The sequence below is a fragment of the Henckelia pumila genome, chromosome 3 (genome assembly GCF_033568475.1).
Source record: "Henckelia pumila isolate YLH828 chromosome 3, ASM3356847v2, whole genome shotgun sequence".
NCBI classification, from domain to species: Eukaryota; Viridiplantae; Streptophyta; class Magnoliopsida; order Lamiales; family Gesneriaceae; genus Henckelia; species Henckelia pumila.
In genome coordinates this window covers 142,114,225-142,237,747 of record NC_133122.1, presented here as the reverse complement: position 1 = coordinate 142,237,747, position 123,523 = coordinate 142,114,225, and the positions used below count along the sequence as shown (strand labels likewise).

The 123,523-nt window shown below is 34.6% G+C and overlaps 8 protein-coding genes across 12 annotated transcripts; 6 read left to right on the top strand and 2 right to left on the bottom strand.

Annotated features, from left to right (window-relative positions):
• Nucleotides 1–31,233: 31,233 nt before the first annotated feature.
• On the top strand, nucleotides 31,234–34,753 carry LOC140893371 (probable serine/threonine-protein kinase PBL17). Its single transcript, XM_073302434.1, has 6 exons — nucleotides 31,234–31,618; nucleotides 32,430–32,734; nucleotides 33,080–33,215; nucleotides 33,410–33,546; nucleotides 33,746–33,869; nucleotides 34,128–34,753. Exons 1-6 carry the CDS (start codon nucleotides 31,546–31,548, stop codon nucleotides 34,652–34,654), a joined length of 1,302 nt encoding a protein of 433 aa, XP_073158535.1. The 5' UTR covers nucleotides 31,234–31,545; the 3' UTR covers nucleotides 34,655–34,753.
• Nucleotides 34,754–35,761: 1,008 nt separating this feature from the next.
• On the bottom strand, nucleotides 35,762–43,151 carry LOC140891782 (TORTIFOLIA1-like protein 2). 3 transcript variants are annotated; one of them, XM_073300424.1, is made up of 8 exons: nucleotides 43,088–43,151; nucleotides 41,742–42,484; nucleotides 40,811–41,005; nucleotides 40,616–40,718; nucleotides 39,393–40,054; nucleotides 38,093–38,794; nucleotides 36,780–36,945; nucleotides 35,762–35,992 (listed from the first exon to the last, which is right to left on the bottom strand). In XM_073300424.1, the coding sequence occupies exons 2-8, from the start codon at nucleotides 42,393–42,395 to the stop codon at nucleotides 35,949–35,951; spliced, it is 2,526 nt and encodes an 841-aa protein (XP_073156525.1). In that variant the 5' UTR covers nucleotides 42,396–42,484; nucleotides 43,088–43,151; the 3' UTR covers nucleotides 35,762–35,948. The 3 variants fall into 3 exon arrangements, with proteins under 3 accessions (XP_073156525.1, XP_073156524.1, XP_073156526.1); XM_073300423.1 differs by lacking the exon at nucleotides 43,088–43,151 and adding an exon at nucleotides 42,879–42,974; XM_073300425.1 differs by lacking the exon at nucleotides 43,088–43,151 and adding an exon at nucleotides 42,778–42,854.
• Nucleotides 43,152–47,483: 4,332 nt separating this feature from the next.
• LOC140886278 (protein APEM9) lies at nucleotides 47,484–50,708 on the top strand. Its single transcript, XM_073292799.1, has 6 exons — nucleotides 47,484–47,594; nucleotides 47,694–47,879; nucleotides 47,986–48,063; nucleotides 48,343–48,628; nucleotides 49,575–49,933; nucleotides 50,473–50,708. The coding sequence occupies exons 1-6, from the start codon at nucleotides 47,539–47,541 to the stop codon at nucleotides 50,591–50,593; spliced, it is 1,086 nt and encodes a 361-aa protein (XP_073148900.1). The 5' UTR covers nucleotides 47,484–47,538; the 3' UTR covers nucleotides 50,594–50,708.
• Nucleotides 50,709–54,299: 3,591 nt separating this feature from the next.
• Nucleotides 54,300–56,801, top strand: LOC140886277 (pollen receptor-like kinase 1). The gene is made up of 3 exons (XM_073292798.1): nucleotides 54,300–55,093; nucleotides 55,235–55,816; nucleotides 55,995–56,801. Exons 1-3 carry the CDS (start codon nucleotides 54,427–54,429, stop codon nucleotides 56,663–56,665), a joined length of 1,920 nt encoding a protein of 639 aa, XP_073148899.1. The 5' UTR covers nucleotides 54,300–54,426; the 3' UTR covers nucleotides 56,666–56,801.
• A 77-nt stretch (nucleotides 56,802–56,878) lies between these two features.
• On the bottom strand, nucleotides 56,879–65,673 carry LOC140886275 (auxin response factor 19-like). Its single transcript, XM_073292797.1, has 15 exons — nucleotides 65,303–65,673; nucleotides 65,029–65,195; nucleotides 64,734–64,846; nucleotides 63,671–63,769; nucleotides 63,514–63,570; nucleotides 63,248–63,403; nucleotides 62,400–62,484; nucleotides 61,977–62,067; nucleotides 61,307–61,471; nucleotides 61,088–61,210; nucleotides 60,902–60,977; nucleotides 60,221–60,362; nucleotides 57,935–59,616; nucleotides 57,516–57,706; nucleotides 56,879–57,431 (listed from the first exon to the last, which is right to left on the bottom strand). The coding sequence occupies exons 2-15, from the start codon at nucleotides 65,093–65,095 to the stop codon at nucleotides 57,296–57,298; spliced, it is 3,183 nt and encodes a 1,060-aa protein (XP_073148898.1). The 5' UTR covers nucleotides 65,096–65,195; nucleotides 65,303–65,673; the 3' UTR covers nucleotides 56,879–57,295.
• Nucleotides 65,674–84,524: 18,851 nt separating this feature from the next.
• Nucleotides 84,525–87,769, top strand: LOC140886355 (eukaryotic initiation factor 4A-10-like). 2 transcript variants are annotated; one of them, XM_073292895.1, is made up of 5 exons: nucleotides 84,525–84,644; nucleotides 85,654–85,723; nucleotides 85,817–85,923; nucleotides 86,356–86,786; nucleotides 86,923–87,769. In XM_073292895.1, the coding sequence occupies exons 2-5, from the start codon at nucleotides 85,656–85,658 to the stop codon at nucleotides 87,556–87,558; spliced, it is 1,242 nt and encodes a 413-aa protein (XP_073148996.1). In that variant the 5' UTR covers nucleotides 84,525–84,644; nucleotides 85,654–85,655; the 3' UTR covers nucleotides 87,559–87,769. The 2 variants fall into 2 exon arrangements, with proteins under 2 accessions (XP_073148996.1, XP_073148997.1); XM_073292896.1 differs by having other exon boundaries at nucleotides 84,592–84,670.
• A 16,384-nt stretch (nucleotides 87,770–104,153) lies between these two features.
• LOC140887849 (conserved oligomeric Golgi complex subunit 8) lies at nucleotides 104,154–108,411 on the top strand. The gene is made up of 12 exons (XM_073295380.1): nucleotides 104,154–104,373; nucleotides 104,444–104,596; nucleotides 105,326–105,474; nucleotides 105,577–105,654; nucleotides 105,767–105,860; nucleotides 105,967–106,041; nucleotides 106,153–106,449; nucleotides 107,031–107,098; nucleotides 107,189–107,243; nucleotides 107,397–107,535; nucleotides 107,647–107,831; nucleotides 107,919–108,411. Exons 1-12 carry the CDS (start codon nucleotides 104,242–104,244, stop codon nucleotides 108,243–108,245), a joined length of 1,752 nt encoding a protein of 583 aa, XP_073151481.1. The 5' UTR covers nucleotides 104,154–104,241; the 3' UTR covers nucleotides 108,246–108,411.
• A 3,711-nt stretch (nucleotides 108,412–112,122) lies between these two features.
• Nucleotides 112,123–115,737, top strand: LOC140890446 (uncharacterized). Of its 2 annotated transcripts, XM_073298228.1 has the most exons (4): nucleotides 112,123–112,239; nucleotides 112,390–112,461; nucleotides 113,550–114,107; nucleotides 114,507–115,737. In XM_073298228.1, exons 1-4 carry the CDS (start codon nucleotides 112,162–112,164, stop codon nucleotides 115,530–115,532), a joined length of 1,734 nt encoding a protein of 577 aa, XP_073154329.1. In that variant the 5' UTR covers nucleotides 112,123–112,161; the 3' UTR covers nucleotides 115,533–115,737. The 2 variants fall into 2 exon arrangements, with proteins under 2 accessions (XP_073154329.1, XP_073154330.1); XM_073298229.1 differs by lacking the exons at nucleotides 112,123–112,239; nucleotides 112,390–112,461 and adding an exon at nucleotides 112,477–113,340.
• The last annotated feature ends 7,786 nt before the right edge of the window (nucleotides 115,738–123,523 follow it).

Sequence of the window (123,523 nt, the reverse complement as noted above, 5' to 3'; positions counted from 1 at the left end):
GATACCGGCAAATGGGTCACAAAGTCCATAGTGATAAACTCCCATTTCCATTCAGGAATAGGCAGACTGTGAAGCAATCCTCCAGGTCGTCGGTGCTCTGCCTTGACCTGTTGACACACCAAACATCTCGAAACAAACTGATAAACACTGCGTTTCATTCCATTCCACCAGAAACGAGTACGTAGATCCTTGTACATCTTGTTGCTCCCAGGATGAATACTCAACTTAGTGCGATGTGCCTGAGACAAAATCTCCTCTCGCAACTCTTCATCCTGCGGAATCACAAGCCTACCAGACAAACACAGAAAGCCATCTGACTGATAATGAAATCCAGACGAGCTACCCTCGTTAGCTAGACGAGCTAAACGTTGGGTCTTCGAATCAGACATCTGAGCATCTCGGATCCTCGAGTACAAAGCTGGCTCAGATAATATCGCAAACATCTGGATACTCTGCATACCTTTTTTATGCTTGAAGGTATAACCTGAAGTACAACAGTCACTGATCGCACTAGACATCGAACAAGTCTGAAGTGTGGATAGTCGCACCTTGCGACTCAAAGCATCAGCGGTGAGATTAGCAGCTCCCGGATGGTACTTAATCTCGCAATCATAGTCCTTAAGCAATTCCATCCAACGTCTCTGTCTCATGTTCAATTCTGCCTGAGTGAACAAATACTTGAGACTCTTATGGTCGGTGAAGATCTCAAATTTCTCGCCATAAAGATAATGACGCCAGATCTTCAAAGCGAACACAATGGCTGCCAATTCCAAATCATGGACTGGGTAATTGTCCTCGTGAAGCTTCAGCTGTCTAGAAGCGTATGCGATCACATGCCCATTCTGAGTCAGGACACAACCTAACCCCTGAAGAGAAGCATCCGTGTAAACTACATACCCTCCAGATCCTGACGGTAATGCTAACACCGGCGCAGAAGTCAACCGCCGTCGAAGCTCACGGAAATTCTCCTCACACTCGGAGGACCACTCGAAATCCACACCCTTACGGGTAAGCTGCGTCAACGGTCGAGCTAACTGAGAGAAGTTCAGAATGAAGCGACGATAATACCCTGCTAGACCCAGAAAACTACGGATCTCAGCAACTGTCGTCGGACGCGACCAATTAAGTACCGCTTCAATCTTGCTTGGATCAACAGAAATCCCCTCCCTGGATATGATATGGCCAAGAAAAACCACTCTATCCATCCAGAACTCACACTTGCTCAGCTTGGCGTACAATTGCTCATCTCGAAGAGTCTGCAGTACCAACCGCAAGTGAGAAACATGCTCTTCCGTATTACGCGAATACACCAAGATGTCGTCAATAAAGACCACGACAAACTTGTCCAAATACTCCCTGAAGACACGGTTCATCAAATCCATGAATATAGCCGGCGCATTAGTCAAACCAAATGGCATCACTAGGAACTCGTAATGCCCATAGCGAGTACGGAATGCAGTCTTGGCTACGTCCTGGTCACGGACTCTCAACTGATGATACCCAGATCTCAAGTCAATCTTGGAGTAAAATGATGTGCCCTGCAGCTGATCAAACAAGTCATCAATACGAGGCAACGGATACTTGTTCTTCACAGTGACTCGATTCAGCTGCCTATAGTCAATGCACAGCCACATCGACCCATCCTTCTTCTTTACGAAGAGAACAGGAGCTCCCCAAGGAGATACACTAGGACGAATGTACCCCTTGTCCAAAAGATCCTGTAGCTGATTCTTTAACTCACGCATCTCTGACGGAGCCAGACGATACGGTGCTCTAGAAATAGGCGAAGTACCCGGCATCAACTCTATGCCAAACTCGACTTCCCTAGCAGGAGGAAAACCCGGAATCTCATCAGAAAACACATCTGGAAATTCATCCACAACAGGAATGCTCTCTATCCCAATACTCTCAGCGGACAAATCAACTGCATAGATAAGGTAGCCTTCCCCGCCAGACTCTAGAGCTCGACAGGCTCTCAAAGCTGATACCAAAGGCATCGGGGGTCGCGCTCCCTCACCATAGAAAAACCAACTCTCACTCCCTTCCGGATGAAAGCGTACTAATCTCTGATAGCAGTCCACTGAAGCTCGATAGGTAGTCAGCACATCTATTCCCAGAATGCAATCAAAGTCGTCCATCGCCAGGACCATGAGATTCGCTAACAGAATGTTCCCTTCGAACTCTAAAGGGCAACCCATCACTAGACGCTTAGCCAAAGCAGATTGGCCCGTCGGAGTAGAAACAGACATCACTACGTCTAGTGCAATGCATGGTAACTTATGCCTCTTAACAAAACGTGCAGAAATGAAGGAATGAGATGCACCAGTGTCAATAAGTACAAGAGCAGGTATACCATAAAGCATAAATGTACCTGCGATGACTTTCTCATTCTCCTCCACAGCCTGATCATGTCTCAGGGCAAACACCTGGCCAGAAGCTCGTGGCCTCAAATGAGAACTCCCAGCAGACTGTCCCTGCGACCTCTGCTGTACGGTAGCCTGAGAACCAGATCCTGAACCAGATCCAGAACCGCCTCCCCCAGATAGTGGACAATCCCTCCGGATATGACCAGTCTCTCCACAACGGAAACAAGCTCCAGAAGCTCTGCGGCACTTGTCGGATGGATGGTTCTTCCCACAGTGATCACACTTGTCCTTCTTACCGAAACGGACAACACCTCCCGAACCAGAGGAAGAAGATCCAGACTTCTTGAAAGTTTGGGCACGGGGGGCCAAAGAACTAGCAGGTCTCGACTGAGAGAAAGACCTGTTCCGCCGAATGCTGTCCTCCGCCTGGTGACAACGGCTCACCAAACCCTCGTAGGACATGTCATCACCAACCGCCACACGGTCATGGATCTCAGGGTTAAGGCCATGAAGGAACAGATTATACTTCATCTCTGAGCTATCAGCAATCTCGGGGCAATAGGATAGCAGATCAAAGAACCTCTGCTGATACTCATCGATAGACATAGTTCCCTGTCGCAGACTCAGTAGCTCGCCTGCCTTCGACTGTCGGAGTGCAGGAGGAAAATACCGCTTTTGGAAAGCTGTGCGGAACTCGGCCCAGGTGGCCACTCCTCTCGCCGTAACAAAAGGTGCAGAAGTAAACCTCCACCACCTGCGCGCACGCCCATCCAGAAGATAGCCAAGGGTCTCCACCTTCTGCTCATCGGTGCATTGGAAAGTCTGAAAAGTCGTCTCCATGCGGTCTAACCAGTTCTCCGCATCCTCCGGAGACTCACCTCCAACTAAGGACTTAGGACCCATAGCTAAGAATCGACGCACAGTGAAACGCTCGTCGTCATGATGACGATGACGCCGTTCTCGACGAGGCTCCCGGTCGGCATCACCCCAACGCCCACCAACACTGCCATGAGAACTCTGGTCGTCACGATTTGACATCTACAAAAATACCTCAAGATGAGACTAAATCCCAAGAAATCTTTTGCATGCTCTGATACCATAAATGTAGTGACCCTTACCCAGATCACCTACTAAACAGAACTTAGGCATGCAATTAACTTAATAAAACAGATATCAGAATAAAACTGCGGAAACCAATAACATTATACAATCCCAAGTAAAGGAATCTGTAATTATCCAATAATATACAACCAAATCGAATAGCTGTATAAACCCAAACAACAGTAATAAAGCCTAGACGAAGCTCCAGCTGGCCAACCACTGACTAGCCCCTCCTGGATCCACCCTCCTCGTCCAATCGCAAACCTGCCCCATGGAATAGGGTGTCCAGAAAATACAGAGTACGAGACATGAGCATAAAACGCTCAGTGCGAGAGTATGAGTATACATGCATGCAAAGTGAACTCCCTATAGACTCGAGGTCAAGGATCAGATAACAGAGACAGACCGGGCCCTGGTATGTAGCACGCTGTGCCGTCGCTTCAGGAGGTGGCTCCCATACCGAGATAACCGTGGAAACACCGGACCCAAATCGATGGAAGTCCATCCACTAACAGGATAGGGTACAACCCTACTAACAGACATCTCGAAGGAGATACAGCAAGATGCAAATGAATGCAGCATAATATCATGGCATATAAATCATGCAGTCACATAATACATGCATACTCAGTCAGGATATCTCGAACAGTACTTTCGTACCTCAAATACCAGGTAGGCACTACCAGCTCTAAGTCCAAGCCTAAAGTCCGCCTACACAGCGAAATGATACTACTATCATTACAGTGCTCTAAAAGCCTTAACTAAGCTATTGCATACTCCTAAATATTTATAGGAAGCAAAAGCTATACCTTCGTCCGTCGTTAGCCCTTTGATGTCGATGCCTCCAGAATTTGGGCACAACTCCGCTACGACTATCGAACGCCTCTTCGACCTCCGGACCAAGCCTAAGAAGACTAGAACAGCTCGAATATGACTAGAAATAGAGAGGAAATCCGGAATTGGCAAGGAGAAATGAAGTCTCGGCCTTCTATTTATAGACAACGATCGGAACTTCCGATCCTTGATCGGAACGTCCGAACCTCGATCGGAACGTCCGATCCTGCCATCGGAGCTTCCGAAGATCCTGATCTGCCACGTGTCAAAATATCACTTGTTGACTCCAGATAGGGGTGATCGGAACGTCCGATCCTGATCGGAGCTTCCGATCTAGCCACACGTCATGGATGGCGTAATATCATCGGTGCCTCCGATCCCGATCGGAGCTTCCGATCGTCCCTTCGGAGCTTCCGATCCGTCCAATCCCCAATTTATTTAATTAGCATTAATCCTTTAATTACTCAATTAGGGTTCGGGCTACTACATGATCAATGAAAGGAAGTGGAAAATTATCCTTACGAGTAGCTTTATTCAACTTCCTATAATCTATACAAACTCTTCAGCCAGTTACTATACGTGTGGAGATTAACTCATTATTTTCGTTTTTAACCACGGTAATCCCACCCTTCTTAGGCACCACTTGAACAGGAGATACCCAACTACTGTCAGAAATAGCATAAATCACTCCCGCATTCAACAACTTTAAAACTTCTTTCTTAACTACTTCTTTCATGGCGGGATTCAACCGCCTCTGATGATCAACATAAGGGGTATAAGACTCTTTCATCAAAATTTTTTGCATGCAAATTGTTGGACTAATACCCTTAATTTAAGAAATTGACCATCCTAGAGCAGTTTTAAAATTTCTCAAGACTCGCAACAACTTATCTTTTTCTACAGCAGACAGGTGAGCAGAGATAATAACAGGACAAGTAGAATTTTCACCAAGGAATTCATAACATAAATGCGCAGGCAATTCTTTCAGATCATGAGTTTCAGTGGATACCTCTGGCGCACTATTTTCCAATGCTTCAGATTCCTTAGTACTCACCATTTTTTCTTTCGGAGCGCTGTCAAGGAATGATTTTTGTTCATGTAGCTCCCAATCCTCGTCCTTATCAAATACCTCATCTGCCACTAAACATCTTTCGAGTGGATCAGTAATTCCTGCACATGAAAAAGAATTATTAGAATCAACAATTTCAATACTTTTACATGTACTTACCTCGTTTGGTCCCCTCATGGTGTGATAAATATTGAAAATAACCGCTTCACCACAAACTCAAAGTGTGAGTTCTCTTTTGTGGACATCAATCAATGCGCGTGCAGTAGCTAGAAAAGGTCTCCCAAAAATCAAGGGAGTTTCTTCATCTTCATCCATGTCCAAAATCACGAAGTCTGCTGGAAATATGAACTTGTCGACCTTCACCAAAACATCCTCCACAATACCACGTGGATATGTGATACTCCGATTAGCCAGCTGTAATGTGATGGTAGTCGCCCTGACTTCTCCAAGCTCCAAGGTCCTGTAAACAGAAAAAGGCATTAAATTTATACTTGCTCCTAAATCACATAAAGCTCTATTTACCTTAGAACCACCAATAAAACAAGGGATAGTAAAACCCCCTGGATCCTTGAGCTTTTGTGGCAATTTTTTCTGCAGGATTGCGCTACACTCTTCTGTCAAATTCACCACTTAATTGTCTTGCAATCTCCTCTTCTTGGACATTACATTTTTGATGAACTTTGCATAGTTAGGCATTTGTTCCAAGGCATCTGCAAATGGAATATTGATGTGTATCTTCTTGAAGATATCTAGAAACTTGGAAAACTGCTCATCAAGTGCCTTCTTCTTAAACCGCTGTGGGTATGGAAGTTGTGGCTTGTACATCGGTTTAGATTCAGATTCCTTCTTGGGCTCTTCAACCACTGGTTCATCTACTTATATTGCTCTGCTCTTCTCCTCAGCTTCTAACTTCTTCTCACTTCTTAACTCAACTGCTTTGCATTGTTCTTTTGGATTCACTTCAGTATTGCTGGGAAACTGTCCTCGATTTTGATCCTTCAACGCATGTGCAAGCTGTCCAATCTGCGTCTCCATGGATTTCATCATAGCTCCCAAACTGCACATGTGTGTCTCCATGCTGTCCATTCGAGTTTTAGTCCTCGACATCCTCTTGTTAGATTCAGTAACAAGTGTAGACACAACATCCTCCAAAGACGCTTTCCCTTCCCCTTGATTTGTATTGAATCCCGGAGGGGGTTTCAACACATTTTTGTTGTTGGCATAAGAAAAGTTTTCATGGTTACGTAAGCCAAGATAATAAGTATTGGGTAGAGGGTTACCTCGATAATTTCCATAGCCTCTGGGATTGATATATTGAGCTTCCTCAGGTGGATGAGATTCTTCTAAGACAACCGACACACCTGCAGGTTCTGCAATATTCACCTTATTCAGAGAAGAAACTTGTGTACTCAACGCAGACAGCTGTGCAGTGATGGATGTGAGAGGATCCACACTGTACACTCCCTTCTTGACTCCCATACGTTCAGACGGCCATTGATAACTATTGATAGTCATCTGTTCCAGCATATCATAAGCCTGAATGGGATCTTTGGCAAATATGGTACCTCCAGCAGCAGAGTCCACAGACATTCTTGTAGGCGTATTTAGTCCATTGTAGAAAAACTCTATTTCTTCCCAATCTGCAAAATTATGATTAGGACAACGCCTTAACAAATATTTGTACCTTTCCCATGCCTCGTATAGCTGTTCTGAATCATGCTGTTGAAAGGTACTGATCTCAATCTTCAGCTGGGTTGCCTTAGATGGTGGAAAGAACTTCTCTAAAAATTTCACAGTCATGCCCTCCCAAGTTGTTATGCGTCCTAGCTGCAATGACTGCAGCCAACTCCGTGCCTTGTTCCTGAGAGAAAAAGGAAACAAACGTAAGCGTATTATATTCTCAGAAACACCATTTATTTTTACAGTATCAGTAATCTCTAGAAAAGTGCACAAGTATAAGTGAGGATCAGCTGTGGCAGTTCCATTGAATTGGTTCTGCTGAACCATGTTGATTAAGGTCGGCTTCAACTCAAAGTTGTTGGCATTTATTGTCCCTCGAGCGATTCCAGAATAGTGAGCCTGGATCGTCGACCTGAAGTGATCTCTGATTGGCACCAGAGGAGCTTGTTGTGCTTCTTCTTCAGCCATGTTCCTTAATTCTTCTCTTCTAAATCTTCTTAGAGCACGTACAGTGCGCTCGATCTCCGGATCAAATAATAGAGATTTCGCACTTTGAGATCGTCGCATAGACTGCAACTAAAAATAAGAAAAAATTAATTAGTACTAAAAATAAGATGAAATAAAAGTTCTAAATTAAAACTTAGACTAATTGGTAACAAGACTAAATAAAATCAAACATTACTCCCCGGCAACGGCGCCAAAAACTTGTTGTGAAAAATACTCGCAAGCGTACGAGTATCAAGTTTTAGTATAGTGAAAGAGAGGGTGTCGATCCCACGAAGAGTAATTTGAAAATATTCAATACTTGTAATTAAAATAGTCTTAATTTTATCTAGAAAATAAAACTTTGGAAATTTGCTGAAAACTTAAATAAGTAATGAAGAATTATCAAGCTCACGCACACACAAATTTTGAGAAATTATCAATCAGAGAAAAAATAGTCCAGAGGTTTTGATTTCACTTGGTCTCAACAATATTCAATCCTAATCAATCTATTTTATGAATTTCTTTCGATTAATAACCAAGAACACTTAGATTATTATATTCCCCTCTCCCGAGCAATAAATAGAGTGTATCAACTACAGTTCGATTTCAATATCCCTATTAAAAATCTAGATTTAGTGATATGTGTAAAATGATGTTCATTAAAGGTTCTATTAAATCTATATACTCTCCTGAGCTATATAAACAATTAATAGTGTAGTTCCTATTGATCCTACTCAAAATCCCCTCTCCCGAGCAACGATTCTAAGTAAATATAACAACTCAATTTATGGCCAGTAAATTAAGAAGACATTCAATTCTAGAAACATAATTAATCTATAGAAATTCAATGCATTAAAATCAACGATTCATGAATATGTCTCAACCAAGCTACGTCAACCTCTAGACTAGAAAAGTTTAGTTCATGCTCAAATTCAATAAAAACCAAATCATGTTTAATATCTCAAACATAATTCAACAATCAAAATAAAATAAAAAAAAGTAACAAAGCCGTAGTCTTTCTTTCGTGTCCGGTTGAAAATCTTCGTCTTCGTTCCAAGCAATCTTCAATTCTTGATCCCAAAAACTCACAAAAGTGCTCTCAAGAATATTGTGTGTATTTGCGGCTGATAGATAGCTTAATGACTCAGAAAAATCTCTTAAATATGACCTAAAAATCGTCCAAACATAATACCAAAGATATCCCCAAAGTTTCCATAAACAGTCGGACTCTTTATTTCCTCACAGACGACGGCGCGGGCACGCAGGGAACAGGGCGAGCGCGCCTCCACTTTGCAAAACACTCTTCAAAATTTTCTTCAACAGCGCGGGCGCGCGGATGGTCAGCGCGGGTGCGCCTTCAGCTCAACTTTTCTGCCTAATTCTTCAATAACAGTGCGGGCGCGCCATCAGTTGGCGGGCGCGCCTTGACCTCGATTTTTGCCTTTTTCTTCTCTTTTTCAGCTCTTGATTCTTCCTTTAATTTTCATCTTTTAGGCTCAAATCCTTTAAATACTCATCAAGGTCCATAACTACCTACAAACACAAAAACAACAATAATTTCACGCATTATCTACCAATAAATATCAAAAGTCAAGTAAAACCATATGCAAATTACGTGCACAAAATGCACTTATCAACTATTTCAAATAAAAAATTTAAATTTTGTGCATCTACTATTTATTATTGGTTTTTTCTTATTTGATTTAATTTTTCTGTCGTATATATATTTAATATCTAATCTAATACTCTATTTGTTGCGTATTTTTGTGTCCGAAAGTGCACGATGTCAAGTTTTAATATATGATGAGTAAAGTATCATTAACACGAGGATTGAAAATTTATATTCAAACTAAATATTGTAATTAAAATAATCTCAACTTTGTTTAGAAAATCAAATTTTGAAATTCAATAAAATAAAATAAAAGAAAGAATCTAGAATTTAAAGGATGGCTTTGGGTACACGATCTGAGACAGGTTCTAGATACAAGATTTCACTTAATTTTCATTCATGTAAATCATATCAATTGATAATATCATCTATTCCAATTTATAGGCCAAGAACTCTTAAGTGTTATTTACTGTCTCTCCCGAGTGACGAGTAAATTTTATTATTCTAATGTCAATTTCGATATCCCTATCAGAAATATAACAACAAAATAATTTAATCAAGTTATATGGTTCTCTTTCAGTTACCTCAAAAGAACTTGTAAGCCTCTCGAACTCTACAAAAATCCTACGTTGTGTTTTTCTATGATCTTATTCAAAATCTTCTCTTTCGAGTGTCAGATTTCAAATAAATTTAACATTCAATCTATAGCCAGTAAATTGAAAGACAATCAAATCAAGAATACACAAATAAATTGTTAAGAACAAATAATATTAGGCAAAATAATATTCAAAACATGAAAATCAAATCAAGATCCGTCAATCTCTAGAAACAACCAATAATTTTATAATGAAATAATTAAACATATAGACATATTCAAAAATCTCATAATAAATCAAGGCAGATAATAAAATCACAGATTAGAGTTGATTCTCCGTCCTTAGATGAATTTCCTCTGTCTGTGATTCGATTATCCCTTGTCTTTCGCTCCCACGTCTCAAATCTGTGTCCCAAGCCTACTTGAATGCGTAGTTGTGTGTGGTTCTCTTGTTTGGATGCCGCTTCTTCTTCTCTAGATTCTCTCAAATTTGTGCTTCTCTTGTGCGGCCTCTTTTGCGTGTTGTGTGTATCTGATGTGTGCAGCTCTTTTCCCTTTTATTGCTCCTCGAAGCCCGTCAAATAAAGCCCGTGAAATAGATACTTTTAAGATTTCAAAATTCTGTTGGTTTTTCGTACAGGAGGCGCTAGAGCGCCTGTTTCTGGAGCTGGGGCGCTGATCGGCATAAAAAATTCTTGGGAAAAAAAAAACCGTCGGGCGCTGGAGCGCTAGTTTTATGGCGCTGGGGCGCTTTAGCTTGTGTTTAGCACGCATCATTCTTGAAAAAATCATATTCAAAGTTCTAGCCGTCGGATCGAGCTGAAATTTTGACAGCAACTTCAAAACATCCTAAAATTTATTATGAACGGTGAGATCGGATTTGGATGTCACAAAAATTTCCAGTAATTTTCTGAAGTTGCTGTTCCATAATTCATCATTCCCCTTTTCTCGCTACTTTTGCGTTCATCCTTGCAACTCACAAAAACAACAATTAATATACATAAAATCCACTCGATATATGACAAAAGTGAAGTAAAATCATATATAAATTAAGTGCATAAATTGCACTTATCACTATTCTATACTATAACTATAAATATATGAATTTGATTTGTGAGCTTATAATTTTACCATCTCATTTATTTGTGGTTCATAAGTTGTTTATGTCATTTTTTGTACTAACTTAATAGGGTCATCAATAATATACTTAACTCCACCAAATTTCATAACCTTATAGTTTGAATGCTTAGTGAAAAATGATATTTTTTAGGAAAAGATAAGATATTTTTTTATTATTTGATGTATAGTACTGGAAGGATTATGATTGATGCATGATAATTTGGATACGTGGGTTTGAATTTAATTATTTCGATAATTGTGTGTTTATTATTATGACCGATTACACACTGTTTTTGTGAAATTAATGTATTTTTTTGTCTTTTCATCATCTTAAATATAACTAAATTTTGATTTCATCTTCGTGTTTTTTATTTTTATTTCAATATGAAGGTTATAAAGGCGTCTACATTTTTCGGTTTGGCTTCCATATTTTACTTTTTTAAAAAAAATAGTAATTTTACATATAATTTTTTTCTAATAGCCACATGCAGAATAAAAATATTTAAAAAATAGAAACTAAAAAAAAATCCACAAGTTCTCTTAAAAATATGTCAGTAAATATCATTTTTTTAGAGTGTCTTTTCAATGAAACTAGGTATTGAGATCAGGTAGATTATAATTGCACTTTTGTAAAATTTTATAACGTTTATTCTGCACTACAATTTAATTAGTTTGATTTATTTTTGATTTTATTCATATATATTATTTTTCTATCTATAATTTATGTGTGGCTAATTCTTAAGGTTATTTATGTCATTTTCTGTACTAACTTAATATGGTCATTACTAGTATACTTAACTCTTTCAAATTTGATAACCTTGCAGTTTGAGAGCTTAGTGGAAAATGATATTCCTAAAAAAAAAAATAAGACCTAATTTTTTTATTATTTGATGTATAATGGAAGGATTATTGATTGTTGCATTGGAAGTGTATGTTTGTATTTAATTATTCGGTAAATGTGTGTTAATTATTATGAACAACTACCAATTTTTGTGAAATTAATGTATTTTTTTTTCCTTCTTATCTTCCTAAATATAAATAAATTTGTCTTTCATCTTTGTGTCTTTGATTTTTACTTCAATATGAAGAATATAAACACGTCTACATTTTTTTTGTTTGGCTTCCATCTTTCTCTGTTTTTTGATATTTAAATATAATTTTTTCCTAATAGCCACAAGTAGAATAAAGAGATTAAAAAAATTTAAAACTCTTAAAAAAAATAATCCACAAGTGCCCTTTAAAATATCTCGGTATATGTCATTTTTTAAAGTATCTTTCCAATGAACTGGATATTAAAAGCATATAAATTTTAAGTGCGCTTTTGTAAATTTTTTTAACATTTATTTGCATTATAATTTTATTATTTTGATTTATTTTTAGTTTTATTCATAGAAAATAAAATTAATGAAAAGTTTTTGTTGGGTTTGAATTATTATAAAAGTCAGATACAAGTGTTTGATAAAATGCTTCAACCAAATCGTTTTCATTATTTCAACTTGCATTGTTTCAAAATGCCTTACAAAATATTTAATCGGTTTTTATGAAGGATTATTTTGAGTGTCTTTCGCTTGGTTTGAAAATCAAACTCGATATAATTCATCGGTGCTCAATATTTCAAGAACCGAGCTATTGTAGCTCAAATTATTTTAAAAGTGTGTATTCACCCCCTCTACACACCGTTTTCGATCCAATAAATTGGCATCAGAGATGGTAGTTCTTGAAAGAGCATTTGAAACTGATTTTGATCTTCAAAATTCATTTTTCACGATTTTCTAACATATATATGCATAGTTGAGTTTTCTGGCAGCTTGTAGCGGCTTTGGAAAAAATGGAATAACTCCTTGCTCGAATGTCCAAACGACAAACCACTTTTTGAATTGCAAACTAGACTTGTAGAGGATTGCTGCGGTATAAAATTTGAAGTCTGGTTATGCACGAGGAAAAGCATTTTATTATTTGAATTCAGACTAGTGTGCTGCCGCAGAAAACAGAGCATAGGACATGAGTTGGTGTTTTTGTCCAGAAGCTCAAGGATGTTGCACTCATCGATTTAAGGGACGTATTACCTTGAATCAAAGTCATCCACCGTCAAGAAAAAATCGGTACACTCGATTTTTAAATTAGCTTTGAGAAGAGCGCTTGAGTTTGACTTTCAATATGATGTTCTACTTGTGCTAGCATGCCTTTGACTTTAAGCATGACTAATCATTTCCATTACATCAGTGGTTGTGCTTAAATATTAAAAATAGACGCTTAAATGATTTATGAATATTTCAGTTAGTATGTCAATCTTGACTTTGTGTTGCTTGGTGGTTTGAGTTAATTTTGTCAATTCTTGATGAAGTTTGCTAGTTGCTCAACTTGTTTTATTTGTGTTGGAAATTATTGTGTATTGCATATTTTGAAAATATGTGGGTTAGTTACCCCGCTAATTTTATCGATTTCAAACTTTCAAAAATATAAGGGGAGAGCTAACTATAATTTTAAGGGGGGGAAATTTTTTGCTTAATTTGTGTATTTTTTATTTACACAAAAAGAGGGAGAAATATGTTAGTTAAAAATATTATTTTTGCATTACTTGAGTTTAAATGTTCATTGTTTTTTCAAGTTTTGTGATCATCAAAAAGAAGGAGATTTTTGGGTTTTGGAACACAAGCAATCCTGATTTTGATGATAACAAAACTTGTTATTGTGTTTCTAACATATTTACTCTAGTGTGAAGTTGCTAAACTAAATATGAAAGCCAAAACTCAAAGTTAGCAAAATTGAATCTCTGGCGAGCTCTACTATTTTGATGATATCTCATAGATCAGAGATTCAAATGATTATCCGCCAAAACAATTGCAAATAAAACTCAATTTTGAACATATTGTATTACACATAAGTTGAGCAAAAACGGATGTTATCTAGATCAAACTGATGTTGCAATACCAAATGGAATCTGATCAGTTTAGCAGAAAAACATAATCAGTTTACCTCAAGAAATCCCGGTATTATGGTCATATCTTGCAGCTCAATTATCCGAATGGAAAGATTCACCGTAATTTGGAAATATAAGACAATGATCTACAAATCATATTCACAAGTTGAAGACTGAATCAGATCCTAAAGAGCTTTTAAACTGCGTTGAAGTTACTGGTGCGGAAGTGAAATTCTGCAGAGCAAAATTTATGGCACGATATCAAGCATAACTCTCTCATCTAAAATCCAAATCGAGTGATTCTTGATTCCATGTAAAGCTAAGAGAAAGGGATACAACTTTTATTTTTATCACTTTGCCCAGACATCAACGAATCAAGAGATATAGCACTAAACTGATCGTATGCATTCAACTGATTTTGTGCTAAACTGATTTTGAGCAGCTCTAATAATTCAAGAATAACTTTTGCATATGAACTCCGAATGTACTGATTCTTATGGAATTGGAAATCTAAGATCAAAATCTATAACTTTTGTATTCATCACTTTGCCCAGATATCAATGGATCATGCAAAACGGTATCCAGTTTAGCAATTTAGTTTACCTCACTAAACTGCTACAAAACAAAAGCTTGTTCAACTATTGTGAAACTGAGTTTGCTCAACTGATACAGCACCCAAACTACTCTAAGTTCAGTTTCGCACCAAATTTCAGTTTAGAAAGATCAGTTTCACTTAATATCAGTTCAGTGGAATTTAGTATAGCACCAAAAAAAAAGTACAGAAACAGTACAAAAGTATTTTAACGGCTCTATTTATGTGTCTAACGGCTATATCACTCTTGGATCCTATAAATACAACATCTTGGAGTTCGAACACAAGTCTTGCAAGGAGATTCAAAGCATGGACAGCCTACTTGAAGAAATCAGCTAGTTGAGAGCAAAACCCAAGGTGTGAAAAACACATCAAAATTCTTGAGCGTGAAAAGTCAAATTCTTCACACCCAATTCACTCACATATAAAAGAGAGATGAACTGTATAGATTAGTTGAGTGAGAGTCTTAACACAAAAACGTTAAATATTTTGTTTGTAGTCTTGGCATAAAGACGTTAAACATTATGCGGATTTTGAGGTTGAGGCCTATAATCATTTGAGTGGCTAGGAGTTCTTGTTTAGGCAGTGAGTAAGTCCTAAGCCGGAATGGGTTTGTACAAATAAATTGTATAAATCAAAGTCTTCTAGTGATATCCTTCTGAGGTGGAAGAAGGGGTGACGTAGGAGTGATTGAAATCTCCGAACATCCATAAACAAATATGTGTCTCTTTTATCAGTTTACCTACTCACTTTCTATCTTGCATAAACTGTTTTCTCATAAGTGTTCAAATCTGTAACTTGACATATTTTCGCACATATTTTATTTGTCAAAGTGCATTAGACACCAAGATAAACACAGAGTTCAATCACTAAACCAATTGAATTCAACCACTTCTCATTAAACTGTTTTTTGAGAGTATTAACCTCCCCCTCTACACACCGTTTTCGATCCAATCAGTTTTAAATAAATTATTTTCTACTTTTGAATTTAATGTTGGCTATATATAATATAATATTTATAATAAATATGAATTATAGGGAAAAAAAAGATTTAAATATGACATTTAATTCTTTTTTTCCTACAACACGTTGTATTTTTATCTTTAAAATATGTGTTTTATTACATATATTTATTTAATTCATGTTATTTGAGAAATTTTTTCCCAAGAAATTAAATTCATCAATATTAATTTAGAAGAATCATTGTGATAAAATTAATTATTTATATTATGTAACTCTAAAAAATAGAGAAAGCTTTAAATGGTTAAATATTTAGCACAAACATGAGTGATTGAATTTAAGAACAATTTTAAGGTTTTTATTTTAACATTAATATTATCATTTTAAGAAAAAATTTTGAAACATGGAGCTTAAGTTGTGTAGTTTAAAATATTTGATTTGTACAGTCACCAGCAGCTATAGATATTGGTAAGCGGCATACACTCGGTCCTACATTATTTTTATTGTTTTTCTTTATGATTACTATTTGGATTGAAAAAAAATTACTTCGTCTGTCTCAATTATATAGGTCACGTTTTGTTTTTTGTTTGTCCCAAATGCATGTATAGTAATAGTTTTTTACAGTCTTTTACTAATATACCACTATCAACTACATCTTAAAAATTGTGCAATTATTTTTTGAATGCATTAAATAGGGATAAAATAGAAAGTTTGTATAAAATTTGTTTTTCAATAATTTTTCCTTAATCCGTGTGGAAAAAAAAGTAAGTATATATAATTAGGACAAAGGGAGTATCTTTTTTAACTTGAAGAGATTTGTTGTAGTAACTCGATTTTATTTTATAAGATTAAGTAAATAATCATGATTAAGAGATTTTAATATAATCATATAGATCAAGTAATCAGATTCATAAGGGAAGAATTTGGCTAAATTGTTGGAAAAACGTGTTCAGATCAATTAAGAATTGATACCCGGTGCAGCGGAAGTTTAAAAATTTGGGTATCAAAACTTTACGATTAAATTATGCAAGTAAAAATAAAATCACAATTAAATTTTTACCTCTTCAAGCAACGGCTTGATTATGGACACCAACAGAATTTAATCTGCTCTTCTTGTATATCCCGGGAACCGATGGCTTCACGATCAATCTCCGAAATAAGGTCCACAAATAGAAAACAGAAACCCTCTGATTGATTACACTAGAAATCAATCAGATGTTTATCGATGAGAATAAACAGATTTGATCTGTTAATTCAGAAAGTGATTTTTCGGAAAAATCACAGACCGAATTTTCTCAAAAGGGAGAAGGGAATTTTCGAAAAATCCCTTAGAAATTTTGTGTAGTGTTCGAAAATTGCAAGGAGGAATAAGTGAGAATTTCGAACCCTACATATGTATATATATATAATTTCTAGACTAGATAAGTTATAATTATGTTAGGACTCTAACTCCTTAGGGCCCATAATTCATAACTTAAGCCCAACAAGCCAAGCCCGTTATTATATAAATTAATATAAAATTCATCATGACTCCGATTGATAAACCGATTTCACCAATGTGAACAGAAACCATTTCTGCACCTTTTAAAGTCAAGATAATTTTTCTGAATCCGAATTCAGTGATTTCCAAAAATACCCATCCCTATGTCATTTTAGGAAATTCTACTCCCTTTAGTTAAGAAGTCCAACTTCTCTTTCATTAAATTTAACTCTTTAAATTTAACTATCTCAATGGGGTTTAGTAATCCATTACTTGTGTGACCCTCAATGGTTCAGGGAAATAGCTAGCCGTGGGCTCACAACTCCTTGTGACTCGGAACAACAATTTCCGACTTGTCCAACGAATCATGGTAAGTGCGTCTAGCAACATCGCCCCATGATTCCCTAGGTATCACTGATAGTGCCTGCAAGAACCAGTAGATTTTGGTTACCGTACAGTACGGTCCCTTCATCCATATATCCCGATCGAATCAACAACCATTGGTGCATCGAGAGTCGTTCGAGATTCGATAACTATGCATTACATCTTGGAGATCAAATAGTGACATCGCATGTGTTACTAGGAAAATCGAGTAACCTAAAACACATCATGTACTCTGGCCAGAGATTCGTCACACTAATATCTCCTCAGATCACATAGGATATCCACACTCGCAAGTATGTGGTGAATCCTTGACAACAAAGCATCGACTCCTATGTGTGTCGTAACTGTACCCAATCCCGACACCTGTTGACCCCAATAGAGTCGGTAAACGAGTCAAAGTACAGTACTAGCATATAGAGTCTCAATGATGTTTCAAGTAGTAAGGACTAATTGTGTACAACCAAAACCGCGACCACTCGATAAGTGATAACCACTTGGAAAGTTCGAATAGGGTAGTTCGATCATTCATCATATGAATATCCATTTGCATGCTTTGAACATCTCCATGTCCATTACCAATGAAATGTGGTACTTGGCATCACAAATGCTAGTCTCAATCTCGAGCGATCTTTATCCTTATTAGCGGACGGCTCAATTGACTAGGAACTGTTTAGAATATACAGTGACTATAAGATGTGTTTCATAATAGTGATATCTCTTTATTCACTATCTCATCTTACTTACTCTATAGTATATTCAAGGTCTTTATCAAAACATCAATAGTATATCACAATATAACAATATGAAAAAAGACAAAGAAAATGCCATTAATGAATGTAAATTATATTAAACAAAGATTGTTTATACATAGAGTTACAAAAGCCCTTAGCCACAAGTTGGCTAACCGGGCATCCACTCTTTCATAAATGGACTTGATAAAGATCGGAACATCCGAAATAGGATCGAAGGTTCCGAAGGGATCGGAACCAATGAACCATGATCGGAAGCTATGGAGGCGATCGGAGCTTTCGATTGGAGATCGGAGCTTCCGATCTGTAGCATCCTTACGTGGCATAGAGGCTTAGACATGTAGCTTCATGCAGGAGATCGGAGCTTCCGAAGTGAAGATTGGAGCTTCCGATCACAGTTATCCGGAACGTGGCATGCATGTGAGGATCAGAGCTTTCGATCAGGCGATCGGAGCTTCCGATCGTTGTCTATAAATAGATCATCCGAGATCACCATTTTCACACCAATTTCCCAGATTTCTCTCTCGGTTCTAGTGTAGTCTAGGTGATTTCCATCCTTCCTATAGGCTTGGTCCGGGAGTTAGCAAGGTACTCCGGGGTTGTGGCGGAGAGGTGCCCAAGTTCTGGGGCAATCGTCATCAGTGGACTGGCGACGGACGCAGGTATAGCTCTAGCTCTTTATAGTAAATAAGGAGAATGCTATAGCTTAGTTAAGGCTTTTAGAATAAGATTATAATGCATGAATACTTTACATTGTAGTGCGGACTATAGGCTTGGACATAGAGCTGGTTTAGGTTGCCTTAGTATATGAGGTACGAAAGTATTATTCGAGATATCCAGATTGAGTATGCATGTATTATTTGTTTGTATGTATTATATGATTGCATGATTTATATGATACAGCATGTCATGACTGTATGTTGCATACATGAGCTTATTGATCACATATCCTTGAGATATCCTGTAGTAGGGCGCTCACCCTACGAGTTGTGGATGGTTGGATGCGTAAGTCTTGTGTCAGGTCACCGTCATGGTTGGACACTTGTACTAGTATCAGATCACCATTATCCACTGGGTATAGGAGCCACCTCCTAAGGCGACAGCGCAACGTACTATATACCCTGGACCCGGGCTATGAGCTTGATTCTTGACTTAAGTGTCTTGATACACAGTTCACTTTCATACATGCACGTATAATATTGTATACTCATACTCTCGTACTGAGCGTTTTATGCTCACGTCTCTTACTTTGTTTCTGGACACCTTATTCCATGGGGCAGGTTTGCGTTTGGATGAGGTGGGTGGTTCCAGGAGAACTTAGGTTTTGAAGGGCCAGTGATGATGTTTAAGCTTATTGTTTTAATGTATTTGGGATAATATATTTGGATTTCGATATGGTTGTATAACAGTATTTTATTTGGTATTTTAATTGTTGATTATGGTTTCAGCTGTTATTTTTTATCATTTGATTTGTTAAGTTAAATGCATGTTTAAGCTTCTGATTAGTAGGTGATCATGGTGCGGGTCACTACAGTTGTCCTTATGTCAAAATCATGCAAAAATATGAATTGAAATATGTCACATTCACATATGGATAGGTGATGATTTATTGTCATGCACGTTTTTGTTTTTTATCTAATGTGTTTTGCTCTATTTAGATTGATAAATACTCTAAAAAATAGTATTAATATTAAATGAATTTAAACATTATCTAAATTTTGTAACCATGTTTTCAAATTTCAACAGTTAGTCTTCCACGTCAGCATACGTGCACTTTCCTGGTACATATATATACATATATATATATACATATATACATATATACATACATATATATATATATATATGGGACAACAGATTTAGTTTTTCATTAGAATAAATAAGAATGGCCCCATAATTAATTAATGCAGGGTGGCGATAAGGCAAGCGTGCGTGAGGGACTCTGCCACTTAAAATAAAGATAATGTGGCAGAGTTCATTGCGAGAAAAAAAAAAAGTCGATTCAAAAACTAATACCTCATTTCACTATTACACATGATAAAAACGAGAAAGTCTATGCTACCTCAAAGGCATTGTTTTTGAAATAACGTGGCAGAGTATGATTGGTTAAAATCAGTGGGCCCCACATGGAGCTCACTAATTTTAACCAATGACAGATTGTCACGTCACCCTAAGGACAATGTCCTTGGGGTAGCATAGACTTTCTCGATAAAAACACATTGTACCACGAATTTTTGGTGGCGCAAGTGACCTATTATTCGTAAAACTTTATTCCGTACATATTTATATATTTGTACAAATCATTCCACGATATACAGATTAAAACATAAAACGAACCAATACAATCGGCGGAATTCCGGTTTATTGCATGTAGATTGTTGTTGAAAGGATATATAATATAATGTGGAGTCGACGAGACAAATGAAAGAGCTGTGGGAAAACATTGACTCGTAATTGCTCGTCAATTTCATGTACCGGTTTTTGGTCCAACGTGGTGGCTCCAAACTTTCAAATACCATCATCCCACGTTGTATGCACCCTCTACTAAATGCTAGCGGTTTTTCTTTTAACTTTTTTTTTTATTCATAAAATGTTGACAAAATAAATAAATAAAATACCAAATTATATAGGATATATTGAGAATTTTTTTAAAATACGAAATACTGATATCATCGCAATAAAATAAGGTGTTGTACATGACAGAAGTAAAACAAAAATATTATGTGATTTAATTTTTAATTGAATTTGCCACGGTTTTCTAAAAGCCGTGACAAATTTGCTACGGTTTGAAACAAACCATGACAATATTGTTGCAACGGTTTATACAACCGTGACAAATATTTGCCACGGTTTTTTGTAAGCGTTGCAAATTGCGACGCTTTTAGTATAACCGTGACAAATTTTGCAACGGTTTATACAACCGTAGCTTCATTTTGCCATGGTGATTAAAAACAGTCGAAAATTTTTACGGTTAAATTTAACCGTGGCATTTTGCAACGCTTTAGTCAAACCGTGGCAAATGTTGCAACGGTCTTCATTCAACCGTGGCAAATAGCCGAGGTGGATACTATTATATGTAGGTTTCTAGCTTATATAACTACTTAATATTGCCAAAATAATTAATATAATATAAAAATGACTTAAAAGTATATAATATATATATATAGCAGAATTGTAAAGAATTAAATTATCAATTGCTGATGACTTACTGTATGAAATTTGGACAAATGTTAAGATAATAGTCAACATTTAAGAAAAATGATAGAGAGATTAATGAGAGCTAGCCCACACTGCTCCATTTGTTCTTCAAGTAAGAATAGAGACTGATCCAATAATCCAAGCTGCCTTTCACAATCATATGTAGACATATGACATTTTCAGTGTTCATAAATTGAAAAAAAAAAAATTGGAATCGAGTGGAACTAATATATATGCGCGCCTAGCTAGACAAAAAATTACATTCCGTGTCATAGTTGTATATATATACTATTAGACATTGTTTTCTGTGAATGATGAAACTCGACATCCTTGTACTATATTAAGTTTGACTCAAGTTTAATTATAACTAAAACTTATATAACAATAGTATTTATATTATATATATTCTATCTTTTAATTTATCATCACATCTCACGAACCAACTGATTAAGAAAAGTCAAGATATCTGTGTCTATCAATAAAGAGCTAAGATGTGATGTTTTGTATAATTTTAACATGATAGATTTATGTTATGTATTTTATCACAATATTGTTAAAGTACTTTTTTCCCTTTTTTTGTTTACCTAAAAATTGGATAACTGTTGAGACTAAATTTTTAATCCTAATTGATCTACCCTTCCTCAATCATCAAGACTCAAATTCAAATCTTCCCTAGATCTGCCTTCATAATTAAAAAATAAATAAATTTGAATAACTGTTTTAACAGTTTCACCGCTATAAGTAGGGGTGCAAACGAGTCGAGCCGAGTCGAGTATCACACTACTTGAGCTCGAGCTCGACTCACATTTAACTACTCGAGCTCAATCTCGAGCTCGATCGAGTAGTTAATTTCGTACTCGAACTCGTCAATATCTCGAGCTACTCGAGCTCGAGCTCGAGCTCGAGCTCGAGCTCGAAAATTATATATAATTATATATAAATATATATAAATAAAAAATTATATGAATAAATAAATAAATAAAATATTATATACATTATATTTATATATATATTTATATTATATTTTATATTTATATATGTTTTCGAGTAGCTCGCGAGCTACTCGAGCACATATATTTCGAGCTCGAGCTCGATGGTATGTTTTCGAGCTCGAGTTGAGTTTTGACCGAGCTACTCACGAGTAGCTCGGCTCGTTTGCACCCCTAGTTATAAGTTAGCTAAATTCATTTTGGTTAATTAATATCATGAAATTTTTTTTTATGATTGTTAGATATGTGCTCTTGGTTTTTTTAAATAACAAAAATGAGAAGATAAATGCATCGTCTTTGTTAGGTGTAACATTCTGCATAATACGAATTTAAATCCGCGTGTTAATAACAAATAAATATTATGAATGCCCACTTAAATATAACTATATGTGTCTCTATAGCTAGGTGGCAAATAAATTTTATGAAACAAATGAATTGGCAACTGTTTTTCTTTATTCATCACACATTTCACACTCGATGCAAAGGGAACATTGTTTTTTGGTCTTGTATATTTATAAATGTGTGATTTCAATCCTTTTTGTGTCAAATTTAAGTTTTGGTTCGCTATCTTTGTTTTTTTTTTTTTTTGTAATTTGTCTTTTTTCTAACGTAGCGCTGATATGGCATAAATGCAGCGTTGGTGTGGAGAAAACGTGTATATTTCCGATAAAAAAGTAGTAAAATTGTCAAAAATTAGAATATGTAGGACTAAAACTGAAAACATAAAGTACCAAAATCACAAAGGTACAAAATTATAGGACAAAAATTACAATTTTCCCCTATATATGGAATTTTTATACCTTTCTTTCGAATGCTACATATTCAGATTCTTCTTTGATGATGAATGAATAGATCAAATAGCGGAAAATATATTATTATAATTATAAATACAAAAATTGAACAATTAATTCAAGGGAATATTGCATCTATCATCCTTGTGAAAGTTTGGGTTTGCTGATCATGATCTCCTATAAAAAAAAATTTGAGTTAGTAATCGTACCCTCTGTGATTCAAGATTTGTTATACGTACTTCTTCTAGCTAAAAAATAAAAAAAATACCCCTGCTTAAAAAATAATTAAATTATTTTATTTTATAATTCTATATTTAATTGAATAAAATAATCAAATTTTAGTTAAATAACTATGAAAAATTATATATATTATTTTATTGTGATATTTGTTATACGTTAAATATATTTTAATAGTAAATTATATTATTACATTAAATTAAGTAATAAGTTTCATTATTTTTTAAATAAAATTTAATGTTTAAATTATATAAAGTGATTGTATAAATAAACTTAATTGAAAATATATGTTAGTGTATTACTGTTTTAATTTAAATTTTTAATTTTCAATAAAGGATGATAAAAGAGTTCATAAAAGTCATTTAAGAACATTTTAATTATTTTTTTTCTGAAAGGGGTGTATATGTTACAGATTTAGAATTATAAGGGGTAACTAGCTCAAAAAACTTTCATAGGGGTTATCAACAAAATCAAGATTTTAATGAGTGATATATGTCATTTCTCCTTAATTCAAAGGAAAACAAAGATATTGCTTCAGGGTTGCAGATTGGCAAAAAAGAAAATATAAATATTGCGTTGTGGCAGAAATGACGTCTTTGAGTTTTTTTTTAAAATATGTGAGAGGAACATGGGACGAAGGATGATAAATTAGGGTAATTCGATCATACAGATTACCCATTTGTAAGATCAAGGCCATTGACTGACCAATTTTATGTGGGTCCCACATGCTTTTCTTGCGAGGCCCATATGAAATGCATGTGTGGCCACATGATGGCCATATAGCTGCAGTGGGGATATTACCCCCACTGTAGCATCGACTTACCCGATAAATTATCGATACGGGTCTTATATATTGTACCAAACTGTGTCATATATATTGTGTCCAGAACCACATCAATTGAAACATGTTCGGTCTTTGTGAAATTCAACACTAAGCACGTGAATGGATCGATGAATTTGATTTTAAGAAAAGAAAGATGATTTGCGGCAAAAAAATATTGAGGAATGATTTTTAAATAAAACATATATGGTGTGTGTTTGAAATTCACCGCAATTATTTTATTAATTTGAAATAATCGATCATGTATATTTTCTCAGTTTTTTCGCATCAGATACGGGTGTCGATCAAGCGACCTTATATTTCGAGAAATGCCCAAAAATCAAACAAATCAAAGAATTAGGTTTGAGTTACGGTTCATCAAAATTTTAGTAAGAATTGGGCCTTCAAAATTGATTTGTAAACTGAACATTCCTACAAGAAAGGCCTACAAGATCAAAATAATTTCAAGTGTCTTTGGGCCCCTGCAAATAATTTTGCAAATTTTGTTTTTATGGTATTTTTGCAATTCTCTGCCTTTTTTTCTTTTTTTCACATTTTTTTTAAAAAAATCCACGGTTTTTTGGATATGAAAGTGTTTTTAGAAAGGGTTCTAATTTGATTGGTTTTCCTTTTATATTTTAATTTATATAGAGAGAAGGAAAGAATTAAATGAGATTAAATATATACAAAAACTTTTATAAGATTATTTCATGGATCAATTTTGTAATGCAGATTTCCAACTTGACTCGTGATACATGAAATTATTAAGTGTTACATGTCACTACGAATATAAATCGAATTGACCCGTCTAAAAAAAAACCTACAATTAACTATAAGTTATAAATTAGTCCAGTTACACATTAATTTCTTTAACTTTTCTTAATGCAATATTTTCGAAAATTATAGCAGATTCATGTACATTATGTTTTCATCAATTGAGATGGTCACGTTTTCAATGCATTTTAACAATAGACAAAAACTACTTGTATGATATTGTCTCACATATCAATTTGATTAGACTGACCTTCAATACGATGCGATTCATGAAAGAGTATTACTTTTAGAAGAGACTTATAACAAGAATACATGATTATTTTTTTTTAACTTCCGCAGAAATTAAAATAAAATTATTTCCATCTTATTTTTAAACCATATATACAAATTTGATAACGTATGTTATTCTTTTATTCTAAATACGTTATTTTGTCAAGGATAACATTATATTAATAATTTCATATATAATTACTATTCATAATTACTCCATGACTATTTATCATGTAGGCATCGTTTGGTTTGAGTGATAGGATAAGTAATACATGGATAAGTAATATAATGTAAATTAAAAATAAATAAGAAAAAATAGTTAATACATTATTTGATTTGATGGATAGATTATAATTTATTTGATTTAATTAATGTAAAATTAATAAATAATAAATTGACAAATAATATGACGAAAATAACGCGAAATTGAATTTGATAAGTTATACATAAATTAATAATACATTAAACCATATGAGGATTATCCTCATCTTCAAGGACTATTTTATGTTCATGTATGGAGTATGGACAAATAATAGGTGAAACGAGGATTAATAGAGTGTTACGAGTATGAACTTTCATGGCCTTTTCATGAACAAATTTTGTGGTTTCTACTCTTTATTCAGTCAGCAAACTGTCCCAAATATGTATTCATTGATGAGTAGGTCGACTTTCGTGAGGCATGTGACTCTACTCATATTAATTTATAATATAAAGTAATTTTTTTTGCATAAAATATTTTTTTATAAGTTGAGACAAATAAGCCATGTGTCTTACAAAATAAATTTGGAAAACCGTCTTTTAGGAGTTTTTTGTGTTATTCAATTTATCGTCTAAGTATATGATTTGGTTGTTTTTTGACAAAAGGAATATAAGAACCCAAATTAGACGAATTCCAGTGAGCCACGAAACTAGCAGTAAGGTTTGGTGTTTGTTGAGAGAATAATTAATGCATCGGAAACTTTAATTACTTTATATATGATCTATTCTATATATAATGAAACTTGAGAACAAAAAATTAGGTGAGGACGTACGTGTCATACTAAAATTTAGGAATAATAATAATGACTTAAAAACCCAGTAATTTTTTTATATCCTAAATTTTTATTATATTTTTCTCACTGTACTTTCTTTATAATTCAGAACACAAACATCACCTCCGCTCCTAATTTATTGTCCCGTTGAACAGGTCAATTTCAATACAAGACAAAGGATATAATTTAAAGTAAGGTATACGGGCTCCTTAAATTTTGACTTTCATACTAAAGTCAGCTTTTTTAAAATATATATATATCATTTCAAAAATATTGAAAATACTTATTTTTCATAAATATTGAATAGAAAATCCAATAAAACGTCCTATATGTATTGTAATAATAAATATATGTGTGTAGATATTTGAAGGAAGATCTTGTATTATTATAACCAAAACGAACTGTTTTCAATTAAAAAATCAATCAAACAAAAAAGAAAGTTCTTACGCTCCCAAATAAAAAGAATGGAGGATGAAACGGCAAAAACGGCGAGCGAGTGAGCAACTCATCGGGATTAAGATCCTCTGCAGTGGCCTACACGCAGCATTTTGTGTTGTGGCTTCAAAACGACACCGTTTGGTTAAGTGCTCTTGTTATTATATTTTGCGCTTTTTGTCTTCTTTTTTTTTTAAAAAAAAAAAAAAGGTTTTTTGTCTGTTTTGACTTCATTTGTCTTTCGCTATTTTTTTTAATTAATACTAAAAGAATCAATTAATTCATGCCAAATGTATTACAATTAAAAATTAGAAAAACATATAGAGAAATTAAATGAAACCAAAATTCTATGGATAGAACAATTCAATAATAAATATTGACTTAAAAAATAAAATCTAAACAAAAATAAAATATTTAAAGGATAAAAATTTTTAGATGTGACTATTCTAGTAGAATCAGAGGCGGAGCCAGAAGTAGATACTAGGGGGGGCCAATTAGGGTTGCAAACGAACCAAGCCGGCTCACGAGCTTTTCGACCCGGCTCGAAAAAATATTCGATTCGGATTCGAATTTTTCAAACTCGAGCCGAACTCGAACATGTTCGAACTATTAGTCGAGTCGAACTCGAGCCGAAAATATATTGTTCGAAAGCTCGCGAGCCTTTATTTAATATATATATATATATATATATATATATATATTTATATTTATATATATATATATATATATTTATATTTATATATATATATTTATATATTATATTATATAAAATATAATAAATTTATCGAAAGTTCGCGAGCTGGCTCGTTATTTTCGAATCGAACTCGAACTCTCTACCGAATCAGACTCGAGTCGAAAATTAAAAAGATTTCGAGCTTTGAACCGAACTTCGAATATCTCAATTTGAACTCGAGCTTGAACTCGAATACTGAAATTTTGCTATAGTTCGGCTCGGTTCGACTCATTTACAGCCTCAGGGCCAATATCAAACTCGAGAAAGATCAAATATTTATTATATATAACAATAAAATTTTAAATATATTATATTAATATCAAATATTACATCAACATTCATCATAAAAAAATATTAATATATCATTATTTCTCGAATCTATTAGAATTTAAATATTCTCTTTGCAAATCACGAATATCGTCTACAATTACAAGTGAACTATATCAACTTTTCGAAAATTTGATTCTCAATATGCACCAGCAAATAGTCATTAATAATTTCACCTTTCATTATATTATGAAGCATAATTATGACTATATTTATAATATAATTACACATTTAAAAAATAAAAAATCAATATATTTCAAAATACTAAGAATTCTCTCGAGTACATGTTAGAAATAAATGTAACAAAGAAAGTTATTTTTAAAAACCCGTAATAAAACATTAATGACAATGGAATGTTTTTTAAAAAAATGTCTCACAAAAATTTAATATCTTTCAAGAGAGAAATAATAAAATAAAAGAACACCTTTTATTTTGTAGCCTTTAAATAAGATGAAGAGAAGAGAAGAAAAAATTAAATACCAAATATTGCATGAAAAAATTGAGATCGACATTACATATATTATGTTTATCAGTTTTATAAAATTAATTCAAATAAATAAAAAATATATTATTATTTTGAGATTATAAATAATTATGTAATTTCTTTGATGAAATAATAACAAAATTACAACACACACATATATATATATATATACATATATATATATATACACACATATATAATAAACCTAAAAAAAAAATTTGTGTACTATTATTTAATGCAAATTATGCAATTCATTTTAAAAAAATTAGATTTTGGTTCAAAAATATATAATACTAAATTGAAAAGTAATATGCATGAAATTATCATTTTCATTTAATATTTTGGTATTTTTAGGTATTTAAATCTCGTTTATTAATGCATTTTTAATTGAAAAATTGGAAACAAGAAGAAAGTTTAATAAAATAATGATAACTAGATAAAATAATAATATTTTTTAGAAAATAATTATATAATCATAATAAATTTAAAATTCAAAATAAAATTAATAAAACGAAAAGTGTGCTCTAAATATTTTATAATTAGATTTTAATAAAAATTGTGTATTATGGGTTGAATAGATTTAAAAATTATTTTTACAGGGGTCAAATATGCATTTTTAATATTTCATAGGGATATTTGGTGCAAAACAAATATCAAAATCTTTGTCCAATCGCATGAGGGGCGCGTGTGCAACAATCACTCATCTGAAGGGGCGAGTGTGCTAATTTTTTAAAAGGTTAGGGTTGAAGATACCTATTAAAATTTCACATGAGGGAAGTGTGCATTTTCACTATTTCACTGGGGTGTTTGGTGCAAATAACTCTATATTTTTAATATATATATATATATTTGATTTGATATGTTATATATATATATATATATATATATATTATTACAAAATATTTGTTAATAATTGATTTGCCCGTATAAGCATCTTTCTCTTTCACTATTTAGATGAGCATAGATAGTTAAAGTTTTTGTTTTTATACTCATAAAAGTACCCTCTTAAATACCATAATTCATAACAAATTTAAATCTGAGTAGGTCTTTCATGAGACGGTTTCACGGATCTATACGGATCGATTTGGTCCATTTATATTATGATCATAAATAATAATATTTTTCATGAGTTTGATCGAGTTAAAAATTTGTATCACAAAATTAAAATGTAAGAATTAAGATCATATCATAATAATTTTTATGTTTAATATATTAATCTAATAGCAAATATTATTTCACTCCAGATAGCATGTGTTTGAAAAGATTGACTTGCCGACGTTGACTGACAGCTGGCCATTTCAAAATGAAAAATTAATTATCATGATATTGAATTTATTAAAAAATAAAATAAATAATTTTGCATGGAGGAATAGTATTTGTAGATCTAGAATCGTTGAACCGTGTGGTGCTCATCGTCAACCGGGTCAACCGTTGATTTCAGAATATATAATTCCAAAGAAAAGAACCAGTCTTCGCCTTAAATTCCATATATGCCCTTGTATCTATCATATGTAGGTTTTGAAGAAGCTTATAAGAAACACTCAATTTTTTCTTAACAAAATTTCACAAAATTTCAAATTTTTGTTACGAAAAAGTTGAGAAGTAACACTACCTTTAACCCACAAAAAGTTCAATGAAATTGTCTCCCGGAGAATTTTATGAAATCGATACCCTATCTTACCTAATTCATGATCAAAATATATGATTTTTATATCTAGAATATTATTTTTTTACTCTTGATATAGATCGGTTTGATCAGTCTGATATCGTTTTACATGAGACATACTCTGGGATTGTTTGCAATCACTAAAAAGAAGTGATTGTTAGTTTTTGGCTTAAAAAAATCATTTTTGTGTGTTTCTTAAATCTAGATTATGTGTTAGTTTATGTTTAACTTAATTAAAATTCAAAAGCTAGTCATGTGGTGATTATGATTTTTCAAAAGTGATTCTAATAAGAAGGTCATTGTTAAAATAAGTATAATCACTTATTTATCAAACACTACCTAATTTTGATTTTTAGATTCTCACATATGTTTCCAAACACTACCAACTTTTGATTTTTCTTAAATTTTTATAATTTATAAATTAATCACTTCTACAAAAGCACAATCTATTGCAAACACTCCCTCTATTTAATATTGAATTTGATTATCCAATTAATATCTATGAATAAAATAATGCACCTATTAATCCAAAAATCACTTACCTCGTAGTTCTTGAAACTCGATTTCAAAGTTCAAATAACAAAATTAGATTGTTCACGTGTCTTTTTTTCCTTAAATCCTAAAGAAACTGCTTTAATAAATCAATATGTCTCAAGTGATTACATTAATCGGAAATAGACACTCGTCCAAAATTATTTTCTAAAACTAGGAAGACATGATAATAATATATTAATATGACTGTCAAAAAAATAATATATTAATATGAGAGTTTTTGCAGTTCATGTAAAAAAAAATTAAATTAAGAGATACTACAATACTGCAATAATTGAGTGGGATAACACCAATAATGCACTAAATAGTCATTTTTTATTACTGAATAATGTGAGATTGTGTCCAGATGGCAACTGTCTGTATTTAAATGAATGATTTAGATAGCAAATGTGAAATTAAAAGAAAAAAACCCAGAACAACGCAATGAATTTTTTTTCAAATTTAAAATAAATCAAATAGATACAACTGCAACCCGAAGATATTGGCCATATAATTTTCACACACAATTATGTTTTACATTAGTTAGTAGTTACACATGATAATTGATGTAAAAAAATAGATATCGTTTAACATTAGCTATAATTATTTATCACAAAAAATCAACTTTAAGAAACTGATATTTAACTTGACCCGAACCATGACAAATTATACTTGTTTTGTCCGAAAAATGATTTATCATTTTGTTAACTATGTTATTAAAAAAATAATGTTTAACAAACATAATGATTTAGATTTTAAAAAAAAATATTGATTTTTTTTTAATGATCATCCCATGTGTGAGATGGTTAAAAGTAAATCATTTTTTTTATTTTCTTTTTTCCATGATTTCAATGTGGGGTGTAATTGTAATTATTCGTCTTTTGTTTTGTTGTAGAAGATGGAATGATGTTCCTATTTCTGATAGTTACGTACGTACATAAATTTTCTTGTGTGTGATTTTTTATTATTATATATAAACGTTGCAATCAATGAGCAACGTTCCTCAAATAGCCTCGTGTCAGTCTCACTCACTCTTTGCTGTTTGTTGAACGTTGATGTGTATGTGTGTGTAGATCATCATCTATATATCATTGATTTCATCTCAGGGGAATATTCCGGTGGCCCGTGTCGATTTCCGGTGGATTTCTCTCTGATTTTGCCGCGGAATCATTTGGGTTCCTTCTGTTGTCCGTCGTTTCGTTTTTGTGAACGAAATGGAGTGAAACCGGTGCATAAAAATTCGATTTTGAAGTGATATTTTGTCGGGATAATGGAACTGGGGCTGTGAATTAATCTGGTGCGGTTTTGTCTGGAAATGGGTTCTTGTTTCAGTGTCGTAGAAGATGAACGACGGTATACGGATGGGAAATCTTCCGGTCACAAACCAGGTTTCATTTTCGACAACCGATATTGCTTATGATCTTCGTGATTCATCTTGATTCGATTTATTTCTCTTTGTTTAAAACGTACTGATTGATTATTTTATCCTTGTTGGGTTTTGTTTGTATTGTCTGATTATCAAACTAGGAAACTTGCATTTTTCAAAGATTTTTAAGCATAATAATTTGTATATTTTTTTTAACAATCACTGCACCGATAGCATATATTCCAGTCATCAACCAGGTCTTATGTTCAACCATGGAAGTTGCTTATGATCTGCCATCCATGTATGTTTATCTGATCAATAGAGACCGATCAAATCGATTTGCTCAAGTGAAAACTACAATGATTTTCATGGGTTGTAACAGAAACATAACACCCCTGAAAGCCCCTTTTTAAGCCGTTTTGCTTAATTGTTATCAGATGAAAAGTCTATCGCCTCCGTAAATGGACCATAATGTTCATCCTTGTCTGAGATTCTTGTGTGGATATAACGAGTTGATCTTCGCTGTACAGACTAAAAAATGGTGTGGAGAATTAGGAAGTTGTAATGAAGGCAAGTGAGTTGATAAAGTTATTGAGATCTTGAGCCGATACACATAAGTTGCCTGTAAGGTGAATCCGGGGATGCTTTGCACTTGTAATATAATAGACAGAAACTTCAGGGAGTTATGCAATCTAGTTGCTGGTCTAGACTTTGCAAAGGGTTAAATTTCGAAAGTTATTTCTGAAAGACTGATAATTCCATCTTTCCTAATTTCTGTCTGTGAATTTATGGTCGTGGCTCAACTATGAGATACTAACAACTACTTTTGTTAGGTGTTTGTGAAGAGTTGGAGTCACCGAGAAAAGTGGACTCTGTTTCAAAAACCATCGTGGTAATTTCGAAAGACATAAAGGATCTACGTCAAAGGCCTGGGAATGGTGATCTTGATATCTTCACTTACGACGAGATGAAGCTGGCCACCAAGCACTTTCGACCAGATCAGGTTCTTGGCGATGGTGGATTTGGTATTGTCTATAAAGGAGTGATAGATGATAATGTGCGGCCTGGTTACAAAACAACTCGTGTTGCCATTAAAGAGCTTGATCCTGAAGGCCTACAGGGAGACCGAGAATGGCTGGTATAATCCTTTTTAAACCAAATATTATATTCACCGAGATTTTCTGATCTTTTTGCTCTTTAAAAATGAGCTTAGTTTTTTAAGGGCGTCCCATAAGGCAGAGATTCACTTGTGACTATAATTTGCTGATCATTCACCAGAAAGCCTAGGGACCTCTCTTGTCTTGTGGAATATCCCCTCGCAAATGGCACTAATTTTTACTACCACCAGTCTTTGCAGATTCTCATAAATCATAACTTGTGAAAATTCATGCTTTCTAGTTTTTCACATTTAAGATTACAATGCGTTGTATATCAGAATAAGAAAAGGTTGTGAGTTGACTCAGTTAAGTTTTTGCACTTGCAGGCAGAAGTGAATTATTTAGGGCAACTTCGACACCCAAATCTGGTGAAACTGGTCGGCTATTGCTGCGAGGATGATCACAGACTTCTGGTTTATGAATATATGGCGTCTGGGAGCTTGGAGAGACACCTTTTTCACCGTGAGTACAAAAAAACCACACATTTAACAGTTAATTATTGCAGCTAAGAACACCCATAATAGCCATCTGGGAAGCTTTTTATAAAGATATATTGAAGAATCTGATAAGATGCCAACAAGAACTTGTGAATATTTTGTATGTATTTTCGTACGAACTCAAATCTGTTTTATTTCTTTCTTTCTTTTTGTTTTTAGGAGTACGCACCACCTTATCATGGCACAAGAGATTGAAGATTGCTTTGGACGCTGCAAAAGGACTTGCTTTTCTTCATGACGTGGATAATCCTATAATATACAGGGATTTTAAGACGTCGAACATTTTGCTAGATGTGGTAAGTTGAGCACCATCCTGTTTACAGATCTAACCAATACATTTAGGTGGAAATTAATTATTAGAAGGAAGATGTTCCATTGAACAAAAGAAGAGTATCACTGTACCATGAGTTGAAACTTTTTCAAGGATCCGAGAATCATGTGTTTTCTTTGTTCCATTAGTGAAGACAATGGCTAAAGTGATAAGAAAACATGCAGGATTTTAACGCAAAGCTTTCTGACTTCGGACTGGCTAGGGTTGGCCCAACTGGAGATCAAACTCATGTTTCAACCCGAGTGATGGGTACTTATGGTTATGCTGCCCCCGAGTATGTGATGACCGGTGAGTCCTATGTTGGCATACTGGTATCTAGCTTTATGTTCAAAAGTACCTGTTTTGACATGTAATATTTGGTATCAATTTGAATATAGCAAGATCTCTTGTGACCAATCAAACAAACCAGTGGTATATTTGTCGGTCTTTCCAAAATATAGGCCTTCAGTGTTGAGTCGCACAGGGTGCGCGAGTGAATTTTAAAAGACTCTCATTATATCAAGAATTCAAGACTGATGCTACAATTATTTTTACACCAATTTTCAGGACATCTAACCGCACGAAGCGATGTTTATGGTTTTGGGGTCGTTTTACTTGAAATGCTGATTGGAAGGCGTGCAATGGATAAAAGCAGGCCTAGTCGAGAGCATAGTCTCGTCGAGTGGGTTCGTCCAATCCTCAACCACAACAAGAAGCTTTTGAGAATACTTGATCCTAGAATTGAAGGGCAATACTCCACAAAAGTTCTGATGAAAGTGGCCCATCTAGCATATCAATGCCTAAGTCAAAACCCGAAAGGAAGGCCTGTAATGAGCCAAGTAATCGAAATTCTCGAGCCCCTTGTGGCACAAGAAGCTAATGAAGAAGAAACGATCCTACTGAATGGAGGTGCCGTCGTAACACTTTATGAGGTTCCGAAAACGTTGTCAGACACTCCGATGGGGAAGAAGCTGGACATAACGAAAAGCGAGAGCCATCGAGAAACCGAGCATGCAAAGGCTAAACATGTTAATGGAAGGAGCAAGAGTGAGCCTCCGAAGGAGGACTTTCTTTGTCGTTCTTTTCAGGAATGAAGATTTCGGATTCTCATGTGTCTAGTTCAGTTGTTAAGTTTCTTTTTTATTCCTTTTTTTTGAAAATATTTGACGATTTTATATATTTGGCATACATCATATTAATAGTTACAGATTTGGATGCAACAACTTGACACAGCATTTTCTCAAACATGGCATAACATGCAAAATTTTAATTATCATTTATTCTAGTCCGAAAAATAAACTCCATATTTTGAAAGTTCTCATGGATTTAAGATCTACTTCTGAAATCTCTTCGTAATCATTATTTTTTTGTATATTTCCAAAAATATTTCTTATTCATAGACGAACAAATTGTCAAAGTAGTCATTTTCGAAAATGATATCATTTGCCTGTGTTTCAAATTCATGTTGCAATATTCTGTGCCACAAATGCATTAAACAATTATAATGATTACAATATTCTGTGCCACAAAAATCTCTAATTACATATCTTTGATCGATAACGGAATTATATCATCTCACAAAAATTATGCTCAAACAATTTCAACCCTTTTCAGTAGGAACTAAATTTGGAAAGGAAGAAAAAACGAGATAAGCTTTTATATTATATCGAAATGCTTCTAATAGTTATACAGATTAGCAAAATCTTCGCATCTTTTCACAGCATTTTAACAAATCCCAAACGAAATTTAAATATACCCAATTTCTTGTCCTTACATTGACTGCATACCAAGTTCAATGAATTAGTTGAATATCTTAAACTTGTCAGTAAAGATATAACACCGACCACACATCATTTTTCCAAGATAACATAAACTTTTGATAGGAAATTGCTCAGAAACCAGCTGGTCTATAAAAATTAAAGTTATTATACAATCAGAAAATAGTCTAGGTATTGCTTTCTCCACCATTTAACTGGTCTATCGACCATTACTTGAACTTTACAGTACTTCACATCAAATGAAATGAATTATTTAAACTACAAATTTGAAATCACTTTCAATCCAACCGCATCCTGACACGATTAATGGGCAATCTTAGAATTTTGATAATTGTGATTACTTATTGCATTTTTAAAGAATGGGACAAGAAATCGAAGTAAACATCTGAAATAAGACATACAGAACTACAAGCTTCATAACAATTTGGGCAGAACAGTATTCCACAACTTCTTATAATAATAAGCAAATCGGTAATACGTGGGGAAATATTTCAAGCATATTAGCTGATTTTTCAGATAAAATATTCAGCAGACATTGATTTTTATATCAGTTTCTTACAAGGAGTCGTCGACAGATCCAGTGTCACTCACTCGATCGACAACATCACACTTATGGCATGCTTGTTTGAGTGAATTTGTTAGCAGGTCCATTTCCTGCAGAGAAAGAACAAATGAGATCTTTGGGTCATTAAATACAAGAACAAACTTCCTTTTTGGGAGTTGAAATATGATTCTTTTAGATCCATAACTGAATACTAATGTTTAGTAAATTGTTTTATGCTAGTGTCGCTGGACCTTGCCCCTATTGTTGTTCAAAGAGTTTCACTGTTCAACCTGAGAAACAACTCAGCAAGACAAGAATGTAGATATACATAGGTGTATGGCATTTTTGTCTCTCACCAGAATCAGGAAGTGACAGGTTTTTTTATCTTAACTAAAAGTCACGAGTCACTAAAACACGTGAATTTCCCGGGATTGCACATTGAACGTTGATTAAAAGACTCAGTTACACGGTTGTTTGAACATTGTAGACAGTATTCTCTTCCTAACACAATAATCAAGAAAGACAAGAAACAAACCAAAGGCTTTACTTCTATCTCATCAACTTCCATAACTCTTCTTCTATATCTCCTATACAAATTCATGTCGCATAAACTCTAAACTAGATAGGTTTGGAGTTGCTGTGGTTCTTAAGTTAATATAAGATTATCACATCCGTGACAAGTCAATTTATACAAAACAATGCATCTTCCTGAAAAGTTGAACTGGAGAACCATTTAAGAATTTTAAAAAAGATTCAGAAACTTGATCTGATTCACAATATTTCTGAAACAGATTTAGATGATTAGATCTTTATAGAACAAACTTTATATTTTGAAATAAAATACACAAACGAACTAAGAGAGGACCATTAAGAATCATAGATGAAGCATTTTCTAACCCCAAATGTGACGCATCATTTTTGCAAGCTCAATAAAAAATTTCCTTTCTGCAGGCTTGAAACCATCGACGTTCGCAGATTCCTGGATTGAAGCTATAAGGTCTCGTTTTAATTTTGCAGAGAGCGCCAAGTAAGTTGGTCCATGGATGTTACAGAGGTCCACAAGCTAAAAAAGAAAATTATGTGATTGATAGAATTGTTAATGCTAAAACTAAAAAATCTGGATCATGATGTCCTAACAGTTAAATCGACCATGATTTGTGACAGTTCAATTACAAGTGACACCACAAGAGATGAAGCTTTGAATTTATATTATTGAACTGAAAATCATCTAGCACTAACTGAGGAAACATAAATACTGTGACTCTGCAGGTATATGGTAGATCTAAAGTAAAAATTTGAGATGTAAACAAATATGAGAGTCTGACAAACAGCGTGCTTAGTTGGAAAAACAAAACTTCCCTAATATTTTTCTTGTACATGCTATCTAGATCAACAAAACCAGTTCTTCAGTACTTTGTCACCTTTCATTGTTTAGAAAGCATAATACAGGTTTTCGTCATTTACTTCCTGTGACTAGCAGTAAAAAAGTGAAAGCCATACTTCTAGAATAAGCATTGCACTATTGCATTTGTATATGATTTTGCCCGGAAAAGTTTGTGACCAAACGCAAAGTCACCAAAAGTAGTCAAGAATAAGATGAAATTGAATAGAGAAACAAATTCTGCCACATAATTAACAAACCTAACTTATTCGCAAGATCCATGCCACCTACATGATGATTTTATATCTTAATGGAAGCTTGTTTGGCTAGTGAAGAATAGTTGTGATCATAGTTATTATAATCCCTCAAGGCCTGCGTCTAGGCTCATGATGCAGAAAGACTCAGCCAATCCCCATTGTGCCTAGATGCAAGCCAAGGCACAACAGTCCAACAAACAGCGCCCGGTTTCGAGTTTTGTTGCACTTTAAAGGCTCGTCAAACCTTTAAATGTGTCATAAATGCAAGGATAGTGAACTTTAAATCAAATGGAAGGTGAATATCAATGCTTTTCACCTACAAATTAATGAATGTATACATGTTTAGCAATAGGATGATATGTATTGAAGTTTTCCTAGAAATTGATATTATAGTATATTTCCCTCAGTGCGCCTCAGTTCAATTAGGGGTGCACCTTACCTAGCTTTCGTGCCTAGGACCAATGATATCCTAGCACCTGCCTCAACTCTACTAGCAATTGCTATGTGATGAAACTGTAACATGCAATGGCTATCTCCTGAATTTAAAATATTTTGCAAATAGGAAGACTTACCTGTTGAAACCATGGAATAATAGAATTCACAAATCTTTGCTCCAATAAGAACTTTGCCAATGTGCTTAGTAGCTCATTTCCAGTCTTTTGAGATAAATTTTCCAGAACCGGACCTGTTTTATCTAGGAGCTCAAACAAAAGGAATTCATTCCTTGAACAAAGAGCTTCTTCATACGCAAAGTCAAGATCCCCGTCCAAGATGCAATCATTGATTACTTTCCGCGGGTTCTTCTTAGCTTCCATTTTATTAAGTCTTGACTTAATGCAGGGACTTGAATCAAAGATATTGCCATTTGTTCGTGTTTGGCCTTCATAAATTTCTGGACAAAAGCTTGCTGGAGTGTTGTTTTTCCCAAAAGAATTGTTGCTTAGCTTAGGAGTAGCGTCAGACCACATGTCTGAGTTTTGTTTCCCATAACCATTTGCTCTCCCCCTGATAAATGTGTTCTCCCATATTCCTCCCGGATGTTTAGTTGGAGGTAATGGAGGATTCCCATTACTCTCGACAGAGGCCCTAGGGGTATTCCCAGAAATTCTGGGGGAAACAATGCTAGGACTACTTTTCAGAACTTTGGTCACCAGCACATCTGAATGTCTTCCTCCGTGAACAAATTCTTGTGCTATTTTGTCAACCACTAATTCAAGATTTGACACTTTCAACTGTACCACGGACATGCTATCCTTTATTGTGGTTGTAAATGCCTGAATAAATAGCAGAGGATTTAGATGATCACAGATTGCTAAGGTTTTGAGAAAAGAATTTGTTTCTACCTCCCCCACAAGATTGATTCTGAAGTGAAAGAAAATGGTGCAGGTTTTTCCCTGGGACTGGCGGATTGAGGTGCGAACAATATAAAACATGGGAATAAGCCTTTTGCAATAACTTCTTCATTTCAACACTCAAATACTTACATTCATGGCAGCACAAACTAACTATAAAATTATTTGCTCTAAACTCATGGCATGACGAAAGCTTACGACCTGTTTCAAGTTCCATTTATTTACCAAAGAATACTTTGGAAAACTTAATAGGGTTATTAGCTTTGTTTATATTATATTTGCATAAGCCATGTTTCAATTTCCAGACAAAATATACCTCATAAAGCACAGTGAGAATAATGTATGACGTTTAAAGTTTGCTGTTTAACATTGAGGTGCTTGTGCTTCCTTTATAAACACTATCCTGCACAAGGCAATTGTGTGTTTACAAAATATCCTGATCATTTTCCTTAACGGTAGCTGGGCATCTACTGCAAAGAAAACGCAAAAGAAACAGAACAAGAAACTATTTAGTTATTACCTTTAGCATATCCATCAAATTTGATTGCTTATTTTCAATCTCCAAAAGCTGTTTTCTGATGAGCATCAAATCTTTTTCAGTCTTTAAGCAACAACCGCGCATAATTTGCGAAGTAGATTCTGTAACTGTGGAATCTAAGCTCCTACGATCATGCATTTTAGCCAAGTATCTTTGCTCTTCAATACTAGCTTCATCATTTGCAAACCTTTGACTAGTTCCAGTTGACTTCACCAAACTGGCATCATCAAAAGCATCACAATGGATAGGAACAACCTTTGATTTGATGCTTTCCGTGAAAAGAGTGGACGCAGAAGAGCATTCCTGTTTGTCATCAAGTTCTACATAATTATATCCAATATTTTTAGTACTCCTAACATTAGTAAAAATCTTTTCACATCTCTTTGTAACAGAGCTACCCTCAGATTCATCATACTGGTTCTCTGATACTGAGAAATTTTGAGTCTTTGGAATTGCAATTTCTATTTGCCAGTCATTTGTTCCAGATTGCTGAGAATTCTCAATGTTAGTTCCGCCAGCTGTTCTGGATGATAGAGGAACTCTTTTCTTAGCCAATTCACAAGCAGATCTCAACTGTTTAATATCCTTTAGCTTTGAGCCACTGGAACTGGTAATATCACCATAGTCAGATATGTAGGAAGTACCTATAAGAGATCAAAAAGTTTAATATATGGAATTGAAAATATACTAGCAAGTTCGTATGGGTCAATCAGAATTCCAAACCCAGAAAATAAAGTGGACCTAGATGGATCAGCTTCAGTACAAACAGCACATAGAAAATTAACTAGTACCTTTCTGTATTTTACTTCCCATTCTCCTAGTTGTGTGTGTGGACCTATAGCAGACTCACATTCATTACATAAAAAATTCTTGATCATTAAGTGAATATAAACAAAGTATATGGTTCAAAATTTCATTCAATTGTTACTTTGCAAACATAATATCGCTCTTAAATTAGCTTTGTTTAAAAAAGAAGCTAAAATAACTTTAGAAGTGTACAATTATTGGTTTAAATCCACACAAATAATTCCATACATGAACATTCAGCTCAAACTTACACCTGGTACCATTGAAGTACTTGGAAAGAAATATCCCGGTAAAAAATATCAAGACGCCGAGACAATCAACAATTTTTAGAGACTGGCCTAAAATCTTTGCCAATGGTAATCTGTAATGATCGAAGAACGTGGCATTGATCATAATACCTTTGACAGAAGATCCAGCTTCAGAAGGTTCAGGTGTAACCGAACCAGGAATACTTTTCCAGAGTTGCAAGGCCTGCAAAGCTGCATCCCTCACTGGTTTCACCTATTCAGAAGGGAAAAGATATATGAAATTGCAGATCTTATTTTTACGAAATTAAGCCACTTAGTTATGACATGTTAAATAATACAGCCAACCTTGTCAAAACGACATGATTCAAGACAACAGATGATAGTGTTACGAAATGTGCCCAAAGAAGATACTAAACAAGAAGCTATATCTCCTAGCGCAGTGCAGGCCGCCTTACGAGTTGCCCACTCGCTATTCTTCATGGCTTCTTGGATGCTTGTCAGAGCAGCACTCAGTGAACTAGGCGTAGGAGCACCACCAGCCTAGAACATTTGACAAGAAAACAAAATTTGACTCAAGTACAATTCATCACTACCAGACAACAGTATACTGTCAATATCAAATTTTGGAATGTGTTGTGGGAAATTGTGAGACCAATCTAAGGGTAGATGAGTCTCGAGATGTAAGCATCTTCTAAGAGAAAGTTAGACTGTTAAAGCTTTCTTAAAACTTACTTAAATTTTCCACCGTGATCTATTTGTTGACCACTTGTTGCATTTCAAATGTTCAATCTTGCAGTATCTGCGGGTATATTCTCTACCAAGACTTGTATAATTTGATGAAGCCAAGTGAATCATTCTAATTATGTGACATGTACAGAACCCAACAACAAGAACTATGTATCGATGCCCAAGGTTCAATATTGAAATCATTTAAGAGGTTTCACAAGTTTTTTCCATATCGACATTAGAAACATCTTGACTTACTGAGGGCTAGAATGAGTCAAATAGCGATAATTAAAATGACACCTTTTATTCTACTACGGAAACCACACCAACTTGATCACATAGGTATGAAAAACACGGGATTGGATCGACTAAAATTCAACACACGATGTAGAACATGATGATTATAGTTACGGCAATAGATTTGGCAGCAGATGAGTAAATGAGATCTTGAATATTACATCACACAAATTGGATGAATTAATTATAAACCAGATGTGAATGAAGAAGCAAAAGTATAGGGCAAATACAGGCGTCATGGGCAGAGTCAAACCAGAATGATACTCCTGTTCAGTTCGATGACTGCTGGTTTTGCCATAAAATGCGGATTCTTCAGCAACTTGATTGTTCTTGCCAACATCTTCTGCAAAACCAAGGGTGGAGGATCATGAATATTGTCAATGACCCTCGACAAACACAATGCCGAACCAGATTGCACTTGTTTGTTCTGCTCACCCAAGGCTTCGAAAAGTGGCCTCACTAGCACCACAAAAATGCCATCTGTTTCAACCCTATTACCACTTAATTTGGAAGCCAAGATACCCAGTGTTTCTACACACGCGTCTCTCACAGCAGAATCGGTATCCTTTAACCTTTTGACAATGCTAGCTACCATCCTACCAAGATGAGGTGCCACCAGAATCTCATGAAAAGTTGCCATTCTGCCCATCAGGCGAATGCATTCTTTGCGAACAGCGCATTTCTGCTCAGACTCTGTGTCCAATATGCAGGACAGGAATGGAGCAACTCCATCATGAGGCAAACTTTGGATGGTTTTCTCGAGCTCCTCTACCCCAATTTGACAAGTGTCCCTATCTGCAAGCTTGTTAAGCGCAAGAACCACTCTTTGTTTCAGCTCAAAAGCTGCTTGCTGACCGGTCATTCTCGAACTAGCTTTCCCTTTCACCATATTTACCTGTGACTTCATCTTTATTCACCTTGCGTCTAAGGGCCCATAATAGCTCGAGTTTTAACTCAGACACAAACTCATAAGCTTCCCTCTTTCATGACTGCGCCCTTCAGTTTTTAAACAGAACACGCCAAGCAAACCAAAAAAAAAACACGTTAGGTATTCAAATTAAGAAAACCATCTACAGAAATCGCAACTTTTTCCAAAACTATCGATTGAATAGTCAAATCACAATGCAATAAAAATCGACATTCCTGCATAATGTTTAAACCAAAATAGAAATATGTATCAAAATAATTAGGATAAGAATTGCATGAAGACAATACTTCAAATTGCATGGATGCAAAAATCGAGCTAGAATAAGCAGTAGACTATGAGCTGAAAGAACAGAAACACACACCTCACTCTCAGAGTTATATAATCATCCCTAAAAATGAAAATATAATCATTCTCTGGACAATTTATGGGTCCAAGAACGCCACACATGAAGTGAAAACTTACTCGAGAGACCAGCCATTTTGAGCTTTCACGGCAGGTGAAAAAAACAACAGCAAAAAAGTAAAGGTTGCGTAGGCATTATGAAATGTTACATTCGATCGGATTCGTTCAAATTCAAATTTGAAGATAGAATAATGAAAAGAAACATCAAAAAAGAAGGAATCTCAGTACAACGAAAAAGAAGTCAAAAGCGGAGTTCAAGGATATCTCACCCGTCCGTACGTGTGTGTGTGTGAATTTGGGGATCTATGAGTTTTGGCGGTTGGCTTTCTGTTTTTGAAATTTGAGGAGAGAATGGCTTTCCATATACCAATGTTTCAAGGAAGGGGTTCACTTATTAGCTTCATTTAATTATTGAAATTTCAAACTTATAAAATATTATTCGATATTATCGCGACTGTAAATTGCTGAAAAATCCTCAATGCAAATATGTTTTGCTCTGCACTCCCTAGCCATTCTTTCAGTTTTTTGTACCACAATTTTTGTTAATTTGTACCACATGTTATATGGTTTTGTATCACATGATGTATGATGTTGTACCACATTTTATGACTAGGAAGCCCAAAGCAAAACATATTTATATTTGGGGATTTTTGGGCAAATTGCTCTTATTGCGATCCCATACCTTCTTTTTCATTTTTACTATTATTTTTTTTATTATCATCTTTATCTTTATAGACGACGATTGACGATTGCTCGTACGATCTGATACAATTTTCAGCTGAAATACTTTTCACATTTCTAATTTATATGGTTCAGATTTTGTGATTCGGTGTCTGCTATTTACAATAATATATAAGAAATCGATTTTGAGTCATTGAGAACTTAGCGATGGAACAAATTTGGCTCAAGTATAATAACAAGTCAAACTATATTATGGTGGTACAATAATTCAATGTATTGACTTGAAAGAATCGAGAAACGTTATAATCCAATGTGGTCTCAATAAAAAGACGGTCATTGTGCGTGATTATAGTAGAATGAATATCGTGGGCTAATTAAAGAGATGACTTTCGCCAGCCAATGTATTAGCACTTTTATCCACGTAATCAAGTAGAATTTATACCATCAATAATTTAAAAATCAATGTGAGCTCATAGGATTGGATCGAAATTATGTTGTTCAGATAAATCACATACTCGGGTTGATAACATGTTTGTTTGACGTATTTTAACACGAGATCGCGTTGTTAAAATACTCAATTTTCGGTTCATTAACCATTGCCCATGACCCAAATTAAATTAATCACTATTTCATTCATTCACAAGTCACAACAGTGCATAAATAAATAATCATATATAAATAGTGTTCATGTATAATAAAACATGCAATAAAATACTATCAATATGATCAATACAATGTGAAATCATTGTATGATGTAATATACAATGGCACAATGGTAAAAATTTACTATAAAACAAATCTCGAGTCATATACCAAAATGAAAGTCCACCTTGTTAACTTACTATTCGAGCTTTGTAATTATCTCTAGTCTAGGGTCAATGCAATTCCTATTATCATAATATTATTAATATTGCAATCAGCATTAATTATGACGTAATTAACATGTGGCTTGTTGTTGCTACTACTATCATTATTATTATGGAGCTGCTATCAAGTATTATGAAATTCTCTTTGTGTTGTGTTTTTATTGTTTAAAGAAGTAACATCATTAACATTAAATTCATTATTTTTATATTTATATAGTAATTCATGTTAATTAGATGAATTTCAAGTTCTTTCGAGTTATTTGAAATTCATTTTAAATTGTAATTTATATATAACTAATGTGTAAATAACTGAGTTACGGATTTAAAATTTCGTTATGTTTTATTGTTAACGATAAAATTATAATAGAAATACATGAATTTGAAAGTTTTTCGTTCAAGCGCACTCTTGTTTTACTTGAATTTTATTTTAGAATTTAAACTCTGAGATATATACCATATAAATAAATTTCACCAAGTACCTAGAATACATAAAATTATGATGACCACATGATAATAATAGATTAATTAGTTATATATATGTGTATATGTATATGTATATAGCATAAAAACTCGTCTTAACTGACTTTTTAATTTCAAACAAGATTCACTAAAACAGTGTCCATGTACCCAAAAAAAATAATTGAAAATTTTAGCTAATGTTTAAATATTATATTTAGAGAATAATGTGTCAAGATATTTTATCGAATACATATTTTACATAAAAAATTTTCCAATTGGTCGAATTCTTAACTTATAAAATTCTAACAACTTATGAATAAGCCTAAATTTTATAAAACTTCACTCCATGTTCTAAATTTTCCTGGTCAATATTTAAAAGCCATGAAAATGGATTTAAAAATATTTTTGTATATAGATTTGTTTTACGGTGGGCACTGCCCATGTGCATCCAAGAGCTTAATTTTTTTGCATTTGGGATGTTCATGTGAACATCTCAAATGCAAATAATGTGGACCGTTAGATTTTCATTCAGCCAATAGCATAGACTAAACCTTGTTTCATGTGAACATCTCAAATACAAAAAATGTGGACCGTTAAATTCTCATTCGGGCAATAGCATAGATTAAACCTTGTTTTACATGTCCTACTAGACATCCTTAAAATTCATGAAAAATAGCACGTGGCAAAAAATTTAAGGGCTTTCATTTACTGCCCTGAGACATTTCATTAATTCCATCCATTACATATCAGTATCAAGGAAATCCATTTAAGTCCATTTTTACATCAATAAATCTTCCAGCTGGCTTAATATTAATGCAGAAAAATTCATAGTAATTAAGTATAGTCCAAAAAAAATATGGAAGTTCAACATCTCAAGTATATCCCATCATCCTTTAATGAGAAAGTTCTATGTCATCCCAAAGGACACTGCTCTGGGGTGGTGTGACAGAGCATGATTGGTTAAAATTAGTGGGCGCTACGTGAGGCCCACTGATTTTAACCAATCATGGGTTTACACGCCAGGGGCTACGTTATATAGAGGTAAAAGAAACTAGTTGATCTCCTATAAATTTTGATGTGAAAAAATACTTTCAGGATCTATAGATTAAGTTTACACATGATTATTATTAATAAAAGAATAAAGTATCCTACAAACACTCCAATTAACCAACAATACACATTCGAAAAGTGTGAAAAAATTGTTTTTTTTCCTTGTTATTACTATATTTAATTTGTGTTGCTCTTTGTTGGTATTCACCAAAGTTCATCAATTACTTGAATGATATAGTAAATATCACATATTAATGTATTTAAATTTAAATACATATATGTATGTGTGTACATCAATTAGTGTTTTTTTTTTAAAAAAAAATCCAGATTGGAGCGTCACAATTATTTATTTATCACCAAATAACATTTTATATTATGCTAAAAAAATAACATTTTATATTTCTTTTTTTAAAATAAAGAAAATAACCATTAAACCTTTTAAAATCAAGTGTGCATCTCATATCCATCAGCTGCTATTTATTCAATGCATGTGTTTCGTAAAAAAAAATATATATACAAAATTTAAAATAAAATTTATTAATTTTTAAAATTAAAATGATACGAGAAAAACACACATATATATATATATATTATAACATAGTAGAATTATGTAGTTGATTTGATAAGATAAGAGTGTTTTAAGAAAATCTAAAATGATAATATGACTCCATATATTTAACATTACGTACTCCTGTACGTACTCCTGTATTATATATACAGTAGCAATAAATATATAATAAAGAATAACTAATTTTCGTAGATCATAGATGGTAGTTATATGCGACTATCGAAGTTAAAGTGTGCATGATGAATCTAAAATCAATTAGCAATCAATTAAATTTTTGGAGAAAGATAAAAAGAAGTCCAGAACAAGAAAAATGGATTTTTTTTATCATCAAATTTCTAATTAAAACCCAAAAAGTTATGATCAAATCAAGATTGACAGGTTGTTGCATTAAACTCAATGTTTTACCAAGTACATATCCAAAAGATTAACGGTACAAAAAATCATGAATCACAATATATTTTGCATTAATCATCTAACCAAAATACAGAAGCTAGCATTTATCTTCCTATATTTTTAGAGAATAATGACATTTCACCCTCTACGAGAATGAACAAAACATTTCACATTAAATCAATAATATTTTTAAAACATCGTGTTAAAAAAATCCAACGTAAAATCCTCGACACATATTGTGTTTGAAAATTATTTTCCGGTTTATATATATATACATATACACAGCGGATCGTGACACACGCGATACATGTATTTCATAAAAATATAAGTGGGTGTTTCAGGTGAACCAAAAATTATAGAGTAATTACATAAGTGTAGAGTGTTATTGTATTATATATCGAAAATATAATATCTCTATACTTATACTACATACTAGATATATTACATTATGAATTAGCCTAACAAAGAAATTTCTTTTGTAAATTGGTATGACCAAATCCAGAAATTACAATTAAAAAAATAAAAAAACAAAAAATATGGAAATTACAATATGACCCTCAATCAGTTTTACAATTACAATATTACCTTATTTTAATATAAATAAATAAATTAATGAGGAAAAAAAGAATGCAGAAAGTCTTATAGAGTTGAAGTCGCATATGTAAGTTCAGTAAGCACACCAACGCACGCACATACACGCTCAATGGCCGAAATCGTTGCACAGACGCCCATCTGGGAAGAAATTGAACGCGCAGAGAGGTTATTGATTCGAAAATTTCATAAATTTTCATGTCACGGTGGTACTCGAGCTATTTTTCCCGATAAATTCTCACGTATTTTAACATATGTACATTACAGCTTTCTTGTTTGTTGTATGTTCGATGAAGCGGCTTCGTCATCTTCCACCGTTTTGCGGCGATGCCTTGAAAGTTATAATCCCGGTAAAAGGGGCTGCGATGATTTGGAGAGATGCGGAAATGAGTGGGGTGATATGCTGGAATCAGCAGGCATGGTTCTCGTGCAGTCCTTGAAGCAGTTGCAAAGGTAAAGATTAGAATTGGGAAAGAATGCATCTTTAATGTTGTAGGTCTTAGTTACATGAGAGTATTCTTGAATTCCGAGCCGGGTTTTTCTGTTGCGTAATTTGCAGGACTTCTGAAATACTGAACGAGCTCAAATCATTGTTTGGTTCGCTCGCCGCCATTCCTGTTCAAGTTTTCGTGACCGGGTATCTCCTAGTTTTTGTACAGTATATTCATGATTTTATTTCCAGTGTTTGATTTTCTATGATTTTGTTCTGGATTAGTAGAACCACTTCACCTTTGTTTGGGGATTTAGGTATGGAATTAGACCACCCGCCCTGTAAAGAATCATCATTAACCTGTATCTGCAGAATTGCTAATAAAAGTAATACTTTTAACCAATTAGCATATTATATTCCCTTCTTTCCCCAGTATTTCTATCTGCGGCAATGGTTCATGGTCTAAGCAGCTTCCCTGTCCTTCAGGGTGTGTTTTCACATGTCAGAAAGTCCCTCGGCTACTGTTCAAGCCTCTCTTGAGGAATTTCTTGACAACTGGAGATATGTGGATGATCGATATTATCCCCTCCCGAGTGAAGAATTTTGTTCTTCTGACACAGAAGGATCTTGCGTTAGTTATTCTGTTGGAGTGGACGAATATTTACAAGTTGTTGAGCTATACGTGATAACACTTCTTACCATGACATTGAAGGAGATGGATCTAGCCATCTCTTGGGTTGAGAAGGCTATGCTACCCATGGAGAAGCGTCAGGTAAAATTTAGAATGCTTTAATGTACTTTGAGAGACATGCGAAGTGGAAAAACTTGTCCTTAGCATTTAGCTCATTTAATAAGCATTCACTGAGATATTCAGGCTTAATGGTTTTTGTTAAAAGTTGTCATGGTTTACACAAATAATTATCACTCCATTGTTGTGGATTAATTTTAGTGATTGGAGTGCACATATTGCAGTGCACCTTTTTGGTTCTGCATCTTACTCATCCCCACAAGTCAAAATTGTATGCCTTCTGACAATTATGTTGATGCATTTGTGTTTCACTTCAACTTCAGTGGATTCTTCTGCCACTATTTTTGTGACTCTGAAATTGACTATCCTCTTTCAAGTTCCAAAATTGATTAGAGTTTCAAGAAATGTGAAACTTCTAATGAAACTAGAACTTCTTACCGTATGGGCTCTTAATGACCTACTTCTGGTGCTTTCTAACCATTTTGAAGTATGTCCAAATGTTTATCCTTTGGGACCCATTTTTACCCAATTCTTACACAATTTCAGTCAATAGAGAGCATAATATTCATCACTGTTGTTACTAAAGTCTTTTGAAATTTTTAGTGACAGGAATGTTTTCCTTCTCAAGCTTATAACTATATGATATAAGTGGAGAAATTGTGCCTTGAAAGCCAAAGGACTCCTTGTAAGAATACGGACATTGAATGAAAGGGTTGCTTATCTTAGTCTCAAGTTTTATGGTGATATCATTTCTTCATAAACACCGAGAAATGCAATTTGCTGTAAGCCACCTAATGTATGGAATATAGATAATACTCCATAGAAACTTCCCATGCGTGTGCATGGATTTCATTCTTGATTTAGCATTCATCTTTTTTTAAATTTCTGTTTAGGTATTAAAATAACGGATTACATGATATATGACATGATACAATCAAGAGCGTTACACCTCTAATCATGAATATTTCAGGAACTTTTGAGGAGATTGAATTCGTTGAATTTTTCTATGGCAAGTTCATCCCAAACTTCTGCATCACCTCATCTTCCAGATGAATGTAATGCCAAATATGACACTTTACAAGATCAACAGCCATATAATGGACATCTGAAAGGATTTGAAACCATAAATCTTTCCAACGGAGGGAGTACAACAAAAGAAGAAATTCTGAAATTGTCTCGACAAAGAGCTCCGTGCATCTGGTGGTTTCCTACCATCAATTTAAAGTTCCGTAATACTCGATTAGCTGTACCAAGTGGGAAAATTTTACTTGCTGCACTGTTATTGCTCTTGTATTATTTCACAAGGAAAAAGCATACTGCTTTGAAGAGGTAAGGTTTTTTTTCCTGGTGTTTCATGCGGAGGCAATTAGTCATCAAATGTAAATAAGCACGCTCCTTTAGTTCCAAATGATATCGGGCTCATAGCTTAATTTCCATAGCCGACCTGAACACATACCAGTCTTCCATTTTTATCAGGCATTGGTGGTTATATTTCTGGTGGTACTGTTGCACTTCCTAGGCAAAATGTCAGTTATTCTTTTTTTTTTTTTTTTTTTTTTGAAAGAGTCAGTTATTCTTAATGAAGTTGGGAATGGCAAAACTTGCAATTTAAGACAAACAATGTATATAATTTAGAATCTTTTGTGTCCATTTGGTCCCTTCTGTCCCCTATTGATCTGCCCTTAACTCCACCATATGCATAGAGGCCAACACCTGTTTGTTGGTTTCTATTCTGCCCATTTGGGAAAAAACTTAACGGGTACAGTTTTGATATCTATCCTTTTATTCATCAGACTATGGCATAGGGTGTGAGCGTACGTGGAAAACATATATTTGTGGCATCTTATCGTTTCTTGTCTAATTTATAGGGTTCTTACCAAGAAGGTTCTGTCCATGAAAAACTCTCTATTGGACTTATGGCAACTTGCATTCTCATACCAGGTGAACCCTCTAGCTGCTGTTCAATCACTTCCGACCTCAAGCCGATGATGAAGCTCGAGTCTCCAGGTTGAGCCATACATAACCTCTTTTAGTTTCTTCATGTTTTAATTTTGAATTTGAGCCATACAGAACTTATTGATCAATAAAAAAATGTGAATACGCATTTGAGGAGTGAGGACAGTGTCTTTCTTTTATTGTGTCTCAAATTTGTTCAGCTTCTGACATGCCGTTCAAGCAATGTTACAAGATAGTTCTATCTTCTTGTTCCAGAGGACTATGTAGTAAATTTTAAATCATTCCCTTTCATTAAAATTTTTGAGTCGATACAAAGTTTATTGACAAAATCAATGTGCAATTTTTCCTTTAGAGTGAATTTGAATTCTATGGTTTTCTCAAAGAATGTCAATGCAGAATGTTAGCCTTCAATTTCAGCTCTGTGGAATGATGAAATGTTCTAATTAAAATTCTCGATTATTGTTTATAATTTATCTGCTGTTAGATAAGCCAACATTAGTGACAATTTAAAATTTTCCAAGCAATTTCAAACTATAGTTGCAATTGCCAATTGGTAACAAATTGTATAATGACACTTTTTTTTTTTTTTTTAAACAAACACGGAATAACATTAAACCAAATTCGGAATAGTTACATTGGAAATCAAAGCAGGAGATGGTGCCACCCATCTCCCCCGATCAGTCAAAGAAACAGCTTCCCTTGCCAAGGCATGGGCTGCCTGATTCGCTGATCTAAACGCAAAAGCAAAAGAAAAATACGGAAAATCCTTAGAAAGGATTATACAATCATTTAGAACCAGTCCCAAACTCGAAGAATATGGTTTCATATTGTTGAGCCCATCAATCACTATTTTGGCATCAGATTCCACAAAAATATGCGTTAAGCCCTTGCCCTTCATCTAACTAAGCGCTTCTCTAATGCAAATAGCTTCTGCAGTAGCCGGAGAGAAATACCCCCTTACTTTGCCATACAACGCGTCTATCACCAATCCTTGAGAATTTCTCAGAATGCAACCAAAGCCGATGTACTCGGCTCCTTCAAACACCGCAACATCTGTATTGCATTTCAGAAAAATATCCGTTGGAGGCTGCGAAGTACTGATGCGAGAACTCTGAGTGGGCTGATTATGGAGAGCAGAAGAAAAAGAGGCTGCCTTCCATTGGGAATAAAGCTGAATCGCTGAATGAAAAATAGAAGTTGCGGGCTTGCACCTGCCATTCCAAACGACATCATTTCGATTCTTCCAAATAAACCAAAGTACTGTTGAAGCAACTTCAATATCTGTATGCTCACGACGCATGACAACTTGATTCCACCAATCCAAAATAGAACGAGAATCTGACAGGTGACTCCCTATAGAAGTAAGACTCCAGACATTTCGAGCAAAAGGGCAAGCAACTAAAGCGTGGAAGTCATCTTCAGGCTCATGTAGACATAAGGAACACCACTCCTCCACATTCACCCTACGAGATATGAGAGCTTTTTTAGTTGGAAGACAAGAGGAAAAAAGTCTCCAGAAAAAGTTTTTAACTTTAGCAGGCATCTTTAACTTCCACATAAGCTTCCAATCGAAATTTTGCGCAACAGGGACTAACACAGTGTCATTCATTAAGAATTTGTAACCACTCTTGACTGTGTATTCGCCTTTGGGTTCCTCTGCCCACATCCATTTATCATCACACATGTGCTGACTTAAAGAAATCGATAAGATTAATCTTTGATCCCTTTCAGAGAAGAATTCCTTCAATAGATCAATATCCCTAATCAAACCAATAAAAGAGAAATGACCCTTTTCCTGATGAAAAAAATTCACTCAATTTTTTATTTAATTATTACAGCGTAACAATCTTTTATCATTTTTTCAGCCTTACAGGTACTTTGCAACCGTTCAGGTACAACATTATCCCATTGTTTTCAAATTTCACATGTTCCTTGCTCAAAGCCGTGAACTAGAGGTGTTTAGAAACCAAACCAATCTGCCTGATTTGGATTTGAGCCTATTACAATAATATAAAAAATTATGTAATATGTTTTATTAATTAATTCTGATTTTTCTTGGATACAAAATAATTTATTTGATTTTTAGTTTGTATTATATTATTCTTGAGTTTTCTAAGACGTCTAATTACATTGAGAATTTATTTATTATAGATTTCAACACAAATAAATTTAGGATTTTTTTTTCAAGTTGCAAAATTTGTAACTTTTATAAGTATTTTGATTCCACAACCTAAAAAAGTTAGGCTTTTTGTCTAAAGTTGTAAAATTATGGTATTTTTCATAGTATGTTAATTTATGGTATTTTTCTTATCTGTACTATATCTGTGCTATATTATAAAGAGGGAACACCTCTTAGTAACTACATTGGTATGACCATCTAAAAAAGACACCTCTTAGTTGTTTGATTCAAAAATAATCCAGGAAAAAATATCTTTTTCCACATGTTATATCATTCACTATCAAATAAAATGTTCACTCAACTTCTATAGTTAATTGCTACTTTTTTCAAATTATAAAATCTCATACACTAATTCACAATGAAATAAAAACTTAAAAATATTAATCCAAACCAGAGCAAACCAAAATTCATGATTTGGTTTGAAATTTTATAAAACTGATAAAATATAAGTTCGTTTGAATTTTTGTATAAGACGAATTCTGTAGCTAACAAACCCCTATCACGAACTAAATATTACAAGAATTTCTCGAAATTTTTATGCTGAGCTTGCCTTGATTGATGGCGGGATGCAGACCACTCGAGAATGTAACACATCTCATCGATCTTATCTGGTAAGCAGAAGTGTCAAAATGGGTTAGGCCCGTTGGGTTAGCCCGCCCCGCTATATAAAATTGATGGGTTGGGTTGACAATTTTTCAACCTGCCTAAAAGGTGGGCCGATCCGCCCCGTCCCGCTTAAAGGTGGGTTGCGGGTTGGCCCGCAAAAATCCGTCAATTTACACGTGAACCCACCGGTTAGGCCCGTCCCGCCACCTAAAATAGGTGAGTTGGGTTGATGTTTTCCCAACCCGCCCCGCCTAATGGTGGGTTGCGACGGTTGTGGGCCGGCCCGTCCCGCTAGCCCATTTTGACACCTCTACCGGTAAAACAAGCAGTTACGAAACCGAAAAAAGATCTTAGCTATGTTAGAGCCGTAGGAGCAGATATTAGACGTTTATTGGCTCATGATAGTTCTACAAGTCATGTTCGAAGATCCATCTTTTGTTATTCCCTCCCCCGGAAGCTTTCCCTTTTGGTTGTGATAAATCTTATAATGAAACACGTTTCGAACTTTTAATTATAATATCACGGTTATTTCTCGGTTAAAAAAAAAAAAGAAAGAAATATGTAGTTAACCATTCCTACCACGAATTAAATATTACACTACCAATCAAAATTTAACTTCGAAAGTTATTTAAAACAAAGTTCAAAAATCCCATATTTGGAAGAATTCCCGTAAAATTAGAAGTGGTTCCCATGCACATGTATACCTGTAAAAGTCGAATAAAATTAATAGTACTTAGAAGGTCAAAATCTGCAAGTATATATTTTGAGCCAAGACAAGATATTGAAGGCCTAGCGCATACTTCTCATGCAAGAAGCCTTTCCACATGATCCCATGCAATGAAAAAGCGGGCACTGTCAGTCAATTTTACCTCAAAATATTCACCACTTGTCCCATGATTCCACCATAACAAACACCCAGTCTCCTCTCTCCTTTCACACCCACAAGATCTTCATTTCACCCCCCCTTCATTCTCTGCCCTCAACACAACCCATTCTCTCATTTCTAGGATTCCATCCCTCCGGGCGCGCACACACTAGTGCGCGCACCACCGCTTGTTGCCATCGTTTCCACCACATTACCATGGCTCGGAAAGGACGCTTTCCCTCGGGTGGCGTGGTGCTTTTTCTAGCCATCGGCTTGATGCGTTTTGTCGCGTCTTCGAGTGAGTCAGACGTCGAGATCTTGCGCAAGTTCAAGGAATCCCTCAACAATGCCGGCGGTTTGGCCGACTGGGACGGTTCCAACCCGCCCTGCAACGGGGACCACGAAGAATGGAGGGGAGTGTTGTGTGAGAACGGATTTGTTTGGGGGCTTCAGCTCGAGAACATGGGATTAGGAGGTGTCATTGATGTGGATGTCCTCGGGGAGTTGAGAAATTTGAGGACTTTGAGCTTTATGAACAATAACTTTGATGGAAACTTGCCAAATTTTACTAAACTTGGTTCCCTTAAAAGCATTTTCCTGTCTAATAACAAGTTCTATGGGGAAATCCCATCAAATACTTTTGATGGGATGCTGTCTTTGAAGAAAATTCATTTGGCTAACAACAAGTTTTCGGGTTCCATCCCTGAATCATTGACTACATTGCCGAGGTTGATGGAGTTGTTGCTCGAAAACAACGAATTCGACGGAACCATACCTCAGTTTACACACACTGACAGGTTGAAAGTGTTCGATGTATCAAACAATCAATTGATTGGGGAGATTCCTCGTACCCTCAGTCACATGAACCCTTCTGCATTTTCTGGTAAGTTTTTTTCTTTTTCCCCAGCACTTTGTGCTACATGTCAATCAGATTCCAATGTTCCAATTGGTGACTTTGGTTCTGAATATTATTCAGATTCTGTCAAGTTTTGTTTTTTGACATTCAATCTCTCCCCAAACGCAGGTAATGAAGATCTCTGTGGGCAGCCTTTGAAACCCTGCCACGCGAAAGGCGATCTGTCCATCGGCTCAATAATCGTCCTCGCCATACTTGTGGCTGCAGCATTAGCAGCACTTGTAGCAGTGGTCATCATTCTGCGTCGCAACAAAACGCAACACGATCAGACACCATCTATCTCCAGTTTAAGCAGAATAGAAGAAGGTCAATCCACTGTTGCTGTTGTAGGATCATCACCCCCTGATCAGTCCAAGAAATCTGATCAGAGTGTAAGGCTGACCTTCTTGAAAGAATCCGATGACAGATTCGACATGACGGATTTACTCAAGGCCTCGGCAGAGATCCTAGGCAGTGGGATATTCGGGTCGACTTACAAAGCCGCTCTGAATGATGGGAGAGTTATGGTTGTAAAAAGATTCAGGCATATGAATAATCTGAACAGAGAGGAGTTCAATGAGCACATGAGGAGATTGGGTCGACTGGATCATCCGAACTTGCTTCCGATCGTCGCGTTCTACTACAGGAAAGAGGAGAAGCTCTTAGTATCCGAGTTCATGGAGAATGTCAGCCTTTCTGTTCATCTTCACGGTATTTCACAAAGCTCCCCACTCTTGCTAAAAGTAGAGAAAGAGAGAAACAACTTATTGGACACCAAACTTTGGCTACTAACATAAACCTTTAGTATCACAGATGATATTTGTATTTTTAATCAGTTCCATTTGACTAGTGACCTACACTAAACTTCAATGTGATCTCTTTGTTTCAGGCAACCGATCTCGCGGCCATCCGTCTCCGGACTGGCCGACCCGATTGAACATCGTGAAAGGAATAGTCAGAGGTCTATCTTACCTCTACGACCAGCTCCCGAGTTTAACAGCACCCCATGGTCACCTGAAATCCTCCAACATAGTCCTCGACAAGTCTTTCAATCCGGTCCTCAACGACTACGGGCTGGTCCCGGTGATCACTCAAGAACACGCACAAGAACACATGATCTCCTACAAGTCACCCGAGTACAAGCACAGCGGCCGAGTCACAAAGAAAACCGACATATGGAGTCTGGGAATCCTAATCCTGGAAATCTTGACCGGAAGATTCCCATCCAATTTCTTGCAGCAAGGCAAAGGGAGCGACACTGACTTGGCCACATGGGTGGAATCCGTTTTGCGAGACGACAGCAGCACCGTGGACCTTTTCGACAAGGAAATGGGGGCGAACAAACAATGTGAAGGAAAGATGATGAAGCTGTTGAAAATTGGATTGAACTGCTGTGATGCAGAAGTTGAGAAGAGACCTGACATCAAAGAAGTAGAGCTGAAGATCGAGGAAATCAAGGAAAAAGAAGGCGATGATGATTTCTATTCATCGTACACAAGTGAAGCTGACATGAAATCCTCAAGAGAGTCATCCGACGATATCAATCATGCCACATCTTAATATATAGCTAGTTGGAGTCGAATTAATTGATTAGTTTATAGGACATGGCACATTTCTTACAGCTTGATATGAAAGTTTCTTTCTTTGCCAATTTTGATTCTATATATAATATCAAATCAACTCATGTTAATTATAATTTGTGCGTGCCCGGTTTCAAAGTTGGCGGCCGCGCCTAGGTGGTTACTTCATGCCTTTGATGGTGGATGAAGAAGATCTTTCTCTCTCTCATCAAAATCTGTACATACATGGATATACCTTTTTAGTGTTATATTCTAAATTACATATAGGAAAATTTTTACAGGTGAAATACGGTTCACAGAAAAACGGAAGTGTATCTGCTAATGAATAGCACTCCTCGAATCTTGAATTCGTTCTGGACTTGTTTCCTTGCCTGCAGTTTAATGCAGATTCTGAGACAAGATTTCACTACTTTGAGCGGTGCCTGGATTTTCGATGCTTGTATAATAACCTATGAAGCAAGGACAAGGCGAGACAGAAACAACAATGTGCTATTTTCACTTAACAGTATGTGCAATAGGGAAACGAAACACAGTTATTGGCTAAACTTTGTTACTGCGGAGGTATGGGAATTTGAATTAGAATGGGATTTGATAACTGGCCTTTATTTGGTTAATTTATGCCATTATCAGAGGTGCTACAAGCTTGATTCGGAAGCACGCCGTTGTCAAAATCTCCATCCAAGCTCATTTGTTGGACTTCTTGAGGAGACAGGATCTTGATGCAATGGACACAGTTCACGAATTCCCTGAAGTTGAAAAAAAGCAAATTTGAAATTTGTACGAATAATTTTTGACAGATAATGACGTGAAGGGTGTCTTGAAACACTTACTCCCAAGGATCGTCACCAACTAACAAGACATCATTTTCGTGATCCACATAAACAAGTTTCCAACCAATTCTCTGGCGGTCCTCTAGTTGTCCTTCTATACCAAATCTACGAGCCAAATCTTGTTTAAGTTCATCATAGCCTGAGTAACGTGCAATATCTATCGATCTTCCAACAGCACCACGCTTATAAACCTTCAAGAAGACACTGACCAAGTTATAACAATAGACTGCAAGAACATGAACAAGGCTACAATAATTCCTCAGCACTATTCCAATGCAGATCTAGTATAGTAATCAAGCGAAACAATTAAAACCTTTTTATTTAATTTAATTTTCTAAATATTCAAAATTCACCCCCATTTCCATTGAATCAGCCACATCCCCAAGATTCTGACAACATTGATCATAAACACAACCAACCTTTGTAAAAGTACGCATCCTAGGCATTTGAGGTTGAGCCCAGGCACCTCTATTCACGAAGCTGCCATCATTCATTGTGGAACTGATGGAATTAAATGTCATATCTGGAATAAATGACTGTGAAACCATCGACGAAGAGAGTTCAGGTTGTGCTACTTTGGGGTTCTCTAAGCTAGAAAATATGCCACCTTCTGATGAGAAATTACTTGTGAAATCTTTACTGGATCCCTCCATGTTTTTTGTGATAAATGATTCTTGCATCATGGGCACACCAAACTGATTCTCGATACTAGCACCAAAAGAAACAACGTTGTTCCTCATGTCACCGTGAACTTCAACATCCTGGCTTGCATCTCTTGACAACATTGATTGAGGATTGAAAGAAACCGGGTTGGTTTGTGGCATCTGTGCATCATTCTGAGAAATAACTGATGTTGCTGAAGATGAACTGTCCAAGTAATCTAACTGGGCTCCATTGATGTAGGATTGTGATGTGAAAAATCCAAGGTCAGGGCTTTTGGGTAAGTTCAAAGAGGCCTTAACATCAGCTTTTTGCTGTAAATCTTTTATCAAGTTTCCATTAGAAGGCATCGTCTCAAGACCACTTGAATTGATTGCATACTGAACCGGATTTGGACAGTTGTTCATTGATGGTGAGGTTGAACATGATGGGACATCATCTGTAACTACGGAATGCCCTCCACCGCCAATAGCTCCAGGTATTATACAGCCTCTACCGTCTGCCGAAATGTGGTTGTTCATTAGATTCAAGGCATTCCCCAGGTGTCCGGGTAACTCTTGAACAACATGAGACTGCTGAAGTTTCGTTTGCTGGGGCGATTGGGCGAGGGCAAACTTAAGATTTGTCTGACTGTTACTTCTCGTCATTTGCTGCGCAATAACATGTGATTTAGATGAGTCAAGAATTTGGGTCGCTGTCATGGCCCTCGAGAAGTTTGGAGGAATGTCTAAAAGATGCTTCTGCTGATCTTGGAGTCGCGTTGGTTGGGGAGGCTGTTGCACAACCGATTGCTGCGCTAAAAGTGACTGTTGTTGCTGTCGGAGCTTCTGTAAGAGCTGGAGTTGTACTTGGTTATCTGACACATGATCAGGTTGCTGGGATGGCATCAGATTCTGCTGCAGAGTGTTACTCGTAACCTGATGCTGAGCTAGATTTTGAGCAAAATTTCTTTGAAGCTGGTGGTTAAGAAGAGATTGTTGCTGCTGCAGAACATTCTGAGACTGGACTTGGTTTGTGGGTAAAGCTTGACCAAGTAAATTTTGCCTCGGTGTTTGAGTAACTTCGGTAAACTGCTGTTGTGGCAGTATAATTGAGCCTAAAGGATTCAAAGTCGAGGGTGGCAGCTTTTGGAGATGATCTAGTTGTGGTGGTGGAGTCAGCCTCTGAGCAGCATTAAACTGCATGTTGTTCGAAAGTTGAGCACCCAATATTTGATGTGAAATATCACTACCACTGAAATTTGGAAGAAGAGAAGTAGATAAAGGGTTGCTATAATTTGGTTGCATTGAGTTAGGGAGAGATGCATTTTGCTGCACGTTCATCCACTGAGCTAAGCTAAAGCCAGGGAGCCCTTGAGTATGATCTTTATTGAGGCCAAACTCATCTCCGAGCCAGGGCGTAGCCCTCCTGAATATGCCGTCTAGATCAGAAACGTCATCATCTGCAAGGCATTCACTCGTAATCATTTAATAGATGCACCGATGAAGGACCAGAAGAAAGATACCTTTGCAGGTCAAAAGCTGACCAAGAAAGGACAATAAAGAAAGGAACATTAAGCAGGTAAAGCCTGTCCCATGTCACTCGCTCTACTTTTTTCTAATTACATATATTTGCACTTTTGTCAGGATTACTGTTTAGAAGTCAGTGGAAAGAGTCCCACAACAATGATTTAACATCATGAGGAAACACCATCTAAACCGACATACGTTGGTGGTAAACGGTAGCACAGTTGTGGCTCAAAAAATTATCTAATGAACATGTAGTGGCTTGACCTCATTAACACCATAATAAGCTTTGTAATTAAAACCGATTATTATATTCTTACATAAGATATAGTATGTCAAGAATATTAGTTTTTAATTATTATTATCAAAATATAATATAGTAATGAGACAACTTGTGAGCTGAACAGTTAAAATTGAGCTAGAGCTCAAGCTCTAGCTTGTCAAAAAGCTCAAACTAAAAAAACTTTAAGCTCAATTGAGCATGCAAGTAGCAGTTAACGCCACACAGACTTAAAGAGAAAGAATGAAGAAGTCTCCTACCTGGCATTCCTGGTTGCCTAGGGCGCTTGGAACGAATGAGTGGTGGGCTAGGACAGATGAAAAATGGAGCCGTTACCGGTTCAATCTCCCAAATGGAGACACGATTTCGCCGTTCCCCGACAGTCGACTCATCCCAACCTACCTACTCATGAGTAATACAAAGAGGTATCAATTATCTCTATCGTTTGAAAATTGGGGGTACAAGGGTTGAGAGAGAAACAAAATGCAAGCTAACAGCGAAGATATGTACATACACTTGAAGTACTACGACTATAGACGAACCGACTCGAGCTGAAAATGAAGAAAAACTAACTCAAGCTACAAAATTTTAATATTTTCCCTCGAATTTGGTTCGAATCAAGGCTCGAGTTCGATTTCGGCTCGAAATATTTGAACATATTCGCAAACTACTCGAAAATAAAGGCTCGAAATATATAATTATATTATTTTAGTAAAATTAAAGCTTGCCCGTGGTTCACGAACTATCGAACAAAATAATTTGGGCTTGAGTTCGGCTCAAATTCGATAATTTTGAATCCGAAACAAATATTATTCGAACCGGCTCGAAAAGCTTGTGAGCCGACTCTATTCATTTAAACCTCTAACTTGAACCCATCTAGCAAACACGAGTCGGTTTTTGCTTCTACTGATGTTTGATTATTTCGGAAAGGGAAATTTTACCTGTAAGTTGCGCCATTGGGAGTTCTTCCATCTGACAGGATCCAGGTCAGTGATTCCAGTTATCGTACCCATATATCTGCGGATATGATATGCTTATTGAGTTAACCTTTTTTTTTTACTAAATAATTTTTTTAAAAAATTTAAGGACAAACAGAACAAGTTTAAATAAAACACATTAACCACCACCTTCTTGTCCCCGATTCTTCAGTTTCAAACATCATGCGGAAGCGCATACCAAGAGATATTTGATTACTGCAAACTGATCTGTAGTACTTCGCTAAAGGGATGACAAATTCGGATGGACTAGCCCTGCATGAAAATGAAAAAGTGATATATCAAGTAAACAACTCAAAGCACTCCATCAAAAAAAGGCTTTACAGAAATATGTAACGACTAGTCACTGACCTGGGATTGTAAAACACGGTGAAAGGGCTGTTGTTTGCAGCAGCATGGGCTGCTGCAGCTAGAATCCCGATATGCATGCTATCACTCGACAAAACGGATGATGATAAGTTGGTTTGTTGTCGGTTAGCCCGTCTTATGCCCAGGAGAAGCTGTTGCTTTTCATCCCTTCGGAAAATTACCCATAACTCTAATCATGAATATACAACAGCATTTTTCTTTGAAGTAAAGCATAAGAACTTTGCAAAAAAATCTAGTTTGCTCAAAACGTTCATGTGTCAGCAATTATATGTGTATACTAAATTTAAAATTTTTTTTAAAAAAAAAAGAGAATAGCCAAATTGAAATAATAGTGTATCCAATAGAAACGTGGAATCATTTCATCGTTTAAAATTTAAATAACACCAAATTGTCAGGTTTGTGCATGGTGTTGGTGCCACAACTGTTTCCTGAAATATTTTTGGTTTGTTGCATTTCTAAAAATGACTAAAATTAATTTGAATTGAGTGCCCAAGCCAAACCACCACTTGGTTTCGTAGTGACTAATTAAATATGATTTATCTCATGCTCAATTTGGTATATACAGTAGTAACTAATATGTTTTATCTCATGCTGACACTTAAAACCTTTTGAGCAAAAAAGTCATCACTATATAAGAAATAGGCAATCTTACCTAATGAAAAGGACCGAGTCTCCTGCTAACAACCGCTTTCCACCAACAAAAAGGCTCCATCCAGTCGTAAGCAAGTGACGTTTCGGTTGTCCTATACGTAATAAAAAACCATAAACTCTATTCATGCCCCATCACACATGTATTTTTTGAAGGTTTGAAAATAAATCTATCGAACTCATTTTGTAGTCTCTTGCACGAGAAAGTACCACAACAAAGAATGGACACGTAAGAGGCAGAAATTTAAGGGAAACGAGATCCTACCCTCGGGGCATTGCTCTAAGAGTGCATCTAATGGTGGATATTTATCAATACATGTGGGATCCACACTTATTTTAGCGGACCTCACATATGAGATAAACATCCACCTTTAGATTTATCCTTAGGTATTACCCAAAGAGTAGAGCCAAATTTCCACAATTTTACCTCGAAATATATGGCGAAATGTCCAGACATTTTCATGCAAATCTCGGGCTACAAGCTCTTGAGCGGGTGGTTGCATTGTGAAATCCTAAGAGGAGAAGAGCATTCTTCATCATGTAAAAAGATCATGAACTAAGAAACGGAAGATGGGAAATTATCTTATACTAAATATAAAACAACTGTTGGGTTCATCCTTTGAGCTCTTATCTTATACTAAATATAAAACAACTATTGGGTTCATCCTTTGAGCTCAAGCTTTCAAAAAGTGTTATATAAAAACAAAGAAGGTTAGAGGTTGAAAACCTTTGGCACAAAATGTGAAATCCACCAGTCAGACTTCTCAAATTTCCAGAAGTTTCATAATTTATTTGTTCACAAATTTTTGTAATTAAACCAAAATAACGAGAGGGAGATAATAGGCACAAATTAATTCTGCCTTCTCAAGTGTATAAATAGCAAGGTATTGCCTCAAAGATTTCTGCACCAATTCCATATTCAGCGCTGGTTTATATACAGTTAAAATATTAGTGTTTGAGGGCATTCTTGCAGGCAGGTTCATCAACACACATAAATTAGGATTTATTCACAATTGTTGCAACTTGCAAGTAGGCTTATTGTAATTTTCATATACTATATTTCTTGATTTTGATTGATTGGTTATTTATTACTATGCCTTTAGTGTCTCATGTCAAGTAACTTGCTAGTGTATAACTTGAAAATTGATTCCCAAAATTTCTTGCCCAATCTCCAACTTACATACATAAGTGTGTTAAAAGATAAATTTATTGTTGAGTCACTTTCCTTAGGCTCTAACTTTGTGGAGAAGTAAATCAAACAATATCACTACTAACCAGAGCTGGAAAAATCTTTTCTGCAGCACGACGAGGTACAGAGAACCCCCCATGAGTGCTAGTATCACTTGCGGTCAATGTTTTACAGAAAAACTCTGTTTGGGGTTTATTTGCTCTTGTCGACAGATCTGATCTTAATAAAGCATCCTTGTCAAACTGCAAATGATTAAATCACGCAGAAGTATCAATTAGTTTGCAGATTAGCAACCAAAAATGGAAAAGATGGCCCTGTAAGCATTATTCATTCAATTAATAGAAATACAAACCGAAGGCACTGGTTGGAGAGTCATTTGGACATAAACTTCATCCGTTTCAGGATCAGCCTAACAGATGCCAAAACATAATCATTCGTCATTTAGACATGGAAAAATAAGCTCAAAAATTGCCTCCTAAAGAAGAAATGGACGTCATTTATCAACATACATGCAAATTGACCGTGTGAAGGAGGCAAAGCAATTTTGAAGGAAGATTCGGGTAGTTCGGGACTTGCGAATCCACATCCTTTCTCATAGATGCAGAAACCTGAAGAAAGTGATTTACATGCATTTGCATAAGAAAATGGCCTACAAAAAAGGAAAACTCTCCACACATCCTTGCATTAATAGGACCTAAAACCCACTGAAATATTCATTTCATGAGCAATAAAATAGAAACATGAACTTCCAACTCATCAGATAATGGTAATCGTCGGGTTACAAAATTTCATCCACAGCATGATGTACATTATTTCCAAAGACATCGACCATTAGCTTAAGGAGAAATATCCTAATTAGATAAACGAATGCAGTAGCATAACTGTTTGATTTCGCAACATATATAACCCCTTATGTAATAAGCACATGATTAGATTACAAAAACAGCATTTCATTTTCAAGTTTGTACCGAGTTCATTCGACTTCAATCATATTATAAAACTCCACATCACATAAATGACTTCAAAAAGTTGTGGAGGGGAGACAAAAAATTTCACTTTTATAAAGGTTGTGAAATAAATCTTCTTTTATTAAATTGGAAAGGGAGAATCCCGACCCACCCTACTAGCATTAATGCGCACATTAGCATGGTCCACCAAGGCCCGTTGCAATTCACTCGTTTTCTTCAAGGCCCCTCCCCTTTTCAATATTTTCGGGCTTGCTAACCTACCCCACCCCCCACTCAGATCCCATCATCTGATCATACTCCAATTTATTATATTAAACACCAGCTCACGATAGCAAAGGATTGATTCACCAAATCCATAAACACAAACCCAATTATTATATAAGAAAAAAAATATTGTTTCTTAACAATCATGGAATCCTTGCATGTGAGCAAGTTATGTTTATCAAGTCAGAAGCTGACATAAGGAAGGGGGGGTTTGATAAATGTCAATGGCAAAGCATATGACACCATAACGGCGCACGTTAGCAACTGGTGCAGGACTGGACTTTCGTAAGACAGATGCTAGTTGTAGTAAAAAATAAATGGGAAAGTAAAGAAAGCAAACATGTTCACTGTGGCCTTGAGGGAAGTAGACGACGTGGGTCCCAGCGGCCGGCAGATTTACCAGAGGACCGGCGCACGCTTGCCATAGCTCGCCATTTATGCTCTTCTTCTCACCTGCCAAAATCCCTCAAATATTTATTTATTTATTCACGATTCTTTCTTTTTTCTAACAAATTGAAGATCCAATCTTTCTGCCAAGATCAAGAAATCCCACGTGATTAAAAGGACCAACGATGGCGAACTACAATTTTGCCTGCGTGGAGAGAGAAATGGAGGGAGAAAAGAAAAGGAGTCACCTTCGGCGGCGGGTGGAGCGGCGTTTGCCGGCTGAGGTACAGCGCCGGTGGAAGACGAAGACTTCATTTTATCTTTGTTTAATACTGCCTACTTCTAGGAAATCTTGGTTATATAACCCGGCTCAGCTGACCGGAGTTACAAAAACCTCACTGGAGTTTCATCTCGCCTGAAATAACCAGGCAAAGAACCTCAAAACACAAGCCAAGAAACAACAACAAAACAAATGGAATCAACCCTTTTGAAATTCCAGAACTTGATAAAAAAAGTTCGCACCTTTAAACTTGAGAATATTACAGGGTAAGAAAAGTCGTTCACCTTTCCAGCATAGAAAAAAGAAACTAAAATTCGTTGGCCTCTGAAACAGCCACCGGAGAGAGTATATTCCGGCGAGCCTTTCTTCACTCAGGGAGAGACAAAAGCAGCTTTGGAAAACGCAGAGATGTTGAGTATAACAGAGACCAAATGCTGCAACAACACACAAACTCACAGTCCCTTGATTAATATATTTGTGTGTGTAGTGATTTGTTTCCCTCCTCGTAGCTTTCTTTTTGGAGACCCTTTTGCAGAAAGCTCCCTTCTTCACCACTTTTTTCACTACCTTTCTGGCTTTCTCTCTCCTCTCCCGAGGCTTTCACTTTCTCTGAACTTTCTCTTTCTGCTCTCATTTTCTTTTCTGCGTTTTTTGGAATTATAAATATAAATATAATATGTAATATTTCACCTTTTTTTTTTGTTTTGGTTTTTTAAATGGAATCAGACCGTAGTTGGTAGTTACGTCAATTTTGTTGTATGCATGCACGCATATGTTGTCCATCGGCTTATTTTGGTATTAATCATTGATGTTCTTGGTTTCAATTGTTTCTTTTCAAATTACAATTGCACTTTCTAAAAAAAATTTAATGAAGACTAAATTTTTTATTATTTATTGTATAATTTTACGAAATTCACGTTTAGAGTTTTAATTATATGTTATAAATTTTCAATTTTTTAATAATATTTATGATACTAGTTTAATATTTTTCTCTCTAACTTTTTTTTGTACTTGACCAATCAAATTGAGTTTTTTTAAAAAATAAATTTTAATTTTTTATTTGATTAGATATATTGTGATCTCTTATTGATTACGGTATATATAATTTTTAAAAAAATGAATTTTACTGTTTAACAACAACTCAACTTGATTGGTCAAGTACGAAAAAAGGTTTTTCATATCTTTAAAACTGAACAATAAATAATTAAATAAAAAATATATATATTTTTATTAAAATTTTTTGTGATCAAAACAAACAATTGTAGATTGAAAAAAAATAATTTTTAAAAAAATTGAGATAATTTTTTAACATCCTATGTACATATAGAATTATCCACAAAAAATTTACGAGTCACGTTGATAAAATGATCTATTTTACAAAAGTTTTTGTGTTAGATTAATTATAAATCCATTGCAATTATTCGACTTTATTTAATATTTGATTATATACATAAATTTGCTAAATTATCTGGTACATGTTTATAAGATAAAGATATTTGTATGAAAAAACATTAATATACTCATTTTTTGGGAGTTTCTTTATTATTTTGTTTTTTTGTAAAAGAGAGAGGTATATATTACGAGTCGGGAAAGAACGCATGACGGAGCAGCAGAAAACCCGGCAGGTTTAACGGACTCCCCATCTTTATATTATATTTTATATTATATTAATTTATATTTATATTTATATTTATATTTATATTATATTATATTATATATAAATATAAATGTATCAATAAAGAACATATAAATATATATTTATATAGTTTTTTTGTCGTGCAGCAGCGGAAAAATCTACGTCACCCTGAAAAATTTGGATCTTGGAATCCTGCTAAATCAAAGCTCTTAATTCATAAATATCTTAAAATGTACTCATTGGCTCACTGCTCAAATAAACGTGGCAGCTTCAAAATTCTCGATCCCTTCGGCACCATGTAAGTCCACTGTCCACATAAACGTGGTAATCTCAAAAATCTTGATCCGTTTGGTACAATGTAAGCCCATATAAACGTGGTAGCCTCAAAAATCTCGATCCTTTTGGCACCATATAAGCCCACGTAAACGTGACAACCTCAAAAAGCCTGATTCATTTTGCATCATGTAAGTCTAACGTACGTGGTATTCACAAAAAAAATCCGATCCGCTCGGCACCATATACGCCCACATAAACGTGGCAATAGATGTGTCAAAATGGGCTAACGGAGTGGGCCGCACAACCCATCGCAACCCACCATTAGGCGGAACGAGACGGGACAACCCACCTTTTAGATGGATTGGAAAAACACCAACTCAACCCACCTATTTTAGGCGGCGGGACGGACCAACTCAGAGAGCCTACGTGTAATTTGGCGGGCTAACCTGCAACCCACCACAACCCACCATTAGACGAGGCGGGGCGACCCACCTTTAGGCGGGTTGAGAAATTGTCAACCAAACCCACCTATTTTGTATGGCGGGGCAGGCCAATCCGACATCTTTAGCCCATTTTGACACCTCTACGTGGCAGCCTCAAAAAGCCCGATCCGTTCAGCACTATTAAAGCCCACACATACGTGACATTCACAAAAAAGTTTGATCTGCTCGACACCATATAAGCCCACATAAACATGTCATTCACATCATGTAAGCCCACATAAACGTGACATTCTCAAAAAGCTCGATCAGCTCGGCATCTTGTAAGCCCACATAAACGTGGAATTCACAAAAAAAAAAACCCTAACCCGCTCAGCACCATCTAAGCCCATTAACTTGGTATTCTCAAAAGTCCGACCTGCTCGGCACTCTAAGCCCATTAACTTGGCATTCACAAAAGTCGGACCCGCTCGGCAGTTAAAGTCCATTAACTTGGCATAATCTAGGTCCATTAACTTGGCACATACATAAGCCCGATCACTCGCTCCACAACAAATATTATTCTCTACAGCTCTTTATTTGAACTCGGTTTCATCAGATTGTTGTCTATTTCTCGAGCCTGACTCTAACCAGATCTTCATCTACAGATATTTATTTGAGACAGAATTTCAAAAAGCTTGGATCATCATTATATCAGACTATATTTATGTTTGGACTCATAATCATGGACTTCTTAGACAAGTATTATTACTCTGGATCTCTATGAACTTCTTGCGGCAATCAGTATTTATTAGAATTCGTCATATGCTCGGTTTTCTGTTGATTTTGGTATCTTGACCTACTTCTTATTGAGCGGTAATTCAATATCGGCTCTGTTGATGACACTTTATCGACTCGGCATGAAAGATCATTTTATTATTTCTTCAGTGTCTGAAGACTATATAAGCTACATTATTTGGCACTTTTCAGTAAGCTCACTCCGTCGCGAATACTCAATGAAATTGCAAACAACCAGAATATTGTCTTACATACTCTAAAATATAAGTTCAACTACTTTAAAGTTCCTTCATCATTTCACTCATCGTCACTTCTTTCCAGCATATAGTATTGATGATATGATAACAATCATATCATATTTTAATTTATATTTTAGATATATATCAGAATATTACATGAATATGCATGGATCTAGTTGACTTGTACATTAAAATTATATATGGACTTGGACTTTCTTTCTATAAATAATGGGTCTCCAACCCTTATTACGGTAAGTTTTACATTGTTTTTACACTCTTTTAACTTTCTTTTGTACACTTCTATGCGTTTTGGTAGCGCTTAATCGTGTCACGCCCAAATTATCCGACTCAATCAGATAAACAAATAATGCAGTAGTGTGAGTAGGGATCGTTCCCACGAGGAAAGATAAATTTAATGTGTTCTAAATAAATAAAAGGGGGTTTTGAAGTTTGAGATTAACTACTGAAAATTTTAAACAATTAAGATTCACTAACATGCAAGATTGAATAATAAACTTGGAGAAATCAATAAGAGACAAGACTTGGTATCGGTCAACTACACCTTTGATATTCATTCATTCAATCATCGATTCCCTAAAAATAATTAATCCTATTAAATATTCGTCACTGAAAACTAAATTCCTGTTTCACCGTAATTTTAGTTAATTAGAAAACAGCATTCTAAATTAACCCTTACCAATGAATTAACCTGATAACAGCAATTTAGATTTAAATCCACGGTAGCATTTAAACTAGTAAAACTGACGAACCTAGACAACACAAACACCAGCGGTTGTATTTAGCCTAGTCAATAATTGATCCTACGATTTAATAAATTCAACAGCAGAAAATATCAAATGTAGTTGCTTCGCAAATTAGATTGTTCAAACAATTACGGATTTGAATTCTAATTTAGTTATCGTTCGCAATACAAAACTCTAAGATGGCCAATCCTAAAATCTCGCATACAAACATGAAATCAAACAGATCAAAGATTGATACTTAATAAAGATTAAACACTACGAATCGAATCTCATGAATAAAATATATCAAGGTTTCGTCTCCCTCAACCAAGTATTAAAAGGTTTGGCTATAACGATTCATCACCAAATTCATAAAAATTCAAAGAAAAGAAGAAAACTAGAGATAGAAATTCAAGAATAAAACCTAGCCTCCAAGAGAGAGTCTCGAAATCTGATAATCATCCTCCAAAATCGGAATTAAGAGTCTAATAAAGGCTAGAGAATAAAATAACAAAGTTTTCAAAATTACTATTTTTTTCCCGACAGACGAGCGCGATCGATCGCATAAGTACGCACGATCGAGCGCGCTATTTTACACGATTCACTGCCCAAAATTCCTTGAGCGCGCTCGATCGCGTGAGTTCATCCGATCGATCGCGTGAAAATATGTGTTTCTCTGTTTTCAACTTCTCGGCCCGCGCTCGATCCTGCTGAGTACGTGGGATCGATCGCATGGGAAAAACCAATATTCTGCCTTCGTTTTCTTCATCTTGAAATCTCCTACACGTTAAACCCGGGAGTATGTTATGAATATAAATGCATGCAAAAGACAAAACTAAGATAAAACATGAACAAACACAATTAAATGCATGCAAACTACCAACAAAATAACAACAAAATATGCAAACAAAACACGACTATCACGCTTTCATGCGTCTCATACACAATCTCATATATGTATTTTTTATACTCTTTTCATATCTTTTCTATTGAATCCTATACTGACTTGAGAGTGTCGGAGTGACTTCGCTTTCGGGCGGAGTAATCTCACATTTTTTCTTTGATACACAGAAATATTTGGGATCATTCAGCTCAGTTCATTGAAAAAATTAGTTAGTTGATTACTGGTTCGCGGTAATTTATTTGATGAGAAATTTTTAAACACATCATAATGCATTAAGCGATATCAACCGAAATTACACCAGAAATAATAAAAAAAAGACAATGGAGTAGCTCAGGCTTCTAATCAATCATAAAACCAACTACTCTGACCAAAACATGAAAGGCTTGATTCGATGATCGCTTGACAAAAAGGAACAAACGTGAAGGAATTCCCTGTGCAAGGAATTTACATTTAGCGACTAACATACCCGAACTAGAAGGATCAAAAGACGAAAGTTAAGAACGTCAATAACAAGTTTTGCATCTGACTTTATTAAGTTATTCGGGTCATGCAGGTTTTTAAGCCAACTAAGAGCTTCTCGGATACCCAACACGTCCGCTAAATATGGATCTTGAATGCCCATATGCTATTATATTTGTTCTCACTTCTTTTTTATATTTTCATGTAGTTTAGCTTAATATAACATGATCGATGGGTGATATGTAAGAGATAACAAGATATCCATAATATTAATATATTATATTTAATTAAGTAAAATATATAAATAGCTCAGCAGGTTGGCAAAACTACAACTCAATCTGTTACAAGCTGGACTCTGGGTTTAGACTTAAGCGGATCAATCCATCAAAATCTTAAAAATAAACAAAAAATTAAAATAAGAAATGGCAAAAAATAGAAAAATCCATACACGAACAATTATAAGTAATGTACATATTTCAAAATTCATCAACCATACATAAATCGTTATTCAAAATCAATGATAAGCAAATAAAATAATAATGATTATTATCGTTTAATAATAATAATCACAATAAAAATTATTATATATGAATAAATAAATTATTATTTAACAAAAATAAGAAATACTAATCATAAATAATAAATAAAATACTGATAATATTGAGAATACTAACAAATTTGATATTAATGTTAATTATTGATAAGCACAAATTTTATAGTGGTTTTAGAACTTTATTTTGTTGTATTTGTGCTTGTTCGATATTTTTATTTCGAGTTTTGCGTTTAAAACATGAGTCAATTGTGAATAAATCCCTAAATCCAAACCTAACTTTTTTATAAATCCCTACAATAAAAATTCTTTCTTAAAACTCCCTAGGACCACCAAACTTGGTCAAATCCAATATTTAATTCTTGTACCCAATTTATGCATTTATGTACTCCATTTATGTAATGTTTGTGCTCAATTATGGTACTTGAATCAGTCTTAAAAATGGTATCAAAGTTTTAGGTTAAATATTCAAACTTAATATTATTCGTTAACTCATACTTTTCTTTGTTGAGGAGAAGATTTTTACAAAAGATGACTTCAAACGAAGGTTTGAATCAAGAGGATTTTATTTATATGAAATCCTATAAACAAGTTAATCTGTTCACATTAGATTACTTACGACAGAAAGATGATTTCTAACTCTCAATTTTTAGAAATTACCCCAGATTCCTCTAAACTCTCCGGAGATCTTAGAGAAATTCAAAAGACGGTACAATATTACAGCAATCAGTTGTATGAAATACCTCGGCAGATTGAAGGAATCCTTAAGAAACAAGAAGAAATTCTTGTAACCTTAAAGGATCTTCAAACTAAAATCACAAATCTAGAACAAACTTCAGGTTCTAGAAAAGGAAATACAGGAGGAAGGTTACCACTCTCGTTTGGTACCGAACCGTTGTTACATCAGAAAGGTAAAACCAAAATGGTTCAAAAACCTTTAACTGATGATGAAAGGATGATTAATCTTATAAAAGCAGTATCAGAGAAAAACACTATCTGATGACTACTTTAGAGAGATTAAATCTCGAGGATCTACAAGATCTTGCGGATTCTTTTGCGAATCTCAAAGTAGTAGATCTAAAAATGAACTTCCCTGAGGGTGAACAACCCATAGGGAATCCCCCAAGATATGCGGTTAAAACAGAAGAACCACATAGTGAGTTTCAGGTTGGAGAAAATTCACATCCAGCAGGAACCAGATCAAGAAGGAGTAAAATCCCACTCCATCAAACTCCTTACGGAAAAACTGTTTTAGATCCAATACATCCTTACGGGGTTATGTTAAACCTTGATGTTTTGGACTTCAAAAACAGAGAAGATCTTATAGATGATTGGACGTCAGCTATGAGAATTGCAGCAGGGACATTAGATCTTAATAAAGAAGGGTTCATTAAACTTCTAGAAATGAGTCTAATGGGATCTGTCAAGATTGCTTGGGAGATGACTATGCCAGATACGAAGGAATCAATCTTAGCAGGAGAATCCCTCAGCGAAATTGGAGAAAGAATGGCCACCCTATTTAAAGCACAATTCATAGGGGTAGACTATTTCAACAATCAAGATACAGAGAAAAAGAGAAGATATGCTCAAGCTCTGTATAGCCTCGAGTTACATGATATCTGTTTAGTTGATGAATACCTTATGTTATTCACTAAATACAGATGGAATTCAGGAGTCGAGGAAAATGTAGCTATTCAGCTATTTTTCGCAAAAATGCCAAGTCCTTGGAGAGAAATGCTGATTAAAGAATACGTTCCAGGTCATCTTGACACTTTGGCAAGACGCGCGTCCTTTTTGAAAGGGAAATTGGCAGAATGGTGCCATATGGCAGCATTACAGAAGAACTACAAGAAAATAAGGGGTATAAATAAACGTACACCTTTATGTTGTAAATATAATGATCTTCCAACGATAATTGGAAACAGATCATAGGGATTTAAAAGGAAGAAATTCAGAAGTAATCCCTACAATAAAAGAATGAGAAGTTCTTGGAAACCAAGAACATTTTGGTCCAAACAAAAGGCCAGATCTTATAGGTCAGGAAGAAGAAGTGGACCTACAAGAACATCCCCAGTAAAAAGCTCATCACAAAGTAGGGGAAGAACACCATCAAGAAGAACTCATACAAGAGCAAGTGAAAGTTTCAAGAATTGCAACTGCTGGACATGTGGAGCAAGAGGACATATATCTACAAATTGTCCAGAAAACGAGAAAAAAGGAGTTAAACTCTTTGAAGCAACACCAGATATGGATGATGCGGTCTTCTTTCAAGATCTAGTCCAAGTATATCAATTTGAGGATATCCCCTCAGATGAAAGCATATACGAAGAAGAGATATTGTTTAGTCAAGAAGATTCTGAGGATGGATCAGAATCAGAATCAGAATAAAGAAGAAGTGTTTCGGCATGAAACACATGAAAGTTTGGCTGGATTCTTTAGCCAAACCACGATATCTCATAATATGGTCCAAAGGATTATGAGAGAAAATCCAAAGTTACAAAAGTACCAGGGATTTTCGGCAGGACAAGTAGAAAGAGTCTTAGGCAACCTAGGGCTTAGACAAAGAAGACATAATTTGATTTACAAAGTATCCAGAAGGGAAATGGCAATCCCCATGAAGTTAACAAGTAATCAAATAGAGATGCAGTTAATTCCTTTTGAAGAAATAAGAGAGGAATTGCAAAAGTTGAAAGATGAGGTAGCAAGGACGATGTTTTGGATTCATATTGGAGCAATCCAAATAATGATCAAGGCAACTTTTAAAGAAGGAATAGATTCACCCATAGATATCGTAGTATGCGATAAAAGAATGGGGAATATTCAAGATGCTGTCCTGGGTACTATCTCAGGAAATCTTTTTGCAGAAAAAATTGTAGGAGTTATCTATCCAAGAATAGCCTACAATTTAGCTGACAGGGACTTTAGTCGAGCCTTGACGTTGCATCAAAACTTCAAGAAAAAGAGACTAATGAAGGAAGGTAATAGACCATATTCTATTACATATCAAATTTCATATGCTCTTTCTAATACTCATCATTCTGAATTATTTATTAGAAATGAGTTCATTGAAATTCCAGAGATCTTTGGGAAAGTTGCTCATGCAATATACCCAGAAAGAATCGAGTTTCCTTTAATTCAGGAAACAAACATTCAAATTCAAGACAGACCGGCTCTATACAGAGACCTTAAAATAGAACCTCGAAGGTTATCTTTTCAAGGAAACCGAATGACAAGTAGGAGATGGGACAAATATCCTATTCAAGAAATTCCACCAGAAGAAAAAGAGTTTTCTATAATAGGAAAACTTAGATCTCCAGAAGGATGGAAAGAAGTGAAAATAGTATTCGATATTACAAGTCATCGAAACCAATTCCCTTGTAACTCGATTTACTATTTGGAACAACATGAAAAAGGAACTTACCAAGGATTGATAAATATTGGAGAATTGGAAGTTCAAATATGTGGAATTCCAGGAAAAGAAGTGGATCAGCTCATTCTTGGCCTAGAGTTTCTGAAGGACCATAAACCATGGAAACGCCTTGAAAAAGGAATAGAGTTCATGGCAAAAGAAAAGACTTGGAGGATTCAATAAGAATTCTACGAAATGGAAAACCAAGAGAATTGGATAAGGGACAATCCCTTAATCAGATTCGAGAACTCTGTTTACAAACAGAGGAAAAAGCAGCTGTTGAAATTAGTAAGTCATGAACATGATTTACTAGATCGCATTGAAGAGGTAGAAAGGAGTAACCATACTCTACCTTCTGAAGCCTTAGGAAGACTAAAGGTGAATAGTCTTAATCGGATTACTGAGTTACAACACAGTCTGTTAAAAATGGCAGGGCCATTTAGTAATCCTTTTAAAAAATGACAACAAGTCCTTTCTCCATATACATTCCGATAGGAATGTTGTATGAACAATATAAGGCTGAATACTTTGCAGCTTATATTGATTCGGGAGCAGGAATTTGTACAGCAAAAAGAGGAGTCTTCCCTGAAAAATGTGAAGAAGATTTGCCAAAAATTGCTGGACGAGATTTCTCTCGAAGAATTTTAATTCTTTGCAAAGGAATAAAACAAGCAGAGATCCTTATAGGAGGAGCAGGTCAGACACCTTGGTACAAGGTAAAGACACCACCAATCTATTTCCATGATACAGGAGCTGATATCCTGTTAGGAAATAACTTCTTACAAATGTTTAAGAAGTACACACAAGACAATGAGTCAAAAAGACTTATGTTCACTACAATTTGTGATCATAAAATTATCGTTCAAAGACTCAAAGTTGCTTTTTATCGACAATTGCCGATAATATTTCGCAGCCAGCGTGGTGATAAGAGACAACTTTTTCACCCAAAAATGAAAGATCCAAGAAGGTTTGGAGAAATCATGTTAAAAATAATAACAGAACAAGAACTCCAAACAGAGGATATGGAGCTTCTCAAGGTAACTTTAATCATAGAGATATAGAGTTAGAAAATAAGGTATCCCTTGAATATGTCAAAAAGAGGCTCAAAGAAAGTTATAATGAGCATCCTTTGGCATGGTGGGATAGAAATCAACTCAAAGCCAGTCTTACTCTAAAGGAAGGCAAAGAGTATGAATTCGTCAGATATAAGCCTATCCCGATGAACATAACAGATCAAAGGGATATGAGAATGATTATCAAGGAACATTTGGACTTTGGTCTAATCAAAGAAGGAGTTTCACCATATAGTAGCCCAGGTTTTCTGGTCAGAAATCATGGTGAAATAAAAAAAGGGAAACCCAGGTTAGTTATTAACTACCAAGGTATTAATAAAATCCTGGAGTTTGACGGGTACTTCATACCTAGTAGAGAACATCTAATTAGCTATGTACAAAATGCTAGAGTGTTCTCAAAATTTGATTGTAAGTCTGGATTCTACCAGATAAGAATGGAAGAAGGCAGTAAGAAATTCACAGCCTTCTCTACTCCACAAGGACACTATATTTGGGAAGTTATGCCTATGGGATTGGCCAATGCACCCCAAATATTTCAAAGAAAGATGGATAATCTTTTTAAAGATTACTTCAACTTTATGTTTGTTTATATTGATGATATTCTTATAGCATCAAAAAACATAAACGAACATGTTAAACACTTAGAGATTTTCTCTAAGATTTGTAAACAAGAAGGATTGGTTTTATCTGAAAAGAAAGCAGTCATAGCAACAAGGAAAATTGAATTCCTTGGTATTGAGATTGATGAAATTGGAATAATTCTACAACCCCATATTGTGGAAAATGTAAAGAATTTTCCAGATAAACTCAAAGATGTCAAACAACTCCAGAGTTTTATAGGAGTAGTTAATTTTGCAGGGATGTTCATAAACAACCTAGCAATGTACAGAAAGGTGTTCAATCCTTTGTTAAAAAAGGATGCCAGATTTATATGGATCGATGACCATACTAAAGGGGTAAACCAATTAAAGGAGATATGTAAGAATCTTCCAAAAATGGCTATACCCGTAGATGAAGATGATCTGGTATTATTCACGGATGCTAGTGACGAATGGTGGGCTGCAGTCCTTACCAAGATCACCCCGGATGGAGAAATACCATGCAGATACTGTAGAGGTCTTTTTTCAGAATCTGAGGCCATCAGATGGCATATCAACGAGAAGAAATTCTATGCAGTTAAAAGGGCTTTTGAAAAATGGCCATTATTTTTACTTGCTAAATAATTCACGCTGAAGGTTGATAACACCCAGGTAAAAGCTTTCTTAAGAAATAAGATTGAATCCAAACCTGAGAAAGCTAGGTTATTAAGATGGCAATCATTATGTCAAAATTATATTTTTGATATTGTTATTATTAAATCTCATGAAAATATTCTTGCAGATTTCTTAACAAGAGATGGAAGGCAGTGACGTGGATTCCATCATGAAAATGCAGAGGCATCTCAGGGAACACCTTGGGTTGCTTCAAACCGAGTTCAACCAGTTAGTCATTAATGCTGAAATGGCTGGCAGGTTACAACAAGCCGATCGGATCAAAGTATTTAATCGTATTACTGGATGTATGCAAGCTCAAACTCAACTATGGGCTGCTATTCAAGGGCCAATTGTTAAGGCTATAGAGAAACCATTGGTTTCTCATAAACATGATATGTTAAAACCATTGGTTTTACAAGAAATAAAATTACAGCCACTGGTTGTAGAACAAAAGGTTGAGGATTCCAAAACCCAAGAAACAAGTGCTAATCTATCATCAGCTTTTGATGAATTGAATGAAGCAACAATTGATGAGAAAAACTCATCAAGTCAACCCTCCGCCTCTGGGGTAAAAGAGGAAGAGATCAATCTTAGGTCCAACACTGACAAGGGTAAATCTAAGATTGATACTAATCCAGCTATTATTTCTCCATTTCAGGTTTATCAACAAAGGTGGGAGAAATTAAAGACAAGGAGTGAAATCAATCCGAACACTTGCAGGGTTGATGTTGCAGGAATATATCCAAGGGTTTGGCTAAAAAACAATGTCAATCCTAAGGATGTAAAGCTCTGGTATGAATTTGGGGCTTTGGCCTCAGTTTATACAACGTCGCCAAGCTTCCCGGAGATATCACAGTTACCAAAATGGATCCAGGAAGCAGTTCAAGAAACATGGGCAAATAATGATCATTTGTCCAGAGGAGATGTGCTAGAATTATATTTCTTCAGTGCAGTTCCAGAACCAACAGGGAAAGGATCACACGAACCCTTTCATTTCATCAAGCTAAGGAGACCTGATTTGACGAGCCATAAATTTATCAAGGATCCTAAAGCTGAAGAAATACCCTTGGTGTCCACTTTTGAAGAAAATGAAATCTCAACCAGAAGGGCATGGGGTATTTGGGTCTGTCTCACCGAGATGGACAAAGTCAAATTTCCGTTCAAATTCTACCAAAATTATGTGAATGGATCATTCCTGTTAAACACAATGACAGGAAAAACTACGGCTTTCGCAGAAGAACTCTTCGAAAAGAAGAGAAACTTTTTGTGGAACAACAAGCTGCCGGGGAGTAAAGAAACTCGTCGAAAATTTTGTAACATGGCTCACATAGGAAGATGGTCAGAGGTTATCTGCCCAAAATGTCCTGATCAGAAAGAGCCAGAGTTCGGAAAAACATTCAGACCCCGAACGGATCGAAAAGATTTTTCCGAGACAAGCAAAGGTGGACAGGGACCACCAAAGATGCGTTTTTTCAGGGGACCACTGCAAAAGCAGAAGATGCCCCGACAAGAATAAAGAAGACATGTGAGGAGTATAGAGCCAAAAGAAAAAGGACGACATGTGACTCCTCCACCAACAAACGATTCCATCAATAATGGCATAACAGGACAAGGTGGATAACGGGTGATTCATCCACTAGCTAAAGATGCCATTAATAATGGCATAGAAGGACAAGACAAACAGCTGTAAGATTCCCTGAAGTTTCTCGGTGAAACGAGTGGAACCTCAGCTATAAATACAAGCGTTCAAGGAAGCTGAAGACATCGATCATTCCCTTCAGTTTTCTTACAAATAAATTGTTGTAAAATTTCTCTTTCTATTGTATAAATTTTCTTTTATGTATTTCAAGAACAAGGCTACTATGAGTAGCTAAACAAGTTGTCTTCTCCTCTTCAAAGGAGTTGATTTATGTAATAATATTATGTCTGAATAATTTTTCTAAAGTCTCTTGTTCTTTCATGCTCATATTTTATACTTAAATTCATATACCATACGCCTTAAGGTAGAAAACGAATTAAGGCTGTGCTGGGTGTCGTTGAAGGAGCTTGTGCAAAAACCATCTGTTGCGACTGCGTGGTTGGAGTGTGAGGAGCACTTCGTAAAACTCGGCAGGTATGACCCGACGACACTATGGTCAAAGAGGTTTTTGAATTTAATTCATCTTACGGAAGCATGTTGGACCCTAATCCAGAGTATATCGGCTGGAAACCTTGCGTAACCGATAGTTCGGCTTAGCCTGAACTGGTTCGATAGGTAAAACAATGCCACGTACAAAGGATTAAATGCTAAACACTTTATTAAGACAAATTTGGGGACCACTGGGGAGTTGAAACAAAGAAATTGGAGTGTAGGGAGTTAAGAGAAAGAAATGTTTGGGTTTGGGGATTTTAAAATAATTTGCCCTTAAAACATCATATTTATATTTTTTGTAGGTTTGACTTAAAGTTGTAGAAAGCTTTAACAACAAAGAAAAAGATGTCAAACTTTCCAATGTCACTTCGAATTCATATGGAAAATAGGAAGAATCATAAAGAAGAATGCAAAAGTATTTTAGAGAATATGTGTTCATACCCTGTGTCAGGTCTGGACCATGGTCCATGCATAGTGATGACAATTTCCTCCAAACTCGATGGAAAATCCGATACACGATCCGAATGGAGGAAGACTTTTTTGGACCCGATTAAATAAATGGGTGATTAGGTATGCGAATTTTGGATTTGGGGATAGAAAAAGATGTAGTAACATCTTACTCATCTCGACCCGAATACCCGATTAAATATACACACACATATGTATTATATATAAATAAATATGTATTTTAGAGTTTATCTCAAGTCTCAACGTCATTATTCTACAAAATAGCGTTAGCTTTATATTAATAATTTTCTATGTTCCATCCAATTACCATCATTCAACAAAAGTAAATTAGAATCAACATTTTTTTAATATAATAAATACATAAATGAGGATGTGGACGTAGGTATGAAATCCTACCCGAACCCGACCTATTATCATCCCTATCTATGCATCTTCATAAAAACAATCTCGAAAAAGTGCTGAAAAATAAATAAACGAACTCACGTCGTCCATATCATGCACGTACTTGACATTGACCACCTTCCATATCAGGCATGGACCCTATGCATTTTCCAAAAAAAAAAAAAAAAATCCTTCGTTGCACGCAGAAATTTAGAAAACTTTGAAACTATCTTTTGGACTCGATTTTATGGATATTTGGGCTCGAATTAATATGGAAAATATAAAAGCGAACCTTTGCACAATTTGGGAGGATTTTGACAATTTTTCAAGACGATTAGGGTTTGGAGCGAGGGAAAGAATACGCATTTCACGCGCCATGACCGAGATTCCTTCTCTTCTTCTATTTTTTTTATTTATGTTGAATTCAAACATTAAATTTTTCTCTAGTTTTGATTTTATATATGGAGTAGTCGTCTTTTGATTGGGATCGCGATAGGGCTAAACTTTTGACATTTGTTTGTATATTGGATTGATTAGTGTTTTGATTTATTTTATGTTATTGATTAGCATTCACATAGATTTATTTCTCGAAATCTAACTAATTAATTGTATGTGTGATGCTTGATATTAACTCGAAAGAGAATAGGTTGGAATATTCATAGTTTTTGATGTTAACATTAGGGGTGTTCACGGTTCGGATAACTGCCCGATTCGAACCGAGGATTTTCGGTTTTTCGGTTCGATTCGGTTTTTTTTCGCGGTTAACCGAACCGAACCGAACCGAATCGAACCGAACCGAAAAACCATTTTTTTCTTGTATTTGAATTTGAATTTCTTTACCAATCAATTAATATGTACATCAATATTGTGTGCTCATAAAATTAATTTCATTGAAAACTGAAAGACCAAAAGTCATCTTTCGTTCTTTTTAAAAAAAACATAATTGGTTTAATTACTTATCTAATTAGTCAAACATACATGACTTGAATTGTGGATTCAACTTGGAAAATGTATTGATTTAGTGATTTTAAAAAATATTTATTTTTGAAATAGAAATAATAAAAAATTAATGAAGTTATTTTATTATATTATATATACACATATTTGCATTATATATTACATTATTTTTATAAATTCATAAATTATTATTATTGAAATTAAAAACGTTAGCAATTTCTTTGTTTTAAGTGCAGTTATTTTCAAATATATTTTTCGAAGCATTAAATCATAAATATTTGATTTAACCATTATTTTTTTGCAAAAAATTATTCGAATAACTAAAAATATATAATTTTTTTGTTTGAAAAAAAAAACGATTTTTAGAGAAAAAAAATTTCCAATTTTTTTTTAAAAACCGGAAAACCGAAATAATTTCGGTTAAAAACCGAACCGAACCGTCCAATTCGGTTCGATTTTCGGTTTGGCTATTCGGAGAACCAAAATTTCGATTCGGTTCGAGCCAAACCGCCTGAATGAACACCCCTAGTTAACATAATAGTCTAGACAAAAAGGAAAAATTGTTGAAACAAACGAAGTCTTGATGTTGACATAACAGTCCACGTAGAATACAATGGTAAATTGCGTTTGAAGAAAAGCTAAAGACGAAGACTAGACAATCCTCGGAGCCAAACTAAAATAGTCAAACTGGTTTGACTTTGACCATAACCAAACTAAAATCATCAAGCAGTCAAGTCAATCAACCGAGATCACTTGGTAAAATGCATTCAATTTTGAGAGCTAAACTAAATCAATCTCTCTCAAATCCAAACTGTTCAGAGAGCCAAACTGCTTCAACAAAGCCAAACCGAATTACTCAGACTGAACAATTGCGCGACTGAACTCTCCAAGAGACCACGACTGAACTCCACATATTAGTGTTACTTCTGTGGATATACTTTTCCGTATATAGCTGACACCGCAAAGCCAGAGCACAACAGTGTACCAACATGTCAGAAGATGTACGATGACAAGACAAGATAACGGCCTCAATTTGAATTTGAAAGAGCCGTTAGAATCCGAGTATAAATAGACATCAAGGGTGCTTGAAGAGGCATCCGGATCCTTAGAAAAGAACTCGCAAACACATTCAAGTTGTCAAGAGGTACTTTCAGTTTACTCATACACATTCAATCGAGGAATCCAAAGCTTGCTTCAAAGAGTATATCCAAGAGCCAAATAACACAAGCACACACATCAAGCATATCAGATCAGTTAGGATCATATTGTGCTAAGTGTTAAGTTGTAATACAAGTATTGTATTTGTTTATCAGTTGAGGTGCTGCAAACCTCAATGTAACAAAAATCAGTCGATAACTGAGTTATTGAGTTTATGAGTTCTGAGATAGGAAATTAAGTGTAAGTCCTTGTCTTGGAGTGGATCATTGCAAAGAGTTGTAATAGTCAAAGTCTTCTAGAATGAATCATTCCGAGGTGAAAGAAAGGGTGATGTAGGAGATTGAGCTCCGAACATCCAAAAACAAATACTTGCGCATTTTAATTTCAGTCGAGCACTCTCACTCTCACTCACTCACTGCTTTAATCAAGAAATTTGATTATAAGTTCTAATATGTTAGTCGACCTCATTCCACACACGAGAAAGGAAACAGTTCAGTTGACCAACCTCAACTGAACTAAACTAATTATTTCAATTTTCAAAGGTCAACTGCTACAGTCGAAACAGTCGAGACAAATCACCAAATCGATCCCCATCAAGTGGTATCGAGAAAGCAGTTTACGCACACCCAAACCGATCCTAACAGAATAGATTGAAAATAACTCAAATATTGATCAAAACATGGTTAAACCGACTAAAAATTGTATTCGTTTCAGTGTGGTACAAAGCTGAAATTCCATAGTTGTTGAATGCGTTTTTGTTTAATTAAATTCAATAAAAAATAATTGGATTGTTAAATAAAAAATATTATTAATTGTACAAATAAATTAATAATTAAGATAGAGAATTTCATCGTGACTTTAGATAATTCTTATTTGATTAAATCCGATAGGTGACAATAATTCATGTTTGGTACCATTGTGTGTTCTCATTCATTTTTTTGAAATTTGAATTTGTTTTTTTTTGTTGCTTAATTCATCGTTTAATTTAATTTAGATCTTTTTTTAGAATAATTTATTTCATCATAATTAGTTGAATTTTTCACAATAATAACTTATTTTATTCATCTTATATTAAATTAAATGATTTATATCCTAGTATTTAAATATTAATCTATGTGGCCGGGGTTGATACTTGGACTCATCATCTATTTAATATTATTTGATCTAGTCCGCTAGCTAGATTTATCCCCAATCGAAATATTTGGTCAATTATAAAATAAAAATAAATTCATAATAATAATAATAATAATAATAATAATAAAATAAAATTATTATTAAATAAAAAATTTCCTAAAATATCTTACATTTTTACCATTGAAAATTATATCATTTGATTAAAAAACGGCTAAAAATAAACTATTTTAGAAGCTAAAATTTATGATTTTTAAAATTTTGTTTTTACCCTCTTTTTAAAAATAAAACAAAAAAACCTTTCAATATTTATCCAAACATTAAAATCACTTTAGCTTTTTTTTTTTTAACTGCAAGTGACAACCAAAAAGAGAACGTAAGATAGTGAACTTAAATTATCAATTTTATCTCCTTGCACTTGCGAATATGGGAGGGTTAATGGAAGGGTAAATTGATTTTAAATCTCTAAATCTAAACTAAAGTTTGTGTTTAATTTTTGTCAGAAAAAAAGATGTTATCAATCTTTGATCCAAAAATTTTTTTTTTTTGCACTTCCTGGGCTCACATATTTCTTCTCGGATGAAAGTCGGTACAAAACATTGAAAATATGGTACGAATACATGATATTTGAGTATCAACTGTTTAAAATCTGATACTAATGTATGATTTTTGAGTACTCATACATGTAATCAAGTATTGATATCAATGACATATTTGTCTTCTTTGGATAAAAATCGATACAAAATATTGAAAATATGATACTAGTATATGATATTTGAGTACTAAATGTGTTAGATATAATATAAATATATGATTTTTAAGTAATCAAATATATGTTGTAAGTGTTGGTATTAATAAATATGTTCAGATTTTATCCTCGAAATCTTGTATTTTTTTACCAGATTATCAATTAGTGCTCGAATATCATATATTGTGTCATATTTTCAATGCTTTGTACTGACGTGAAAAGACACGTGAGACCAAGGAGTGCAGAAACATGCTTCCGTAGATCTGTAAACACATTTTTTTTTACAGACATTGAACAGAAAAATATCAAGAGTTTATATCCTGTTATAAATCATAAAAGAAATAGAGAGATGAGATATAAATTCTTTACAGATATTATCTTGACATATTTATCTGGATCACAAAACATCCAAATCTATATAAATAAAGATAAATATCTACTAATAAGAAATTATCAATGAATATAACATCTCCAAGCATCTTCTATCGTAGTTTTACTTAATAATAATAGATAATAATTATAGAAAATTAGAGACACCATATAGATTTTATGGCTATTTTAGGAACTTTATTTTCGGCCCACGCGTAAAACGAACGATAATTAGTAAATTAATTAATAGTCAAAATTTTTTAGCACGATTAATCTTTAACAGTCAATTGCGTGCTCTTCAATTTTCTTTTGTTGACTTTAACTTTTACGCGCTTTAAAAAACATTATATAACAGAGAGTTTCCCTCTTTTCAACTTATTTTATTTCAAAAGCCTGAACGCAAGATCTTCGTCTCCGAAGACAAAAATCAATCGTCAACGCCGCCTCAACAGCAAAATCGAGAAAAAAAACCAAGACAAATTGTGGGTTTCGATTATCTTCTAGTTATGTTCGTGTTTTTTCTACTAAATTTACGATTTCTGTTCAGGAAATTTAGTTTAAAGGAGCCAAATATCGCCAAGATTCTCTCTTTTAACTTATGCTCGGCGTGGTTTGTTGATTATTATTGTTTTTAATCGACGGAAATAAGAAAGCATAGAACATGCAATTGAATTTTACGAGTATTGATGTTATATCTCTGTTCCGATTTTCAACTGTAAAAAGCTATCCTAAATTTGTCGATGTTTGAGGTTGTCTGAATTTAGCTTCATGAGATGTCTTATTTGATTTTCAGAAGAATCCAAGTATTAATTTTTACGTTATATTGGGGGTGCTGTTCTGTTAGCCAATTTAAATTAAAGCAGAGCCTTATTATGCATGTTATAATATATTTGAAATTGTGGAAATAGAAGTATTTATTTCAGAATTTGGAACTGTATTAAGATGTGAGGTAGCCGCCCTGTAATCAAGATTTTTAAAAAAAGATTGGATGCTGAATATTGTAAAACCATGATACGTCTTACTTTATTTTAATATTGCACCTACGTTCAAAAGATCTTGAATTTTATGAGGTTTGTGTTTCTCTAAAAATTTAACATATTAGATGTAAAGCATCTAATCACATGTGAAACTAATTGATTTCCTGTGAAGTGAATTGTTTGAAAGTACTATGCAATTATTGCTAGGAAGTTATGAATTCAATATGATTTATGATGATTTATTATAAAATACACATGTTGAGCCTCCTTTCCATGTCCTGCCGACTGAATTGGCCGAGTATAATTGGAGGGATTTATGATTAGACCCAGCAATTTAGAGTTTTGTTTTGCTCCTTTTTTTAAAAAAAATTTCTCGATTCTTTTTCCCGCTACTTTTTATGTTTTACTCTTGCGGCTACTCGTTCCATTACATTACATTACATAGCTGTTCTGCTACTGTGTAGTATATTGCTTGTGTTTATTTGCTTTTCTTTTCTTGTTTCTATGTATGCAGTTATGGCTGGAATGACAAACGAAGGTTCTCAATTTGACGCTCGTCAATATGATGCGAAAATGAATGAGTTGTGAGTTCTTTTAATTTGCCTGTAGCTTTCAGCATTGTAAATGATTTCTTTCTTTCTTCGGCTTTCTCTGATGGTATGGATTTGTGGGCACAGATTTGGAGCTGATGGAGAGGAATTTTTTACTAGTTATGATGAAGTATATGATAGTTTTGATGCTATGGGTTTACAAGAAAATCTTCTCAGGGGCATCTATGCTTATGGTATGCTCAAGTTAAACATTGAATTTGTGATGCAGTTGTCCCATTCTATTTTCATAATTTATATATCTGTTGGGTAATTTTTTTATTTTTTATTTTTTCAATTTGTCATTCTTTCCATCTTTCTTCTGTGTCTTATGGGAGCTTGTTTGGACATGTTATCAAGAAGTTGCCAATGAACTTTTTTTCATTTTTTAAGATTTAAGATTAAGATTACTTGGTGTGGTTGATGGGTGAATATAGTGGCGGCAGCAGCGGCATTCTTTTTGCCATAGATAAAAGTATCTGCTATATTTTAAGATGTTCTTTTGACTTCTAATTCATGTTGTTTGGAAATGGAGTGCTTTTTCTTGTTTAGCCTCTTTTTGGGGTGAAATTAAACTGATCTCTTTGGTAAAAAATTAAAAATTAAAATGATCTCTATATGTATTTAAGGTTTTGAGAAGCCCTCTGCTATTCAGCAAAGAGGTATTGTTCCCTTCTGTAAAGGACTTGATGTGATCCAGCAGGCTCAATCTGGAACTGGGAAAACTGCGACCTTCTGCTCTGGAGTTCTTCAGCAGCTAGACTATAATGTAGTTGAATGCCAGGCTTTGGTTCTTGCACCTACTCGCGAGCTCGCGCAGCAAATTGAGAAGGTCATGCGAGCATTGGGTGATTATCTCGGTGTCAAGGTTCATTCTTGTGTTGGAGGAACAGTCGTTCGTGAAGATCAGAGAATTCTTTCCGCTGGTGTGCATGTTGTGGTTGGCACACCTGGACGTGTATTCGACATGATGAAAAGGCACTCTCTTCGCCCTGATTACGTTAAGATGTTTGTACTAGACGAAGCTGATGAAATGCTTTCAAGAGGGTTTAAGGATCAGGTCCATCTCTTCACTTTTCAGATCAAATGATGAAGATTTTCCATTTGATCAATATGCTCTCTTCATTTTTAACTGTGGTTGTTTCTTAAGGCAATGAGTGCATTAATTTACATCTAATGTCAATATATTCTTTCAGATTTACGATATTTTCCAGTTGCTTCCTCCTAAGATTCAAGTTGGTGTATTTTCTGCTACTATGCCCCCTGAGGCTCTTGATATCACAAGGAAGTTTATGAATAAGCCCGTACGAATTCTTGTGAAACGCGATGAACTTACCCTCGAAGGTATAAAGCAGTTTCACATTGATGTGGACAAGGAGGAATGGAAACTTGAAACACTCTGTGATCTGTACGAGACTCTGGCCATCACACAGAGTGTTATCTTTATCAACACTAGGCGTAAGGTCGACTGGCTCACGGACAAAATGCGTAGCCTTGATCATACCGTATCTGCAACACATGGCGACATGGACCAGAATACAAGAGATATCATTATGAGAGAATTCAGATCAGGTTCCTCACGTGTTCTTATCACAACGGACCTCCTGGCTCGTGGGATCGATGTCCAGCAAGTGTCTCTTGTCATCAACTATGACCTACCGACTCAGCCCGAAAATTACCTGCACCGTATAGGCCGTAGTGGGCGGTTTGGTAGGAAGGGTGTTGCTATCAACTTTGTAACCAGAGACGACAAGCGTATGCTTTCCGACATACAAAAATTTTATAATGTCATAGTTGAGGAGCTGCCAGAGAATGTTGCTGATCTTCTGTGATGCCCCGGGTTCAAGTTATTCACGATCTTATCTTGTAGAAATTAGAATATCTTCAATTTTCCGTTCGTTGCAGTTCTAAACTCAAATGTAACAAAAGTTTTGGTTTTCTTTTTGTGTTGCAATTGTCCAAAAACAACTGATATTGGACGATTTTGGGATTAAAAGTTTACTCGAGTGTTTTAAACTGATTGTGATATATAAATCTTTTTCAAACGTTTGGTTTGGTATCTCTGCTAAGAGGGGCTTTGCTGCAGACTGTAGTGCGACTATCATACGTAGGATACGCGATTAGTATACTATCATGTTCTTAAATTATTAATATATTTTTTTAAGTAGTATTTTTTAAGTAGTATAAAACTATATCTATCTATATACCTATACCTATTATATTATAATTATACTATAATATATATAAATATAAATAAATTATAAAAGTGTAAAACGAGATTAAAGTTTTTTATCTTTGGTTTGTAAACACTTGATAAATTATGTTAATATGTTTTTATAAAATACATTTTTATGATAATGTCAAAATTGACAAAGTATGTGCATATTTACTAAAATATTGAAATTACTTTGATTTTTATTTGTTTGTAGATAAAGTGAACATATTTTTTTTACAAAAATCTTAATTAAATACTCATCCAGTTTCCTAAAAATTGAAGTACCAAAATACTTTGGTTTTTATTTGTTTGTAGATGAAATGAACAGATTTTTTTCACAAAAAATCTTATGTATTTTAATTTGTGTAAGGAGCTATCAAGCTAAATAATTACAATATGCATGATTTCATAAATATATATTAGAAAATATCATATTTGTAAAGTTGAAACAAAAAAAAGTAACGATTTTTTCTCCTCATAAAAACTAAAAACTATAACAATTATTTCACGAGTGGATTGCAGTCAACGAAAAAATATTTTTACGAGAGTTGGATATGAATAAACCGATTATAACTTTCTGTAAATTAAAATACATGTTTTGAAGATAAATTTTTTAATTTTTTTGTAAAGAAATCTTTTCAAAAATTATTTATTTGCATTACTCACTACTTTCTTGTTATAGCTCAAAACAACGATGTTCGCAAAATTTGTATACAGATCTATTGAGCTAAAAAATTAAATCATGAGTTCATAAATATATATTAAAAAATATCATATTTTCAAAAGTTATTAAAAAATATATATTTGAATTAAATTACATACCAATGTTGAAATAAATCAATTCAAATGAAATTAAGTTTATTTCAAAATAATAAATAAAGAGCACACCAACACACTCATATCATATATGAATATGTTGAAATTAAACATAATTAACTTTTTTCCTCCTCATAAATGCTAAAAAATGTAACAATTATTTATGGAAAAATCTTACAATTAACGAGTGAATATTTTACGAGAGATAAAGATGGAGGGTTTTGACCAGCCCAATTGGTCCACAAGCGAGTTCGGGGCGAGTCTCGGGTTTGATAAAATCCACCCGGACCCGCCCGCCAAAATATATGCATATCTTTTTTACTATATTATAATGCACAAAACCATTAGAAAAAAAAATGAATTTGGCTAAAAATGTGAACGGGCAAAATTGCCACTATTTTTTTTTTGTGCTCTAAAATCAGAAGGGCAAAACAAAGATTGAACCAAACTCAACCTCCCCCACTACCCATTTCCCACTCACGTTTCTTTATTCTCCATTCTCAATCCTTCCACATGATTTCAATTTTTTTTCCAGCTTAGAATTTATGTAACAGGGGTGTATTCAATTCAAAATTTTAATGATTTTCAGTGACTTTTAAAATGACAGACTTTTATGGAGTTTGACAGATTTTTATTGATTTTTATAGAAAGTCATAGAATTGTAAACAGAATTCTATGGATTTCTGCAGAGTTTTTGGCAAACTTTCATAGACATATATTTAATAGATTTTATAACTTGAACGACGTTAAAAATATCTATAGTTAAATATCTACAAACAAATACAAAAGTTTTAAAATTACAGTATGATGGCGAAAATATTATATTTACCTGTCATAATATATTTAGTTTTCTGTAGTATCATTTAATGTCATTAATATTAAAATTAGTTGTATAATTTGTGTATTAAAATAAAAAATTAATTCAAAAATTCCAACCGGCAAAATTCAAAAAATTGAAATTTTTGGTGTTTTTTAAAATTTTGAATTTTAAATTATAAAAAATAATTAATCAAAAATTTATAAATATTTTTTAAATCGGCTAAAAAATAGAAAATTTTGAAGAGAAAATGTGCTTATAGAAATGTGATTTGAATTAGAAAAGATAGAGATATGTAGAAATATTATTTGAAAGAAGAGAAAGAAGAAATGAATAATTAGAAGTCTATTCAAATCTTGCGGATGAATCAAAGACAAATCTTGACATTTTAGCATTGTACATTATGTTTTTATGTTTGTACTTCAATGACTTTCATGGAGTCATTAAAAATCCATTGAAAATTTGAATACCTCTAGACTTTTATAAAGTTTTTAAAAGTCAATGTTGAATACCACATGACTTTTAAAAACTCCACGGAAGTCTATTTTGGATACCTCTGGATTTTTGTAGAGTTTATAAAAGTTTAGATTGAATACCTATTGACTTTTAAACTCCACCAGACTCTATGAAAGTAATTAAATCTCCCACTTTGAATACACCCACCTAAATTTATGTTAATAAATCTTATATCTTACTAATTGATTATATAAGATATCACTTGATTATATTCAAATATTAGATTATACACGCAAAACATGTATCCCGTAGTTAGTATATATAATATATATGCATGTATAGTGATATAATTATAATTTTTTTATATTAGATAATTAATACTTAATCCATATATTTAAGTTTTAATATTTTTGTATTAAAATGATTTTATATTATTATGATATGTTAAATATAAAACATATCATCATATTTTTTTGTGTTATTAATTATTAATTGAATATAAGTTCATAAATTTAAATCGTGATAATTTTTTTTAAAAAAAATTATTAATATAAAGTGAAAAATAAATTTAGTGATTTGTTATTTTTTAAAAAAATTATTGAATAAATATATAATTTTATATATTTTGGCGGGTCTAACGGGTCTAACCCATTGGACTCGTCGGGTTCACGCAGGACAGGACGGGTCGGTCTCAGATTAAGTCAAACTGTCCTCAGACCCACCCAGTTGTCATCCCTACTTCGATAAACTACAATCTTTTAGAGACGACATATATAAAATAATATACATTTCTTCTCAAAGTGGACAAGACAGTTGAAATAAAGAATGCTAGCATTTTTAATTGAAATAATTCAAAATTAAAAAAATATCAACGAAACCATTACAACCGTAGATTTCGAACAACAACAAATTAAAAATAAAAGAGAACATTCAATAATATCATTGATCATTAACGATATTGACTTAAAACTTACAAGTAATAGAAGAAAATAACACAAAAATGGAGATGAGATACTAGGGATGCAAACGAGCCGAGCTACTCGCGAGTAGCTCGTGAGTAGCTCGGTCAAAGCTCGACTCGAGCTCGATTTGACCAAGCTCGAGCTCGAGCTCGAGTAGCTCGAGCTCACAATCGAGCTCGAGTCGAGCTTTATATCTATATGTTCGAGTAGCTCGCGAGCTACTCGATAAGGCACATATATTAAAAAATAATATAAATAAATATAATATATATAATATTATATTTATATATATATATATATATTTATAATATTTATATATTTATTCATTTATTTATTATTGTATTTATTTATTTATATAATATTATATTTATTTATTTATTCATATATTTTTAATTTATATATATTTTTTAATTCAAGCTCGAACTCGAGCTCGAGTACTCGAACACTGCTCGAACTCGAGCTCGAGTACTCGAACACTACTCGAGCTCGAGCTCGAGCACATATTTTACTACTCGATCGAGCTCGAGCTCGAGTAGTAAAATATGTGCTCGAGCTCGAGCTCGAGTAGTGTGCTACTCGAGCTCGACTCGGCTCGATAGCACCCCTATGAGATACAACGAATTATTTATACTCTTGCAAGGAAATTTTTTTAGCATAAAAAATAAATAATAAAAAATATGTTCTCCAACAAAAGAATCAATGAATAAAGATATATAAATACTACTACCAGAAATTCGGGTATTAGAGACCGAAATATCGGTCTCTAATTTTAATTAGCGACTGATTACGATGAGTCTCTAATGTTGAGATCGAAATCAGTCTCTACAAATTATCAATATATTCATTCCTAATTCGAAAATTACATTGTCCTTCATCAAACTGAATTTACAGTGATCTTTATGAAAGAGTGGGTGCCCGGTTAGCCAACTTGTGGCTAAGGGCTTTTATGACTCTATGTAAAACAATCTTTTGTTTAATATAATTTACACTTTTATAATGGTATTGACTTTATCTTTCTTCATATTGTTATATTATGATATAATATTGTTGTTTTGATAAAGACCTTGAATATACTATAGTGTATGTACGATGTGGTAGCACATGAGGATGACTATCATGAAACACATCTTATAGTCACTGTATATTCTAAACTGTTCCTAGTCAATTGAGCCGTCCGCAAAAAGGGATAAGGATCGCTCGAGATTGAGACTAGCATTTGCGATGCCGAGTACCACGTTTCATTGGTATGAAACATAAAGATGTTCAAAACATGCAAATGGATATTCATATGATGAATGATCGAACTACCCTATTCGGACTTTCCAAGTGGTTATCACTTATCGAGTGGATAAAGTCCGCGGTTTTGGTTGTACACCATTATTCCTTATTACTTGAAACATCATTGAGACTCTATATGCTAGTACTATGCTTTGACTCGTTTACCGACTCTATTAGGGTCATCAGGTGTCGGGATTGGGTACAGTTACGACGCATATAGGAGTCGATGCTTTGTTGTCAAGGATTCACCACATACTTGCGAGTGTGGATATCCTATGCGATCTGAGGAGATATTAGTGTGACGAATCTCTGGCCAGAGTACATGATGTGTTTTAGGTTAATTGGTTATCCTAGTAACACATGCGATGTCACTATTTGATCTCCAAGATGTGATGCATAGTTATCGAATCTCGAACGACTCTCGATATACCAATGGTTGTTGATTCGATCGGGATATATGGATGAAGAGACCGTACTGTATGCTAACCAAAATCTACTGGTTCTTGCAGGCACTATCAGTAATACCTAGGAAATCATGGGGCGATGTTGCTAGGCGCTCTTACCATGATTCGATGGGTAAGTCGGAAATTGTTGTTCCGAGTCACAAGGAGTTGTGAGTCCACGGCTAGCTGTATTCCTGAACCATTGAGGATTACACAAGTAATGGATTACTAAAACCCCGTAGAGATAGTTAAATTTAAAGAGTTAAATTTAATGAAAGAGAAGTTGGACTTCTTAACTAAAGGGAGTGGGATTTCCTAAAATGACATAGGGATGGACATTTTTGGAAATCACTGAATTCGGATTCAGAAAAATTATCTTGACTCTAAAAGATGCAGAAATGGTTTCTGTGCACATTGGTAAAATCAGTTTATCAATCGGAGTCACGATGAATTTTATATTAATTTCTATAACAACGGGCTTGGCTTGTTGGGCTTAAGTTAAGGATTGTGGGCTTTAAGGAGTTAGAGTCCTAACACAATTATAACTTAACCTAGTCTAGAAATTATCTATAAATACATGTAGTGGGTTCGAAAATTACGTGTGATTCAGTCTTCAAATTTTCGAACACTGCATAATTATTTCAAGAGGATTTTCGAAAATTCCTCTGTCTCTTTCGGAGAAAATTCGGCTTGTGATTTTTGTGAAAAATTACAATCTGAATTAACAGATCATATCTGTTTATTCTCTACGCAAACTTCTGATTGATTTCTAGTACAGTCAATCAGAGGATTTCTGTTTTCTGTTCGTGGACCTTATTCTGGTGATTGATCGTGACGCCATCAGTTCCCGGGATTTACAAGAAGAGCAGATTAAATTCTGTTGGAGTCCATAATCTCATTTCGAGATTTAAGGTAAAACATTAATTGTGATTATTTGTTTTACTTGTGTGAATTTAATCGTAAAAGTTTTGATACCCAGATATGGAATCGTTCCATATTAATAAAATAAAATTTTTAAACTTTTGCTGCACCGGGTATCAATTCTAATTGATCTGAACACAGTTTTCCCACAGTGGTATCAGAGCCAGGTTGCTCAGATCAACCGATTAAATTAATCGATTGTACAAAATTTTTAAGCCTCGTTTTTGAAACAAAACAAATTTTTAAAAAATCAAAATTTTGACGGGCAAAACACGGGCAGCGATCGTCGCTGCCCAGCCCGAGCCCCGGTCGGGGCACGGGCTGCCCGGGATTGTCCCGGGCAGCCTGGAAAATTAAAATTTTAATTTTAAAAAATTTTGAATTTTTGAAATTCTTGTGTTTGATCCGATCGAAAATTGTTTTTGATTAGATCACGAGGCATCAGATTGAATTGTTCGAGTCCGAAATTTTTAAAATTGATTTTTGGATAAATTTGAATTTTTGGAAAATTTATAAATTTTATCCGTTAAATTAAATTTTATAAAAGTAATTATTTTGGTACAATTGATGATAAGATATGATCTTATGGATGGATAAGATAAAATATGATTTTATCTTTTAAATTATGATGTCATTGCATGTTTATCCGATTATTTAATTATTGAATTAATTAATGGATAAAGGATGATCGATTGCCATGACCAATGTTTTAGGTGTATGTTAGGTGATTTACATTTGTCTTATTGTTGTTGGTGTTTATTAATGGGCTTGGTTTATAGCCCAATATGATTGTCATATGTAATAAAAGTGGGCCTAGTTTATGGCCCGTTCCCACCCCTAAAAATGTATCCCATATTTGTCATCAAAATTTATTGTAAATTTATTAGACTTAGTGGGAGACAAAGATTTGAAGAAATGGTGGGCCCAGCAGACAATGAAGACCGAAAAAATGTAAATTGGAAGCACAATGTAATAGGATTGCATTGCATACTTGCATAACACCTAGGATTGGACTTAGACTCGTGATTGGCAACCACGGGTCGAATAGTTAATGGGATCGATCATCCTTTAATAATATATGATATTATTGATGTATGCATGTTTAGACTAAATTTTATGAATCCCGCAAACATACATATATTTGCATGATGAGACAAATTTTCAAAAATAAAATCCCTCATTTTAAATATGATTTAAAATTGATATCAAGATAAACAAAAGGGAATTTTAAATATTTTTTAAATATTCCTACCTTCCATCAACGATCAATTTATGTGATGCTACCCGCGGATACGGTCCGGCTCATATTATTGGGGGGGCCCGTTCGTCGGAAAGCTGTACATTGGATCGACACATGTTGTAAGTTGGGTGGAACTCCCATGGGATTGGCTCATATTATTGGGGATCCACATGGCGACCGTCCATCACAACTTAATATTGATGGGTCATCTTGACATGTCACAATAAACGGCGTCATATTATTGGGCCCTTATTGGACATGAGGTAAAAACATGGAGGTTGCTTTGGAAGCAATTGGGCTCTACCTTTTGAAAATTATGGTTGGCTGATATTGTTCGGGACCATAGTTTGTCAATTGGACTCCATGTTCCCACTAAAGAAAATGTTTCTCGTTTTCACTAGAGGGTAGTGAAATCGTCAAAATAGTGGGAGTGTAATTCATAAAATGAAATTCGCCATATTTTATGTCTTAGTAAATTAATTAAACAAATCACTGATTATTGTCTGTTTCCTTTTCAGTATTTCATTACTATAAATTCGCGTAATCCACTACTCTCAATTCTCGATCAAAACAAGTTGACTGACGCTAACTATATGGAATGGTTCCGTAAGTTAAAAATCATTCTAAATTCGGAGAAGGCTTTCTACGTGTTAGAGAAGCGTCCTCCGAAGGAAGCCCCGGCTAACACTAGTCCGGAAGAGTTGAAAAAGCTTGACGATTGGTGGGACCATGATGTCAAGGCAAAGAGTTATATGCTAGCATCAATGTCTGATGAAATCCAGAGGCGATTTGAGGATGCGGTGAATGCTGCTGACATTCACAGCGCACTCAAGGAACTTTTTGGAGCTCAGTCAAGGGCCGAGAAATTTGCAACTGTCAAAGAGTTCATGACATGCCGCATGCGAGATGGGACTTCGGTCCGTGAGCATGGGGTACACATGATTGGGCTCATTGAAAAGTTGGTAAAACTCGAACTGACATTAGAGCATGAACTCAATGCGGACTTGTTGCTTCTTTCACTTCCTTCGTCGTTTGACGGCTTTGTGATGAACTTCAATATGAACAAGATAGAGGCCACCCTTGAAGAGATGGTCAATATACTTGTGACTTATGAAGTCACACTAAAGAAGGATAAACCGGTACTCTTGGTTGGCTCCTCTTCTAACTCTAAGAAAGGACCAAGTGAAAAGGGTAAGAAACGTTCTGCCCCGCCCAAGAAGATTGTACCAAATAAGAAGGGAAAGGCTAAGGCTTCAATTGGAATAAAAGATGAAAACGTTTGCCATTACTGCAAGAAACCCGGTCATTGGAAACGTAACTGCAAGGAATACCTCGAACAGTTGCGAACTGCAAAGGGTATGTTTTACATTGAAATAAATGTTTTGCTTAATACTTCTTCTTGGGTATTGGATACCGGATGTGGATCTCACATTTGCAATGATTTGCAGGTGATGACAAGAAGTCGTAAGCTAAGGATGGGTGAGACCCAGCTAAGGCTCGGGAATGGTTCTAGAGTCAAAGCCAAAGCTATAGGAGACATTTATTTAGTTTTGCAGAACAATTTTAAGTTATTTTTGAGAGATGTTTTATATGTTCCGGATTTTGTCAAAAACATTATATCTATTTCTATGCTTGATAGAGATGGTTTTTCTTGCAATTTTGTAAATGGGATTTGCAATATTTACAAGAATGAATGTTTGATTGAAAATGGACAACTTGAAAACGATCTATATAGCTTAAAATTAAAAGACGTTCCAATTAATTATGTTGATAAACCGGTAACAACAATTAAAAGAAAGGACGATAGTCAAAACCCGGCAAACCTTTGGCATGCTAGGCTAGGTCATATTTCCTCAAGGAGGATGAACAAGCTAGTGGGAGAGGGCATGTTTGATATGTCTGATATTAACTCTCTACCTACTTGTGAGTCCTGCCTAAAGGGAAAAATGACTAAATCTCCTTTCAAAGGGAAACCTGAGCGTAGTCAAAATCTGTTGGATTTGATCCATACAGATGTTTGCGGTCCATTTAGGATTGGTACTAAATGTGGCAACACCTACTTCATTACATTTACTGATGATCATTCTAGGTATGGGTATTTATATTTAATGAAATATAAGTCTGAAGCATTTGAAAGGTTCAAAGAATTCAAGGCTGAAGTAGAAAACAAACTAGGTAAAAGTATTAAGGCACTTCGATCGGATCGAGGTGGAGAATACTTAAGTACCGAGTTTTTGGACTATCTAAAAGAGAATGAGATTCTCTCTCAGTGGACTCCTCCTATGACAACTCAGCTTAATGGTGTTTCGGAGCGTCGCAATCGAACTTTGTTGGACATGGTTCGATCCATGATGAGCTTCACTGAGCTCCCACCTTCGTTTTGGGGCTACGCACTTGAAACGGCGCTATTGTTGTTAAACAACGTCCACACTAAAGCAGTAAATAAAACACCATACGAGTTATGGAATGGCAAAGCTCCTAAGTATTCGTACTTGAGGATTTGGGGATGTCCTGCTTACGTGAAGCAGACAGTGGGAGATAAGTTGGATAGTCGATCCTCCTTATGTTATTTTATGGGGTATCCGAAGAATTCAATCGGATATTATTTCTATCATCCTAATGAAACAAAAGTGTTTGTTTCAAGGAATGCCACCTTCTTGGAGAAGGAGTTCTTATTGGATAAGAAAGACAAGATGATGGAACTCAAAGAAATTCGAGAAGAACCCGAGATACAAAATAGCGATCCTACACCTCAAGAATCATCACAAGACACGCCTACTACTAGGAGATCCGAGAGGACTTCTAGGCCTCCTATTAGATATGGTCTTCTTCTTGAAGGGGATCAAAGTGAACCCGACATTGGATGTGATCCAAGAAACTTCAAGGAAGCAATTTCTGATGCGGATTCAAATTTATGGCTTGAAGCTATGCAATCGGAAATAGATTCGATGCATTCTAACCAAGTTTGGTCTTTAGTAGATCCTCTCGATGGAATTATTCCAATTGGGTGCAAATGGATCTACAAGAGAAAGCTTGGGCCTGATGGAAAGGTATTGACCTACAAGGCACGATTGGTGACAAAAGGTTATATTCAAAGACAAGGAGTTGACTATGATGAAACCTTTTCACCAGTCGCAATGTTCAAGTCCATAAGAATCCTTATTGCCATAGCAGCATGGTATGACTATGAGATATGACAAATAGATGTAAAGACTGCATTTTTTAATGGAAACATTAAGGAAGAGATCTATATGACGCAGCCTGAGGGATACACATCCATTGGAAGCGAGCATAAGGTATGCAAGCTTCAGAGATCAATCTATGGTCTCAAACAAGCATCAAGAAGTTGGAACCAGAAATTTGATGAAACAATAAAGGATTTTGGTTTCATCAAAAACCCGGAGGAACCATGCGTGTACAAGAAAGTAGTTAAGGATGCGGTAACATTCTTAGTACTTTATGTTGATGACATTCTACTCATGGGGAATGACGTAGGGATGTTGCAGTCAACAAAGATATGGTTATCAGGTAGATTCTCGATGAAGGATTTGGGTGAGGCCTCCTATATTCTTGGGATACAGATCTATAGAGATAGATCTAAGAGAATGATAGGACTTACTCAATCAACCTACATCGAAACCATATTGAAAAGGTTTTTAATGGATGGGTCCAAGAGAGGACATCTACCTATGTGTCATGGAGTTTCTTTATCCAAGTCTATGTGTCCCAAGACTGACGAAGAGATAGAGAAGATGACACACATACCATATGTGTCAGCCATTGGTAGTATCATGTATGGGATGATATCTACCAGACCGGATGTGGCCTATGCTCTGAGCGTCACGAGCAGATATCAAGCCAATCCCGGTCAAATGCATTGGAAAGCCGTGAAGGATATTCTTAAGTACTTGCGAAGGACTAAGAATGTGTTCATGGTTTATGGAGGAAGAGAATTGAAGTTGGAAGGCTACACCGACTCTAGCTTCCAAAGCGACATGGATGACTCGAAGTCAACCTCTGGATTTGTATTCATGCTCAATGGCGGTGCTGTCTCTTGGAAAATTTCCAAGCAGGACACCACAGCGGATTTCACCACTAAGGCATAATACATTGCAGCATCAGCTGCTGCTAAAAAGGCGGTTTGGATAAGGAAATTCATCCAAGAGTTGGGTGCAATTCCTGAAGCTGTTGGTCCAGTCCCGGTTTACTGTGACAACACGGGTGCCGTTGCTCAGGCAAAGGAGCCAAGGTCTCATCAGAAGTCCAAACACGTACTGAGGAAATACCACATCATCCGGGAGATTGTGGAAAGAGGAGACATCAGTGTCGAGAGAGTGGCCTCTACAGACAATATCGCTGATCCGCTTACTAAGCCCTTGCCAGGACCATTGTTTGACAAACATCGCGAAGCAATGGGATTACGTAGTATGACTAGTTGTCTTTAGGGCAAGTGGGAGATTGAAAAAGTGGGTGCCCGGTTAGCCAACTTGTGGCTAAGGGCTTTTATGACTCTATGTAAAACAATCTTTTGTTTAATATAATTTACACTTTTATAATGGTATTGACTTTATCTTTCTTCATATTATTATATTATGATATAATATTATTGTTTTGATAAATACCTTGAATATACTATAGTATATGTATGATGTGGTAGCACATGGGGATGACTATCATGAAACACATCTTATAGTCACTGTATATTCTAAACTGTTCCTAGTCAATTGAGCCGTCCGCAAAAAGGGATAAGGATCGCTCGAGATTGAGACTAGCATTTGCGATGCCGAGTACCACGTTTCATTGGTATGGAACATAAAGATGTTCAAAGCATGCAAATGGATATTCATATGATGAATGATCGAACTACCCTATTCGGACTTTCCAAGTGGTTATCACTTATCGAGTGGATAAAGTCCGCGGTTTTGGTTGTACACCATTAGTCCTTATTACTTGAAACATCATTGAGACTCTATATGCTAGTACTGTGCTTTGACTCATTTACCGACTCTATTAGGGTCATCAGGTGTCGGGATTGGGTACAGTTACGACGCATATAGGAGTCGATGCTTTGTTGTCAAGGATTCACCACAAACTTGCGAGTGTGGATATCCTATGCGATCTGAGGAGATATTAGTGTGACGAATCTCTGGCCAGAGTACATGATGTGTTTTAGGTTAATTGGTTATCCTAGTAACACATGCGATGTCACTATTTGATCTCCAAGATGTAATGCATAGTTATCGAATCTCGAACGACTCTCGATATACCAATGGTTGTTGATTCGATCGGGATATATGGATGAAGGGACCGTACTGTACGCTAACCAAAATCTACTGGTTCTTGCAGGCACTATCAGTAATACCTAGGGAATCATGGGGCGATGTTGCTAGGCGCTCTTACCATGATTCGATGGGTAAGTCGGAAATTGTTGTTCCGAGTCACAAGGAGTTGTGAGCCCACGGCTAGCTGTATTCCTGAACCATTGAGGGTTACACAAGTAATGGATTACTAAAACCCCGTAGAGATAGTTAAATTTAAAGAGTTAAATTTATTAAAAGAGAAGTTGGACTTCTTAACTAAAGGGAGTGGGATTTCCTAAAATGACATAGGGATGGGCATTTTTGGAAATCACTGAATTCGGATTCAGAAAAATTATCTTGACTCTAAAAGATGCAGAAATGGTTTCTGTGCACATTGGTAAAATCAGTTTATCAATCGGAGTCACGATGAATTTTATATTAATTTCTATAACAACGAGCTTGGCTTGTTGGGCTTAAGTTATGGATTGTGGGCTTTAAGGAGTTAGAGTCCTAACACAATTATAACTTAACCTAGTCTAAAAATTATCTATAAATACATGTAGTGGGTTCGAAAATTACGTGTGATTCAGTCTTCAAATTTTCGAACACTGCATAATTATTTCAAGAGGATTTTCGAAAATTCCTCTGTCCCTTTCGGAGAAAATTCGGCTTGTGATTTTTATGAAAAATTACAATCTGAATTAACAGATCATATCTGTTTATTTTCTACGCAAACTTCTGATTGATTTCTAGTGCAGTTAATCAGAGGGTTTCTATTTTCTGTTCGTGGACCTTATTCCGGTGATTGATCGTGACGCCATCAGTTCCCGGGATTTACAAGAAGAGCAGATTAAATTCTGTTGGAGTCCATAATCTCGTTTCGAGATTTAAGGTAAAACATTAATTGTGATTATTTGTTTTACTTGTGTGAATTTAATCGTAAAAGTTTTGATACCCAGATATGGAATCGTTCCATATTAATAAAATAAAATTTTTAAACTTCCGCTGCACCGGGTATCAATTCTAATTGATCTGAACACAGTTTTCCAACATTTTACAGTGCTTGAACTGATAATAAACCAAACTGAAAACAAAGTTTAACGCAGCGGAAAATATAATAATACTAAGGTAGAAACTAAATAACAGCAATCTCGTTCAGTATTCACCAGCCCCAAAACTGGTTTTGCTCGTCATCTTCTACTTCTTCCTCAATCTAATCTGAGATGGTTTGGGTGAATGAGCGATATGGTTGTCACTCAGTAAAAGGGCAAATTATCCCAGTTTTTAAAATCAGTTTGTAAGTTTTAACCGATCTTATACATATACAGAAATCATAACAGAACAAAAATCTCATGTAGTCATCAGAAATAACCGAGTAGTTTTATGTACCAAATTCACTTATGAGTTTCGAACTGATATCAGTCTCTTATATGTTTATCATAAATCAGAACAAAACAAAAATAGAGCAGAGTGTTCGAAATATATATTCGTACCACTAATTCACAAGTTTAGTGCATCAGTCATCAGACAATACAAATTTCGAAATGAATATTTGAATATTTGAACACAAACATACATGTTGGAATCTTTTAAAAACATATTATCAGATTTCAAATCAGAAAGCCTGCTTACAGATTGATGTTAAAACTGTTCGGTTGTTCTTGAATTTAGCTTGACCTGGCCCAACTAAATTCACTGGTTGCTCAACTGGACGCTTTTCTCTCTCGCTTAACTGAATGTCCGAACTCACTTATGATGTGTTTTTGCTCAAAAAATTGTGCAACCCTTAATTTATAAATCTGAGCGCTATTTATAGTCACAAATCTGACTGTTACAGACCCATTAATGCCATTGATTTGCTTTGATTCTGAGTTATTTCATATGTTACAAAATCTCAGACGATCAGTTGTCTGTTACGAAATGAAGACTGAATTCTCAACTGAACTGGTCAGTCGACTAATATTCGGTGACTGAAATTTCGGTCCTCAAATGAATTTTGGGATCATTGAACTTGATCCTCAACTAAATTCTCATGGTAATTTTCTTTCAATTCCAGTTTTTTTACTGATTTTTTGTGGTCACTTTCAGTTTCCTCAATTCAGTTTCAGTTCTAGTTTTCTCAACTTCAGTTTCAGTTCTAGTTTCTCTTCTCGGTTCAGTCAACTTCAGTTCAGTCAATTGCTCAACTCGATTAAGTTATCAACTGTTCAACTGATTTTCGGGTCTTCACAAATTATGTCTTGTAAAAAAACATTAATGTCAAAAATAATATTCGACGTATCTAGTTGTTTTGGACCAAAAAAAAGGACCAAAAAAAGAAAAAAAAACTATTGATTGATGACAACCAAACTTTGACAAGTTAATATGACTAAAACTCAAAATGAACCAACTTACAAAACTAAAATTATAATTTTAACTTACATGCCCAAAATTATGTATAAATGGTGCGCACACACATGCATTCGTCCAAAAAAGAGAAACTTCAAGAATCCATCATCAAATAGTGAAACTTTATCTTTTCCACTCATCCTTTCTTTTTCTTCAAATCATTATATATTACAATCATCATCATGCACAAGCAATTTCGTCGACAAAAATATGACTGATACCAAGCTAACAAATCCTTACATCTTACAAGGGGTCATCTAATCCTTTAACATACGTTGTATTTGGGCCACCATGAGTTCTCAAGTTGGGAGTACCTTGCGCAAGGGCGGTGGCCACGTACGGCACGTACCGAGTGGAATTCCTTGTTCACTTCATTTCTCGGTAGGGTGAATCCTTACATCTTACAAGGGGTCATCTCATCCTTGAACGTACGTTGGATTAGTGCCATCATGGATGCCCAAGTTGAGAGCACCGTGCGCAAGGGCATTGGCCACGTGCGGCCGGGTGGTATTCCTTTTTTTTTCGTGACGTGGGAACCGCAGCCGCTACCTTCGGTGCGCACTGGGTAAACTCTCGGACTAACGCAATAAGCTGCAAACTACGTTAGCTAGGTAAATCACACTAGGCAAGCTCTGTGTGACAGACTAGTCCAAGAAGATGTTGGTAGGGGAAATTGAACTCATGATCTCTGGCCAAAAGTTCACCTACTCCATCAACATGAACACCCCTTTAGGGGCACCAGGTGGAATTCCTTGTTCACATCATTTCTCGGCAGGGTGTATCAGCAGACTCGAGTAAAACTGAAGCTATATTGAACTGGTTTACAGTTTAAATAATTTACAGTTTGACGCTAATTAAGTTGCCAAAGTCAACAGACTCAAGCCCTCCACGACGAAGCCAATAAATGAAACAAATCCGAACTCAAAGCTAAGTACCAACTTTGCAACGAAAAATAGGTAGATTTCAAACATAGCATATGTGTATTATCCAATAATAGATCTAATGTTCTATGATTTGCCACGTCAACAATATATACTTAATTACGATTATGTGTAAAAATACGAACCGTTGGATGCATAGTTTGGGTATTACCTATATGCTAGGATCTCATCGACCCGAAAAATATTATTCTTTTCTAAAACTTGACTCAAATATCGAACAAAACAAATATTTGCAATTAAGTGGTTATTTTTCGTGAGTAGGTCATGTAAACTGGTATATATTTGTGGGGCTTTTTCGTTAAATGAGCTCAGCTCAAATTCGTTTAAAAAAACTGACCTTCCACATGCCTCAAATCTTCCTATATTTGTGAGATATATATTGGATAAATTCAAAGTATCCCATACAATAAAATGGTGCAATTAGTTTTAATTATGCAGATTTAAGTAGTTTCTTTGCCCGATATAACCAAGTATCGGGTCAATATTCAAATTCCATCGATTGTGCGGGTAGTTTCATTACATTGTCGTAAGTAATCTTGTACTTGTACTAAAAAAAATGGTGCAAGGATTTAATTATATAAAGTGATCAAAATGCAATATTACAAACCTGAGGGGCAAAATTGAGTGTTTTAAGCATTCCTGAGTTTACTTGAGGACTCTGTTCTGCATATTGCGCTGCATTCTATAAAACCCACTGTACAGATCTATCGGCGGTTGGATATCAAATTTTGATCTCTAATGGCGATGCTACAAGTTCCGGCGAACCACGACGTATCGCCGGAGATGTCGAATCTTCTCCCGCTTGCCACCGCCGACCAGCAGCCTTACGTATCCGAACTTCTCTCTTTCACTCTAGATCGTCTCCACAAGGTACGAAAATGCCTTATATTTAATTTTGGATTTGGAATTTTGAGGAATTGAATTTGTTTTTTTGTCTCAGGAACCGGAATTGTTGAGAGTGGATGCGGAGAGAATCCGGCGGCAGATGCAGGAGGTGGCGGTGGGGAATTACCGTGCATTCATCGCCGCGGCAGATGCGCTGCTCGAGATCCGAGAGGAGGTTTCTGCTGTCGATAGGCATCTCGAGTCTTTGGTAATTTTGCTCTTTGTTTGATTTTTTGACTTTTTATTTGATTGGCATTGTCTGTGTAGCAACTGGTAATTAATGGTATTTTTATTTTGGATGTTTAGGTTTGGAACGGATTTTACGATTTTGATGTTTTTATAACTCTGTCAAGGGAATCGAATGCAAACATTAAAATTTGCTGTAGGTTCCAATAGGATGTATTTCTTGAACAAGGCATATTCATGAACAATTGATAGTTCTGGAACACACATTTGGAAGATGGGGGTTTTTTGGCCATTTTTTCCATGTTGTAATATCTTAATGCTGCCAGTTAATGTTTAAAATGAAGGCCCCAGCTTGGATATAAATCCTTACGAGTTAAAACAAACTAGAAAATAATTGTCACAATTGTCACAAGAGCATCTAATTGCGGTGATTTAATTTGAGGGCATTCAATTGTTAAAGATTGAGTTGATGCAATTTTATTGAAAGAGTGATGGATCAAGAATATGGTCGAATATTTGTAAAATTGTGTGATCGATCAACATGGAGACTGGTAGTTTGGCTCTCTTGTGGTTCAAGATAGTGCTACATATCTGAAACCTGGGAGATATTAAGTTTCTCTGTGCTTCTTGATGGTTTTTTTTTTGTTGAGGAGATATTTAAGTTTCTCTGTGCTTCTTGATGGTTTTTTTTTTTGTTGAGAGCGTGATGAAATAATAATCTCTCTGAGACTCAATGCTTGTTCTTTTACAGATAGCTCAAATTCCAAAGCTTACATCTGGATGTTCTGAGTTTGTTGATTCAGCAGAACAAATTTTGGAGAAAAGGACGATGAATCAGACACTACTTGCTAATCATAGTACTTTGCTTGATTTGCTTGAAACTCCTCAGCTCATGGACACGTATATCGCCGAGCACATTCTTTTACTACTTCTATATGTATTGTACTTCTCGTCATAGCCTTCCATGTTCTCCAATGATGATTTAATCTCATCTTTATGCAGTTGTGTGAGAAATGGAAACTATGACGAGGCTCTTGACTTAGAGGCATTCGTTGCAAAACTTACAACAATGCACCCAAAGTAAGTTGTTTCCTCAATTCTCTATGGAATAAAATCAATATTACTGGTCAACCTTATCAAAGCATTTATTGAGACATTATTTTCTGTTCTTTTCCTCTTCTCTTTCAAAAAGAATTCCTGTTATTCAGGCTCTGGCTGCTGAAGTCCGGCAGACCACACAGTCTCTTCTTTCTCAGCTTCTACAGAAACTTAGATCAAACATTCAAGTAATCATTTTCATCTCAATTTTATCCTGTGATATCAGCAGAGACAAATTTTACCAGCAGAATGGACCCTGCTGTCATTAAACCTTGATTATGGTTTTTTCTGCAGCTGCCAGAATGCCTCCGGATAATTGGATACTTGCGCCGCATTGGAGTATTTAGTGAGTACGAGATGCGCCTACAGGTACTCATATTTAGATTGTGTTAACTCTATGTCTGGACTTGTCTTTGTTTAATATCCCTGATTTGCATGTCTTATCCATTTTCTTATCAAGGATATATCTCTGGTGTTCAGTTTTTAAGGTGCCGAGAAGCATGGCTTACGGGGAAACTTGACGATTTAGACCAGAGAAATCCTTATGAATATTTAAAAGGGATGGTAGATTGTCACAGAGTGAATCTTTTTGACGTTGTTAACCAATACCGAGCTATATTTGCGGATGACACATCAGGGAGTGAAGAAAATTATGATGGTGGCCTTCTCTTTGACTGGGCCATGCATCAGATTTCCTTGCACCTGAAGACTCTGAAAGTGATGCTTCCTAAGATAAGTGAAGGTGGATCGTTGTCCAATATTCTGGATCAGTGCATGGTGAGAATCATTTATTAGTTTATGCTATATCATAGTTCCGTGCTACGTCTTTGGTCTTCCTATCCCTTCCACCTGAACAAAATAATAAGAGACTAAAAAAAAAACATTTATAAATAAATCAAGCTGCTGCATTGTTTCTTTTCATTATTTTGGGGAAGTATTAGCTGGATGTGAATGAGGATTAATCACTGTTGCTCGATACTTACTTTATTGCTGGCAAAGCGTCTGTGTGGCCGCTGTATAGGTGATGGTTGATCAAGAACTTTATGTTACTGATTACTCGTCAGGCAACTGTTTTCAAATCATGTCAGCAGAAGAATCTGATTCAAAGAAAAAGGCCTTTATCCTAAAAAAATTGCCAATAAAGATCAATCATTCCCCCAACTATCTTATTTTGGAGTTATTTTTCATATTGTCTGAGGTAATCTGTGTATTTTTGTACTGCAGAGATGCCTCTACCATAATCTGCTTTGGTTGCTGCATATCAATGCAATTATTGCGGTGTCACTTGATATTTGAGTTTATGTGTCAATTAATTAAGTTTTCATGTTATACTTGTGTTCTCTGCTGTGTTTTTGCAGTATTGTGCTATGGGCCTTGGATGGGTTGGATTGGATTTCCGAGGATTACTTCCCCCTTTATTTGAAGAGTAAAAACATATTCACATAGTTGTTTATTTATGTATTTTGGGAATTTAATTTAATTTGCTCTCATTGTAGACATATTCTTTTCTTGACAGAGCAGTGCTTAATTTATTTTCGAAGAACATGAGTACGGCTGTTAAAAATTTTCAGGTACAGTGTCCTATAACTAATATTGCCATTCCTTACATGTTACCAATTGCTTTTTGACTTTCTGTTGCACACAGAATTTGTATATTCTGTTTTTTCTATATCAGACATTGCATCATCTAGTCTGAGCAATATTGATTTTTTTTCTCACTACAGTTAGTCTTGGATTCTCATCGTTGGGTTCCATTACCAGCAGTTGGCTTCCCCACCAGTGGTTTCAGTGATGACAGTTTGGATGGTGTTAGTCCTCCATCAAATCTCATGGAGCATCCACCTCTTGCTGTGTTTATCAATGGTAACTTCAAGAATTGGAATTCTTAAATGGCCTCGTCTTAAACATTTGCGGTTAGATTAAATGGTTGATAGAAATTGTTGATGGTCACGTGTCCCTCTCTGATGGTGGCAGGTGTATCTGCAGCAATGAATGAACTACGTCCTTGTGCCCCACTCAGTTTAAAACATGTGCTTGCACAAGAGCTAGTAAAGGGTTTGCAAGCTGTTTCTGATTCTCTATTGAGATACAATACAACTAGGATGCTCAGAAGCAATGAATCCGCCCTTTTTTTTAAACTTTGCCAAGCATTCATTGAGGTGATGTTTCATATAAACGTTTTGTCTTTAGCTGCAATTTGGCCGTTCAACATTTTATTCAATTGGTATATTCCCTTCTCAATTTAGGTGGCTTTTCCGCATTGTGTTACGTGCTTCAATCGGTGTTACCCTGGTGGGGCTGTTCTGATCGCAGATGCCAAGAACTTGTTTGAAGGAATTGGCCGTCTTTTAGCAACTTCTCCTTCAAGAGAGCTACCAAAACCTATTCGCAATTCTGAGGCCAAAGTTGCAACAGAGAACGGTAATGGACCTGTGGTTGAAAATGGTGTCCTGCATAGTATTGAGCGAACTGTCAGTGCCACCTTAGACGAAAATGACGAAAATGAACATAGCAGTCCCAGTTTACAAATTGTGGAGACAAATGTAGATGTTCAACGATCACCTGTTCCATAAATTGTCCCAAATACGGGCCAGAATCTGTTTCCTCTTCAGCATATGTAATTAAATTAGCGCTTACCCCATTTTTCATTCCATTTTTTGGTTAATTTGATATCAACTCTGAGCGGGGATTAAATCAAGATCAATATGATAGTCGCTTTTTCAGTTGAGACGAAGTTGATTCATTAGCAGCAGCACTTGCAGTGATTCTTTCGGAACATAGTTGAGCCATTGTATTGAAAGTATATCATGCAATGGTACTATCTTACCAGTTATTCACTTGTATAATACTATAACTCATATACAGACCACCGAAGACAGTTATCTGAACTTGTGATGGTTATTCTAATATGGTGATGGAACCATGAATCCTTCTACGCTCGGCAAAACCAAAATTGTAGAAAAAGATTATATTTAAGGAGCAAGTTAATTCCAGTCTATGTTTATATAAAAAAAAATGTACTCATTAACAAGAAAATTCAAATGACATTGAGTTGGTGTCTAAATATTAACAATAAAATTCAACTGTCATTGAGTTGGTGTCTAAATATTTTTCTTGTTGGCCTTCGTCTGCTGTTGATCTCAAACTTAGGCTTTTTTCTTTCAAGTAGAGAAAGATCAGGGAGGTCACTTACATAGACAAAAAAATTAGTTAAAAATTACTGTAACATTTTAAAAATATATTTCATCCGTACCTTATATTTAGATTATAGTGTGTTTTCACTCATTTACATAAACAAAAAAGTTATTAATTTTCAAAAAAAAAAAGTTATTAGAAATAATTTTCAATTTTACCCTTATCCGATAAATATTTTAATTTTAATAATGTATTTTATAATAAGGATATAATGGTAAAAGAATATACAAATTAATACTACATATAAAAAACAAACTATATTTTTTTAAAAGAATAAACTATATATTTGAGATGGATGAAAAAAAAAACCTCTATTTGAGGGGTTTTTTTTATTTTTAATTTAAAAATATATATATATTGCACAAATAATGCAGGGCAGGGGGTTTTGCATTAATAATATTACTGCAAAACGCATGCAGCGTCCGCTTGCTGCAGGGGCGGACGCTGCTTTTGGCAGCGTCCGCTCTCTGCAGGTGTGGACGCTGCTTTTTACAGCGTCCGCTTCCTGCAAAAAGCAGCGTCCACTTTTCCATCACGGGCGACCATTATTTATTGCTGTCCACTTTTCCATCAAGGGGCGACCATTAAATTGCTGTCCACCAATTCTGTACTGTAATTATATTAATAATATAATTATTAATCAATGTCTGCTTTTATGAAAAGCGACAATCAAATGCTGGTCTACCAGTTCTGTCATGCATACATATATATTAATATTATATAATGGCAAATATATAAAAATTAAAAAACATCAAAAAGGGGATGCTGCCAAAGCGGAGGATGTGACAGGACGTGATTTATCATCCGCTTCTGCAGAAAGCGGACGCTGATTTATCATCCGCTACTGCAGAAAGCGGACGCTGATTTATCATCTGCAAAACAACACGCTCGAATCTTGTACTCTTGCCATTCTGAAAAAAAAATGACAATCATTAATCAATAAGTTAAATAATCATAACAATCAATTATACTTATAATAAATACACTACAAAATAATACATATCACGATCGAATTCATGCTATTTGGAAATAAAATAAAATATTAATTTACATTAATTATTTTATTTTTTTCAAATAAAAATAATAACAATAAAAATAAAATTAATAATAATAATAATAACAAAAGATTACTAAAAATTATGTCAATAATCTTTGTAAATACGTTAATAATAATAACAAATTTATCCTTAAACTAACTTTCCTTATATTTTAAATTTTTTATTTACTTAAAAAAATACTCAAAATGCAATATTTTTGTGTATTGATACAACTAAAATTAAATATTTTAAAAAACTATCATATTTTTTTATCATATCTAAATAAAATAAAGAATAACAAAAAAATATATGTTTAAGTAGTCTAAAAATGTGATATTATAAATCTTTTATATCACATTTTAATATGAACACAAAATATTAAATATTCGGATATCAAACATTTTATATTTACCAAAAAATTAAATAATTTAAAGCTTAAAAAATACAAGTTATATTACAATTTAATATATAAAAATAATGTTGTATGAATATTATTTTTTATAATATTTAATAAAAATATGAAGTGATTATCAACGTTATATTTATAAGATATTTTTTTTATTTTAACACTATGAATTTTATGTAAATAAACAATAAATAAAAATATTAAATTATATTATATATATATTGTTATATATTTTAAAGAAATATTATTTTAAAAATATTTCAACTATAATTTTGATCGATGATATATTATTTCCAATTATCAATTTATTACCAATATATCATTATAACATATTATGATTAATTATATATATATTTATATATGTAAAAGTATAATGAAAAATAATTAAAAATTAAATAACATATTTCAACGTTAGAATTAGCTAAAAGTAACCTATCTTGTTTCAAATAATCGTAAATAAATAAAATAATATATTAATTAAGATTGAAAAACCAATAATTAGTTAAGTTAAACATAATATTACTATCTATCTTGAATTTTTATTTACGTAGTAACTTAATTTATGAATTAATACTATTGACAAACTTACTAAAAACAAAGGCAATCAAATAAAGAGTACAATTATAGAACACGAAGGATTCATCAAAATATTATATAATATAAAAATATAATATATTAACATAACCAACAAACTATAATCAACATTTAACTTAAAAAAACATGAATAATAATAGTATTATTTAAAATATTCACAAAACTTAATATTTGTTTTAATAATATTAATACGCACCTTTATGTTATTTCAGGTTTAATATCAAATTTACTTGCAAAAATAATATAAACAAAAATTCATATGAATAATAACACCATTTCTAAGAGAAATTATTTTGCATGCAAAATATAAAAAAAATTAAAACGATAACATTACAAACTTACCTAATTCAGAAAACAAGGCGGAGAAGATTTCAAAAGCTTCGTGCTTGCTCAAAAAATAAAAGGAAAAAGCTTCGGTGCTTCTTGGGTTCTTATTCTATTAAATAAAAAAAGAAGTAATTTAAGTAAAGAAAATGAAAAGAAAGCTTCGGCTGTTTTCTTGCAAAATAAAAGTATCAGATTTCGATGCACATAATAATGAGAGGTGTGGCATGATATTTATAACAAACACAATAATTTTGCATCACGGGTCAAAACACCCGTGATGCAAAATAACAAAGGGGATGCTGCCAAAGCAGCGTCCGCTTTCTGTAGAAGCGGACGCTGCAAAAAGCAGCGTCCACACCTGCAGAGAGCGTCCGCCCCCTGCAGGTGTGGACGCTGCCAGCGTCCGCTTGCTTTAATAGCGGACGCTGCCAGCGTCCGCTATTGGCAGGGGCGTTTTGCAGTAATATTGCAAAACCCCCTACCCTGCATTATTTGTGCAATATATATTTTTTTTAAAATTAAAAAAAAAAAAAAACCCCTATTTGAGATGAAGGGAGGATCGAGTAATATATTGTGTGTGTGGTTTTTAATTCTCTTTCGTAATACTTTTCACACACTTTGTGTGTGTACAATAATAAGTATGATATATAAATTTATATATTTTAATTCATAATTTTCATTTTCTGTAGTCTAAACTAAATCGAAAAAATATATACTATAAAGAAATAAATTAAAACCATAAATGATGGATTACTTCAAATAATTTCAAAAATAATTATTATTCTGTACTTTATTGAATTTAAAAAATATAAGAAATATGCATGCTTTAAAGTTTAAACTATAAATAAACCCATAAGCGCTAAAACTATGGTATTTTTTTTCTGAAAAAATAATTCATAGGCCAACTCAGTATTAATTATTCATCGAATAATGACGCCCGTCTACTCCGAAACTGATCTCTCTCTCTCTCTCTCTCTCTCTCTCTCTCTCATATGCGAGCGAGATATGGTAACTTCTATCACAAACTGGCACGCATTCACTCTGGATAGCCCAACTCTGTATTCATTTTTTATTTCATTTTTATGCCTGACTCGAATTTGAACAGCATAGATTCTTGTTTCCGCTGATAATCCTTATTTCTTGTATCTTTTTGGGCAGAGCTGGAGTCTGAGTTATGGCCATTATTGGACTTTCAAGCCCATCAAAAGACCAAGAGCCTGTGTTTCCCAGGTGGGTGTGAAATTATTTTGTCATTTTCTGTTTCTGGAGGGCGAAAGAATATACAGTTGAATGTTAAAGCTTTCATTTTTATAAAGTCAATCCAACTTGGTACTTGAAAGATTGATTGGAATATGTCGAATTGCGATTGTAAAGTGACAAAAAAATTGGAGGCTGATGGGTAGATTTGATGAAACTTTGTGCTTTTCTTGGAGTCATAACTTCAATAGCTGTGGAAACAAAGCAGTAAAAGCATGTTCTAGATGAATGTCTATAATATTGGGACAATGGTTTAGTCTCATCCAGTTCTGTATAGGACTAAAAAATCTTGGAATAATTAATCAACTGAAATCTCCATCTGTTTTAAATTGGTGGCCAAAACCCTTTGCCGGCATTTTTTTTTTTGTGCTTTATGTGTTTTTTTTATGCGTTCGTTGATGTCATCGTCACAAAATTAGAGTTCTCCAAGTCGAAAATGTTTATCCTAAGCGAATAAAATATAAATATACCAAAAGGAAGCGACACATATTTATGTTTTTATAATATTCAGAATGGCAAATTATGATGTTTGATGACCCTAATTTGTGGGTACATTATGTGCATGACTCGGGAGGTTCACACGCAATTTACTCATGTAATGCAGTTGTGTTTGGACCACTGACAATTGTGGGCTGGGATGATTGCGAGCATGCAGCAATCAATGTCTTTGTTTTTACTTCCTTTGAGGAATTTTCTTGTAGTATTAGCTGAGTAGTGCTGCTCTAAGTAATTTAAAGGGTGAATCAACCCCATCAAACATATGTATATGCAACTGTTTAGAGAGTAGCAATTCCTTTAATGCTGTTTCGACGAGTGAAATTCAGATTTTCAAACATACATTTACCTGTCCATGTAAGCAAATGATGGAAATCTTTCACTTACTCTACCCCTTCTCCTTAGTAGCACAGAAAGGACCCTTAGAGGACTGAGTAAACACTGGTTGAAACAAGTAGTCTCATTTTGTCACAAATTCATGCACATCCCTTGTCTGGATGAGTTCATTCTATAGTTTGTTGTTTTCTGGGATTGTTTTTCTATTTCGTTTTCCTGCACATTTACAGGAGAGTTGCCACATAGCACTGGGGAAGGATATACAATGGAGGGTGCAGAAGGAAAATTTAGAAACTGGCATAACAGAAAATGTTCTCACTAGAGATTCTCAGAACGTCAAGAACTCCATCCTACCTCCTCTTGTTCGTGCATTAAAAGCATCTGCAGAAGAAAATGTAGCCAGTTTTCACTTCCCAGGACATAACAGAGGGCGAGCAGCGCCATCATCATTGATTCAGCTGATTGGTTCAAGGCCATTTCTATACGACTTACCAGAGCTTCCAGAGCTCGACAATCTTTTTGCTCCAGAAGGGCCTATTTTGGATGCACAAAAAAGGGCTGCTGAGCTTTTTGGAGCATCAGAGACGTGGTTTCTTGTCGGGGGCAGTACATGTGGAGTTCAGGCAGCAATTATGGCTACTTGTATGCCTGGAGACACTCTCATTCTTCCTCGAAATTCTCATATTTCTGCAGTATCTGCCATGGTATTATCTGGTGCTGTGCCCAAGTATATTATCCCAGAGTATGATCCTAAATGGGACATTTCTGGTGGCATCACTCCTTTACAGGCAAGTTCCATCAATAATCATTGATGTTGTGTACCCTGTCTCTAGCCCCTAAGGTTCTTCAGTACAATTAATTATTATTTTTTTTGCTAATGTCTATTAAAGCATATAAATATTGTCAATGCACATCCTATGAGCTCAAATTTTTAATATTACTAGTCAAAACAGGAATTCACAAGTTCAAAGCCCTGTAGTTTCAATGTTGCATCTTTATGTTCCTCCTCATGTGGCTTACTCATGAAAGGAAGTGTTGAAGTATCAAAATTATTTTTAATCAACATCGTATGAGCTTGAGCTTTTGGAGCAACTTGTAGTAGAAACAACTACTGTCCAAAAGAGCTATTTTTTGTCTACTTTCAAGAATGTCTTCCTTTAGCATTTTTGGGTGGATGCTATTAACAGGTTGAGCAAGCAATCAAGGAACTAGAGATGGAAAGACGAAGACCAGCAGCTGTTTTAGTCGTTTCACCTAGTTATCATGGAATTTGCTGCGACATTGACGCAATCTCAAAACTTTGTCACAGTCATAAGATCCCGATAATCGTCGATGAGGCACATGGAGCTCATTTCGGATTCCACAAGCAGCTTCCTAGCTCAGCACTTGCTCAAGGAGCTGATCTTGTTGTGCAGTCTACTCACAAGGTTCTTTGCTCTCTAACACAATCATCAATGCTCCATTTTTCAGGTAATCTTATAGACCGGGATAGAATTTGCAGGTGCCTGCAAATGCTTCAAAGCAGTAGCCCGAGTTATTTGTTGTTAGCTTCACTCGATGCAGCTAGAGCTCAACTAAGTGATAACCAGGGAACTGTTTTCAACAGAGCTATGGAGCTAGCTTTTGAAGCAAAAAGTATGATAAACGAAATTCCCGGAATCTCACTCCTTAACTTTATAGACGTCCCAAGATTCCCAGCTATCGATCCATTACGGTTCACGGTTGGTGTATGGAATCTCGGTCTTTCTGGTTACGAAGCGGACAACACCCTGTGCAGGGATTTCGGGATAGTTTCTGAACTTGTTGGGACAGTATCTTTTACATTAGCATTCAACCTCGGAACAACAAGAGATCAAATCTTGAGGCTTGTTTCCGGTTTGAGGCATCTGTCAATGACTTTCTTGCGTTCGAATAACGAAGAAAATTTCATGATTGATGTGAGACATTTCACGCCTTTTACAGAGTTTAACATGGCTTTGAGTCCTAGAGAAGCCTTTTTTGCACGTAAGAGAAAAGTGAGTATTGAGGATAGTGTTGGTGAGATAAGCGGGGAGCTTATTTGCCCTTATCCACCAGGAATTCCGGCTCTGATCCCTGGCGAAGTTATCACCGAAACAGCGCTGAAATATTTATTACATATTATAAGTAAAGGTGCTAGTATCAGCGGAGCTGCGGATCATCTCCTCTCCTCCCTCGTTGTATGTGATTCTTGACCAATTATTTTGATCGCTGAGCTTGAAGGACGCCGTCATTTTGAAGTTGCTTTCATGGCATAGCCATAGGTTCAGGGTTTACTGCACAAATTGTTGGGAGCACAAGCTATTTTTGTTCAGGAAATTGGAAACTGTGAATTTGAATGAGATATGTACTGAAAAATCTTACTTGACACACAATATACAGTATCTAGTGAAGATGGTTCCCCGGTCTAATTTCCTTTCTTTTCTGTGTCATTTCAACTAAATTTTCCTTGTAATGGCCAATTTCAAATACACATACTAAACACTCAGTAGAGTAAAATAGAGGGTGTCACACCAATTATGAAGATTAAATGTTGTTTTTTGTTAGAAAAATATCTACAGGTAAAAAATTAATTGGAGGATCTTAAACTTTAATTAGTTTCTTTTGAGTTAATTGAAGTACTCAAAATTAAGCCGCTTTTAGTTAACATGGGAAGAAATATATTTCATTTACGAAAAAAAAAATATATGAAATATTTGCAATCACTAAAAAAATTAATTTAACACTTCTCATTTAAAAACAAGAAATCAGTTTTTGTGAAATCAAAATTGAGAATGATATATATGCACAAGTAATCAATACTTGTGCGGTGCCTCAAGATAAAATAACCACTAGAAAACAAATCAGTTTACACAAAAATAACTAGTGATTGTATATGAAAACCTACTTTTCTCAACAAGTTGAGAAAATAAATAACTTTCTAAAAACTAGTAAGAACTAGAATATAAAAACTAATAGGAAGTTCTAAACACATGTGCCGAAAAACAAAAAACCAATGAACTACTTTCTGAACAACACTTCACTCGCGTGTTCTTCAGTGTTTCCAACACTATTCGGCAACACTGTGTAACGGCAAGGAATACTTCAGAAATTCTCCGATCGATCTTCAATCTACAGCTTCTGAATTTCTACAGTAATAATTAGCTTTACGTTTCTGCACTCTCCTCGCCATCTTTCATCTGTGTATAATTATCTTCTTAAATAGATTTTCAATCTTTGTAAATCCTATACAATATTGAATAAAGATTTGATAAAATATCTCATCAACAAAACTGTTCAGATATATATCATCAATTTACAATATACATTTTATAAGAGTGTTGTGGAGTAGTGTTGGCAACACTTACTCTCAACACTCAACAGATGAGAGCAGCAGTAGCAGAAAATCATATTAGAGCATTTAGCAGTTTAACAAAACTTCAGAGCAAAACAATTTTAATAATCAGAGCAAACAAGCAAACTAATAAGAGAAAGTAAGAATTAAAAAACAAATACAGCTTCCGATTATTCTGTTTCATCAACTTCATATGCTCCAGAAGTACTTGCAGTCTGTTTCATCAACTTCTGCAGAAGTACTTGCAGTATTTGTCTTTGTCACTACTCCCCTTTTTTCCCAGAAAAGTCCAGTCAAAAGAACAAACAATACTCAACCAGTAAGGCTTCATAGTACAAAGAGTGAACTGTAAAAAATTAATGACGGGAGCAGTGTAGCGCGAAACTTCACTAGTGTTGACATATTGTGTTGGCAACACACGACTCAACACCAAATGCAAACCGAGTTAGGTCTATATTCCTTTTTCCCTTTCGATGTTGTAACACAAGGAGCAACATCATCAATGTGTCCAGTAAAAAAATATTGATCAGAGAGATAGAGATCAAACTGAACAACACAAAACAGAGATGAGATTTTAAATGTCATTCAACACACTTTAGTTAGTGTTTGCAACGTCGTCTAAAAATAAGTAATTATAGATTTTTTCTTTACAAATTTGTGAAGAAAAAAAACTATAATAAATTATATTTAAAGGTTACAAACACAACCTTAGTATGCTAATTTTATTACATTTCAAACAAAAAATCATATGGTGACGTAACAAAAAAGACATACATTAAAATTGAAAGAAAAATAATTTTTTGGTCAATTAAGTTTTCAAATCCTGGTTGATGTGCATTAACTTTTTTCTTTGCCTTTCTATCCTATTTCGTTGAAACAACATGTGATACCAGAAATGTTGACAAGACATTGAAAAATTAAAATTTGTGTACTAAAACCAAAATTTGAAAACTTAATATACAAAAACCTAAATTTAGACAGGTTAATGAAAAAAAACAAGAAGTTATCTTATCAAATTTAAAACATAAGCACTCGTAATGTTTTACAAATATATATTATTTTTGTAGCTTAATTGTTCCACTGCAAACACAATGATATTTTTTTTGTAGCTTTCCACTAATAACAAGTGTACTATTCATTAATAACATGCAAATATGAATTAAAAGGTACGATTACATTGTATCTTCCCCTCTACATCTACGATGGGTTGTGAAGTCTAAATAATCAATCTTCTTAGACGCAGTCTACCATGTGTTGTTGTTCGACGCCAAGCTGCGATTTCAACTTTCTTTGATCCGAACAATTAGTACCAATCTTGGATTCAGGATTAATCTCACCCAAGATTTTCACGAAAAACTAATCCTTAATTAATGTTGATGTAGTTTCTTGATCTTCTAATTCATTTGGTGATGTCATATGATATTCTTTCTCGAGCGGTGGACGTTCTTGATCGTGAAGATATGAGATCTTGGAATCAAGACTTTCTGTGATCTCACAAAAGATTTTCATCACCCCTCCCTCATCGTCTTAAGATCACGTGGTGGTGGTGGCGTCTCATTGGAGCGATCATCATCATCATCATCGTAGACAACATCTTCCAGTGGATATTTTCATACGACGGCTGAATTGAACTCAAAGAATTCATCAAGATCATCCAACTTTTCCATAATCTCTTTTGATGTCGTAGGGGACGACGAAGGCAGAATTAACGTATGAAATTCTTCGTCGTGATACCATCTAATAAACAGAGCGCATTCTTCTTCAACAAAATATGAATCCATTGCGAATGATTTTTTACTGAAAGGGTTTTTTGCACATTGCTAGGATTAATGTGTACGATGTATTGCCATATATATATGGAATATTGTTGGTAGGAGTTCTAATATTATATTATATTGATTTAAATTTGCAATTCCAGTAGGACAGTCTTTCATAACTAACAAAAAAAATCTTTCATTCGTATATTTTCAAAGATTAAAAAATTATCTATAATGTGCAATGGATAAATATCCAAATAATTATAGTCACTTAATTTTATTATATAATATATATACATATAGTTTGTTAGGAGTGTTAGCGAAAAAATATTTAGGATTTTAAATATGAAAACACTTTATTGTAGATGCTTTAATAGTCTAGTAAGGAATAATACGTGCTCTGCACGTGGAGCACGTAGATAGGAGTGTTTATTCGAATCGAACAGAACTGAACCGAATTTCATCGAAAATCCGAACATAATTTCCAAATTCATGAATGACAATCAATTTTTAAAAAAACCAAGTATATATCTACTCCATGAACTTCAATTTCTCCATTGAAAAATTATTGGTAAAAATTGTTTACAAACCACGCAAAATAGAATCCCAAATTATGATGTTGTGTGCAACACATACATTAAATTTAAAAAATATTAATAAACGAAAATCTCAATTGAAAAAAAAGCAATTGACAAATAAATTCTAAACTAAGTAATAGTCATAATAAAACAAAAAAAAAACATTTATATTAAAAAAATACTGTAGTATATGAAATTTATTAAATCTAATATTTTCATAACTAGACCGGTGATCGAACCGGTATACCTTCAAAAAACGATCCAACCGATCGGACCGTTTTAACTAGACGGTCAGACCGAAAAACCATTTATATAATATAATATAATTAATAATATCTTTTAAATTTTAAAAACCTAAAAATGTATATAAATAAACAAAAATATATTTATCATAGTTTAAAAAATAAATAACTATATAAATATATTAGAAATAATAATCACAGTTACATATATATATATATTTAAAAATAAATAAATTAATTTAAAATTCTAATAATACGAAAATAATATTTCTAACGATATAAATTCCAAATAATCATGCATATATATAATAAAATATTAAATTAAAAAAAAACTAGTTGTTTAAAAAATTCGAACCGCTTCTTGGGACCGGTTCTTGGCCGGTTCGATCGGATCTTGATCGGTTCTGAGCGGTTGAATCGTTAAAACGGTTTTTGTGTTTCGGACCGAAACAGAGACCAGTTCCCGGCCGAACCGACAGGTCCGCTCCGGTTTTTGAAAACATTGATTAAAGCTATAATGTAGATGTTATTTTTATTTTTAAAAAAAATATAGAAGGATTGGAATTTGGATAACACCAAAATGGTAAACAATTTGTTATCGTTATTGAAGAATATATAGTCATCATTCAAATACTACAAACACTTTTTTAAAACAAAAATTATAACATGAACTTAAAGTAATTTTTTTTTATCAAATGCGAAATCATAAAAGAATAAATCTTATTTAATTAAATTAAAAAACATAAAAATGAGGTTCCAATTCGGTCAAGAACGGACTAGAGGAGTGAGCTAGCCCAGCTAGCTTTCATAATGAAATATAGGCAAGGTCTTTTTGTGATAATTATCGTTATTTTAATTATTAATAATTGTTTGAACTTTTACTACTTTTAAAAGATCATTACCTAACATATTAACACTTTTAAAAGTACATAAACTGTGCATATATTTATCACAATCAATTTCACAATACAAAAATTTATGTAAGTCATGAATTACAAGAATGATTCAATCTAAATGTAAAGATTTTTTTTTTTAAAAAAAAAAACCATCCCTACAAAACAAAATTAGATGAATAATTATACTAAGGGCAATTTGCTCAAAAATCCCCAAAATGCAAACATGTTTTGTTTTGGGGTCCCTAGTCATAAAATGTTGTACAAAACAATACAAGATGTGGTACAAAACCATACAAAATGTGGTACAAAAAAGTGGCTAGGGAGTGCAGAGCAAAACATGTTTGCATTGGAGATTTTTGAGCAATTTGCACTTATATTAATAGAAATAATTATTTTGCAAATAAAAATAAAATATACTAATAGAAATCTTTACAAACTAAATCATCGTATCACTAACATACGAAAATTCTTATAAATCTACAGTTGTTGTAAGAAACCAAAAACCCAAATCAAACTACTCCAACATTCAAAGTTCATCAAAACTTGACGTATTGGGTCCAACATAGTCAGAATTAGATTTTCCAATCGAATTCAAATGAAATGCGATTCTTCTCATCACAAATTCCAAATGCTCCAACACAAGAATTTCATGCTCTTTATCTGGTGCCTCTGGAAAATGGGATTTTTGGATATTAATCAACGCAACAATTCATTCAATTCGTGCATGTAAACTAATAATTCGATAACCTTTTTTTTGAAAGAAAATCCTTGACACAACTAACATCTCCAAATCAAAGCAACTTATTCTTCAAAGTTACCAAATTATTCATATTTCCTTTCGCAATAGAGTAGGGAACATGGAGCCTACTATGCAACCAAAGATCATACTCAATTCTTAATTCCCTTTCTTTTTCATTCACATAATCAAAACAAACACAAATATCACATTCCAATGGTGTCATTTTATGTTGTTTCATTTTGTACTCCAGTGCTTCTTTCCGATCCCTTTACCATCAACGACAAATGTCTCCTTCATATCAGCATATGTCTCATTTATCGATATTGAACCAGTGAGAAAACGTGAATTCCGAAGTTTCGATATGGTTCTACTATCTGGTTGATATGATGAACAATGTCATCTGAATCATTAATTTTTTAAAATTGGCCAATAGTTTTTTTTCACCGAAGATAGATCAATAAAAATAAAAATTCATTTAGAACGAAGAAACGCTTATAATAGATTTATACCAAAAAAACAACACACATACACAGAACACGACCAAAGGAGAGGAAAAATCAAAGCACGTTCAAAAAATACATGCACCAAAAACAATAGCAACGAATAGGAAGCGGAAAAAGATATCCAACATGAATGTGCGAAAAACCAAAAGTTAGCACCTTAATTAAGGGAAAGAGAAAACCTCAACAACAAAAGTTTGCAAATATAGACAACGTACACTATACATTGAATTAAATAAATTCAAATACCAATTGAAATAATTAATTATTATATAATTCTCATCTAATTTAAATAGAAAACGTGATGGTATAAATTATCAGCATTTAATTTATAATATAAATATAATCATTAATGACAATGTCAATTTTTAAAAATATTTATACGTTATAAGATTATTTAAAAATAAAAAGTGTCATTATTTTTATTTTTGTTTTAATATATATATATATATATATATATATATATATATATAGTTGTGTTCGCCTGACTTGGGCGCCAGCCTACGTGGCGCCCAAGTGTATATTTTTTTTTTTTTAATTTGTCACGTGGCTGCCTTAAATTATTTCACCTATAACAAGCTTCATCTTCTCAGAAGCCCCAAATAAAACCCGATCCCTATTTCTCCTCTTTCACGTCTGCAAATGGAATCCCCGATGCCGCCCATCTCCGCCGTGAAACGACCACATCTTCGCCGTCACTAAGGTTAATATTCGTTTTTTTCTTATCACACATTTATAAAGTTTGCGATTTTCACGATCCCTCCAACGCCCATCATTTCTGTTTGCAGACGTGCCCAATCACGCCGTGGAACAAGCGCAGATCCAACGACCAAATCTCACATCTAAAAATCGGGTATTTGCTTTTAAGATTATTTCATATTTCTGTTGTGTGGATCTCATTTGAGGGTTTTTGGTGTACAGTTCTTGCACTCTAATTAGTTCATTTTTTCTTTTCTTGTTTTTGAATGAACATTGCTCATCTTGTTATTTGGGCGATTGTTGTTTAAAAATTTCTGGGTGTGTTTTTTTATTTGTTTGAATGCGATTCTTGGACAGAAATGATGGACGGTGGACCGTGAGCATCAAACCATTACAATTAAAAGATTATTGAACTTACTAAGAAAACACTTTACGTACAATTTACATATGCATCGAATGTGGTTTACACATTAGCATTCACTAAACACATTTGTGGAATTTATCAGGATTTAGGCTTATGTTTTGTCTTTGTTTCCCAGCCAAAAGATGGAACTAGTGATCTATTTGCAACCTTATTTAAAATTTGAGTTTAAATCTGGTTCACTGCATTGATTGTGTTTGTAGATTGATTGTGTTTGTAAGTCATTATATACTATCAGATCCAATCTTATGAGAGTTCATTGAATCTTTTGCAGGAGAGTTGAAAACAGAGATTCTTAATATTTCAAAATGATGTGTTTTAATTTATTTTATGATATTGTATGTATATTTCTAATATTTTATATATTCAAGATTATAAAATTGTTTGTGATTAATTTTTCATTCAAGGGAAGAACATACGTTGTATTCATTGGACATGAGCCAGGTCTTTATGACACATGGGCAGAAGCAAGCGACCAAGTTCTTGGATATAGCTATGCTGTCCACGACTCCTTCGACAATAGAGAGGAAGCAGAAAAAGTTTATCATGCATATATGGTGAGAAATTCTGCATCGAATACATTCCGGAATACAAGAAACCAAAGATCGCATTCAATTCCGAGTTCAAGGACTGGAGGACCGTTCCGGACTACAGGGAACCAAAGTTCACATGCATCTTCAAGTTCAGGGACTCAAGCATCCTTCCGGACTACTGAAAACCAAAGTTCACATGCAATTCCGAGTTCAAGGACTGGAGCACCGTTCCGGACTACAGGGAACCAAAGTTCACAAGCATCTTCAAGTTCATGGACTCAAGCATCCTTCCAGACTACTGGGGAAAAACTTGGGCTAAGGCTTTGGTCATGGCAGGATCCTGATCAGTGATGATCAATTTTGGTGCACCACTAGGCATTGCTTCTAAGATCTTACCTAGCAACCAAACAAAAGATTATGTTCTTTCGTCACTCAGAAATCCACAACCAAAGAGGATGGTCTGACTGTGATGATTAACACCTACAAA

Bases quoted from the DNA above. Each gene is read 5' to 3' on its own strand.
- LOC140893371 (XM_073302434.1), top strand. From the start codon at position 31,546: ATGGGTTCTTGTTTCAGTGTCGTAGAAGATGAACGACGGTATACGGAT. The intron at 33,216-33,409 runs GTGAGTACAAAA...TTTTGTTTTTAG, and splicing joins GGAGAGACACCTTTTTCACC to GAGTACGCACCACCTTATCA. The intron at 33,870-34,127 runs GTGAGTCCTATG...ACCAATTTTCAG, and splicing joins CCCCGAGTATGTGATGACCG to GACATCTAACCGCACGAAGC.
- LOC140891782 (XM_073300424.1), bottom strand. From the start codon at position 42,395: ATGAAGTCACAGGTAAATATGGTGAAAGGGAAAGCTAGTTCGAGAATG. The intron at 40,719-40,810 runs GTTGGCTGTATT...CCTTCTGAATAG, and splicing joins AATCATGTCGTTTTGACAAG to GTGAAACCAGTGAGGGATGC. The intron at 36,946-38,092 runs GTAAGTCTTCCT...TTTCTTTTTTAG, and splicing joins TTATTCCATGGTTTCAACAG to CTTGTGGACCTCTGTAACAT.
- LOC140886278 (XM_073292799.1), top strand. From the start codon at position 47,539: ATGGCCGAAATCGTTGCACAGACGCCCATCTGGGAAGAAATTGAACGC. The intron at 47,595-47,693 runs GTTATTGATTCG...TGTACATTACAG, and splicing joins GAAATTGAACGCGCAGAGAG to CTTTCTTGTTTGTTGTATGT. The intron at 48,064-48,342 runs GTATCTCCTAGT...CCTGTCCTTCAG, and splicing joins GTTCAAGTTTTCGTGACCGG to GGTGTGTTTTCACATGTCAG.
- LOC140886277 (XM_073292798.1), top strand. From the start codon at position 54,427: ATGGCTCGGAAAGGACGCTTTCCCTCGGGTGGCGTGGTGCTTTTTCTA. The intron at 55,094-55,234 runs GTAAGTTTTTTT...CCCCAAACGCAG, and splicing joins GAACCCTTCTGCATTTTCTG to GTAATGAAGATCTCTGTGGG. The intron at 55,817-55,994 runs GTATTTCACAAA...TCTTTGTTTCAG, and splicing joins CCTTTCTGTTCATCTTCACG to GCAACCGATCTCGCGGCCAT.
- LOC140886275 (XM_073292797.1), bottom strand. From the start codon at position 65,095: ATGAAGTCTTCGTCTTCCACCGGCGCTGTACCTCAGCCGGCAAACGCC. The intron at 63,404-63,513 runs GTTTGTATTTCT...AATCATTTGCAG, and splicing joins CTCTCCAACCAGTGCCTTCG to TTTGACAAGGATGCTTTATT. The intron at 61,472-61,976 runs GTAAGATTGCCT...AATTTTCCGAAG, and splicing joins GACTCGGTCCTTTTCATTAG to GGATGAAAAGCAACAGCTTC.
- LOC140886355 (XM_073292895.1), top strand. From the start codon at position 85,656: ATGGCTGGAATGACAAACGAAGGTTCTCAATTTGACGCTCGTCAATAT. The intron at 85,924-86,355 runs GTATGCTCAAGT...TATGTATTTAAG, and splicing joins CAGGGGCATCTATGCTTATG to GTTTTGAGAAGCCCTCTGCT. The intron at 86,787-86,922 runs GTCCATCTCTTC...ATATTCTTTCAG, and splicing joins CAAGAGGGTTTAAGGATCAG to ATTTACGATATTTTCCAGTT.
- LOC140887849 (XM_073295380.1), top strand. From the start codon at position 104,242: ATGGCGATGCTACAAGTTCCGGCGAACCACGACGTATCGCCGGAGATG. The intron at 105,655-105,766 runs GTAAGTTGTTTC...TCTTTCAAAAAG, and splicing joins CTTACAACAATGCACCCAAA to AATTCCTGTTATTCAGGCTC. The intron at 107,244-107,396 runs GTACAGTGTCCT...TTCTCACTACAG, and splicing joins CGGCTGTTAAAAATTTTCAG to TTAGTCTTGGATTCTCATCG.
- LOC140890446 (XM_073298228.1), top strand. From the start codon at position 112,162: ATGACGCCCGTCTACTCCGAAACTGATCTCTCTCTCTCTCTCTCTCTC. The intron at 112,240-112,389 runs GTAACTTCTATC...CTTTTTGGGCAG, and splicing joins TCATATGCGAGCGAGATATG to AGCTGGAGTCTGAGTTATGG. The intron at 114,108-114,506 runs GCAAGTTCCATC...TGCTATTAACAG, and splicing joins GTGGCATCACTCCTTTACAG to GTTGAGCAAGCAATCAAGGA.